The sequence below is a fragment of the Eucalyptus grandis genome, chromosome 2, assembly GCF_016545825.1.
Source record: "Eucalyptus grandis isolate ANBG69807.140 chromosome 2, ASM1654582v1, whole genome shotgun sequence".
Lineage (NCBI taxonomy): Eukaryota > Viridiplantae > Streptophyta > Magnoliopsida > Myrtales > Myrtaceae > Eucalyptus > Eucalyptus grandis.
In genome coordinates, this window is record NC_052613.1 from 43,742,607 (window position 1) to 43,886,785 (window position 144,179).

The following is a 144,179-nucleotide window of genomic DNA, read 5'->3' on the forward strand; positions in this document are numbered from 1 at the left end:
CATTACCAATTATTCTATGCTTACAATGTTTGATTGCCTATGTTATATTCGAGTTAGTAATGGTAAGCTTGATAGAAAGGTAAGAAAGTACATGTTCCTAAGATATGCACAAGGTGAGAGGGGTTATCGATTGTAGTGTCCAAAATTAAATTCACCTATTATCAACATAGAAGTTAAGTTTGACAAGTCTCCAATACTTTTGGCTAGTAGTGTTTACCGCAGTGTTTATATGGATCTGAACAGTGTTCAGCTTGAGGTAAAATTACAACTAGAAACTTCTAAGGTAGTGGACATGAGTAATAGCGAAGTAATCAACACAGATGATGCTTATAGCGAGGTGGAGGCTATAGAGCAAATGGTTGATGTAACTACTGAAATTAACAATGTGTGTATTCGATCTCTTGACAAATATAGATGCAACAATGGTTTTATTTTTTCTGTGGTTAAAGAGATTGCATCGGAAAATTTTTGTAAAGCAATGTGTTCTAATGAGATCCTCAATTATGGCGAAATTCAAGCAAGGCTTAGACTTGAAAAATATTGGTGGTAGTTGAGCCCATTAAAAGCTATGGAAGAGTATCAACAGAGTTTGAATTTTTGCAAAGCGACTGTGACTTAGTTTAAACGTTGAGCCAAGGTGGAGATTGTTGAAATATGTCTCGAGTTTAAATCCATTAGATAAAAACTCGGCACAAATAAAATATTTCTTGATCATAGATATGGATTTCTCAATTTGAAAAGCTTATATTAGATTTGGATGTTGCCGAATACTGGGGTTTGAATTTCCACGTGGTCGGCAATTAGGAAAAGGAACTTAATTCCTTCTTCTAGTCAATAAATAAAAAGCAAAATAGAAAACTAGAGATATTGACTTCTACTAAGAGTCAGTCAAGATTTTATCAAATATATGGGCTGTATTTTGTGTTTTCAAAACCATGTGGTTATACCATTATTGATGAAGAGAGCAGCAAGCCTTCGTGCAGTCAATGTCCGAAGAAAGAGCAAAAAGTCTTGAAGTGCCGTGGTAACCGAGTGCATGGCGTGGATTATTTCTCAGTGGAATTACACCAACAACTTTAGTGTTGAAGCCAGATTAAGGCTGCGTTTGGGAGTGGCATTTGCAAGCCACTTTGAACCCCCAAAGCTCTTTGGGCTAATTTGTGGGTGTTTGGTAAAAATTTCCAAACCCCATTTGGGAAATGCCAAGCATTCCCAAGGCTGAAAGCCCAAGGGGGCTGCCTTGGGCTTTCAGCCTTCTCGCATGCGAGCCGAGCTTAAATAAAAAAAATTCATTCCCAAATTGTCCCCGTTGATTTTTCGTTTTTCCATTTTTACCCTGACTGTTCATCTTCTTCTTCTTTCTTCTTCGTGAGCGGTTGCCGATGAAGGGCACGCAATTGCCGGCGACCATCGTGCCCGCCACGCCGACCCGCCGCACCACGACCTCCGCCGCAGCCGCGCGACCCTTCGGCGAGGGTCGCGTGACCCCGCTCGAGAGGTCGCCGCGAAGGTCGCGACCGCGACCCATTTGGTCGCAGATCTGGTCGCCGGCCGCGACCTTCACGCCGCGACTAGATGGGTCGCGGTCGTGACCTTCGCGGAGGTCGCGACACAAATCCGCATCGCCGGCCGTGCCCGGGTGACCTTCGCGACACCCATCCGGTCGCGACCTCGCGCCGCGACTAGATGGATCGCCGACCGCGACCTTCGCGGAGGTCGCGACACGAATCCGGTAGCGACCAGATCTACATCGCCGGCCATGCCGGGCGACCTCCGCGGAGGTCGCGACCTTCACGCGACGCATCTGGTCGCGACCACGCCGGCCGCAACCTTCACGCGCGACCAGATGGGTCGCCGCGACCTCTCGCGGCGCGGTGGGTCGCCGGCGACCTCGCGGCGCGGTGGGTCGCACAACGGCGCAGCGAGGGTCGCCGCGACCCTCGCCGAATTGCCTACCCTTGGCCGGCGGTGACCGGTGAAGCCCTTGGCCAGCGAAGCCTTGGCCGGCCAACGTTCTTTTTTTTAATAATAAAAGTATTTTACAAATTTAATTTACCCAAACATTATTTTGCACAAAAATATTTCACAATGGACTTTCACAAATAAATTTACCAAACACACTTTGCATTTTGAAAAACACCCTTAACTCAAAGGCCTTTACATTTTCTCAAGAACTTTTCCCAAAAGTCTTCCCAAACGCACCCTAAGCTCTTGCGATAAGAATTTGTTTGTAATTCCTTTGCAAGATAAAGAGATTATTTTGTGAGGAATTTTTAGGGCTAAACACTGCGTTCGTTATTAAGTGTAATTAGAATTTGGGAAAACACGAGTGTTTGAGTGACTCAAGTGTATAATCTCTATTATATCGCTTGATTTATAGTGAATATGTTGCCGCTCTCCCCATAAATGTAGGTCTCTACGATTGAATCATATAAATCTAGTGTTCGATTTATTTTTTTATTTTGTCTATTTATTGTTCAACCACTTGCTTTTCGCAATAACTTACTAACTAAAATCAAAACCATGAATGGTAAATTGACTCTATAAATAGATAAATCAACCGTAAAACCTTAAATGGTGGTAACTTTCAGCAAATTACAACCTCATCGCAGCATGATATTGAAAACTTCACATTTGTCGATTAGATGGATGCAAAAGATGACCTCATAATTGCTCTTGCAAGACTCGATGAGTAGAGTTCATTCCATGACAAGTAAACACTTGTCAATGAAAACAAGTGCGGAATGGCAGATCCACATGGTCTCGAAAGCCAGTTGTATGATCTGAAGCAACACGAAAGTGGGTCGGCTTCCATGCATGAACCAAAGAAGCAAAGCGTGCAGTCCAAGTAGACAGCTAGAAACTTGGACGATTTGCAACCTTTGTCTTTTGGCCATGACAGTTTTCAACCTTACACAGTGATTTACCAAGGCAGTCCTCTAGCTCATTTAAATTCCCTGATAAGAATAGTCGATTAGTACAGCAAGGATCTACTCTTCTTCACCCTGAAGGCTCTTCTTATATTTGCCCGCACGAAAACGACCTTTGACTTGAAAAGAAGGTGACTATCCCTTCTACGTGTCTCTCATTTCTGGATGACTTTGTCTGTAAACGCTGGTGCATGTCCCAAGCAAGAAAATTGAAAATTCTTCTGACTGTACAGAAGATATGATAGAGTCGGTACGTTCATAATGTTAAAAGAACGATTCGTGAAATTCAGTTTAGACTTCCCCCAGTGTCCCCTAACGGTGCAAAAGGAAATTTATCCCAAAAGTCAGATTTGAGCTAGCTCAAGACCGACGGATCGTTATTTGATAAAGTGACCGTGTGGTGCAGTACACGGAGAGTCTAGTTGTAAGTTGAAAATCTGTGATACATGGGGTACATTTATATAGGATGTTCACCATTGTATGTTAGTCCGGCATCGTTTTAATCAAGGGATTTTAAGTGCCGTTGGCACCTGGAACAACTCGTGGCCGACACTTGTCGTACCAAATGTCATGGATTTTTCCCTGTTTTTCTATGTACAAAGATTTTATGTTCTATGATTGATTGATTGATTAGATATTTATCTGGTGCTCTAGAATACCTCAAACCATATGCTTTTATTGTATGGGACTAATGAGTCACTACAAAATCCTCCAAAAACAAAATTGCTCCAGAAGAATGCCTACATTTCCTTGGTGAACACTGTTAAAAGGGCTTCAGCTTCTGGTGGCGCATAAAGTAAAAGTCACACTTCCACAAACAACAAAGTCAGAAGGTGCTGAAATTAGCAAGGTCTTTGGACTTCAAAGAAGAAATCCATGTATGGCATGTTTAGTGGTCGATAAAGCTAACGTAGCAATGGGAACTACATAGAAGTTAGTTCAGGAGATACCCAACAGTCGGGGCAAGAAATAACTCAATGAAGCAGAGCACCGTTTTGAATAGCATTAGAAAAGGCTTAAACGTTTATTTAAGGACAAAATCACAAATCAATTCTCGACGCAAGAAACATCTCTAGCAGGCAGACTAGCGAATTCTTGGTGAATCTCGCAGCACTGACGCATGGCCACAGAAATTACCTGTCAAAGATTACTCGAAGGCTTAAGAAACGATCATCTCCTCTTCTATTACAGTTAGGACAGCAAATAAGAGTGCTGCAAATTAAATTATAGCAACTGGTAACATTGTCATAGCACGTCAGAGCAAAAGACGGCAAGAGAGAAGGCGAGATATCAAAACTTCATACCTCGCAGCCATTTTTCATCAGATCTCACTGTACAAATACAAACATATGGCACGGCATAGCAATGGGTGTAGAAGAACTAAGAATTAACACCGCATTGGATTTGTTCCTAAAGTTTCAATGTAAGGTCGGGTGAGGGAGTCTCAATCTGTGGCAATTTCGTCACCTGCACAAAGTTCACATTTGAACCTTTGATTACGTAATCCACAGAGGGGCTGGGATCACTAGTGCAATCCCTTGTGTCCAATTGCCGGAAACTTCCCGGCCAAAACAGCGGCACCACATCATCTTCTTCAACAAACATCGGCAATCCCATACAGCCCTTCTCAAACTTCGCTCCGCCTCTCAAAACTGCAGGCCGACTTTCTGGAGCCACTGCATTCTGGTGGTGCACCCCTGAGTGAGCTTCAATGCCAAGGGACCGAAAGGTTGCGCCATGAAGCGGCAGAGACGCCAAGCTGGTATATCTGTTGGAGAACATTCCCATCCGCATGGCCCGCTTCGCCATCGTCCTCTCCCTCTTGTGAGCATTCTGGTGGCCACCAAGTGCCTGCGAGCTGTAAAACTTGCGCTTGCAGTAATTGCAAGAGAACACCCGTGGGAGTTTAACCACGGAAGCTCGGTCAACGGCTTCGGTGTTATTACTCTCTCCAACAGCATTCGCCTCGGCAGGAGCATTACTGTGGCAGAAAAGGGTCAAGTCGAGTGACACATCGTCCTGATCCAAGGAAGTGGCGGAGGTAACTTTGGATGGGTCGACAGAGATTTCCTGCACACATGCGTCGGAAGCTACCTGGGTGCTGAAGTCCGAGGACTCGTTTTCTGTTCCTGAATCAGAGTTTCGTGGCAGCATGTCTGGATGAGACAGCTGAATTGTGGTCTGTGTCTATGGTAATTATCGCGCAGCTGAAAATTGTAAGATTAGCTAGGTGTCACCTGCATAACCAGTGAACAGATTAGTTCCATGAGGTTAAGGTATGAGTCATAGAAATTTAGGAAAAAATGCCACGTTTATTTTCTCCATCACAGTTTAGGTCACTTTCTAGTGCTGTGATGCTTAGAACTTCATATCAAGTAAACTGAAGCTTGCAAGTCAACTGAAAATTATTATGTACACATTGAAAACAGAAATTAACAAGTTACGGGTAAAATTGATCATTTAGGTTTTCTTACCAGAAGTACCTTTATATGTTCTGCATATGGCCAGAGATTTTCACATATTGAATGACTCCTCAATTTTATGAATTTCAGCTACCTGAATGGCTAGAGTATCTGATACATAGTACTCTACTTGTTTGTATGATTAGAAATGATGTCAACTATCATCAGCGAACTCCATGAACTTTCAAACAATAGATTGCTAAATTTTGCATTTTAATCCATCAGTGATGCCTTTCATATCCACTATTTGTACTGTTAAATGCAGTAATTGATTTGTCAATCTAGGAAAACCCCTATTCTAGTCCACATCATGTGTGAAAATCACCATCCTGGCACACCAAAACAGAGATTTTACGGGTGGTGAGCAAAGAACAACGATATATACTTTTTCCAGCAAAGCCAGATACTGCGGTTAGACCAACAAGCAATGCAAGTGAATATAATCAACAAGTCCCAACAAATAGATAGGAAAAATAACAAACAATTAATAGAATTGTCAAACCCAAGGAAAATGTAGGAAACACAAGTGCTCAACTAGATTATGTTTGCCATGAAAATTGTACATGGAGAAATTGCGGTACATGCTACAGCTACCACAGAAATGTTTCTAACTACTCAAAGAAATCAGAGATTCACATTACTAAAGTTGATCTTTGCATCACCGCAAGATCTACACCAACACTTGACCTCAAGAGATATGAGCAAAGCTAACACAGAAGAAGTGTTACAGAGAAACAGGAAGTTCCCCTCTTTGCTTGCCAATATAGCAAGTGGTCTAGGTGGTCTAGGGAGGAAGGAATTGACATAGAAAGAAAGTAGCAAAAATTCAATTAGAAGCTCAACCAACGTCAAAGAAAAGCCCTTGCCACCATTTTCTTGATGTCCACACATGCGTGAATTCATGTGCATCACATATTATAGTTTGGTTAAAAAAGTCCGGAGATATGGCTTGGCCTTGTGGTTGGTCTCATATTCAATTCCTATATTTCCCTTTCCCGATCATACCTGTAATCAGAGAAAAAAGTCTCTGGGTTTTCCAATGCACCGTTACCAATGGATCAATAGGACTTCCGAAAACTATCGCTGCAAACAACATACAAACGAAGCAGAAACTTGATATTTGGACCATCCAAAAGGGGCTGAACGGGACTGAGAGCTCCACTCTAGTTGGGCTCGCTCTTCCATATGATGGTTGAGGGACTATACTTTTTGGTCTAAATCTTGGGTCTCCAAAGTAACAACTAAGTTAACCAAAGTGAAGCAATTCAAAAACAAATGAATCATGAATGGAGACAACTTTTAAAATTACTCACAGTAAAGATGTACTGCTGCAAAGAGAAATGCAGCGATCTCAAAGCACATGGCACCGGTAATGTACCAATGCAATAAATTGAATCCGGTATCATAATCTGGAAAAACAAGAATAGTTATCTTTTTTGTAAGTTTGCCTCTGTAATTGCAGAAACTGCAATTTCAACATAATCAAGTTACTTTATCATCACCAACACATGAAAGTCTTTGGAGTTCTTCCTAAACAACCCCAATTTAGACATCGAATAGCTCAGTGGAAAGAAGATCTGGCATAGCCAGTTCTTGGCCAGGCCATTTTATTTCAAAAAGGGGAAAAAGGTCCTCAAATACATAACTGAGAAAGAAAATTTTCTCCCGGCGTCTGTAAAGGTTAAAATGGTTTTCTGTAGTAAATTTTCCTAAATGCACCGGGTTATCTCATTGTTGCACATCAAAATCATCTCTTTGATCAGTAACGGTAAGGGGCGAAGAACTTTGGGCATTCTGTTCTGATCTGAATGAATAATCCTACCTCAAAAATTCTCTGCAATTGTTTTTAGGTTCCCACGAGTTTTACCAACGTCTAGCGACTCAAGTCATAAATCTTTAAATTGTGACAGAAAAAGAGCTCAGAAAGAGTAATTGGAGAAAAGCAAGCATCCCCGCAGCAGAAAGCAAGGGAGATCCAGATTTGATAAGCAAAAGTACATGCAAGTACCCTTTAACTGGAAAAACCAACAATTCCACCACAAAAAAAGGAAGACATAGGAGGACAAGAGAATTAGACTTGCACAAAAATACACCCACAGAAGAGAAAAGAAAAGGAACAAAGGGTTATATCGGAGCGCAAGTAAAAGACGGCAAAAGAATGAAAAGTGTACCTGCAGCGACAAATCATGACATTCCTAGTTTTCCTTTGAGTTGGAGCCGATGCTTCAGGGTGAAAGAGCAGTGGGGGAGAGAGAGAAGGCACCTTAAAAGAGGGAGAGTGTCACCAATTCAGAAAGAACAAGACATGCTTGTGGGTTTTAGTTTATTCCACAGTGGGTATGGAAGTGGATGGAGAATAAATGGAATTCCAACCATCATCAGAGTCACTCAGTGTGGGCATGAGAGAGAGAGAGAAATGTACAAGAGCAATAATTATGCAGAGATGGGGAAAGTCAGGGGAGTCAGAGAAAAAGCAGATGACACTTGCACAACCATTGGTTGAATTTTGGGCTCTTCAGTTCCTCAACAGCTAAACAATGGTGGGTAGAGAGAGAGAGAAGAGAGAGAAAAGAGGGCACTATGAGACAGAGAGTGGAGTTCTACTTCCCATAAACAACAAACAAGAGTACTTGGCATTGTTGTTTTTAGACATGACCCACTTAAAAAAGATAAGCATATAGTGTCTCTCTCTCTCCCCTCATTCTCTCCTCCCCACTTTAAAAAAGTATGTGGTCAGATTCTTTTCAACGTCGGGCTTTAGCCAAACCTCTGCTGTCAGATGGTCTCCCATGACTTCCCATCTCATGCTCATACAAATGCAGCTCCTATGTTCTGCAGGACTTGTCCCTCCATCTATTTCTTTTCTTATTTCTTTCCTTCTCTATGATCTCTCGTTTTCCTGTACTTGCTATCAATTCAGTGGATAGACCCCACTGTTTTTTTCTTCTTCTTTTCCTTCTTTTCATCTTCTTTTTCCTTCTTTTCATCTTCTCTTATTGATCTAGTACTTAGTTTTTTTCCCCTAATACTTGACTGAAGGCTTTGGCTAAGTGGCCGGCAACTTGGATAAAAAGATATCGATAGATAAGCTCGTCGGAAAGAAATTTGCACCTCCTCGCTTGAATATTATGCAACTTCGAATTTAAGAAGTGACTTTCAGTTACAGATCACAAAGCTTATACAAAACCTTTTAAGATTGTTATGACTTTCAAAGCTCATATTTTATTGGACGTTTTCCGAGTCACATTTCAAGACATGGCCTGTTCTAATTTTGCCATTGTTGTTCATTTGTGTTATATTAGTTTGTTCTTGCTTTAGCCTAAATAAGGTTTCATCGGTTTTGCATCGAGTAACTATTTATTCATGATGCTTCTATAACTATTGTCACTTTCACATGTATTAGGAAGAAAAGTGAGTTTCTCTAAAGGATGTCACAGTAGAGATCGAGATTGGCATCTCAATCCTCATTTCATAATCTTATGGATATCCTTATATTGTGATAGGTTCTGATTACGATGTAAAGTTTAGGCTAAGAAGGAGACCGAGGCGACCGGCTTTGTCATATATGGCAATGTTGAATTTAAGCAAATGAGAGACTCTTTCATGAGTTGAGAGAATTTATATGCGAGTGATGGACTAGCTATGGTGACGGTGACTTAATTGAATTCATTGCATAAACTTGAGTTATTTCGATTGATTTGGGTTTAGCATGGATATGATATTGATTTGGATCACTTATAATGTATTGATGGAGGGCAATATTTTCCTTTGTCCGATGGTTAGTCGGAGGAAATTTCTTCTGTCCATATTGTGATACAAATTATGGGCATCAATCATATATAACATTAAGTACAGATTATGTTCGGGTGATGCCATATTTGCTAAACCCACCCATCAATATACTCCAAAGAGGAACGAAGGAAAATATGATACTCAAATGCAAATAGGTAAGTATATATCTAATGAGTCAATTTGGTTCACAACCATATACACCCAACACAAGCCCAACCTAATCTGTACTTATGTACGTACACAATCTTGTTCGAGGAAAAAAAAAGGTTAAGAGACCTCTTCTTGAAGTCAGAACATTTGTCCCTCTTTGTCTCGAGATGTTAGGTTAGGTAAAGACATGATAATTTGAGTGCTTTTCTGTAGCTTTACCCGTTTTATCGTTGATTAAAAAAAAAAGTAAAGAAAGGCGAATTTCATGTCATACAAATGCAATTGTACAAGCATGCGGGAGAGGGATCTGAAGGAAAGATAGAATGACATCCGCCTATAATGTAGCTCAAACGATACGAGTTTAATATACTGCTAGCTGCAATTAAATTGACAGATTTAAATTTAATGAATGAAAGAACTCCTAAATTTACGGAAAAATCGAAAGGAAAATCCAAATGCATGCCCCCTCCACAGTCAGCTTCGTCCACCCACCTCCTAATTTTATATGAAAGGAAAATCTCAAATCTGATACTCTCTAATTAATCAAATCAAAACAGAGTGTCCCAAGCCACCAGCATGTGCCGTTTAACACGTGTCGCCTAGCAAGGCACTTAGTGGAGTGGTCCCTATCATAATCTCAACTCTTGTGCCTTTTTCTTGCTCGAGGTGAGTAGATTATACTATGTTGAAAGGCTGAAAAATAAAATTTATTATAAGTTAAAGTCCATGAAAATCCAACAAGATCTGATTCTGAAAAGAAAGGCTCTTGGGCTATCATGCCTTTTTGTTTTGTCGCTTTCTTACCTCTTTCCCGGATCCTTTTATTTTGATTATTGTTTTGATAACTTTCTTTTGATTGATTGATGCTACTTGTCTTCTTTCGCATCAAAGTAAGATCTTGGCAATCCGGGGATGCACTTATTTGCTTGCAAACTTTTATCTTATGCTGTAAAATGACGTTAGACTTATTAATGTTAATTCACCATATCTGTATATTGTTCAAAATCACATAGGCTTATTAATATTAATTCACCACATCTGTATATTCAGCAAGTTTTCATATTCTTTTGCGTGTTTGATATAACCCAATAAGCAATTTATCATATGGTCTTACTGATGATTGATAAAAAACAAAAATGGTCTACTTATGGACAATCTATTTTTTTTTAATACAATTATCATTACTCTACCATATTGTCACGCACCTATTATTTGAATTTGCCCTTTCATGGCTGTAATTACAAGACTTTGGCCACAACAATGATTAGCACTACTCCATGCTAGGGAGATAGACATGTTAATTTGGTTAATATTATATCATACTAGAATTTGAGCCGTAAAGAAAATTTGAGTCGAGTAAGTTTCTTAGTCGTATTTGGATTCTTATCTTAAGTAGATATCCTGTTTTGGATCAAAATTCTTTGCATATGAGGAGTGGGACTTTTTCTGGAAGAGCATCGTAGTGGCAGATTCTTTGTAAATCACAACTTGAGATGATCCAAGAGGTCTTTCAGCCATGACGATCAATTGTGCGGCATGCTTTTAATGATCTTGTTTATAAGATTTTGTGTAATTATTTTGTAAAATTGAGACATTATTTTATGAGATTGTGAGGGCTACACCTTGTGAGGTATTGCATGTACTTTGGGACAAGAAAACACTAAAAGCATTTAAGTGACTTGGTTGTGATTGTAATCTCTATTAATCGCTTAACCTATAATGGAACATCATGTTGCTTCCATCGACCAAAACCATATATATACAAATTGTCTGATTTATTCCTTTATGTTTATTTTATTATTCGATCGCTTATTTTTTTGCAATTACTAGTATTGGAGTCAAGCTTGGTTAACTTAAAGCAAATCAATGGTGACATAAGAATGAAAAGTAAGAATCAATTGATTTGACAAAGATAAGGAAAATGCATATTGAGGATTATCAATGCTAGGGAAATCTGCACTTACCCCAATTTGGGAAGATGCCAAAAACAGTGAATTAAATTGATTGGGATTTGCTAGATAGACAAGCACTATGTATTTTTCAATTGATGTTGGCTCCCGATGTTGCATTTAACATTGGAAAATAGAAGATCACCATGGGACTAATGAATGCTTTGTCCAACACATATGAGAAGCCCATGTGATCTACTTGATGCAATGTCTATTTGATTCAAAGATGGGCGAAGGTGTGTCAACTTTTGAGCATATCAATAAATTCAATGAGGTCATTAATCAATTGAATTTAGTTAAGATTGACTTTGATAATGTGATACGTGCTTTAATTATATATCCTCGGCCTGATAGTTGGAATACCACTATTATTGTTGTTGGTAATTCCTCTAAGTCAATGAGCTTGATGTTTGATGAGATTTGCAAATTGATCTTGAGTGAAGCCATCCATAGGAGAGAATCTAGAACTTGTACCTATTAGTTTAGTGGGTGAAGTTAGAGAAGGAACTTATACTTGTGTTGGTAAGAGTGCTATGAACTTGACTAGAAGAAGTAAATCTATGACCAGTGATGTTGTCTGTGGGAATTGTGGCAAGAGTAAGCATCTTAGATGGGATTACCTTAAGGTGGAGAACAAGATGGGTAAGGGAATTAAAGTTGAGTTTACTAATGATATTGTTGCAATTGTTGATGGTGTTTTGAATGGCGATGATTGCCTATCTGTCATTGGGATTCATTGCTTGATGGATGGCTTTTTGATTCTATTATTCATTTCCCACTACTCCAAACAAGAATTGCTATACTACTTATTTGAGTCCACATAGTAGTAAAGTGCGATTGGTGGACAACGAAGAGTGCGATTTTATGGATGTTGGCGATATTAGAATCAAAATGCATAATTGAGGGAGGACATTGAATGGAGTGAGTCATGTTCCAAAAATTGAAGAAGAACTTAATTTTCTTGAGTTCCATAGATTATAGCCGGGTGTTAATATGCTTCAGAATGTGGAGTTGCAAAATCATTTGAGGTACCGTGGTGATAATGAAATGAGTCAAACGCATGGCCTATATGAGCTTCAAGGGGAGACGGTAACAAATTTTGTTGCAGAGATGTCGAAAGCACTTATTTGACTCTCATAATTGTGGCATATGCATTTAGATCACATTACTAAGAGACTTAAGGTTATTAATAGAAGTAACCCATCGTGTGGTTACATGACTGCCGAAACCAAATGTATATAGGTGCCATGACTTAGGCAAATAGTGAAAAGTACACTTCATTACAACTATAAGAGAAATCATGAAAATTGCAATATCGATTCACTTGAATGTTAGCAAGTTGTCACGATTTTCTTCAAGGAATAGTGCTAAATTTATACTAATAATTTGTGAAGGACTACTCGAGAAAGACCTACTATTTATGCAAAGGCATAAATTTAATACTATTCCCAAGATTAGGCTTTTGAGGGCTTTGGTCGAAAATGAGACTAGTAAGATAATAAATAACTAATAGATTGATAGTGGCCTGGAGTTCTACTCAGAGTGGTTCAACAAATCCTACAATGGAGAAGATATAATGAGATGGCGCACTAATGCTAGTGAACTACAAAGGGTTGTAGAGTTGGGGAGCAGAACATTAGTGGAGACAACCTACAAAAGGCTTTCTTGTGCCGATATGGGTAGGAAATTCCTAATAGGTGGGCTTAGTACAATGAGCAACTTAGTGAATAGGTCTCCATCAACTATGATCGAATATTTGACTCATGAGGAAGCATGGCAAAGCAATGTTGTTATTTTCTCGTAATTACAATATTTGGTTATCCATAGTATAAGCTCAATGGGAGGACAAGAAAGTGCATATTCCTAAGCTATGCATAAGGTAAGTAGGGCTATCAACTACAGTACTTGGAATTATACTCACCTATTGTCAGCGAAGAAGTTACATTTGATGTTTCTTCAAGATTTCTGAGTAAGAGTGGCTGTGATGGTATTAATACGAATATGGACAGTTACAACCAAAACTCCTAAGGTAGCAGCCCTAGCAAGTGCTAGCATCATAATTGACACAGATAATGTTTGTAGTGAGATGGAGCCTTCTGAGCCAACAGTTGTTACTACTGCTAAGTTTGACAAGGTGCATGTTTAATCTCCTACCTTTTGAGCCAACAGTTGTTACTGTTGCTAAGTTTGACAAGGTGCATGTTTAATCTTCTGATAAATATAAATGAAGCGGTCGTTTTGCTTTATCTATGATTAAAGAGCTTGTGTTTGAAAATCCTTGTGGAGTAGTTATATGTGCAAGTGGAATTACTGTCCTAATGAGGCCCACAATTAAGATCAAGTTCAAATGAATGGAAGATGTCCGTGGTGTTTGAAAGCCCATGCAAGTCTATGAAAGAGTAGTAGCGAAGTTCGAACTCTAAAGAAGCAATTGTTACTTGGCTCCAATGTCGAGTTAAGGTGCAAATTATTGAGAATGTATCTCAAGTTTGAGCCTCTATAGAAGACTCGATTCAAGTGAATTTTTCAGTCGGACTTGAATTTTAATTTGAGGTTTTTCTATTCCAATTTTTTTCTATATAAAAAGTGAGATTCTTCCTAAAAAACCATCTAAGAGATTGGTTTTTTTAATGTAAATTACACCCTAAAGTGATTCAAGAGGAGTCTTAATTTGTGACAATCAAGCGTGTGATGTGCTTGTGAATTATTTCATGTGTATTTAAAGTCATGAAAATCTTGTGTTAAGATTTTATATAATTCCTTTGTGAAATTTGACAATTATTTTGTCAGAAATTGTGAGAGCTTTACCGTGTGAGAGATTAGGTATAATTGAGAGCTGGGTTACATTTAAGTAAATCGAATGTGACCATAATCTCTATTAATTGCATAATCTCTAGTAGAATCTTGCATTGTTTACCCTGTGATTTAGGTGCCATCGATCGGATCATGTAAATTCGATGTCCGTTTCATTTCCTTTTGCCATTTATTTTATTGTCTACTCGTTTGTTTTTCACAACAAAAATCATCGCAATCTTACTCTACAGACCACAAAACACCTAAGAGTGACATAAGTCCAGAATTATGGAATTACTGTCGTTGCGTAGGTTTTATCTTGGAAACGTGGGTAACGCCTAAGAGTTGATCTAATACCAATGAATTGTATTGGCTGTGATGATCCACTGTAACATCAAGAACCACGTGTATCTTGATAACAGCAGTTACTCAGCACTATATAACTCTTTTGATCTGTCGAATTCTTGGATACGTCGACAAAAGACAACTCTAGACGTCCGTCGCAATCTCGTATGGTTCTCAAGACCTATTAAATGCATCATAGCTGCCCAGCTGATGATATGAGCCATTCTCTATTATTGAGAGGATCGTCTGATCTTCCAAATCTGCATGCCCTGCACGACGACAGTCGGATCTTTTGTGGACCTCAACCGTAAGTACTGCTCTTGGGCCCATGTCTGATTTGTAAATGTTATTGGGGGTGGATATTTTGGGTCTGATGTAAGATGTGCTGCTCTTTTGCTCAGATGCTAGCCATGGTCCTCTAATGATGTTCGCTTGTCTAGACCTCCGCTTTCGACGTGTGGGGTTTCGGGCTCGGCTTGGTTCGGCTCACTATCGTAATGCAAGTGTCGGTTTCCCCTGTTCATTTACCACGAGAAAAGTTCAGTTGATAGTGCAAGAAGATCTCTCTGGCCCTATGCAATACCAAATGTTCGACATTTATTCACATATTGTTACATCGTCTTATGAAAGCGTCGTCCTAAGTAACTTATGGTGAAAGCTACCGTGTTACCATGACATTGGATTCGACAAGGCTCTGATGTTTTGCACGCCTGAACGGGATGAGGGACGCTCGCCTCAACTAGAATGGGAAACCCTAAAAATGAGAGAGCGTTTGGAGAGCACCTCAACGTCAAGAAAACACACGCCATTGAAAGTCAAAGACTCCGAAAATGACCGCAAAAATGCGACTCGGGAGAGCACGGCGTGCGAAAATGAACACGAAAACGCCAAGTCGAAAAGGGCAGGGAGAAAAATACAGGAAAGACGACAAATGAACATGCAAAAATTGCAATCTGTTAATGCGGTTCGCATCGGGTTGCCCCATCGAGAACGGCGTTCCTCCGACCATGTCTCGAGGAACGGAGGTTTGTGTCCGATTCCCATATGAGGATACAGATGAACCCAACTATGAAGGTGCGGTTTAAGGTTTAGAAACTAAATGGGGAAAATTATTACAAAAATTATAAACTTATTACACTTTTGCTAATTCAATCTTAAACATTTAATTTTGTCAATTGAATTCTAAATTTTTTTTCACTTTTTATCAATTAAGTCAATCCACCTTGTCTAGGCGAGGCCATTGCGACTGCAAGCAAGGTTAGCCTCACCAGCCAAGGGCGAAGGCAGCTAGAGAGGCTCGCCTCACCTGCTACCATGATGGCCTTCTAGGTGAGTGTCGCAGGCAAGGGCCTAGTGACTCTTGCCGACCATAATTAAAAATATATATTTGAATAAATATTAAAATATTAATAATAATAAAAAATTATGTCAAGGCTAGTCATATCACGAAAAATGACCGATGTCCATGTTAGTGAATATCGGTCAAAATTGATCGAATAGACTCAATTGGAAAAAAAATAAAAATCTTTATAATTTAATCGGCAAAATTGAAATATATATGACTAAATTAGTAAAAGTGCAACAAATTTATGATTTTTTGGATAATTTTCCCATACCAAATGCATCAATGCTCCACCACATTTGCATTTATATATGCACTAAACTATTTATACAAGTAAGCTAACTTAATTAGAAGCCCCATATGTAATAAAATTAACTTCAATAAATTTCACTTAATGTCCACTTAATTTTAAAAATTACAACAAAAGAATAAATATGGCAACTTATTTGAAACCATTTCGTTTAGCTTCATTACCTTCGTTTAAAATGCCCTCGTTTTAAATTCCACTTATTTTAAATGTAGCTTATATCATTTGAAGCAATTTTTTTTTTTATAGTAAAAAGTGAAAAGGTAAATGAAAATAATTTTTTTTGCAAAATCCGAATGTTTTGAAATTTGAGTTCATGAATAATGGTGTAGATCCAAAACTGTTGATGATAAATCTTGAATCACTCAATCAGGTTCAAGTATGAGGATCGAAGCTCCTATTTTCCTCTTTATAGATAGAAAGCTGCCCATTCATTTTGATACCCCTGAAGGACTTTAAAATTATTGTTTCTTGGAGAGTACGCTCCATTTGTTATGTAGAAAATGAATGTTTTAAAAAAAAATTAAAATGATTGATTATATCGCTTATATAAATAAATGAATGAATAATATTTTTATCGTCTATGAAAAGGTTTTGACATAAATTGTTCTCAATGTTATGAATTACATGAATGGATAGAATACATGAATGAATATTCATTATATTCATCTTATCCAATGTACTTATTATGGTACATTTGTATCAAATGTTCTAAGTACATCTCCTATACAATGAACGTTCGTCTCCTTATCATGTACATGTATCATTCGATACATTGATATTAATGATAAGTACATTCTTGTTCTCCTATAAATAGGAGTTTAGTTTTGATGTACAACACACAATCACACAGAAACACGACAGTGAGATACTAGAAATAAAGCTCTCTCATCTTGCTACTATCTCTAGTGTTCACTTGCTTTCTCTTCTTTAATCTCTTCTCTATTATATATTCGCCACGCGATATTTTACAACACGTTATCAGCACGAGGATCTACCGATTGAGTAAGTAACTTTTGCAAGCACGAAGATCTATCGATTGAGTAAGTAAATTTTGCAAGGTGAGTATTATTTTTATTAATCAACTTATACTTCATCTTCTTCTATCAATTCTTCATTTTTATTTTTCTTGGCCCGAAGCCAAAATTCAAATCTAAAAGTATCCTTCTGCTCCCGAAGTAGCGGTGGATATTTGGAAATCCTTTTAATTGATTTAAGGATTTATTTTTGCAAGGATTATGGCAAATATTGAAAAGCCCAAATTCCACATCCTGGAAGTGAGTGGAAAGAATTATCTATCCCGGCGCCTTGACATGGAAATGCACCTCCAAGGTCTCGCTAATACAATTACAGAGGATGGAACCTCAAATGAAAAGGATAAAGCAAATGCGCTGATTTTTATTCGCCGTCATTTGCATGAGAGCCTGCAGACTCAATATTTATCCGTTCGAGACCCGCATATCTTGTGGAGGAGATTGAAGGATAGGTATGATCATACCAAAACTGTTATCCTCCCTCAAGCATAATATGATTGGCAAAATCTCAGACTGCAAGATTTTAAATCGGTGTCGACTATAATTCTGCTTTATTTGATATCGTTTCTCGGCTAGAGTTATGCGGTATCAAACTCACGATGCAGAATTGCTTGAAAAAAACTTTTTCCACTTTTCATGCTTCGAATATTGTATTGCAACAGCAATACCGGCAACGTCAATTTGCCACATATTCTGAATTAATTTCTGTGCTTCCGCCGAGCAAACTAATGAATTGCTACTCAAAAATCATGATCTTAGACCTGTTGGCTCAAAAGCATTGCACGAAGCACATGCTAACTTTGAGAAAAATACTGGCCATTTTAAGGGCTATAAGCGCAAGCAAGAATATAATCCTAGAAGGGATGGCAAGAAATTTAACCGCCCTAGGAAATCAAACTTTGGCCTGAATCATGGCAAAGAAAAGAAGCAAAAGAAGGTGATTAATGAAAGTATTTGTCATCGCTGTGGCATGACTGGGCACGGTCACGCACATGCCGTACGCCAAAACATTTTGTTGACCTATACAGGCATCTTTAAAGCATACGGGCAAGCGTGGTGAATCTCATGCCATTGAAATCAATCCTACTGCCATAACCACTGTTGAGGCCAACAATATCTCCGTTGGTGGGACTCCTCTTGCTCCCGAAGTAGCAAATGCATCATTGGATGTCTCGATTTCTTTGAGGACCTCGATTACTTTGATGAATCAGATTGGTGGATGATAATTTGAACTTTGAATTTTATGTTATTTCGCTTTAAATGTATTTTTTTTATTGAAATACTTATGAACCTTATATAATATTTATCTTTGAAATTTTATTCGACTATATAACTAATATGCAACTTTTATGATACTTGACACCTGAAGTTGTCAATATAAATGCAAATGGAAAATACCGAGAAAAATGAAGATGTTTGTTTGCTTGATAGTGCAACAACACATACTATATTTTGTAGTAGACACTTTTTCTTGAGTATGACATTGCGTAAGGCACAAATCCATACAATATCAGGTCCTGTTCCGATTATTGATGGTTTTGGGAATGCTGAAATTATTTTGCCAAATGGTACAATCCTGCATATTGAGAATGCGTTTCTAAGCATTCGATCCAAAAGGAATCTGCTCAGTTTCAAAGATGTACGCCGTAATGGGTACCATATTGAGACTATTTATGAGCAAGATAAGGAATACATTGGCATTTCCTCTTATAAGATGGGCCTGAAGACCATCCATGAGAAGCTAGAAGCTTCTTCTATGGGTTTGTATTGTGTCATGATTAAAGCTGTTGAAACCTACGCTACCATATCCACGGAGATTGGTAAGCCCCGATCGGTTTGGACTATGGCATGATCGCCTTGGTCATCCCGGGCGCTTCAATGATGCGTAGGATAATTCAAAATACAAAAGGGCACCCTTTAAAGGATATAAAGGTATTGTTGTCCAAAGATTATAATTGTGAGGCTTGCTCACAAGGAAAGCTCATTATCAAACCTTCTATAACAAAGGTTAATTTTGAATCTCCTTTATTCTTGCAAAGAATTCGGGGTGATATTTGTGGACCAATACAACCACCAAGTGGACCATTTCGATATTTTATGGTATTAGTGGACGCATCCCGTAGATGGTCCCATGTTTGCCTATTATCTACGCGCAATGTCGCATTTGCACGTTTACTTGCGCAGATTATAAAGCTCGGGCACAATTCCCCGATTATCCAATTAAGAGCATAAGGATGGATAATGCCGGTGAATTTACATCAAAGAGTTTTGATACATATTGTGCTTCACTCAGAATCGAGGTTGAGCACCCGGTTGCATATGTTCATACTCAAAATGGATTGGCAGAATCCTTGATTAAACGTATCCAAATCATTGCCCGCACTCTATTATTGAGAACGATCTCAACGATACAGCATGGGGTCATGCGGTTTTGCATGCGGCAGCTCTAATAAGATTACGCCCCACCGCTAGTATTTTACAATCTCCCTTCAAATGGTTCTTGGTTATGAACCAGATATTTCACATCTACGCACATTTGGTTGTGCAGACAGTGCCTCGTAGCACCGCCAAAAAGGACGAAAATGGGTCCCCAATGCCGTTTGGGCATTTATGTTGGGTTTAGTTCACCATCTATTATTAGGTTCTTGGAACCAACTACCGGTGATCTTTTTCTTGCCGGGTTTGCGAGATTGTCATTTCGATGAGACTAGGTTTCCATCAATTGGGATACCTACAACTTCCATGACTGCAAAACAAAAACCAGTTAAGGTTTTCTCCTAGAATGAGAAAAATTTATCTCAATTAGACCCAAGGACTCCTGAATGTGAAAACGATGTGCAGCGCATAATCCATTTACAGGCTATGGCCAATAGACTTCCTGACGCATTTAATGATGCTGCTAAGGTAACGAAATCTCATATTCCAGCTGCAAATGCTCCAGCTTAGGATAGCTGTTTCGAAGAACAAAGCTAAAATGGATCAAAATCCCCGCACTTGAAGCGTGGTAGACCGATAGGATCAAAAGATACTGCTCCTCGAAAACGAAGGGGAAAGAATCAGGAATTCGCTCCAAAAGAGCCTAGCGTTGTGCTCGCTCCCAAAGAGCTTATTGCCCCTGAAGAGGCACAAACCCATGAAAGGAGCATTAGCCCCAGGAATACTGAGAATTCCATTACATACTGTAATGAAATTTGGGATCGAAATGAAATCATCATTGATGATGCTTTTGCATTCTCAGTTGCTCATCAAATTATGGATGATGATTGTGAACCACAATCTATTATTGAATGTCGTCAAAGGCAAGATTGGCATAAGTGGGAGGAAGCAATTAAAGCTGAATTAGCTTCCCTAACTAAACGAGAGGTTTTTGGACCTGTAACTCGTATTCCCGATAATGTAAAGTCCGTTGGATATAAATGGGTATTTATCCGAAAACGAAATGAGAAAAACGAGGTTGTCGATATAAAGCCTGACTCGTTGCCCATGATTCTCCCAGAGACCTGGGATTGATTATAATGAGACATATTCACCTGTGATGGATATGATTACATTTCGTTTTCTCATTAGCCTAGCAATCTTTGAACGATTGGAAATGCGTCTTATGGACGTTGTGACGGCATATCTATATGGCTCATTAGACTCGATATTTATATGAAAATTCCGAGGGATTCAAAATGCCCGAAGCATGCACTCCCGCAATTTATTCTCCATAAAATTGCAAAGATCCTTGTATGGGTTAAAGCAATCCGGTCGCATGTGGTATCAACGCCTAAGTGAGTACCTAATTAAGGAAAGGTACAAAAATGATCCTATCTCGCCCATGCGTGTTTATTAAGAAATCGAAACTGGATTTGCTATTATAGCGGTTTATGTCGACGATATAAATTTAATTGGAACCGGAAGAGTTAGCTGAAACCGCTGAATATTTGAAAAGGGAGTTTGAAGTTAAAGATTTGGGTAAAACCAAACTTTGTCTTGGTCTAGAGCTTGAGCATAAAGCAAATGGAATAATCGTCCATCAATCAGCATATGTTGAAAGATTGCTTAAACGTTTCAACATGGACAAAGCTCACCCATTGAGCACCCCTATGGTTGTAAGGTCTCTAGATCCCCAAAATGACCCATTTCGTCCTAAAGAATCGATGAAGAGATACTTGGTCTGAAGTACCATATCTCAATGCAATTGGGGCTTTGATGTACTTGGCACAATGTACGAGACCGGATATCGCTTTTGCGGTAAATTTATTGGCACGTTTTAGTTCGAGCCAACTCGGAGACATTGGAATGGAGTTAAACATATTTTTCGTTATCTCCGAGGAACCATAGATTTGGGATTATATTATTCCAAGGATTCCACTAACTCTGGTTTAGTTGGATATGCGATGCTGGATATAGATCCGATCCACATAAGGCTCGCTCTCAAACCGGGTATTTATTTTGTTATAACGGCACCGCTATTTCTTGGCGTTCTACGAAGCAATCGCTAGTAGCTACATCTTCTAACCACTCGAGATTATTGCTTTATATGAAGCTGGAAGAGAGTGTGTTTGGTTAAGATCCGTTATAACACATATTCATAATTCTTGTTGCTTAATACCGGTTACCAATTCTCCCACTATAATTTATGAAGATAATGCTGCTTGTGTTGCACAAGTCGGGGGAGGATATATCAAAGGTGATAGGACCAAGCATATCTCGCCGAAATTTTTCTATACTCATGAACTTCAAGAAAGTCAACAAATTGATGTTAAACAGATTCGATCCATAAATAATCTTGCAGATCTTTTTACCAAATCATTGCCAACATCAACTTTTGAGAAATTAGTATATGGCATTGGTATGAGGCGAGTTCATAAGATGTAAGATTGATTAGCCCGAAGTGGCTATATGGCTCAATTGAGGGGGAGATATTATGAATTATACATTGCAGCATTGATATGTGGCTAGATGCAATAATGATTAGCTCCAGGAGTGGCTATATATGCATTGCACTCTTTTTTCTTTATGTCCGGTTTTTTCCCATAGGGTTTTTCCGGCTTAAAGTTTTTAACGAGGCAATTAATGCATCCATAAAAGGGAGAGATCATAACATTTGTGCTCTGCACTCTTTTTCCCTTTTGTCCGGTTTTTATCCCACTGGGTTTTTCCGGCTTAAGGTTTTTAATGAGGCAGTATCATTCAATGCACATTTGTAATGAATATAATGAATATTCAAGAAGGAGTGTTATGAAATACATGAATGAATAGAATACATGAATGAATATTCATTATATTCATCTTATCCAATGTACTTATTATGGTACATTTGTATCAAATGTTCTAAGTACATCTCCCTATACAATGAACGTTCGTCTCCCTTATCCTGTACATGTATCATTCGATACATTGATATTAATGATAAGTACATTCTTGTTCTCCTATAAATAGGAGTTTAGTTTTGATGTACAACACACAATCACACAGAAACACGACAGTGAGATACTAGAAATAAAGCTCTCTCATCTTGCTACTATCTCTAGTGTTCACTTGCTTTCTCTTCTTTAATCTCTTCTCTATTATATATTCGCCACGCGATATTTTACAACACTCAATAATAATAATATTTTTCATTAGCTAGTTATTTTAAACGATATGAGTGATTAATTTTAGAAAAATATTTTTCAAAATATTAATTTTCCACAAAACAGATGGAGTCTAAAGCTTGATACTATTGTTTTTGGGAAATCAAAACTATTTCAAAATGCGAAACTCCGCTAGATTCAGGTCATCAAAGCCGTAGCCGTCTTGTACTTGAAATTAAACCATTAGGGCCTTTATTTATGATGTCCATGAAATTTGGCCCAATGTACAATTTGATCTCTAAAATTTTAATTTATTCCAATGATCCCTGAACTTTATTCCAATATATAATGTCATCATTGAATTTTATGAAAATATTCAATATTATTGTTGATCTTAAATTAATAAAAAGACAATATTAAACATTTTCATATAATTTATAAATTACATTGAATATATACCAAAAATCCATGAACTATATTGAACAAATGTAAAGTTCAATGACAATATTGTACATTAGGTTAAAGTTCAGAAACCAAATTGAACAAATTAAAAATTCAGAAATTACATTATACATTGAACCAAAATCCATAAACTATTTATGTCAATTTCGCTATTGAAATCAATACAATTTACTACACATTTTCTGATCTAAATTCGGATACAAAAGCTTAGTTCTTTACAAGCGCGTGTAAAAGATATGCGAACTATCTTTGTTGTTAACTAGATGCTTTGAAAAATTTCATTCTAATGAAGTGAGCTATGATGTGAAAACACACCACGCCTATGGACAGCCCAAGGCTCGATGTGATTCCAACATCTCGGTTGGAACAAGGCACGCACGCTACCCACCTCAATCTTATCAAAAGATTACATGCTTCATCGGAATCTACAGACTCATATGATTAGATGTAAAGAGCACATGTTCACGGATTTCGATCGTTCAGATGTTGTACTTTCTTTCTCAGTTCCTCTTTCTTTTCCTCCATTTTATTTAATTTCCCAGCTCGCCATGATTGTCCTCAATTTATTAAATTCTAAAATCCAGTATGTCACTTTTTATAAGTGATAAATTTTAAGAACTAATGTGTCATAGCATATATAAATCTGATACTCTTTGAAGAGAATGGTCTAAATGGCAACACCTCCTGCGAAATAGGTACATATATAGCATCATCGATATTTTAAAACATCACTTCGCCTAAAATTTGTTGATTTGTGAAGGTGAGAATCCACAATGTACATTAGTACATTTTCAGACATTTTCTATTTTCGTCAGAGAAGTGATCATTTGAAATACCATAATGAAAATAGACTCTTGATTTTCTCTACACCGCATGCACCCACTCTTTTCATCATGAATTTTCGATATCTGTGGCCCGGGGGTGAGTTTGTTAGAACTTATAAAAAGTCAGAATTAGCTATTTTACCTTCACGTTTAAATTTAAAATATTATTCAATTATAGAAAAACGTGTATAAATCTATTTACATTTAAGTCCTGTATCCGCTTTTGTTTTAGAAAAACAGTGTATACACTTCGGGTGTCCAAAAACAAGTCAAAATCCGTGCTTCGTGAAACTGAAAAAAAAAACGTAAAAAAATTAAAAGAAAAAAAAAAGGAGTAAAACTCACTCTAGCCAAAGTTTGAATTTACAGGTGCACCACCAAAAGAATTTGATTATTGGACTTCTAGGGAATCCAACACGAAAATCTGCTAAGGCACCAGCATATAACTGATCATAAGTGCAAATGCAATGCATGTCCTAAGTTCTTCTGAAATAAACAACATAATTATTGGTCACTTCCAACCTAATTTGCACCAACGAGAATTTGCTTACTAACCTCTATGAGCTGAAAGTTAGCTAATAGAAGAATCTTTCACGGTAGTAGCGTCCCAAAATCTGACCACCATGTCAACAATTTCTGGCAGGGAAAAAAGGGAAGCAATCATTACTTATCAGTTGGAGTTTTAGTGGTAGATAATGCCAGAAAACATAATAACAAGACGCAATGCAGTGACTCTTTTATTTTATTTTTATCAAAAAAGAAAAGGAAGAAAGGACATCATCATTTCTTTCTTGCTCCTACATGATAATATGGTGTTTTATGGTGCTCTTTCCCTATGGTCCACAAGCCTTCTAACAAGTTCTAGAGAGAGTCGTGAGCTTCGGCTCCTTATTCTTTCTTCCTTTTTAGGATTTGTGCAAGGGTCGCCCACATGGAGATGATGGTAACGATTCCCATCCTTCAAAGGCCAAGCCTGTTGACCAGAAAGAAGCCTATGTGAAGCTAGCGCAATTTGGGACATTATCAAGTGAGATACGTTGAGCCAACAATAGTAATCATCAGAGTCATCAAAGGTGTGCCAGGGGACCCCAGATGCATCTTTTACTATATCTGTCACAGTGCAATGAAAAGACATGGTTCTAACTTGCGATTCACACCTTCAAGATTTCATCAATGGAGGATATTATAGTTTTGTGCGAGGGATTGCTTCTGTCTTAATTTATATTATCTTTTTTTTACGCCGCTGTCAATCAGTAAAAATAGAAGATAATGACCAAAAGTTGGATTGTGTAATTTTTAGTGCAAGCATAGGATGAAATCATTTCACATCATGTAATATTCCACAAAGCCATCACTATTGACGTGGTACCATATCTTGCATAGAGAACCATCTAATCGGATTTTCCAATGGCCAGAACCAATATGAGCTCCTAGAATCTCGTGACCATATAACTAATTTTTCAAAAAGTTTGCCGAAAGAATAATATCAAGACCATTGTAGATTGTGTATAAGTTTAAGGGCTTCTAATCTATTTATTGATTTTACATTACACTAAGAAAAATCACGCTCATATAATATTTAATTGGGTCTTCATTTAAAAACTAATTAGAGCCTTCGCTGTGATTGGAGGAGTTTCCACAAAAATTTGAGTGGTATTGCAACAAGGGTCTTTATTAAAATCTCCCACACAAACCCGCACCAAGATAATGATCGATTTCTTCAATTCTATATCATCTCTAATCTCTGTCTACATATGCTTCAAGCTGTCAATGATAAATATGAAAGAGCATATTACGCTATAGTTTAAATTTCTAATACATTGGTAGGTCCAGAAAAACATAAAAACCATTTCCAGAATGTGTAGACTCGGCGGATCCTTACATGCTTTGGAGCTTCTTGCAACATCAGATTGAAATTAATTATCTTATAAATAAATACTCTCATGATCTTCGTGCCAAGATCTTATCACCAAACCAATCTAGCAAGATTATGTCACAGGACCTCGTTAGGTGATGATACCCCATTATCAAAAGAACTCAAAATCTTCTCCAACTTTCATAGTCATCTCTGCTAGACTGGAATCGCATGAGCTATCCCATCGACGAACATATTCCTTGATTTTTGCTATTCTTTCTTGTCTTGTTCAATTTAATCTCATTGACTAGAAAAATTTGGCACTGAATGGAGATCTCGATTATATCTATCTCAATTCAGTAAATCTGTCTTCGCTTTAAACATGGGTAGAAAGAAATCGCATTATCGCATTTTAGTTATTCCTCAATCCCTACTTTTATGCTTACAAAAAAGATCTTCGAGTATGATATACCTTTAATTGTTGACCTACTTGCGTATTTTGTTAAGATAGTAGTTCATCTGAGATTCCTTTTGAATATTTTAAGAAACGCCATATAAAGGTTATCATGGCTGGCGAATAAAATAATAATTTTACGTAAATTCCTGCCATTATCCTTTGCATTTAACAATAAATATTCCAACAATCATGTGGCATGGCTAGGCCAAGTCTAACATTTTGAACATCGGGCAAGTTTATGAAGATGGCTTATCATCCATGGGTAAACCTTGAGAAATCTAATGATTTTTGTGGCAACTATTGAATCGATCGTCAACTTTCGCTTCCTCACATTTTGTAACTTCTATTTCCAAACTCTGTACTATACACTATATTGTTGAGAAAAACCTAGAGTTTGCATCCTGGAGTCCACTGCCACGAGAAAAATCTCATGAAAATTGAGAAACTAAAGAACGAGAGTGTAAATTTTTTGAATATTTAGGGTGCACAAGATGTTGAAGGTTGACGGTGTAAAGTGTACATTTAAAATTAGACGACAACGATGGGTAACATATTATATCATATTGTTTATATTTTATATGAAAAGCCAACTTTCGAATTTGATGTTTACCGCATACAACCATGAGTACTACTATCATCGAAGAAGGGGAGAAAATAGAAAAACGTGGCGATGCGACACTTATAACTAGGGAAGAGGAAATGATGAATGCAAGCTTAAGTTATCCACTAACAATAAAAATAAAAATAAAAACTATTCAAATTCTTTTGTGATGAATGTGGTGTTTGCGACATGCATTTTGTTCTAATATATGTAAAGCCAAAATTAGAATTGTTGTATCATTCAATAGTATAAATGTAGCCTATCCATTGCTACACTACTTTAGACACTTGTTTTTCATGTTTTTACGTTCTTGCCAATTCTATAATCGAAGATGTTTCTGTAAATGTCTCCGTACATTTTTCTTGCCTTTTCCCCGTGGGATTAAAGAAAATATCTTCTCGAACCCGTGATACTATTGGTAGCCTCATTCGCTGGTGGATGTCATTCGTTTTCTTTATGTTCAAACCGAGGTGACAAATTTCTATTAGGGATGCTGTAGATCTCCAAGAAGTCAGAGATCCTATTTACCTCCCAGAATAATGAAGCCATTGTGGTCCACATCCCGCAGTCGTGGTCAAAGCTCGAACTAATAAACTCCATAATTGCCGTGCCAACAATTTCGAGCAGCCAACTGCAGTCCTGAGATTAATCAAAACCCACGTCAGGCATTGACCGGCAGAGCCTGCTAGCGCGTCGTGTAGTGAGAAAAACATTTCAAGCAGTAAATAGCATACGGTCTCCGTTTGGATTGCTGTAGTTTCATATCTTCGATTTCGATAACAACAAGCAAAGCCTGATCAGTTGTCCTGATCTCCCCTTTCGTAAGAAAGAGATCTTTTCTTTGGTCCACAATCTCCAACTTGTTGAAAAGTAAATCAGTCTAGGCAGGACTTTCTGCTCGATTTGCCCACAGAGTCGCGAGAAAAGTGATGCTTTTGATCCTCACCAGATCAATCGAGTGCGGCATTGTTTTATTGGTGTTGGGATGCTTTTGACCAAGGGGAAAGCCTTGAAAAGGTGGCCACGTCGCCATATCGTATGTTAACCCTCTTAAAATCGAATGATATTCTATTCTCTTTGCGCTCTGCATTAAGTCAATAGTCGAATGATTTGATCAAAAGTTAGCATGATCTAACACCAAGAGATTAGGCTCCTTGAGATGTGAGCTCATGGTCACCTGCTTTCAATGAAAGATGAAAGTTGATGTATCCTAACGGATCGGATACATTGAACATACCAAAAAGTCAGAAAAAGTTTTTGCACGCAAGTTGAAGAAAGCTTTCTTTGAAAGCCAGGGAAGATGAAAAAAAGAAGGAAGGTAGAAAGGAATGGCATCCGTTGCTTCGCCATCTCCGTTCCACAAGAGAGTGCATGTTCACGTTGGCCATCCTCAAAGGATAAGCTAACAGGGCAAACCCCATTTCCTACACTTCCTTATTGGATCTCTACAGCCACAGTTGCCCGTCTGCTGCCATCCTCCACCGTCGCCATTGCAACCACCCCTTCCCTTGTCTTTCTCCTTGCACTCTCTTGGATAGGAGGTCAACGGTTGCCGCTAGCCTATACTAGAGTTACAGTACTTGTTTGTATAAACTACACTCTCGAATCTCAAGGTCACGCTTTGCAGTCATATGAAAGCTCACCCTTTTCGTGGTCATATTTCGAAAATATGCAGATGATTTGTCTTGAAGGAAATTGTCTGGAAAAAGGAAGTGCAAAGTCACTCGAATCCATGACTGGCGGGGGCACCTTATCGTTTTCCTTTCTCTTGACAATCACTCGAAGACTTTTGCAGCATATAATTGAACTTTTCGGACGTAGAACTTTCATGCTCATGCAAACGTGGATATCACCCAGGCGTATCGGTCCCATGACACCATCACGCGCAACGACTAAAAGAAGCTGAACATATAAAACTGAATGCAAGTCCGGATCAAAACGTAAGCCCATTCTGAAGAGTTGTTCTTCTTTTTTTATTTTTTTTTATCAGGTTTCATTTGGAAACCAGCTAATTATATCTGAAATGCATAGTTCAAATATAGAAATATGAGTAACGTCTAACCTAGGTAACCTACCGTATTGAGAAGATTGTGAAATTGTTGAAATAGCATGAGATTAATGAGGTTCGGATGTTGGGAGAGCTACACCCGTCCGTTCTCAGGTTTTCCAAAGTGGATATCGAATCAATCTCGCAATCCGAACCAGAGGGGTGGGGACAAGTCAAGAACCTAATCACACCATTGCACATATCTCCATGAACGATTGACTATGCGTACTATAAATGACTATTGCAAGTCATCAACCGAGAAAGAAATGTAAATTCGAAGAACTAAGGAGGATGGTTTGCCCAACTCTAATCGGCAGATCACTATACATCTCGGATTTGATCCAATCCACCAATATGGTAAATACATACGTATGCATCCATACACACGTTTGTGGGCATGATAAGTTGCAAGGTATATTTTCAAATCTTATTTCGAGACGAGAAAAACGATAAACTAACTGTCTAATCATAGCGAGCGCATAAATTAAGTTGACGGGACAAGATGAATAAATTTAACATGGCCACAGATATAGTAATTCTTTTCGAGTAACAGTTTGATTCTATTTTTAATAAATCACACGCAATGTACGAAATTATACCCTAAATCGCAGCCATATTCTCGTTATCGAACTCCAAGATATATGCGGTACGGTGCATCTTGTTTGAACAGGGGCACAAGCTAGTGGGTTGCTGGGAAACGATTTTAAAGGAGAGAGGTTGGAGTGGGCATAAATGATTATGATTCGTTGTATATACTTAGGGGGCATATATTCAAACTATAAAATTAACAGTAATAATAAAATATGCGTTGGGGCCAGCGGGTTAGGAGTTGACCCCATGGAAAAACAAAGGATTGCGGGTGATTGAGAAAAGATTACGCCAAGATTCGATTAAGATTGTGTTGAAATTCCGAGATTGTTTTAGGACTTTTTATAAAGTGGGAGTTTCTTATTTTGTTTTCTTTTGGTGCACGACATTTGGTCACGGGATTTGGAATAGTGCCCCCCTGCCGTGTGGAAGGAGGCGTTTTGCCAAGCTGCAGCACGACGAGCGCTGGAAGACGCAATTTGACAATTGCGCTCTCGTTGAACCGTGAGCTACGGGTCGTGTGGGATTTGAAGTAGTAGAATATTGTTGAAAATCGCTCCGGATTTTCTGAAAATCTTTCTTTCGAATTTCACCAATTTTGTACTTGTTGCTCTAGATTAGGTCGTTTGTACGATTTAGGGGCTTGGACCTAATTGGTTCACAAGACTCTCGAATAATCAACAAGCTTTTTTGGGTACCTGATTTCTATGCCCGTTCCATTAAATTATTAACAAAACGAGATTTGCTAAGTTAATTGTGATCAAGTATTGGTTCTTGAGAAGTTCTTTTCTATTATTTTCAACTTCCCAATGGCTTTTTCCATATTATGACCAAAATAATGGAGGCTAGCTATTATTTTGTTTGCTCAAAGTCGTCCTATTACTAAACGGGAAAAAGAGAAAACACCCTACTCCTGACTTCGTCAACTAGAAAAACAAGTATTTCATTTTCAAGTCCCATAGCATAACTACCTTTTCTTTTTCTTTTTTATATATCACCTCCCAATATTTCAAGTCTTATAGCAAACCACCTCGTCTTATATGTTAACTCCCGAGTATTAAAAAAAAAAAAAGGGTTGTGTACTCACTTTACATTTCTTTTTCTTTTTTTTTTTAAATTAAACTCTCTGAACATCTGAATCTTTTAATTTAATTGATTTCCATAAACATACGAAACATTATGTAAAAGCCGAACAAGTACTCACACTTAATTAGAAGGCTTGGTAGTTTGCGGAGCCCATCAAGCTCGGGGCCAAACGAGCATGTCTCAAAAAAGCCCTCTATAGACAGAGCACGACAATTCCATTCGGTCCATCCATTCGAGCCGAATCTAATATGCAACGACGAATGAACGTGAATAATAATTGCCCTAACTAAAGACCGCATGATGACGAGGTGGTTGCATAGATTAGGTCTAGGATTTCCCCCTAACTCCCAATCTCAAATCAAAACCGGGCTCTCCCTTTTCTATTCATCTTGTAGCCAAATTGGCTAAACTTTTTGGCTTAGGCGGTGAAAAAAAGAAAATTTGAAGTTGGGAGAGGCAGAGGGAATCACAAAGCGTTCTTCCATGTACTTGATAAGAGAGAGAGAGAGAGAGGGAGAGGAAGAGGCAAGTGAGTCCAATGAAGGGTGTAGGGGGGGACCAGGGAAAGAGGAGAGGGCAGGAGAGCAGGGAATCGCAGCCAATCCGAGGGATATGTTGGTGGTGGGTAGGGGCCAAATAAAAAGGCCTTCGCCTGGCCATGTGAGGAGGAGGATGAAAGGAGCGATGGCAGGAGGAAGGAGGAGGAGGAGGAGGAGACGATGCCGATGATGATGATGATGATGATGATCATTTATTGAACACATACATGAAACCCCGAAAGGGTCCAAAACCCCTTTTTCGTTCTTCGGGGATAGCGATGGCTTCCTTTGACTTAGCCCACGCACCACACACGCACACATGGCCGACACACCATATCACGCTCACTTTGTGTGGCCAACGCCCGATTTGGGGCAAAGGAAGGAAATTAAATTTAAAAAAAAAAAAAAAAAAAAAGCAGCCTCTCCCCACGGCGTTGTACGCTATCATCGCTCGCTCGATTCGCATTCGCCTAAACATCGTTTGGTGATGTACGACCGTGTCTGAGGAAAAGGAAATATGCCCGATCGGTTGCGTAAGTTCGCGTTAGACCCGTCGTATGGGGGTCGTGCCGTAGTCCTCGCGTTTCGAGTCGTGCTCTCCGGACGAAAGAGTAAACATATTCTAGAGATAACCCGTCTTTACTTGCGTTCAATGTTGGCCGTGTAAAATGATCTTAGTGGGATCGACCCAATTTTCCAATGCAAAATCATCGCATAATTATGTCCACACAGGTCTATGACCACATATATTTTCCATGATTTAAGGCTTTCCTTCTTAGAGAAGAAAGTTTGAATTTAGTAATTGATATGGACATCGGAATAAAAGAAATGTCATTCTGTACATGTTATTTGATATATGATCTAAAAATTTATTTATACACGTATCGGAAGATCATCGCAACTACTTCTTCTTCTTCCTTTTTTTTTTTTTTTGGTTGCGCTTTTGTCCAGACAAGGTCTCATGTCCTGGAAGGGGTGCTTGAATGGACAAAAGGGCAAATGGTCCCCACGCAATCTTCTCCTTATTCCATCAAAAGATATCGACGCCCTTTTCAAAGGAAAGCCCCCGGCATCTTCCCCTATTTACACATCTCGCTTCGCCAAAATATCTCTTGCCCCCTCCCCCCTTGAGATCCAACCTACTCCCCAACGTACCCGGCACGTGAACAGGCTACTTCCTTCATTGCAAGCGCGTATCTTACAGTTCTCTTCTCCAACTTAATTCAGCTCCCTCTCTCTGATTGCTTCCTTTGAAACAGTATTCATGTGATCTCGTTTCATTTATTTATTTAAAAAAATTTGAATTAGATTTTCTGATATGATATCGCTTTATGACACGCTTGCATATTTCTTATTTTGGAGCAACTTAATATCATGAAAAATATAGCTTGCACAAGTAATGATATCTAGATGACATCGAGTCATGTTCTCATGACAGTTAAAATCTTTACCTTTGAAGGCTTGGCTTGCCTAATGGTGAAGGTGTCCATACAAGTTATATTAGATTGTTTGTGCAAAGAAATGATCAAATTTAAGTACTGAACTGAAAAAGTTATTATCTAACTAAGAAGAGCCGTCTCTTGAACTAAATTGGACTAAATTGCCTATTCCCATACCTATGTATATAACTTTAAAAATATACGATAATAAAAGAGTTAATTTCATCACCGATCAAAAGGAATCTAGTGGATTTCAAGGATAGATCGTTGAACTTTAATTCTAATCACTTGTCACATCAAATTTTTATATACTTTTGTAATCGATGCATTTTCATTGGAATTTGGCCTTGAGAGCCACCCGATGGATCTTGTTGGGGGTGAAGCATTGCGTGACGGGGAGAAAAACTAAGGTACGGAAGGTTGTCGTGGCCGGGCTTAATTGAATCATGGGTCAAGACTCATTGACATTTGCTGGTGTCCGGGTCTTGTCCAAAACCCCTGTTCAAGAAGAATCTTCGGGTCAAAGCGACCTTTCCCAGAAGGATTTCCAAGATTTCGGGTCTAATCTCGTCTTACATCGCTAATCATCTACGGATAGAGAATTACACAAAAACCTCGAACTCCTATTCGAGCGAAATCAGAGGAGGGGGTAAGGAAACCAGTCCACCAGCGAACGAACAGACCGACCCGCCATTCTCGGAAACGAGTCGACCTCTTGACGACGCGGTCGGTAATCCGGTTGGGGAAATCGTAGGACCCCCACCAGTAATTGAGGGAAAGAGGGGGCATTTAATGAAACCCAAAAAGCCTTTTCAATTCAATTTTGACTAAGGTTCTAGATCTAAGAATTCAACCCTATTAATTAAAGACGTGTAAAACGGATCACTCGAATAGAGAATCGCTCTGATCGGGCTAGATCGGTCGGTGTGATCCGGTTCCCGATAGTATTGATCCAATTTCCAATTCTTAAAAATAGAGTTGATGTCTCGAACAGTTCGATTCTCAATTCCAAAAAAAAATTGGATTAGATCGATAAAATATTTTTATTTTTTAAAATTAATAAAATGTAAAACTATTTCAATTTGATTTCAAGTAATTAGGAAAAGGTAATAGAAAAAGTTAAGTGATTGATTTCATTGAATTAGACTGAATCGATGATGTAGTTCAGTTTCCCGATCGTGGGACTAATTGATCCTGTGTTCCAATTTTTGAGAAATGGAAACCGATCATCCCTCCAGTTCCACGTGTGAAAGTCAAGTGAAAAATCAGAGCGCCGGCCCCCGGGAGAGGGGAGAGGCATTTCGGAAATTTGGTTGATTGAGGGTGGTGGATTGTGTCAGTTCGCGTGAGAATGAGATCCACGCATTCATCGCGATGTCCCTTTCGCAGAGATCTCCGATTGCGATATTTATTAAAGCAGCCTCTCTCTCTCTCTCTCTCTCGGGTAATTAGATTTCAATTTGACGATTTTGTTCCCAACAGTTTGACAATTACTTGCCAACATTGTCAACATGTCACACCCGCCTCCGGAAGATGATTCCTTAATAGTCGGAGCGAAGCATCATCTGTAATGGCCACATGAAAATCATGTTACCTAGTAAAGCTCGTCGCTAGATTACATATGATGATGATCCGAAGTTACTCTGCTTAGCGTATTGACCTGGGGAAATCGAATGCAAAATTTAAGAATAATAGTCAACTGGTCCACGGCCTGCAGTAAATGATCGTGTGGATGGGTCCCTGACAGATTGGTTGAACCTAGATTTTCTAATGAACTTATCGATTTATGTACTGATATTTCTTATTACTAACGTGCAAGTAGCACTTCAAAAATAGAAAATCTTTTTTATATTTAACTGGCCAATTCTCGGACAACCTATGGTGGGCTAGTTGGAGATTAGCCATCATCCACCAGTCTAGGTTGTGCCTGAATTGATTTTACTCCTTACTCTTTACTTACTTTTTAGTCTTGCAAGCTCGTGCACATTGACTTTTTCAGTTATGAAGCGTTTGAAATTATGCAACTATCATTGAAGAGACTCGCATATGATTTTTTTTTTTTAACTTCTGGGAAATTGGGACAATATTTCGAGAGGTTTGCGCGACTTTTCATTTTTTTCAGCAAATGAATAAGTTCTTAGGCTTTAGTACAATGGCGGAAAAGAAAACGAACATGAAAAAGTCAAAAGGCTATATTTCTAAATATGATGGGCTAAGTCGAAAACTAGACATCGACTAGTCACGGCGGTGTAAGGCTGTAAGCTAGCCAGGGAGAAGTGGTGGCCATGGACATGCATGATTTAGAGTGATAGGTAGAGGTCAAAAAAGAATAGTACCAAAAAAGCAAATGTTTTAGAAATTTATTATGGTGGACAATTTATATTTACATATTTTCACGAATAATAAAAATATTTTTCATTCATTCATTTTTATAAATAATACAAACAATCATTTTTGAAATAATATTTTCAGAATCATTCATAATTCACAAAACAAGTAGAGCGATATCATATTCAAATTCATACCATGTAATATCATTTAGCAATTATAATTAGAAGTAATTTTAGCTCTATTGATGGGTAAAAATAACCTATATTAGCATTTTCGTGAACAGTACTTTCTTTTTCTTCGACAACTTATTATACTTATCTTGGCTAGTAATTTTCTATTTAAACTTTTAGTTTTCTGAGTTTACAAAAGAAAAAAGAATCCTAAGAAGAATTACTACAGAAAAAAGTGAAATTGCTAGGGCATACTTCATATTGTCAAAAATAAGGGCATAAATACACAACGCTTGGCAAGTCCGTGCGGTACATGAAACGATTGATGTATGACATCGAGAGTGTTCAACACGACCAGGGGCTGCATGGAAATTCCAGGGGCCAAAAATGAAACCTTTTTCTGTTTTTCTTTTTTGACAATTCAAGGCCATGCAATACGACAAAAGCACAAATTTGGTCCGACCGAATATTTGGAAAAAAAATCTGCATCGACAAATCAGCTCGAATTCAATAATTGGGAAGAGAGAGACAAAGTGGGAGGAGGGAACAGAACACGGTGAGACAAAAAAGCAGGATTTTCAGAGAACAATTTAGCGTCCAAATTGCAATTGATATAACTGTACAATGATCATAAAAATATGTATTTATTTTTACATTTTATTTTTACATTAAAATATTATCTTATGTTACTTGACGATGCATCTTATATACTCTTTATATTGGTGTGATATTTCTCCACTTTTTTTATTTTAGTTTTTGAGTTAGAATTTATAACTTAATATCAAAGAGAACTGCCATTTAAGATTTTTTTATTGAACTTTCTATGTCGACTTGCGCCTATAGTGTAAGGTTAAAGTCGATTTCGATGTAATTTGTAACTATTTGTGTCATGTTAGTCGTTAGGAGCTTGTGACGTTGAAATAATAGTACCATGTTTATTTATTTTTGCTAGAGAGTACCGCATTAATTAAAGTAGCCTTTTATCTTTTTCAAAAAATGAACCGTTTGTGGAGATGGTTTTAGTTTTAAGCTTTTAGGTTATTTTTATTCTTTCATTTTTGGGAATAGAAAATTGTTTTATTTGTATCTTGGAACAATTTCAATTTTTTTTCTTTTATTCTTTTTTCTCCTCTTGTCGGTCGCTAGGCCTTGGCGATGGCTGACAGCTAGCTAGACAAGAGTTAGCAACTGGTTAGAGGAGGAAAAATAACATAAGGAGTAAAAAGAAGAAAAATCTCATAAAATTATTAAATTTAAAAAAAAAATATGTTACAAAAAAATTCAAGAGTTTTACAAAATATAATCCTTCTATTAATAAAAATTTTTGTGCGATTATCAAACACATTCGAATGCTTATAAACTTATCCAGAGAATAGAATTAGAAAAAACCATTTATAAGCATAAATCGTTTAAATGAACAAAATTATTACTAAACGTACTATAAGTAGCGACCTTTATGCTCGAGGCCGTGATGGGGCAGGGTGTTGATGACAGTGGCGAACGATGGTGTGAGGTTGAGAAGATGCGGGAGTTTATGGGTGATGTAGGCTAGAGTTTGTAGTAGAGCTCGACAGTTTAGGGATCTGCAGAGACAGCAATTTGGTGTTTTGGAGTAGGATGTTTTGTTTTGGAGGTTACAAACTAGTATTTTCGAAAACAAGGGTCTTGGGAAGTAGTCTTCGCGTAAAAGTTTAGGCATTTTTTTGGTCCTTTCCTCATCCTTTTTAAGTCAAAACTTGCCATGATCATCAAACACGCTTGATTTTAATAGGTGTTGAATATGGAGTTAAAAAATGGACATGTAGTGTTTGTTTATTATAACCGTGATTACATTGCGAGGTACTATAATACGTGTGATTGAGAAAACGCGTTTTTAAGCTGTAATGCCTTGAAAGATTGATAAGGCCATTGCCCGAACGCTTGTCGTCCTTGATGGCTGGTGCCAATATTAGGAAAGCATGCGGCATTCACGAATTGTTAGTGCTCCTATTTACATGATCTGTAATGGTTCCAATTATGGAAAATTAACAAATTATGTCGACAATTCGAGTTTAATTGAACTTAGGAATTACATATACAGCATATTTGATCACTTCGAGCTTAACAATATCAAGTGCAGTCGCTAGATTACTCTCCCGTTCCCAAAAAAGAAGAAGAGAGTATCATCATTCAAAAATAAAAGTGTCATAGTGATTTCTTTTTAATATTTAAGTTTTCAACATACTTATTTTATCTCTCTTAATTCGTTTCACTTATTGTTTACTTTAGCACACAAGTGGCATTTTATACACATTCGGGGTGAGCACTAATCCAAAGTAGCTTTCGTTACTATTGGACCGACATGATGGCTTTTGTTTTGATTTTAGGATTTGCATAATAATTCCAAATTCCCAAAACAGGGAATCTACTAAGACAATATAAGTTATAGGTTCCAACCTGTATCGGAACTGTTTATTTATACTCAGTGAATGTTAGCTTAAATAAGGTAGGTTCTAACTTTATGGTGGTAGCCAATCTATTTCCAACTTGATGAATGCTGACACATTAGGTAAACTTTTCAAGGACATGAATTATTTGATATCCGCTTTGAAGTATTCAATTCTTTCAAGTTGTTCATGACTCTCAACTCTCCACGATAACCCAATTGAAGATGCCGTGATTTTTCTTTTTTAGCGAACCATTGCTTTTGGGGAATGAGAATTTATGTTGGAAACTTAACTTTCATTTTGCTCGATTAAGGGATGAGTTGGACGTTTCCCAGTTGCTTCATATTTCCGTTTGTTTTTGCACCGTACTTCTCACCATTTAGTTACTCTACTATCCTGCTCTAACCGTTATTCGTCTCACTTGAAAATCGGGGGGTGTTTTACTCAAATTTGTCCTCCTAAGGGACAAACAAAAATGAAAGAGAAAAGAAAAATGAATTGGAGTTACGGAGATTTAACCAAGGCGATGGGATTTGTTTTAGATATTATATATTTCGGGGCGAGTTTTGGGTTCAATAGACGAAATGGATCGATTTCTTAATACAATTTTTTCGTTTGAAACACTGTTTAAAAATCAAGAAAAGATGTATCGAGATACGGTGAGTCACAAAGGAAATTGATTTCTCGATAGATGTTATGGTCAAGAGAAGCTCCTTTTTTTTCGTTTTTTAACAAAAGAAAGACGAAAGGGGTAAAGGGTCCATCTGGGAGAGAGAGAAAAAAAACACAAATAGTTTTTTTTTTTTTCCCTCCGCCCCTTTTTTTTTTTATTTATTTATAATGAGGCAGACCCTGAGAGGGGGCGGGGGCGGGGGGAGACAAGAGCGTATCTGCAAAAATCCACAAAATTCGATTCAGTTTGCTTTTTAAAGCAAGGCCAGCAATTAAATAAATAAAAAAATAAATAGAAATAAAAAAAAAAAAGAAAAAGAAAAAGAAAAAGAAAAACAGAGAGAGATCGTCTCTCTCATCAGTCTCTCTCTTCTCTTTCCTTCTTCCTCTCATCGTCCCTTCTTCTCCATTAAACCAATCTCCTCCCTTGGATCGAGACGAACCCGGAAGAAGCAAAAAGAAAGCTCTTTTCCACTCACCCAATTCAATGCACCATCATCTCCTCCTACTCCTTAATCCATCCCACGCTTTGAACGGACCCCGTTCTTGTTTTGCTTTCTTTATTCTTTTCCTCTTCTTCCAACAACAACAACAACACCAGCAGCAGCAGCAGCGCACGCACACGCACGCACGCGACTCTTCTCTTTCTTGAACACCGTGTCTCCTCCTCCTCACTCCCCCACTTCCCTCCTCCTGGCCTTTCGCTCCTGTTGGTTTGCTTCGCTGTGTGCTGTGTTGGGAGGTCAATCTTTTCACGGGGCCTCGGTTGGAATAAACAAGAGCCAGAAAATCAGTGAACGTGCTCTTCTTTCCTCCTGCTGTCTTGCCAAACTTCACGCCTTCGAGCTACACGAGAGAGAGAGAGAGGGACAGGACATGATTGGTGCTTTCTCTCTCTTCGTGGGTATTTTTTATTCCGTTCAAAGATTGGAACAGTGGCGAGTTCTCATTTTTAGATAAGAGGAGAGAGAGAGAGAGAGAGAGAGGGAGGGAGGGAGAGAGGGGGAGGGGGAGCTTTGTCTTGGAGTTTGAGCTCTCTCTCCATCTTTTGAGAGCCATGCTCGTCTCTATGTGACTCGAGACAAGCTCGTCTTTTTTTGAATTCTTCTTGCTTTCCTCTCTTTAGAAAGCTCTACTACCATTGGGTTTCTAGAGAGAGAGAGAATGTGCGAGTGTGCGTGTGTATGTGTGTGTTTGTAGAGTCTAGAGTGCGCGCGCGCTAGCCTTGAGAAACAGATTTTATCTACACCTTTTTTTACTTGTTTTCCCTTTTCATTCGTTGCCCCTTTTCGCTTTCTGTTCTTTCTTTGAATGCTGTCTGCAAAATAATTTCCTTTGGGTTCATCTTTACTCTTTTTGTCCGGAAAAGAGTGCTCCCCGAAAATCATCATTACTTTTGTAATTCAGCTGCGTAAACAAGTCCTGAGCTTTTCTGAGCTATAGCATGAAGTGGGTATCTGGAAAACAAGGAGGAAAAGAAGAGGAACAGCAAGAAGAAGGAAAAGCTCAACAGAGGAGAAGCAGAATCTGACACAAAGCTTTACACAGAGGCAGTGAAAGGATGGGGGTGAAAATGCAACAGAGCCACCATTTGGTGGCCGTGAAGTTGAATGAGCAAGTGGGAACCAAAAGAGGGTACACATTCATTCAGTCGAACAGGGCTTGGATTCCCAAAATCTTGGTCCTTTCGGTGGTGGGGATGGCATTCTTGAGCATGTCGATCTACAGAAAAATGGACGCTGACATCAAGGTGAGGAGGAAGGAGGTGCTGGTTAGCATGTGCGATCAGAGGGCAAGGATGTTGAAGGACCAGTTCAGTGTCAGTGTTAATCATGTTCATGCCTTGGCCATTCTCGTCTCAACTTTCCATTACTACAAGAACCCATCTGCCATCGATCAGGTTCGTCCTTGCACTCTTCTAATCGAAGGATATCTAGGAAATGTGAAACGGAAGATCTTTTGTTTCTCCTTTTTAGCCCCCGTCACCTTTTGTTTTTCTCTTTCACCTTGCGTTTCTTCATGTGAAAGGAGGATTTTTGGAATGTCTCGGCTTCTGGCTCTCCGTTATGTTGGCCAGGGAGCAATTTTTTGGTTCTTCTAATTGAGGAGCACTGGGGAAATGAGAGGAAAATTATCATGGGTCCCACATTTACTTGTTACAGTCCGTTCCTTTCTAGAGATTATCCGACATGTTCAATTTTCAGATGGAGTTGAACTGATTTAGTCAAGTGAAAAGATGGGAGCATTTCTGTTTATGTTTTATTAAAAGACACAATGGGGTTACTTCTTACTGAATATTTTGGATCGAAATTGGCATCTTGAAGGAAACATTTGCCGAGTACACAGCAAGAACCGCTTTTGAGCGCCCTCTACTGAGCGGTGTGGCGTATGCGGAAAGAGTGACTAATTCAGAGAGGGAGAAATTCGAAGAGCAACATGGATGGACAATTAAGACAATGGAGAAGCAGCCTTCTCCTGTTAGAGATGAATATGCGCCCGTCATTTTCTCTCAAGAAACCGTATCCTACATTGAATCACTTGACATGATGTCAGGAGAGGTAAAGGCAGATTGTGCGGCTTTTCTTTTCCCATCAATGCACGCGCTGAGCTTGAGATCCTGTAAGTAATTCGCCATTGATTTATGGAAGTGAAACAACATGCATTTTACTTGTAGGAGGACAGAGAAAATATTCTAAGGGCGAGGGCAACTGGAAAGGCTGTTCTGACAAGCCCATTCAGGTTGTTGGGCTCCCACCATTTGGGGGTTGTATTGACGTTTCCCGTGTACAAGTCAAAACTCCCGCCAAATCCAACTGTGGAAGAGCGCATTGAGGCAACTGTAGGGTGAGCCCCTTATGCTGCATGCCTAATTCGAGATGTCTATTCTTTTTTGACAAAGGAAAAAGGAACTGATGTTGCCTTGGGAAAAAAATGAAGTTTTTGAAGCCTCATTTTCTGAACAATTGAAGCTGAAAATTTTTCGTTGTCTTGTATTTGTAGTTTGCAAATGGAACTATACTTCATTGCAATATCTAGCTGGCACAGATTCTCACTTGAAAGCAACTAATCAATCTCGACCATTCTCTACGTGTGTATTTGGGGGAGGTTTCGTGTGGGGGGTCTAAAATTAGGTGATGACACAAGAGGAGGGACGATTGCATTGGGTAAACATGGAGTTTGGATGCTTTATACTGTTGCTATTTCATTTCTTTTGAGTTCACCCCTTACATCATGCCCTGGGGCTCTGTATGTAAAGGATATTGTAATAAAAATGGGAAAAGAAATGAAAGAATTTTTTTGCCTCTCCTTGTCTCACAAAAATTTCAATTTTTGCCTGCTGTCTACACCAGTCATCCCCCCTCGCCTCTTTTGTAAATGAACCCTTAACTTCCATGATCCCCCTGATCTTGCTTCTGAAATTTACTTGTTTCGTCACTTTGTTTCATGAAGAGAACTTTTAAAATTAAATCTTTTCTGATGACACAGTAGAAATTTCTATGAACATAAAACTTCATGGTGGCCCTTATTAGTTGCTGCTAAATTCTCGGGTGTATTTAATGTTGCAGTGCAGTAATCTTGGTCCATGCATATAAGCCACAAGCTTTCTTCTGTACCAATATTCTTTAATGATTGTGACAGGATTTCCTGGGCCTACCATGTCTCTTTACCATCAGCTTCTCTAATGTTGTTCATCAGCTTCTTTCTATAACTAATGCAAACATGAAGTCTGTTGTATGATGTACATAATGTGACTGTTTAGGAAGCTGGTAGGTTAGAGATTAAGCCAAGAATAATGAAGAAGGATAAATTAGAACTAAGTACCAACAAATCTATATATAGAGTACATAAGTTGTAAGGAGGGAATAGTAGCTAGTGATGATTTCATATGTACTTACACAGAAGCAAAGTTGCTTTCCCCCTGTACATTATGTATTTTGAACTCAATATTCTTGATATCAAGTTTGCAAGCATGGATGTGCTGAAGTCATGACTAATTTCAATTTATGCAGATATCTTGGAGGAGCATTTGATGTTGAATCTCTCGTGGAGAATCTACTTGGGCAGCTTGATGGAAATCAGGCAATCTTGGTCAATGTATATGATGTGACAAACTCTTCGAACCACTTATCATGTATGGTCACCAATATCAAGAGTGTGATACATCCCTTCTACATGAGAGCAAGCTCGACTTTGGTGATCCGTTTAGGAAGCATCAGATGATTTGTAGGTTAGTGGGTTCATCCATGGAGACTTCTTTCTGATTGGATAATTTCCAAGGATCTGATGCTGCCCTTTCCTTTTCTTTTTTGCTAAGCAGATATCATCAGAAGGCACCACCATCATGGACAGCCCTCACTACTGCATTTTTTGTCTTTGTGATAGGCTTATTAGTAGGGTATATTTTGTATGGTGCAGCAACTCACATTGTCAAAGTCGAAGATGATTTTCATGAGATGCAGGAACTGAAGGTTCGAGCAGAAGCTGCTGATGTTGCCAAATCTCAGGTATTTCCCGTTATTCTTTCTCTGCAGTTAAGTGCACATATTTGAGAGCAATTTTGTATTGATGAGTTGCTGATTGCAGTTTCTTGCCACTGTTTCTCATGAGATTAGAACTCCAATGAATGGCATCCTTGGTACGTTGTGTATCCTTTTGGGAGATTTATTTTTCTTTTATTTCCTCTTATGACTTTTTGGTCAGCATCACCATCTTGGGCGTTGTTCTATTTTCAGGAATGCTTGCTCTGCTTCTTGACACAGAATTGAGTTCTACTCAAAGAGACTATGCACAAACTGCTCAAATCTGTGGAAAAGCATTAATAGCACTGATAAATGAGGTACTTGACCGTGCTAAAATTGAAGCGGGCAAGTTAGAGCTAGAGACAGTCCCATTCGACATTCGATCCATTCTTGATGATGTTCTCTCCCTATTCTCTGAGGAGTCCAGACACAAAGGTATTGAGGTAGGTCTGAACATAGTGCAAGAATGCTCATGCCAATAATTTTTAAGTGCAAAAGAAATGGTTTCTGTATTGTCTGAACTCCGAAGATTCTTTGGATTTTTTATTTTTTACAGTATGCTCGATTTCTTAATTATGGTAGTCGAAGTTATAATTTGATGTCCACATTTTTCATTATGGAACTGATGTGCTTTCTGTTCTTCTGTCTGGAAATGCCTCCTCTGCTTCTCTTTCTGCGTGCAACTTTCAACTACTATCCTCTTCGATGATCTACGGCATGTGCATTAAAACCCATTTTGGAAGTGAAGCTTGCTGTCTTTGTTGCTGACAAAGTGCCGGAAATTGTCATGGGGGATCCGGGAAGATTCAGACAGATAATTACTAACCTTGTTGGAAACTCTGTTAAAGTAAGTGCAATTTCTGTTCTCTGTATTCAAGCAATAAAAAAACCAAATCATATTGTTCAGCTTGTGTAAAAATTACCTACTTGAAATCTGTGTATTGGAATAAGTTTCATCTATCCGAGTAATAGCGTTATTTGGGTGTCTACTAGTGTTGCGCATATATCTGAGACTTATGATGATCTAATTGCAAATGAGTCTTTTAATTACTAACCTTGTTGGAAACTCTGTTAAAGTAAGTGCAATTTCTGTTCCCTGTATTCAAGCAATAAAAAAACCAAATCATACTTCTTGTTCTTGTTCTTGTTCTTTATTTTCTTCCTCAAGTCTAGTGAACAAGAGATTGCCAAGATGTTTGCAGCTCTCATTTTGTTTCATTTCATTAAAGTACTCACTATTGAACACTTGACAGTTCACCGAGAAGGGACATATATTTGTGAAAGTCCATCTGGCTGACCAAGTAAAGGGTGCAACTAATGCACACGCTAAAACTTGCCTAAATGGACGACCAGAGGAAGATATACTGATTTCTGATGGGTCACAGTTGGAAACATTGAGTGGATGCGAAGTAGCCGATGAGAGGAACAGTTGGGATACCTTTAACCTTTTGGTAGCTGAAGACCAGTTCAATTCCGTTGATTCCAATATGACTAGTAACGAAGCTTCTGAAAATGTCACGGTAATGGTCAGTGTTGAAGATACCGGCATCGGCATTCCATTGCGGGCCCAGGATCGTGTATTTATGCCCTTCATGCAGGCAGATAGCTCAACTTCTAGAACTTATGGTGGAACTGGGATTGGCTTGAGTATTAGCAAGTGTCTGGTTGAGCTGATGGGTGGACACATAAACTTCATAAGCCGGCCTCAGATTGGGAGCACATTCTCCTTTACGGCTGTGTTTGGAAGATGCAAAAGGCTTGTGTTTGCTAATGTGAAAAGGACTTTTGAAGATCTTCCTTCTGGTTTTAAAGGATTGAAAGCAATAGTGGTTGATGGTAAGCCAGTCAGAGCTGCCGTAACTAGATACCATTTGAATAGACTTGGCATTAACGTTGAAGTTGCAAGTAGCATCAATGCTATAACAGCTACGGGCGGGAAAAATGGTTCTCTGACTGCTGGGTATGTTCCACTTCTTGCACATAATTTCTATGAACTCTGGTCATTTTTCCAACATTCTCATTTTTGTGCTTATAATGGAGAAGAAAACCCTGGCATGAGAGATATAACTGCAAACTTTGAAGGTGTATTTGCTATCAATACAAAGTTTATAAGGTCTTTATGCTCAAATGTTTCTTGAATCATGTCAATGAAGAGTTTGAATCTTGACAAACACACTACTAATGTTGCTGCACTGACTTATTGGTAGCTTCTAGATGGATCTCATTTAAACTTAACAAATTATCTGTTTCTTCTGTTGCATCAATTGTAATGTATGTTTTGAGGGAAAATCTTAAGTTGCAGATTTTTCCTTCGTTTCTGTCTTCTGGTTTTCCTTCAGTAATGTAGCTTAGGTCATACCTCATCAAAGTGCCTGAATGTTCTTTAAAAAGAACAGCTCCTTTTTACTCAATTGTTGCATGTGGTTCATAGTAGTTGTCAATAAACAGAAAGAGACAACCAGCTGGCTGATCAATGTCTGTTGATGTACTTAGTGGGCTGAAAATACATGTTTCTAGCAGAAGAAAGTAAATTAGCTGACATGTCCAGCCCAAAATGAGCTGAGTTTTGAGGCAAATGCAGCTTCTGATTGCTTTTTCCCCCTATGTGACAGATATCGGCACCCAGACATAATTCTAGTTGAGAAAGATATGTGGATGTCCAGCATTGACAGCTGGATAAGTTTAACGGTGGCAGACTGGAAACAGAATGGCAATTTAATTCAGCTTCCGAAAATCCTCCTCGCAAGCAAAATCAGTGCTTCTGAACTAGAGAAGGCGAAAGCTTCTGGTTTTGCCGATACTGTCATTATGAAACCAGTGAGAGCAAGCATGCTTGCTGCATGTCTGCAACAGGTTCTGGGCATCGGAAGGAAGAAGCAATTGCAGAAGGATATGAACATGCGAAATGGATCTAGCGCCCTGCGGAGCCTTCTCTATGGCAAGAAGATATTGGTGGTCGATGACAACAAGGTTAATCGAAGAGTTGCAGAAGGCGCACTCAAGAAATTTGGGGCCAATGTAGAGTGTGCAGAGAGTGGAAAAGCTGCATTAGAGTTGCTTCAACTGCCACATGACTTTGATGCTTGTTTCATGGATATCCAAATGCCTGAAATGGATGGGTATGCTCTACTCACTCTGTCTGTTGTCCAAATGTGATAGGATGCTCTCAATCCAGTGTTTGTCAATAATTATGCATTAATCCCCGTGCTCGCAGTTTTGTCCTTCAACTTGTGAAATGAAGGACTTGTTGAAGCATTAGAGCATTAATTGGTTTCTCCTGCTGAGAGAGAAATAGCTATGGTTCTCCTGCTTTCATTATTTCCAGATGAGGTAAAATCATGGACATTGAGAAACATGTTTTGAACTTATCAGTTAAGTAAATTGCATAGACAATGCAATGGTAGGAAGTACACGGAGGACTAAGCAATAGAACTTATTTTGGCCTCCCTTTTGTGCACAAGCACTGTTAGAGAACATAGTTGAACTCTTGAAAATGTGGGAAGTACTTTAAAAGAGAGTGACCTAAGTTTAAGTTCCTTAAATAATCATGCATTTCAGTGCTTACAAGTTTCTTAAGGGAGTTATGCAACCCTTTTGACACTATTGAAAGTGATAAAATGTTGGAACAATTCGTGTTATTTGTTCTTTTGCTATCAAATACTGTTGAAGACCTTCCATTTTTTTCAGTTGTCATGTCATGACATTTTTTGATGTGAATCTCCAGCGTTTGAGATTTTGGGCATCACAATTACACCTCATATTGGTTTTACTCATAAACGGTGGCCTTTTAATAGTTGAGGTCATGGGGTTCGCATATGACATTGTCATTCGAGAGTTCAGCTTGTCATGGTGTTGGAGCCTCATCGGACTAAATGGTTTGTGATGAGATTTTGAAGACATCGGCGTGTGTTTTCTCTATATAATGCATATAATAGTGACGTTGGTACTTATGGAGTTATATTTACTTTGATTTGTTGAAACTAGCTTTTTATATGCTAGAATGTGTTTACCTGAACAATCAAGTATTCTCATGGGCAAGCTAGGGAAACCAAGCTTGTTTGTTCACTAGTTATTTTGAGGCAGCAAATATTTTCAGCACTAGGTCATTTTATTGGGGACAATCAATTCAATTTCAACATCTGATATCCTCTAGTTAGTTCCTTGGAGATGCAAAAGCAAAAGAGCATCTGTTGGCTAGTAATGTGTCAATCCTTATGGGAGCTTAATCAGAATCATCTGAGACCTAGTCCAGTTGTCATATTTGCCAACTTATGATCTTATCGCATTAACCATGCACGGTTCTTAAGTAAGAATGATCTCTCTCTCTCTCTCTCTCTGAGAAGCAGGAGATGGAAGCTGCTCTTCGGGAGGGATTTATTACCATATCTCTGTAAACTGAGCTTTGTGCTGATCAATTGCTTTAATATCATTTTTCCCATTTGTTTTCTTTCTCTACTTCTGGATGGAGTCAGTATTCTCATTTCTTTTCCTTCTATATGCAGATTTGAGGCAACACGACAGATTAGGCTGATGGAGAGCCAGGTGAACAAGCAAATGAAAAGTGAATCTGCAGTTCAAATCGTAAAAGGGTGTGAGTGGCACATGCCAATATTGGCAATGACGGCAGACGTGATTCACGCGACTTATGACGAATGCCTTAAATGCGGGATGGACGGGTACGTCTCAAAGCCCTTTGACGAAGAGAATCTTTACCAGGCGGTTGCCAAATTCTTTAGGACCAAACCCGTCTAGGACTTGAAAACTTCCAAGTGTCTGGTGAATTCATGGATGTCACAACTCAGATGTTGCAGTGAAAAAAAGTGACCAGCGATTTTGTATTCTGCTGGTTGGTTTTTCATGTCGATAATGGCCCCACTCAAAAATGCCGGCACTGGTAAATTGTTCTTACCTGACTCAAATCATTATTTTAACTAGAGTAGAATGAATCGGAGTATTTGTATACTACCATAGAACATCCAGCCCTGCTTGTCTGTATAGATCTTAAAGGAGGGGCGAGGAGTCCAAAAGGTGTATATTTTCATCGTCGTAAAATCTTGTATGCTTTTTTCTCAGAAATCTCTGAACCACTTAATACAATCTGGAAATGCTCTTTTCTTGCTTTCCTTCATTAAAGATGTGGTGCACTTGCCATTATTGCGGACTTCTTGAATCTTGTTTACTCATTGACTCACGCATAGTTTTAATCATTGACTCACCTGGTATTGCCTACACAGTCGCTTTTTATGATTTTTGGCTTTCTCCAATGCATATGTTTGAGCATTCGAGTCGGAGTTTGAGATAAGGTTATGAAAAGACCAGCAATGTTTTTAATTATTTTGACCTACTCTAAGAAGCCGGTGAGGTGAACCAACTGTGACTTAGTATCAAAGGGGGTGTTTCAGCTATGCAAAAGAGTGGTGGGAGATAATATTTTGGGGGAGATGCAAGTTCTGTTGGGAAAAGATTTGGTATAAAATTTTCCTATGAATGAGGAATGTACGGAGAGTTGAAGTTGCCATGCTGAATAGTCGAGACATAATTGGCTGACTTCATGTGCTCGGATCTTGTCAAATCCTAATTAGAAGGCTGCAACCCGAGGCACTGGAATGTGGCTGAGTTGAAAATGAATGTGAGGGAATCTTAGCTTGAGCATTATGATATCAGAGTTGTTTAGACTTTTTCCGTACAAGAAGAGTGGTGTACCATAGGAAAAAAGGTTTTGCCTCGCTGGGGAAGTGGACTAAAAACCTGTTCAGAATATATTACGAGATCGCGATCTCTGCACATGGAGGGAGAGATTAAAGGTCTTTTCCTGGTAAGGCACATTGAAATCGACAACTAGTGTCAACTCCGTCGTTCGCTTAGAGAAGGTCGAATTGCATATGTTGGGTTAAGATAGCTTCCGGATCCCATCGTGCATGTTTTGCGCTCAAGAGATATGTTAGTTCGAAGCTTGGTTGTTGCGATTGAACCTACCGAACTAGACACTAGTTACTCTCGTTATGGATACAAATAACACTTGAACTTCAAATCGGAACTTTGCATTACATCCTTAGGTAAATTAAACGGTGCGTGACAGATAACTTTAAGAACTGCCATGCTAATTATATGTGCCGCCTCCTGCGATTCGAACTCTTAACTGAGCTTTTACATTATTAAGTCACATGCGATAGTCCTAACGGTAATTTGAGTTGGAAAACTTGCTGATTCCATTATAAGAAAGTGACCACATAATAATCTGGTTGCACAAGTGAAGTTGAACTCCGAGTACTGTGGGACGAAAGGGAAGGGTAAAGACACTCGGATAGCGTGGAGAAGGACATGGGAATCCGACACCACAAAGCGTCAACATCTTCCTACTCACCACCTCAACAGCCTGAGTTGGATGTCTGCTAATTTTGTCCTGAAGACCGAGCGCTTATGGGCCTGTTGCTTCTTCATTTTCAGATGCATCCTGCATATGTACAAAAATATCTTGGACGTGCCTTAATCTTTCACTGGAAGTACGTACGTGAAACGCAATAACTAAATTGTTGAAATGGCGCGTGATTCTTGTCTTTGCTTTTCAACAGAATGTATGTGATGCAAAATCTCACTGTCTCTCTGAATAATCAACAGGATTCTATTGGATTTCACTGTTTGTTGCAACTTTAGTCGATACTTCTCTTGTAGATCAGTGGCATATTCCTTCTAAGATTTTGCCTTGCCTGTCGACAGTTTTACATGTTTGTAGGTATGTGATCAACGAGGAGGAGGAGATCTTGACTTTGCTCTTTGTTTCTAGTGTTGCTAGGTCTATAGGTGTTTTCATTATAACAGAGAAACTATTAGCGGAACAAAAAACTGCAGCAGTTAAAGAAGTTGCATTCTTCCCAAATGGCAATCAATTCATGGATTTACCAAGAAGGTAACAATGGTTGTACGTTGTGAACCGAGCCTCTAAGGCGAAATAGGCTTAAGGAAAGAACAATGGATCGGTCATCTATATTATCAAATAAGGACGAGTCATTCTCTATATCATTAGTCATCCATATTATCGGATAAAACATTTTTGTCATTGGCAAATTTGCCGAGGGCCACATCATAGTGATCCTCCCATTCAACTACTTTAACCACTCTGTTTCATCATGCTATGCCCACCTCCATCTTCCGGTGCTCGACCCCGTGATTGCCCATCATAATCTGGTCTGTGTATGCACAAAATCATAAGTATCTTGCAAAGAGAGATCGGTGACTACATATCAACCTTGATGTTTGGTAGCAGTACATTTGCTAAAGAACACGCTTGTCATTTGAGCAAGGACGAACACTTGAGCGAGGACGAACACACTTGTCATTTGAGCAACTCCTTGGGGTTGCTAAGGGAGAGAGACGTTAAGGGGGAAAAGTGTTAAAAAAGTTATAAACTTTTTGCATTTGTGCCAATTTAGTCCTAAATCTTTTTTTGGTGCCAATTAAGTCTTAAACATTTTTACATTGTGTCAATTCAGTTATTTCCAGTTAATTTTGGCTGGATTTTGTTGACTAGACGCCGGCTGATTGACGTGGCCTGATCGGCATTAACGTGGATAACTTTTAATAATATTTTAATATTTTAGAATTTTTATTTTTATTTTTTCTTTCTCCTCTTTCCTCCTCCAGCCGGTTGTAGGATCTCGGCGACTAGCCGAGGTGACAGCCGGTGAGGTTGACCTTGACCTTTCCAGCCACCTCGCTAGTGGCCACGAGGGCGGCCTCGCCTTTGGGTGGGTGAGGCTCGCCCTCACCGAATTTGGCGAGGGTCGAGCCTTGCCCATGGCAGTGTCGGGCGAGCGAGCCTCGCCGGCCAAGGGTGAGGCGCGACCCTTGCTAGATCTCGGCAAGGGCAAGCCTTGCTACCCAACATGAGGCCACCCTTGTGGTCTTTGGTGAGGTGGTGGCAAGGTCGACCTCGACCTCGCTAGCCATCGCCTCTGGTTGGTTGCCGAGGTCTGGCAATCGGCTGGAGGAAGGAGGTGGAGAAGGAAAAAGAAAAAGAAAAAAATTTAAAAAATTTAAAAAATTTAAAAATTTAAAAATTTAAAAAATTTAAAAATTTAAAAATTTAAAAATATTAAAATATTATTAAAAGTTGTCAATGTGAGCGCCGATGAGGCCACGTCAGCTAGCGAGCATTCAGTTAGCAAAATCCGGCTAAAATTAGCCACAAAATGACTGAATTAGAACAACGTAAAAGATTTAGTACTTAATTGGCATCAAAAAAAGGTTTATGACTAAATTGACAAAAATGCAAAAATGTTTATGACTTTTTTAACACTTTTCCCGACGTTAAGGCTTTGTGGATTGTAGGGCTTCAGAACGATGGTTTTATGGTTTAAGGACTCTGCTTTTCATGAACACTAATGGGGTCTTTTCCAGCGTGCAGTTTGATATTGAGATGCAAAGTTTCTTGTTTTAGTGGATGTAATAAGAAGGAAAATTTGCTATTCTCTTGAAGACTAAACCCTCGAAATTAGACGGACGAAAGAGAAAAAAACTCGAGAAGAAGTCAGATTAAAATATGCAGTTCCTTGGGCTGAATTGAAATGGGTAGTTAAAAGAGTTGGTTTTTAGTTCTTTTGATGGTTGAAGCAGCTCGAGCAACTCTGTGCTGATGCTTGAGATGATCCAAGGACCTGCATATACCGAGTAGGCTCGTACGCTTCCACGTTACCAGCACGAGTAATTGAATATAATGAAAATCTTGGATTTATTATACACGTATAATTCACGAGGGTAATTCCAAAGATATTAGGTCTTAGTTCTTGAATTTCGTTATTAAATGAGTTGGCTAGATATAATTGGATGGTTGGTCACTTGAACTAAAGGGACCCCGCATTTTGGCAGATTGAAACATCGACAATGCAATGAAAATTACATATAGAAAGAACAACTACGTTGCTATCTCTTGAATAAAATTGGTCTGGACAACCCTCTATAAATAGCATGCTCTTTCCTTGGCTAACCAATCAACTCTCTCTCATCGAGCATTATAAGCAGTACGTGAGAGTAGCTAGAGGAGATATGGCAGCTTGTTCCTACATCTTTGTCCTGAGCTTAGCTCGTCTTTTGCTCCATTCCACAGGCAACTTTAGCTGATTCGGGGACCGCAACGTGTTACACTGAATATGTTCGTAAGTGTGCTCAAACCATTGTCCAGTCCGTGCACGGTATACACAACCATGCATTGAGGACATATATTTCAACCATTGATCTGACCAATAGATTGTATAGTGAGTCCTTTGAATGTACCTTGTGAGTGGATAATTTTTCTTTTTACAGACGGAGCTGTGATCATGTCATATGAAAATAATTAATAGTTAGACCACTCTTGAACATATTATGAAGCTCATGTCTTGTTCGGTAATATTCTTTGGAACAACTGATTCTATTCTTTTGTCCCCGGAATAAAAAAAAGAATATAAATCCGTTTGATAAGTTTTTTATATTTAGAAACAATTTTTATTTCAAGAATAAATTTGAAATAGAATTAAGAAATAAAAAAGTAACTTCTTATTTATGGGAACAATTTTAGAAGCAAGTCGAACTTTTTTTTTTCCCTTCTTTTCTCCTTCTCTCTTCTTCTTTCTCCACCAGCCACTATTGGCAACCATTGCCACCGAGGCCGGAGCCTTGCCATGCCGGTGTGAGGTTCGGCAAGTTTGCCGAGGCTCACCTATCCACTATAAGCCTCGGCCTCGCAAATCTTGGCGAGAAAAGGAAAAAGAAAAAAATAATAAAAGTATTAAAAATTCAAAGAAACGAACGTATTTAAGAATCCTAGCGCCTTCTAAAACTCAGAAATTGTTTCCGGAAACTGAAAAAAAAAAAATCATTTCTAAGTAAAAATTATTCTCGAGAACAAAAGAATTTCCAAACGTGCCTTTAGTAAGCTAGTAAATTAGGCTCCATCTATTTCGTGGAAAACGTGGCGTTTCTGTAAAATATTTTCAGGAAATCATTTTCTAGGAAAATGTAATTATTTTCCGGTGTTCGGTTGAAACTTGAACTTTGAGTGAACAATATTTTCCACCGTTCATGAACTAATTTAATTGTTTGGAAATTTTTTTCAAAAAATTGAATTTTAATATTTTTAATTGACCAAAAAATTAGTTTTATTTATTTTTATTTTTTAAAAATGAATTTGTAATTATTTTTATTTTTAAAAAATTGAAATTTTATTATTTATTATCTTTTATTTCTTTTTCTTTTTCTTTTTTTTCCTTCCTCCTTTCTCCTCCTTCCTCCGTTGCCACAGGCCTGATGTGGGTTGGCTGCTCGGCGGCCGACCAAGATGCGGTAGCTAGATTCGGCGAGCTCGTGGCTTGCTAGAGCTCGGTGAACCTTTGGCGAGCTTGGGCAAGATCGGCCAAGCCCTGCCCAGCTCGCCGAATCTGGCGAGGCCAGAGCTCCGCCCTAGGTCGGCGATGCTTTGCCTCGCCCGATCGGCAAGGCCCGAGCTCGTCGGGCTCGAGCGAGCTCGGTTTCCCTAGATCGGGCTAGGCGGAGCCTCGCTAGCCTAGGGCGAGGCTCGAGCTGGCTTGCGGCTGGTCATTGGCCGCCGCTGTGGCTGGCGATCGGCCAAGGCCAAGGAAGAAGATGAAAAGAAAAGAAAGAAAAAAAAGGAAAAAAAGAAAAAAGAAAGCATAAAAATAAAACGAAAATGTATTAGTGAAAAGAAGTAAGGTGGAAGAAGTTATGGAAAATGTTTTTCATTTTTGAAAAATGAAAAATATTTTCTTCACTTTTAAATGTTGTTTTTTTCGATGATGGAAAATATTTTTCTTAACTAATTCATTTTCCGTGAAACGAACACTGGAAAATCAGGAAAACGTTTTCCTGAAAATCATTTTCTCGTGAAACGAACCGAGCCTTAGTTTCGGAATTAATAATCTACTCAAGATGTCCGTGAAACCTACCAATTGGATCTTCGTTTGTTCTTTTCGACTAAATTTTTGGTCTTGGTCTCTATTCCTTCACTGTATAGCCTCCGCGTGTTATGGGTACGACAACCCGGGCGGCATGATAGCTGCGGCGAGCGATGAACTTTGGGAAGGTGGGGCTGCTTGCGGCAGAACCTCCTTGGTAACGTGCACCGGCGCCACCAATCTGGGCGATCCTCACCCATGCACCGGCGCGTCAGTGGTGGTGACGATTGTCGACTATTGCCCGTCGGGGTGTCGTGGCACCATTGACCTCTCGCAGGAAGCTTTCGCAGCCATAGCCCACCTAGAAGCCGGAAAAGTGTGTACGTCTACCTTGATCCTCATGCATGATCTCGACGATTATTCTCTTTGCTTTCGATCATAAATCGCGTACGTCTTCAAGTACTGATGATAGTTGGGCTTTCTTTATGCAGGCTCTCGTGAAGCTGATCTCTGAATACTTGATAACACCAACAAGGAGGCCGCTTGTTGGTAATTATGATGGATTAAGAATGGCTTGAAATAATGTTGCATGGTTCTGTAATGTTGTTTGCTTATCGTGTGTGAAATCAGCATCGCGAAGCTGATGACGCCCATGTCGATAAATATAGTTGTGAACTTTCCAAGCGAGTATTTTCCCTATGATAACATACAGAAAGGCCCCAAACCCTACTGTTCCCCTTTGGTGTTGCCATTTCCCTACTCAACTCGTGTCTCCAAGCAGCCTAGAGATAGTAAGAAATGATGAAAAGAAGACTGACATAAGAGAACAAAACAACGTGGCTAGCTTCATCAGTTTGGAATTTGTGTTGCACGACCATCCATAAATGGCGCATGCTTTCTCTATGGCTTGCCAAGAAGCATTTTGGAATTAATAATTATTTGTCCTAGGGGTTATTATATCGTCCGCCGCCGGTAGAATCCAAATTCCACCGTCAATTGAATGAATGGATCGAAATTATTAAAAAAGTCATAAATTTATTATATTTATACCAATTTCATTATAAACTTTTTATTTGTCCAATTGAGTCATAAACCTTTTGGCTACGTTTGATAATTAGAATAAAATTCAGAATACCTATCTTGCATTTGGTGCCTACTCAAAATAGGAGAAATGTGAATAAAATTGGATAAAATTATCTTATGGAGAAGATTTGATGAAGGTGGATATGATTTATATTGTCTAAAGTAGGAAAGTATTTTTCAAGTGCATTCCTACCCAAAACTCTCTCGGATATGAGAGCTCTCCCCTACCTTCTTTTGGTAGCTTTTCCCTAAACCCTAGCCTCCTGTAAACTTCCGAATCCCAAAAACCCAAAACCTTTTATAGTTTTCAGTATGATTTACCCTACCCTCTCCTGGGTTTCTTCGCTGATGCTGTAGGACAAGGTCTTCCTCTTTTGACGGCTTCAAGTAGCGCGAGATCCAAAGGTTCGGCTATTGTCTTTATATGCGGACTTTCTTCTGGGTTGCTGTCGCTTGAATGGGGCTTTCTTCTTTTATCCAAGTTGGGATGGATTTCTTCGGTTGGCAGTAGAACGTGGGTGATGAGTTCTGATTTTGATCGAATGGGGTTTTCTTCTTTAATCCAAGTTGGGATGAAATCCTTCGGTTGGCAGCAATTCATGGATGTTGAGCTTAGAATCTGATCCTTAAACCTCCTTGTGTTTTAAATAGCAGTTTCTTGGGGAGGAAAATGGATGAACCCGGGGCAATGGATTGTCGTCTGGCCTTATTGTGTAAGAGGCTAGGGAACCTGCGAACAGAGGTGGATGCCCCGCCTCGGGAAAGAGTAATTTCAGAGGCGATGCTAGATGAGTGTCAACGTACTGTGTTCGGTAAGCTATATTCAGGAGGAAATATCAATTATCAGGCATTTCTTACCACTATGAAGCGAGCTTGGAAGGTAGATTCTGTGAGTTTTGCGCAGCGCGAAGCAGATATTTTGTCCTTTACCTTTAATTCTGAAATGGATAAAAAACGAGTGTTAGCAAATAGCCCATGGTCCTTTGCGAGTAATCTATTGATCCTGAAACCATGGGAGCCTAATAAACCTGCGCAATGCTACAAATTTACAAGCTGTGATTTCTGGGTTCAAATTCATGGGTTACCTATCGAATGGTGCAGTGAGGAGGTTGTGTCACATATTGCTCAAATATTAGGTTGCGTAAAGGAAGCAAAAGTGGAGAAAAAGGTGTAGCAATTCAAAAGGTGGGAAGAGCAAGAGTAGAACTGGACTTGGATATACCTTTACGGCCGGTACCTTATATAATCTGGGAGAGGAGAAAGTTTGGTTGGATTTTAAGTATGAGAGACTACCTAGATTTTGCTATTCCTGTGGAAGAGTTGGGCACTTTGCAACAGGCTGTGAAGAAATCCCTTATGATGAAACTAAATTTGAAGATAGGAAGACAAACAGGTTTGGGCATTGGCTAAAAGCAGAGGCCAAGGAGAATAGTCCGTTTTGGCAGATCTTTTATGATGATAAGGTGGCTGAGGAGGAGGAAATACAAGACGACAGCAACCCTTCATTTCACGATACTCAAATAGTCATCTTCTCAGGAGAGCAAACATCAGTAAAATCCACAGAAACAACTCAATCTCTAAATAGGGAGAATGTGAATATACAGTTACCTGAACAACAAGCGGAACAGCAAAAGGAGAAAGGAAAAGGCATCATGGATATAGAAGAACCAGAGCAACAGCTTCTGTCGGCTGTCAAACCATCATCCTGGAACAAGAAAACAGGATTAAAGAAGGAAAGCAGAATTTTGAAAAGCTCACCAGCAAAGAAACTAAAGAGGTATACCCCTTATCATCCTACAACTGTAGAGGTGGCGAGTTTGGATGAAGATAATTTGCAGGACACTCCCATTAGTCTTTCAGAAGAAATCATGGGAAGGGCTTTGGTGGCTAGCCCGAATAAGCCACCGGGTTACAAATGAGGACTATTTGTTGGAACTGTCAGGGGTTGGGCACACCACTGACAGTCCAGAATTTAAGGGCCATTGTGGCTCAGGAAAGGCCCAATTTAATTATGTTAATGGAAACAAAAAACAAAGAAAATGTGATTACTCGAATTAGGCGGCAGCTGAAGTTTAAAAACAGTTTTGTGGAGAATCCGAGAGGAATTGCGGGGGGGATGGTGGTGATGTGGAATGAGGAAGTGGATGTAGAAGTGGAATATAGCTCTCAGGAAATGGTTAATTTGATATGTGTTGATTATGAGAGTCGGATTAAAATGCGGATAGTTTGTGTACATGCCCCAAATATATATGGGGAGAGATTACAATTATGGGAAAGATTGAGACAAATTGGTCTTTCTAATACACTTCCATGGGTTTGCTTGGGGGATTTCAATGAAATACTATATTATTGGGAGAAGGTGGGAGGAAGGATGGCAGAGAACTATCGTATGCAAGCATTCCAGAATTGTATACATGATTGCTCTTTAATGGAAATAGATTGTAAAGGGTGTGCTTTTACCTGGTCTAACAACAGAGAAGGGGCTGATTTGGTAAAAGAAAAATTGGATAGAGTGTTTTGCTCTTTGGATTGGCGGCTCATGTTCCCGGAAGCAGAAGCCTTTGCTTTACCAGCTGTTGGGTCCGATCATAGCCCGCTCCTCTTGGTGAGTAGTGCTGAAACTGTTAAAAAAAGAAGAACAGATTTTCACTTTGAGGCTTTTTGGACAGAAGATGGTGAATGCAGAGATATAGTTAAACATGCTTGGAAATCTCAAAATTGTTATGAAGAAGGATTGAGAGATAAATTACATGCCACATGCCAAGCTTTGAAAGAATGGAGTAAAAGGAAATTTCCTAATAGCAATATTCGCATCACAGCCCTAAAGAACGAGCTCCAATCCTTAACTAACAGGCCAAGCTTACACCAAAGATCAAACAGGATAAAGCTTATAAAAGAAGAGATTGAAACATTATGGAGGAGAGAGGAAATGTTTTGGGGTTTAAGATCTAGAATCAATTGGCTTCGTTGGGGAGATAAAAACACGAAATATTTCCATGCAGCAACGATCCAAAGAAGACAAAAAAATAGGATCACTATGCTGAAAAATGCATCGGAGCAGTGGATTCGGGGAAATCAGCAACTTCAGAACCTTACAATGTCTTTTTCAAGGAGCTATATACTTCGGTAGGGCTCGAAACTACCAACCAGTATTGGATCAATGTCCTACATTAGTCGGAAATGATATTAATGACTGGTTAGTGGCTGAAGTAACAATGGAAGAAGTTCATGCTGCTGTGTTTCAACTTGGAGCTCAGAAAGCTCCTGGTCCCACGGGCTAAATGGTATTTTTATCAGCATCATTGGGATATAATCAATACCGATGTGTTTGAGGAAGTTCGGGATTTTTTCTTTCGGGAGTATTGGAACCAGCCCTCAACAAAACACATATTACATTGATACCAAAGATCCCTCATCCGGAAAGACTTGATCATTATCGCCCTATTAGCCTTTGCAATTTTGCATACAAATAATATCCAAAATTTTGGCAAATAGACTGAAAAGATGGTTGCCTATGCTGATTTCAGGAGAGCAAAGCGCCTTCGTCAGTGGAAGACAGATTCAAGATAATATTTACATTGTTCAAGAGGTGTTGCATCAATTGAGAATGAGGAAACGGAAAAAACATTTCCAAGCGATGCTGAAACTTGATATGCAGAAAGTATATGATAGAATAGAATGGGATTTCTTAGAAGGCTGCTTGCTGAAAGTGGGGTTCTGTGCTAAATGGGTTCTTTGGATTATGCAATGTGTCACTACGAGTTAATTTCAGCATCAAGTTTAATGGGGAATCACTTCCTTATTTCGCTCCCACGAGAGGTATTAGACAAGGAGACCCTTTATCACCATATCTATTTATTTTGGTGGCAAATACTTTGTCATCATTGATGGGTAAAGCTCTGCAGGATGGGAATATTAAAGGCATTAAGCTGAATAGGTTCTGCCCAACCTTGACTCACTTACTATTTGCTGATGATTCTATATTTTTCTTGGATGGATCATTACAGGAATGCCAAAATGTTGCGGATGTTATTAATCAGTATTGCTACGCCTCAGGCCAAGCTGTAAACCTAAACAAGTCTGGAATCCTTTTCAGCAAAGACTGTCCATCTCTATTAAGGGATAACATGAAACGAGAAGCGAGGGTACCAGAGCTAGAGAGATCAGGGAAGTATTTGGGCATTCCATCGATTGGGGAGCATCGAAGAGACAAATGTTTGGGTGGATTTTGAATAGAGCAAATATGAAATTAGAGGGCTGGAAGGAACAACTCATATCAAAAGCAGGAAAGGAAATACTCCTGAAATCAGTGGTGCAGGCGGTGCCACAATATGCCATGTCAGTATTTAAAATACCAGTGTCAATTTGCAAGGCTATAGAGAAAAAAATAGCTAATTTCTGGTGGAAAAACAGTGAATCAAAGGCTGGTCTACATTGGAAGAGATGGGAAGTCATGAAAATGAGGAAAGACAAAGGAGGAATGGGATTCAGAGACTTGCTTACTGTTAATAAAGCCCTATTGGGTAAACAAGCTTGGAGGATGGTAAAAAACCCGGATGCGCTGTGGAGTAAACTATTAAAAGGGCTCTATTTCTGTTGTAAAGACTTTTGGCATGCAGATAAAGGGTTTAAACCTTCATGGGGCTGGAAAAGTTTGTTGTTAGGAAGGGAGGCTATTGCGGAGTCAGTGAGATGGTCGATAGGAAATGGAGAAAATGTCAATATTAGAACAGATAGATGGCTGAAGAAAGGAGTAATTGGAGGGCCTGCAAATCGAAACGATCCACAAAAAGTTTCTGAGTTGATAATCTCTGAGACACAACAATGGAATGAACCGTTGATAAATAGCCTATTTGATGAGCAGACTACCCAGGAAATCCTCGCAAGTCCAATCAATTGTCATATCACCAGTGATGAATTAATGTGGACAGCACGAAGAATGGCGCCTATACTGGAGTCAAAAATGGCTATAACTTGCTAAGAGACAGATCAACAAAGCAAGCAAAGAAATAGAGCATCCTTCCTCCTCATATCAAACACCATTAGAGCTATGGAATGCAATATGGCATATGCGGACTAGCCCAAAAGTGAAAATCTTTATCTGGAATGCTTGTCAAAACGCCATACCAACCAAGGAGAATCTATGGAAACGAAAGATATTACCTGATCCGGTATGTGATCTCGTGCCGAGATAAGGTGGAATCGGTCGAACACACCCTCCTCCTCTGTCCATGGGCTGCAAAGGTATGGAACTACCCGGAAATCAACCTACGAGTAGACTCACATGAGGTTAAACGCATAGATGAATGGTTGGTACAATTTATTCGAAGAAATTCGCACCTTCCATCCCTGGACAGGATCGCCAATCTTCTTTGGCAAATATGGAAAGAACGCAACAATTTTGTTTTCCGAGGTACAAAACCAGAGGTCTGCAAAGTGATAGATCTAGCAAAATTTCAGCAAGCTAGCTACCAAAATGGGGACTTCGCCATACTCCGGAACAAAAATTCGAAGAGCAACAGATCTCACTTACCTGGCAAGCTCCGAAAGCTGGTTCCTTCAAGATTAATGTAGATGGGTCGTTGTGCGAGGGATCGATGGAAGGAGCCGTGGCTTGCGTCGTCGGGACTCCTCCGGTAGCCTCATTGACGGATTCACAAAACTTGTTCGGGCGGAATCGGTGCTGCAGCTTGAAACCCTAGGGGTTCTCGAAGCCCGAAGTACTTGAAAGAGAAAAAAGTCGGGAGGCTTTGGTTGAGACCGACAATCAATCTGTCGTGAACTGTTTGACAAAGGAAGAAGAAATGAAGCTGGCAAGCACGTGCAGACTTGTTCGAATGTAAAAGTCTTCCCGCAGCGGCTTTGCCGTTAGTGGGCTTAACTTACTGTCCAAGATCGGCAAACGCAATAGCGGATCGGGCCGCGAGACAACAGCGTATGAAGACTCTCCCTCCACGCCGGTGGGCCTCTCCTCCTCTAAGCCTTTGGACGTTGCTTTGTTTGGATGCCCCACCTACGGGGTTTGTTGCCTCTGCCGTATAATATAAATAATATAACTCATGTTGTCCAAAAAAAAAAAAAAAAAAAAAAAGTAGGAAAGTTATTTTTCTCAAATAACAAATTTCTTAAATTAACAAAATTAAAATTATTTTTCAACATAAATAGTATTTAAGTTATAATATAATAAATTCAAAATAACAAAAATATTTAGTTATTTTAATTTTATTTTATAATTCGAATTTAATTCTATTTTATAATATAATTTAATATATTTTTAGGTATTTTAGGTATTTTTGGCATATTAGTATAGTTTACTATATAACAAATTTTATTAGAGAATGGTGGAAGGGGAAGATAGAAAGAAAGAAAAATTAATTAAAAAATAAGGAAAATTAAAAATAAGTAAATAAAAATGAAGGAGATAATAGTGTTGCGAGAGATTTTTACTATATTTGTTTGTAAAATTTCTAGTTCATTTATACTAATATACTTTTTATACCAAACAATGTACATGACATGTGAATATATTTGACTTTATTATTGCAATCACTAAATAATTGATAGGATGTAGCAAAATTTCTAAATTTCATATCCTATTTTATCCAGTCTTGTCATGATTAAAAATCTGGACAATCAAACATAACCTTTAATGATTTACCACTATAGTCTATCTAATAAATTTTTGGATAACTTTTTGGATTTCTTTTCTTTCTTTGTTCTTTTCCCTTTTCTTTTAAGGAATAGCCGGTTGCTAGCTATCGACCATAGGATTGGCCGATGAGTGTCCCTACCAAGCCTCGCCCAATCTAGCGAGGGTGGCCCTCGCCCCCATCCAAGTGAGGCTTGACGAGCTATGAAGCATGGACATGTTGCCCATGCTTCCGTGTCGTGTCCGACACGTGTCGGAGCGTGTCGGACATGTCGACATGCTCGGACATGGTCGGACACGCGGTCAACGCGTGTTGGATTTTCCGACACGCGGTCAACTTTTCTCGACATGCGTATCGACGCGTGTCCGGAAGACTCCGGGTGGAGGCAAGGGAGGGGGAGGGAGCAGAGGCCGCGAGCGATGGCAAGAGATGGCCATAGAGAGGAAGAGAAGAGGAAGGGATCGGGGCTCGAGGGGGCGCCGAGCAGTGGCGGTGGCAACGGCATCTCCTCCTCCTCGGCGTTGTGTCCGCTCCATCGTCGGAAGCTAAGAAACGATACGGGGTGTGAAAGAGGGGAGTGAGGTCTGCTGTTTGCGTGTTTGTCTTGGTCCGGTGTTTTTTGTGCGAGCAGTAGAAGGAGGAGGAAAAAGAGGGTCGCTAGGGTTTGTGATAAGGGAATAAAAAATAATAAAAAGAGGGGGACGATGGCGTGTCTTTTGAGTTTTGGGGGAGGGGAAGTGAGGCTGACAGCTTGTCTGTTAGTGGTTTTGGGAGGGAAAAAAGTACAATAAGTTTGGGGTGGAGGGAAATGGACAAAGGAAAAAAGAGTGGATTTGGGATTTTTTTTTTTATAGAAAAATTAAATAAATGAAATTGAAAAATAATTTCGAAAAGTAAAAGTATTGAATTTTGAATAATGATAAATTTTGATCATTCTAAAAAATATGAATTTATTTAAATAAATTGATTCTAATTTTTATTAATTATTAATTTTATCAATAACTTTTGTTAAAATTAAAAACATGTTTCACATTAATTATGAATATATCTTTCGAATTTCAAATGAAAGTCCTCTAGCGGCTCGAAGCTCTTAGAGTAAAATATTAACAACATATACATCTATTGACTCGTATGAAAATATGTGAAATTGTTAAGAAGGCGCAACAAGAGCCCAATATCTTCTTTTGGGGAGATCGACAAAAGGAAATTGAGCCCGTCAACATATCCAATTGAATTTACCTTTACTCAAAAACTTCATTCAAAAGCTTAAATCAATTAACTATGGACTAATTAAAATATATTAACTTCTCCACATCATGTCATTTTTACAATGTATAACTCTTTTCTAAAATAATTCACGCATGCATTTTAACCGAAAAAATCAGGACTCTATATAGACTCGAATTATTGAGCGGTCGAATGGATAAGTTATAAAATTGAAGTTAAAGCAAAATGATAAGAGTGGATAGACGGATCATGGATACGGATAGGGTGGCAAGTGGGGGTCTGTCCATCACCAAAGTGCCCCATCCATCCGAGCGAGAGTTGCCTTGTCCTGTTGTGCATCACTTGTCATCAACGCCATGCTTCCTGCGATCTGCGCAAAAGGAACCATATGCACATAATACCAATCGACACCCTTTTCATTATTTTATCAGAGAATGGCACATTGTTTTCCCTATCTCCTCTGGGAAAAGTGGCACCGGAGCAATATAAAAAAATTGCTCCCCGCCTGCTGATCCAATCGTGCATTGCTACTTTCCTCTTCTTGCCCCAAGAAAAGTCGCAGAGCCACCGACGGCCATGGCTACTCCCCTCACCTCTAGTCTCGCATCATTAGCTCCTCTCATTCTAGCAGCAATAATGATGTGTTCGGGTTTGGCTCGCGCCGAACTCGAGCAGTTCGAGCACTCACCGAAGCCCGATGGCTCGCTGAGCTTCTTGGTGGTGGGAGATTGGGGGAAGAAAAGGACTTTACAACCAAACTGAAGTTGCTGTCCAGGTCACAATCTTATTCTTCTATAAGTCCTCTTTGGTGTTTTATCTGTCACTATTCATCTCGAGAGATCTCTACGTGACTACATACGGATGAAATGCATGTGTATATACATGTAGTCATGGGTCTTTGCGTGAAATATTGCCATCAAGGCTATGTATAGTGAAAGGCATGCATGAAATTATGAAATTTATGGAATGAAACATGCATGACATGTTTTCACATGCATGTGAAAAGAACCACGCCACTTGTAAGGCTAGTACCAATCCTAGCCTAAACTCAGCCAATCAGAAGTTTTACTTCCTTGGACTATAATTTATGCTTTCTCGTGCAGTGCAACGCGAACATCTGACCAGAAAATCAATTATTTTAGCTTTTCTAGGAAGTGTTCAAACGTCCAATTACTATTCTCGATGCCACGCAGACTCGATTTCATTATTGTGGCTTTTGATGATTTGGGTCGTGGATATGTTAGCCTCGTCAATCTCTTTACTGATATATTGATTTGCGCTACTGAACGCAAAAAACCAGCATAACCTTAATATTCTCTGTTCTTTAGGGCGAAGGGAACACACTGTACAACGATATGGTTCCCATGTTTTTATTTTATTTGTCAGATCTACTCTTGATATTGCATCTTGACAGCTTAATAATGCTTGATTTTTACGACGGATGAAAGTAAAATCGCTATGTACATGTGTACAGTTTTGGAAGTTTGAATTAGCTATGTGTAGCAGATGGGCATCATCGGGGAGATGATGGACATAGATTTCGTAGCCTCCACAGGCGATAACTTCTATGACAATGGACTCACCGGCATCGACGATCCGGCATTCGATGAGTCGTTCTCCAAAATCTACACAGCGTCGAGTTTGCAAAAGCAATGGTACAATGGTAATTACCTAGCACTTTAATAATATGGTAGTTTAGGCGAGGCCGGATCAATTAATTCCTAGCCACACATCGACACTAAATCAATATGACATGGTTATTATAATGGAAAAAAAGAAAACTTATCTAACACAGTAAGCTTTCAAGAAAGGATATTTGGGCATTGTGAGTTCTCCGGAACATGATGGCAAAACAAGTTAAGGTTGCTTAACGAAAGGGTTGCACCAAATTGGCAAAAGAGATCAAGAGTTTCCCACAACGGAATACATTACCATGTCAGAATATACAATAGGTGCTTGTCTTAGGGAATCAGCATCCCCATGCTCTTTTCCAGTATGGAAAACTTTGGCTAGAATTAAGGTCAGAATTTGATTCCTAAGAACCTTGTGATGGGCCAAGTACCTCAGCCTACAATACTTGTGACCAGTCTATGGCCAACTTAATCGAACGGTTTTCAATCTACTAAACCTATTCGTGTGTGTGTCGATCACTGATTCGTGTCGATTTCTATCCTTTTTGAAGAAAAAAAAAAAAAAAGAGACAACGCGGGAAATAAATACTGGGTTATCGGCGCGAGAAATAATGTAGGTTCCTTTTATTGGAGATTAATATGAGAAAATAATTTTGGTTTTATGTCCAATTTCAATTAGTGGCAAAGCCATGAAAAAATCATAAATTTTGCCCACTGTGACACATATGCGATTAATTATTTTTTGTGACACCTAAAAACTCAAACTTATATTCATATGACGCAATATTAATCCCAAACTTTTTTCTTCTAACATCAAAAAACCCATATTTACCTTAAACTTCTTATGACACAAAAAGTCCAAACTATTTTGTGTTTGAGAATAAGTTTAGAATAAACATGTCATGCTATATAATTTTACGATAAATGTGTCAAATTTAAGATTTTTGATGTCATAAAAAATTTGATGTATATATTATACGATAAATATAGTTTATGATTTTTAGTGGCTTTTATTCTTTTGGTTAGGACGGCGAAAATAAATTTATTTTTGCTACAGCGAGGTTTGACCTGAGATGCTGTCCGAAAGCAATTTTATTCTATATGAAAGCTGTATGGGTTTCTAATAATAGAAAGTCTTTCCTGGTCCTCGCCGCTTCTTCTCTCATTCTCTCTCTCAAAGCAACAGTACCACACCCTTCTCTCTCTCTCTCTCTCTCTATATCGCTCTGCGTGCAGTTTCTCGCGGTCGAACTGCGAAACGCGGTGCCTTTCCCCTCCGTCGGACACCGCACATGAGCCCCAGCAAGGCCGCCAGCCACAGCGTGTCCGGGACCCTCCATTCGAACGTCAGCAGCCTCACTGCCTTGAAGCGGTTCGAGGTCATGAATAACCAGCTCTATGGTGCCCTCCCGAGTTTCGCCGGGTTGACACAGTTGCAGGTACCGAGTCCGTGGGTCTCTTTTCTTTTTCCTTTTTTTTTTTGCCTAGATGATTTTTGGGGGAAGGAGCGAGTGATTCTGTGCTTTCTTGGCCCCATTCTTGGAACAGGTGTTGCTTCTACACCACAACAATTTCACCTCCATTCCTGCGGACTTCTTCACTGATTTGTTAGCTCTACAAGTGATTGACCTAGGCTATAACGACTCCGTTGCTTGGGGGATTCCCGCTAGCCTGAAAGATTGCGCCTCCCTTCATAATTTCACTGCGATCCAAGCGAACGTGACTAGGCAAATCCCCAATTTCATGAATGCGCTGAATTTCCCCAGCATGTTCACGCTGAAGTTGTCCTTTAATAACTTGGAAGGCGGGGCAGCCCACGAGCTTCAACGGTCAAAGTCTACGGTCAATGGGTCGAGGTCAATGGGTTGGGCGGATGGGTCGGGTTGAACTGACGGACCCGACTTGTGCCAGCGACCCCACGCGTGCATCGCACGTGCCTAGCACCGAAACGGCACATGTGTCGCACGCGCTGACTACCCCAATTTGTTTCGGCCGCACGTGGCAGCGCGTCCATCAGCCCCTAGCAGTGGTATGATCGGTTAAGGTTGCTTAATGAAAGGGTTGCACCAAATTGGCAAAAGAGATCAAGAGTTTCCCACAACGGAATACATTACCATGTCAGAATATACAATAGGTGCCTGTCTTAGAGAATCAGCAACCCATGCTCTTTTCTAGGATTGAAAACTTTGGCCAGAATTAAGGTCGGAATTTGATTCCTAAGAACCCTTGATTGGCCAAGTAACTCAGCCTACAATCCTTGTGAACTAGTCTAAGGCCAACTTAATCAAACATTTTTCAATCTACTAAACTTATTTGTGTGTGTGTCGATCACTGATTCGTGTCGATTTCTATCCTTTTTGAGGAAAAAAAAGAGACCACGCGGGGAAATAAATACTGGGTTATCGGCGCGAGAAATAATGTAGGTTCCTTTTATTGGAGATTAATATGAGAAAATAATTTTGGTTTTATGTCCAATTTCAATTAGGGGTAAAGCCATGAAAAAATCATAAATTTTGCCCACTACGACACATATGCCATTAATTATTTTTTGTGACACCTAAAAACTCAAACTTATATTCATATGACGCAATATTAATCCCAAACTTTTTATTTCTAACATCAAAAAACCCATATTTACCTTAAACTTCTTCTTACGACACAAAAAGTCCAAACTATTTTGTGTTTGAGAATAAGTTTAGCATAAACATGTCATGCTATATAATTTTACAATAAATGTGTCAAATTTAAGATTTTTGATGTCATCAAAAATTTGATGTATATATTATACAATAAATATAGTTTATGATTTTTAGTGGCTTTTATTCTTTTGGTTAGGATGGCGAAAATAAATTTATTTTTGCTACAGTGAGGTTTGACCTGAGATGCTATCCGAAAGCGATTTTATTCGATATGAAAGCCGTACGGGTTAAAGTCTTTCTTGGTCCTCGCCGCTTCTTCTCTCCTTCTCTCTCTCTCTCAAAGTAACAGTACCACACCCTCTCTCTCTCTCTCTCTCTCTCTCTCTCTCTCTCTCTATCTCGCTCTGCGTGCAGTTTCCCGCTGTTGAACTGCGAAACGCAGTGCCTTTCCCCTTCGTTGGACAGTGCGCGTGAGCCCCAGCAAGGCCGCCTCTGTCGAGGACACCCGATGATGGGTCTTTGCCGCCGTGACCTCCCCCTCCCAGCCCTCCTCCTCCTCCCCCTGCTGTTGTTCCTGTGCCTCGCTGCCTTTGCTCAGACCCTGCAGAGTGACGTCGACGCAATGCAAGCCCTCAAGAAGAGCCTGACGCCCCCTTCCTCCTTCGACTGGTCCAACGCCGACCCTTGCAAGTGGCCCCAGGTCATGTGCGCCGGCGACCGGGTTGCCGGGATTCAAATAGCTAGTCATGGCATGTCCAGGACCCTCCCTTCGGACGTCAGCAACCTCACTGCTAAGAAGCGGTTCGAGGTCATGAATAACCAGCTCTCTGGCACCCTCCCGAGTTTCGCCGGGTTGACACAATTGCAGGTATCGAGTGTGTGAGTCTCTTTTCTTTTTCCTTTTTTTTTTTTTTTTTTTGCCTAGATGATTTTTGGGGGAAGGAGCGAGTGATTCTGTGCTTTCCTGGCCCCCTTCTTGGAACAGGTGTTGCTTCTGCACCATAACAATTTCACCTCCATTCCTGGGGACTTCTTCACTGATTTGTCGGCTCTACAAGTGATTAACCTGAGCTATAATGACTTCGCTGCTTGGGGGATTCCCGCTAGCCTGAAAGATTGCACCTCCCTTCATAATTTCACTACGACCCAAGCAAACGTGACTGGGAAAATCCCCGATTTCATGAATGCGCTGAATTTCCCCAGCATGTTCACGCCGAAGTTGTCCTTTAATAACCTGGAAGGCGGGCTGCCCGCGAGCTTCAACGGTCAAAGTCTACGGTCAATGGGTCGAGGTCAATGGGTCGGGCGGACAGGTCGGGTCAAATTGACGGACTCGACATGTGCCAGCGACCTTGCAGGTGCATCGCACGTGCTTAGCACCAAAACGACACGTGTGTCGCACGCGCCTGAGGGGGGCCGTATCGGCGCGTGTGTCGCACGCGCTGACTACCCCAATTTGTTCCGGCCGCACATGGTAGCGTGTCCGGCGGCCCCCGGTGGTGGTATGATTCGTTAAGGTTGCTTAATGAAAGGGTTGCACCAAATTGGCAAAATAGATCAAGAGTTTCCCACAACGGAATACATTACCATGTTAGAATATACAATAGGTGCCTGTCTTAGGGAATCAGCAACCCCATGCTCTTTTCCAGGATGGAAAACTTTGGCCAGAATTAAGGTCAAAATTTGATTCCTAAGAACCCTGTGATGGGCCAAGTAACTCAGCCTACAATACTTGTGAACTAGTCTATAGCAAACTTAATTAAACGGTTTTCAATCTACTAAACCTATTCGTGTGTGTGTCGATCACTGATTCGTGTCGATTTCTATCCTTTTTGAAGAAAAAAAAGAGACAACGCGGGGAAATAAATACTGGGTTATCGGCACGAGAAATAATGTAGGTTCCTTTTATTGGAGATTAATATGAGAAAATAATTTTGGTTTTATGTCCAATTTCAATTGGGGGCAAAGCCATGAAAAAATCATAAATTTTGCCCACTATTTTGTGTTTGAGAATAAGTTTAGAATAAACCTGTCATGCTATAAAATTTTACGATAAATGTGTCAAATTTAAGATTTTTGATGTCATAAAAAATTTGATGTATATATTATGCGATAAATATTGTTTATGATTTTTAGTGGCTTTTATTCTTTTGGTTAGGACGGCAAAAATAAATTTATTTTTGCTACAGCGAGGTTTGACTCGAGATGCTGTCCGAAAGCGATTTTATTTGATATGAAAGCCGTACGGGTTTCTAATAATCAAAAGTCTTTCTTTCGCTGTCTCCTCGCTCTCTCTCTCTCTCTCTCTCTCTCTCTCTCTGCGTGCAGTTTCCCGTGGTCGAACCTTGAAACGCATCGCCTTTCCCCCCGTCAGACACTGCACGTGAGCCCCAGCAAGGCCGCCTCTGTTGAGGACACCCAACTATGGGTCTTCGCCGCCGGGACCTCCCCCTCCTGGCCCTCCTCCTCCTCCCCCTGCCGCTGTTGCTGCTGTTCCTGTGCCTCATTGCCTCTGCTCAGACCTTGCAGAGTGACGTTGATGCATTGCAAGTCCTCAAGAAGAGCTTGACGCTCCCTTCCTCCCTTGACTGGTCCAACGCTGACCCGTGCAAGTGGCCCCAGGTCATGTGCGCTGGCGATCGAGTCGTCGGGATTCAGATAGGTAGCCACGGCATGTTTGGGACCCTCCCTTCGGACGTCAGCAGCCTCACTGCCCTAAAGCGGTTCGAGGTCATGAATAACCAGCTCTCTAGCACCCTCCTGAGTTTCACCGTGTTGACACAGTTGCAGGTACCGAGTCCGTGGGTCTCTTTTCTTTTTCCTTTTTTTTTTGCCTAGATGATTTTCGGGGGAAGGAGCGAGTGATTCTGTGCTTTCTTGGCCCCCTTCTTAGAACAGGTGTTGCTTCTGCACCACAACAATTTCACCTCCATTCCTGCGGACTTCTTCATTGATTTGTTGGCTCTACAAGTGATTGACTTGAGCTATAACGACTTCGATGCTTGGGGGATTCCCGCTAGCCTGAAAGATTGCGCCTCCCTTCATAATTTCACCGCGACCCAAGCGAACGTGACTAGGCAAATCCCCAATTTCATGAATGCACTGAATTTCCCCATCATGTTCACGCTGAAGTTGTCTTTTAATAACCTAGAAGGCGGGCTGCCCACGAGCTTCAACGGTCAAAGTCTACGGTCAACGGGTGGAGGTTAATGGGTCGGGCGGATGGGTTGAGTCGGACCGATGGACCCGACATGTGCCAGCGACCCCGCGCGTGCATTGCATGTGCCTAGCATTGAAACGGCACGTGTGTCGCACGCGCCCGAGGGGGGCCGTATCGCGTGTGTGTCGCATGTGCTGACTACCCCAATTTGTTCCAGCCGCACGTGGCAGTGTGTCCGGCGGCCCGGCGGTGGTATGATTGGGTAAGGTTGCTTAATGAAAGGGTTACACCAAATTGGCAAAAGAGATCAAGAGTTTCCCACAACGGAATACATTACCATGTCAGAATATACAATAGGTGCCTGTCTTAGGGAATCAGCAACCCCATGCTCTTTTCCGAGATGGAAAACTTTGGCCAGAATTAAGGTCAGAATTTGATTCCTAAGAACCCTGTGATGGGCCAAGTAACTTAGCCTACAATCCTTGTGAACTAGTCTATGGCCAACTTAATCGAATGGTTTTCAATCTACTAAACCTATTCGTGTGTGTGTCGATCATTGATTCGTGTTGATTTCTATCCTTTTTGAGGAAAAAAAGAGACAACGCGGGGAAATAAATACTGGGTTATCAACCCGAGAAATAACCACTGGGATTCGCCCCAGTGGCCACTCTTCCAACATGGAAGGGAGAGGTGAGGGGTTCAAATCCCCACCTTCTCAAGGGGGATGGGATGGGGACGCATAAGTTTCAGGAGTGGGTTTCGACTCCCACGCCCTGCAAGAAGTAGGGCAAAAGTTTGAGAGTGAGTGTAGTGTAGGAATAGAGTAGGACTGACAAAAAAAAAAAACGCGATAAATAATGTAGGTTCCTTTTATTGGAGATTAATATGAGAAAATAATTTTGGTTTTATGTCCAATTTCAATTAGGGGCAAAGCCATGAAAAAATCATAAATTTTGCCCACTGCGACACATATGCCATTAATTATTTTTTGTGACACCTAAAAACTCAAATTTATATTCATATGACCCAATATTAATCCCAATTTTTTTTCTTCTAACATCAAAAAACCCATATTTACCTTAAACTTCTTCTTACGACACAAAAAGTCCAAACTATTTTGTGTTTGAGAATAAGTTTAGGATAAACATGTCATGCTATATAATTTTACAATAAATGTGTCAAATTTAAGATTTTTGACATCATCAAAAAAATTTGATGTATATATTATATGATAAATATAGTTTATGATTTTTAGCGGCTTTTATTCTTTTGGTTAGGACGGCGAAAATAAATTTATTTTTGCTACAGCGAGGTTTGACCTGAGATGCTGTCGAAAAGCGATTTTATTCGATACGAAAGCTGTACGGGTTTCTAATAATAGAAAGTCTTTCCTGGTCCTCGCCGCTTCTTCTCTCCTTCTCTCTCTCTCAAAGCAACAGTACCACACCCTTCTCTCTCTCTCTCGCTCTGCGTGCAGTTTCCCACGGTCGAACTGCGAAATGCAGTGCCTTTCCCCTCCGTCGGACACCCCGCGTGAGCCCCAGCAAGGCCGTCTCTGTCGAGGACACCCGACGATGGGTCTTCGCCGCCTGGACCTCCCCCTCCTATCCCTCCTCCTCCTCCCCCTGCTGCTGTTGCTGCTGTTCCTGTGCCTCACTACCTCGGCTCAGACCCTGCAGAGTGACGTCGACGCAATGCAAGCCCTCAAGAAGAGCCTGACGCTCCCTTCCTCCCTCGACTGGTCCAACGTCGACCCGTGCAAGTGGCCCCAGGTCATGTGGCTGCGACCGGGTCGCTGAGATTGAGATAGGTAGCCACGGTGTGTTCGAGACCCTCCCTCCGGATGTGAGCAGGCTCACTGCCCTGAAGCGGTTTGAGGTCATGAATAACCAGCTCTCCGGCGCCCTCTCGAGTTTCGCCGGGTTGACACAGTTGTAGGTACCGAGTTCGTGGTTCTCTTTTCTTTTTCCTTTTTTTTTTTCTTGCCTAGATGCTTTTCGGGGGAAGGAGCGAGTGATTCTGTGCTTTCTTGGCCCCCTTCATGGAACAAGTGTTGCTTTTGCGCCACAACAATTTCACCTCCATTCTTGTGGACTTCTTCACTGATTTGTCGGCTCTGCAAGTGATTGACCTGAGCTATAACGACTTCGCTGCTTGGGGGATTCCCGCTAGCCTGAAAGATTGCGCCTCCCTTCATAATTTCATCGTGACCCAAGTGAACGTGACTGGGCAAATCCCCGATTTCATCAATGCGCTGAATTTCCCCAGCATGTTGACACTGAAGTTGTCCTTTAATAACCTGGAAGGCGGGCTGCCCGCGAGCTTCAACGGTCAAAGTCTACAGTCAACGGGTCGAGGTTAATGGGTTGGGTGGACCGGTCGGGTCGGACCGACTGACTTGACATGTTCCAGCGACCCCGCGTGTGCGTTGCACGCGCCTAGCACCGTAACGTTACATGTGTCACACGCGCCCGAGGGGGGACGTATCGGTGTGTGTGTTGCATGCACCGACTACCCCAATTCGTTCCGACAGCACATGGCGGCTCGTCCGGCGGCCCCCGGTGGTGGTATGATCGGTACAAATAGCTTTTGCTTGCCCTAGCCTGACATTCCTTGTGATCTCACGGTTGATATACTTCTCTCCATTGCTCGACCAATGGGTTACCCTGTTAAATTCGCTCAGGGTTGGCAAGGGAATAGTACTTGTAACTCGGCGAGTGCGTGGACAGGGATTTCATGTTCTGGGGGCAACATCCTTGTTATTAATTTTCAAAATGTTGGAAATAACGGATTCCCTAAAACCGATATGATACTCAATGAAATAGGTGTGCGCGCCTTATGGGGAGGCATTATTCCTGCAACAAATGCAGAACAAATAAAGGATTACATATTATCCACATAGACTTAATTGGAAAAATAGAAACACATTCTTTTCCTCCTTCCTTTTTTTTTGGTCAACGGTCAAAGTCAACGGTCAAAGTCTACGGTCAATGGGTTGAGGTCAATGGGTTGGGCAGATGGGTTGGATCGGATCGACGACCCGACACGTGCCACACGCGTGCATGGCTGACGTCACGATGATGTCAGCTGGCGCTTGCCACGTGCGTGCGCGGCTGACATCACGATGACGTCAGCGGGTGCATGCCATGCACGCGCCAGCAACCTCGTGTGTGCGTTGCATGCGTCTAGCATCGAAATGGCACGTGCGTCGAATGTGCCTGAGGGGGGCCGTATCGGCGCGTGCGCACCCTAATTCGTTCCGACCGCACGTGGTGGCGCGTTCGGCGGCCCCTGGCGGTGATATGATGAGTACGAATAGCTTTTGCTCACCCGAGCTGGGCATTCCTTGTGATCCCATGGTTGATATATTGCTCTCCATTGCTCGACCAATGGGTTACCCTGTTAAATTTGCTTAGGGTTGGCAAGGGAATGATACTTGTAACTCGGCGAGTGCGTGGATAGGGATTTCATGTTCTGGGGGCAACATCGTTGTTATTAATTTCCAAAATGTTCATCGTTGTTATTAATTTCCAAAATGTTGTGAATAACAGATTCCCTAAAATCGATTTGATACTCAATCGAATAGGTGTGCGCGCCTTATGGGGAGGCATTATTCCTGCAATGCAGAGCAAATAAAGGATTACATATTTTCCACATAGACTTAATTGGAAAAAAAGAAACACATTCTTTTCCTCCTTTTTTTTTTTTGGTCAATGGTCAAAGTCTACGGTCAACGGGTTAAGGTCAATGGGTTGGGCGGACGGGTCGAGTCGGATCGACTGACCCGACACATGCCATGTGCGTGCGCGGCTAACGTCACGATGATGTCAATTGACACGTGCCATGCGCATGCGCAGCTGACGTCACGATGATGTCAGCTGGCGCGTGCCGTGCACCCACTAGCAACCCCGCGCGTGCATCGCACGCACCTAGCATCGAAATGGCACGTGTGTCGCACGCGCTCGAGGGGGGCCGTATGGGCATGTGTGTTGCACGCGCCGACGACCCTAATTCGTTTCGGCCGCACGTGGCGGCGCGTCCAGCGGCCCCCGGCGGCGATATGATCGGTATGAATAGTTTTGCTCGCCCGAGCCAGGCATTCCTTGTGATCCCACGGTTGATATACTGCTCCCCATTGCTCGATCAATGGGTTAACCTGTTAAATTTGCCCAAGGTTGGCAAGGGAACAATATTTGTAACTCAGCGAGTTCGTGGACAGGGATTTCATGTTCTGGGGGCTACATCGTTGTTATTAATTTCCAAAATGTTTGGAATAACGGATTCCCTAAAACCAATCCGATACTCAATCGAACCCCTAAAACGAATGCAAAAGACAAGCCCAAGAAACACATGTATCACCGATCGAAAAGCACGTCACAAAAACGAACATACCTTATTTTTCACAGATTAAAACATCAACATTGAAGTTCGAGGAAAAATCCTGATCCCGTTCTACCGAGGAGCGTACTGTCCTTTTAGGGGGAGAAAAGTCTGATTTTGAGGGTAATGTTCTTACGTTATTTTTTGGAGGGGGAGATAACTTTTTGTTGAAAAACATATGTATGTCCAAAAGGTAGGTTCCCCTTCTTTTTTTTTCTCTCTCTTAAAACGTCTTCTCCAAAGGACGTATCTCTTCAACATAAAATGTTCCTCCAAAAGACATAACCCCTCAACGTAACACTTTTTTATATCTCAATCCTTCATTCATGAGCCCTTAACCTACGGGCCGGGTTTTTGGGCCCAACATAGGCGGACAGGCCTACTTAGGTCCATCATCACATAGAAAAAACCCATCACAAAATATGGGTCTTTCTGGAACTATTGCTCCTTAATATTCTAAACTTACGTCGCTGCAAAGGCTATTGCTGTCCCACAATAATCTTATCGGTACAATACCTAGTGAGCTCACGACGCTGCCTAATCTCACAGAGCTGGACGTTTCCTACAACAATTTGTCCAGTAAAGTGCCTACTTTCAGAGCAATGTGGATATAATTACAGTCGGTAATCCTATCATAGGTAAAGACATTACGCCTCCTGCATCACCGACAACTACTCCCCCAGCACGGGCGCGTCAGCAGTGGTGACGATTGTCGACTATTGCCCGTCGGGGTGTTGCAACACCATCGACCTCTCGCAGGAAGCTTTCGTGGCCATAGCCACCTAGAAGCCGGAAAAGTATACATATCCTACGACCAGTCCGTCTACCTCGATCCTCATGCATGATCTCGGCGATTAATCTCTTTGGTTTCGATCATAAATCGCGTACTTCTCCAAGTGCTGATGGTGCTTGGGCTTTCTTTATGCAGGCTCTCGTGAAGCTGATCTCTGAATAGCACCTGATAACACCAACGTGGAGGCCGCTTGTTGGTGATTATGATGGATTAAGGAATGGCTTGAATTAATGTTGCATGGTTCTGTAATGTTGTTTGCTTATCGTGTGTGAAATCAGCATCGCGAAGCTGATGATGCCCATGTCAATTAATAAAGTTGTGAACTTTCCTAGCGAGTATTTTCCTTATGATAACATACAGCAGAGGCCCCAAACCCTACTGTTCCCCTTGGGTGTTGCCTTTTCCCTACTCAACTCGTGTCTCCAAGCAGTCTAGAGATAGTGAGAAATGATGAAAAGAAGACTGACATAAGAGAACAAAACAACGTCGCTAGCTTCATAAATTTGGAATTTGTGTTGCACGGCCATCCATAAATGGCGCATGCTTTCTCTATGGCTTGCCACGAAGCATTTTGGAAGTAATAATTATTTGTCCTAGGGGTTATTATATCGTCCACCGCCGGTAGAATCCAAATTCCACCGTCAATTGAATGAAAGGGAAAAACTCCATATAAATAACTATAAAAGTTGCTAGATAGCATATACCTTATTATGGATCCAAATTACTAAAAAGTCATAAACTAGGAAAGTTATTTTTCTCAAATAACAAATTTCTTAAATTAGCAAAATTAAAATTATTTTTCAACATAAATAATATTTGAATTATAATATAATAAATTCAAAAAAAAAAAAAAAATAGTTATTTGAATTTAATTTTATAATTCGAATTTAATTCTATTTATAATATAATTTCAATATATTTTTAGATATTTTAGGTATTGTAGCATTTTTGGTATATTAGTATAGTTTACTATATAATAAAATTTTATTAGAGAATGGGGGAAGGGGAAGATAGAAAGAAAAAAAAAATTAATTAAAGAATAAGGAAAATTAAAATAGTGTTGTGAGAGATTTTACTATGTTCGTTTGTAAAATTTTTAGTTCATTTATACTAATATACTTTTTATACCAAACAATTTACATGGCATATGTTAATATATTTGACTTTATTATTGCAATCACCAAATAGTTGATAGGATGTAACAAAATTCATGAATTTCATTTCTTATTTTATCTAGTCCTATCATGATTAAAAATTTGGACTACCAAACATAACCTTTGATGATTCACTATAGTCCATCTAATAAATTTTAATTAGAAATCATTGATGTTGATGCTAGCCATTTTATGTCAATGGCTAGTACTAATATAGATAGTTTTTACAATTTTTTGATAATTTTTTGGATTTCTTTTATTTGTTTTTTTTTTCCCTTTTCTTTTAGGGAATGGCTGGTTGCTAGCTATTGTCCACAGGATTGGTCGACGAGGGTCCTCGCTGAGCCTCGCCCAATCTAGCGAGGGTGGCCGTTGCCCACATTCGAGTGAGGCCTGAAGAGGGTTGGCCTAGTCGGATATGGCGGGAGGGGTCCTTCGTCAACGTCGGCCATACTACATAACCTTTGATGATTTACCAATATAGTCCATCTAATAAATTTTAATTACAAATCATTGATGTTGATGCTAGCTATTTTATGTCAATGGCTAGTGCTGATATAGACAGTTTTTACAATTTTTTGATAATTTTTTGGATTTCTTTTCTTTGTTTGTTTTTTTCCCTTTTCTTTTAGGGAATGGCTGGTTGCTGGCTATAGTCCACAGGATTGGTCGACGAGGGTCCTTGCTGAGCCTCGCCCAATCCAACGAGGGTGGCCGTTGCCCACATTCGAGTGAGGCCTGATGAGGGTTGGCCTGGCCGGATATGGCGGGAGAGGTCCTTCGTCAACGTCGGCCATACTACATATAATAGCTTGTGTCAATGTCAACAATTTCTAATCAAAAGTGACCGGATGGACTATATTTGTAAATTGTCAAATTGGTTAATATTAAATTTGCCAAATTGAAAGGTTCATGATTAGATAGTATAAGTATAATAAATTTAAAAATTTATTGTTAGTATCCCTCTTATTATGGTCAATGTTCATTAACATATAAGGTATTTTTTTCCTCTTATAACCACTTCGACAGGATATTTTTTCCGTTCTTAATGTTCTATAAGGACATTCTCAGTATTGTTTTTTTTTCTTTTTTCAAGGACATATCATGACTAACCATACCCAAAAAAAAAAAAAAAAAAAAAAAAAAAAAAAACATATCATGACTACTTTGCGACGAGGTTTCGACATAGATTCCTTGAAATGGATTCATTTGAACAGTTACACAGATCCTTGAGGAGAACAAGAACTTCTGCTCCGAATAATGAGTTTATGAGAACAATCACAAGATCTATTGCCATATTCATTGATATATATGCAAATGTTCATTCCATTCTCTCACTTTTTATTCTCAATGTGACAATATGCACACAGATATAACGATTCCTGGAAATTGTGGGGAAAAACTTTGGCAGTATGAGCCTCTCCATGATGCCGAAAACAGGAGTAAGATTTACATGACATATTTGGAAGACGAATAGCATCAACAAAACGAGGAAAGGCATTCAATTTGATGCAGCGAACTAGGAATTTTGAGTAAATCCAACTATTTTTGACAACTTACTCAATTAGAACGCGGATTCGGATATTGAACTGGTGGTAGACGGTATAAAAAAACCCGTATTAGGGCTTTGCCGTATTTCGCAGACGAGAGGTTAGCGAGGAAATCAGAACAACGATGGCAGCTAATCACCATGTCTTTGTCCTAACCTTATTTGCTCTTGCGCTTTCCTCCATTCCATTGGCAACTCTAGCTGATTCAGGCACGGCAACATTCTACCAGCAATACGTTCGTAAGTTCCTCCGGTGCATCATGCGAAGATGTTTCTGTAGTAGAGTTGAGCGGGGTGATCTTTTGATTTTTCCGCTAATCGATTGTATCGTCGAATTCCTTGGTCGCGCAGCTTCGGCATGCTATGGAAGCCAGCCTCAGGGCGTGATGATAGCTGCGGCGAGCGACGCCTTCTGGGCCGGTGGGGCCGCTTGTGGAAGCACGTACAGGGTGACGTGCATTGGCGCCGCCTACTCGGGCATTCAAGACCCGTGTACGGGCAGGTCGGTTGAGGTCAGGATCGTCGACCATTGCCCAGGCGGGTGTGCCGGTACCATCGACCTCTCGAAGGAAGCTTTCGAGACCATTGCGGACCCGGTGGCCGGCATAGTAAAAGTGACCTACAATCGGTACATGCGAGACAAAATCTCTCAACAATCGAAAACGGTTTTGATTTTGCTAGGTCCGATAATACGTTGAGTAATGGTCCTTCGATTGTTCACGCAGGCTTCCATGAAGCTCTATGAAGACGATGAACACCCAGCAACAAAGACTGGCCGGTCGACATATTCTAACATGGCGAATAAATGGAGGAGCTAGAGATTTTGATTCTACCTATCTATGAAATTTGTAAGCGTTCTCGTGCAAGGAATAAAATTAAATCTTTTAAGACTTGATTTCGAAAAAATAAATAATTTGCAATCGACGTGACATATTTGAGATCCTAACTTCTATTTTAAATAATGGGGTATTTTTATTTGAAATTGGAAGGTTATTTTTTTGCTTGGATTGGTTAATGTGTATATATAAGAGACTAATCATCAGCTAAGCTTTCGCATTGATATTTTGACCTCGTCTCAAAATTTCTGTGGCACCGGAGCATTAGGGCATGTCATCTCATCATATAAAATCTCATTTCATTGTCTTCCGTTGATCCTCCATGGCTTCCGATCAATCCGATGGGCAAATAATCAATCAAATACTTGGACCTTACGTGGCCTGACCATAATATATATGAATAAGTCATTATGCATTCATCCATAAATAAACCAGGTACAGGTTTAATCTCTCAACTATTGATTAATCGAGGGAACTATTTAGGTTGAAATGGAGCTATCACTATGGCACTTAATGCCGACACTAAATTAGGATCTATGGACGGAAAATTCTAATGCCAAATGAAGATGCACCGAATAAAGTTGCGTGGATAACACAATGCGATTTGTTCATTAATATATATGTAATCAAGTTTCAAATGGACATAATCATGGGCTTGACGGCCCATGGGCCCACTGGAGCCATGTTGGCACCATGATATGAACTTTTATGATGAGGAGGCCTTGACAACACTTAAGGCCCGACCTAAGTGACCGGTCTAGGCCCACCCATCGATCACCTCTTAGTTTCAAAAGAAGTGGCTAGACACTAGACAATGCTTTATTCCTCGTCACGGTTAAAGAAGTGTGGGACAGATTGTCCATAAAAGCACCGTTTTTTTTTTTGGTAAAGGTAATTAAATAAATAGGGAAAGCCAAAAAACATAGAATCCGGCGCCAAGAACTTTCACTCATAATTCGAACATGCGGGATGAGTGGAAGGGAGCCGAAATAAAGGAAATAGAACATGGGAACAAAAAACACAGCTAAACAAACAACAATACAAGCCTAGGCAAAACGCCACAAGGCAGAAAAACAACACAGCAAACCACCTAACTAGGTAAGATGAGTGTTGATTTTGTCTAAAACAGAAGGGCCAAAACCCCAACCACGCTGAAGCCGCCTGTTCTTATGGTTGTTCGGAACATTGCTGAAGGTAAGAACTTTATCCTTAACGACTTTGATAAGGTGCTCCTTCAAAGCAAAGACCTACAGTGCTTCGCCATGAAAGATGATGCTGTTCCTTTTTTTCTAGATTAAGTGGCATAAGGCTCCAAAAGAAAACCGGGCAATGGAGTGGAAAAAATCCTTATTAGAGAGGAATCTCAGGGCCCAACGGATGGTCTCTGCCCAAGGCCTATTACACCAAGGAAGATTACACCGCACAGCCCAGAAGTAAGCAAGAGTCGCAGGGACATGGCATTCGAAAAAGAGATGATCAATCGAGTCCGGAGTGGCATTACAAAAGGCACATAATTCATAGCTGATTTTGCCATAAGAGAAGAGAAGAACTTGAGTAGGTAGGCAATTCTTGGTAATTAACCAAATGTTAAATTGAAATCTAGGTGCCATTGACATGTTCCAAATATAGTGGGCCCAGGCAACACGGTCTTTCTTGGTTCTTAGAACCTCCCTAGCTGAAGTCACCGAGAAGATCCCGGAAGACGATCCCCTCCAAGAGAACCTGTTAGGGGCTCGAGTAAGGGTCGGAAGAGAAATGTCCCAACACTCCAGAAGAGACCTGAAATGCTGACCCGCTGGTGAAAGAAATTCAGCAACCGTCACTTGTTGAGAAAGACCCGAATTAGCAATAATATACTCTAGAAGGAAAAGGCTCAGCGGGCCTTCCTGATGCCAATTGTCATGCCAAAATGAGACCGACCGACCATCTCCCACTTTCCAATAGAAGGATAGCCTAAAATCCCTTCTCAATTTTAGAATATTCTTCCACGCCTAAGAGCACACGGTAGGAGTTGTAGAGACCCAGAAATTATCCCTCTTTAAGAAGTTAGAGTGGATCCAACGGCACCAAATGGACTCTTTATCTGTAAACAAATATATTTAAGAATGACCGCTTTGTTGCATTCACAAAACCTTCGTAACCCGAGACCACCCTCATCCTTAGGAACACAAACATCCTCCCAAGCAACTTTGGCGCCTCCATGGCTAAAGGAAGAGCCCTTCCAGAGAAATTGCCTCAAAATATGCTCAATATGGTCTATCACTGAATAGGGGAGGTTAAAAACACTGGCCCAGAAGGCTTGAATAGAATGAAGCAGTGACCTGATCAACTGAAGTCTTCCCACAAAGGAGAGAAACCGGTGGGTCTAAGACTGAACCCGAGTTGTGATCCGGTCAATGATGTTAAAGCTAGTACGAGCACCTAGAGGGGGGGTGAATAGGTGTAAAAACAATTTTACAAGATAAGTGTGCAACACTAATCAATAATAGATTATGAAAAGGAAATTCTTCTCTTGTAAACAAAACGAGTTACGATCAAAGTAAAAGAGCGTAGGGAAGAGAATATGAACACAGAGTTTATAGTGGTTCGGCTTAATCCAAGCCTACGTCCACTCTTCCGCACTGACAGCCCACCGGCTGGATTTCACTATGAAACAAAAGAGTTGTTATAGTAAAGCTCTTCCTTGATTCCACAGTGTAGAGACTGTGCTACACTTCCTCAAGGTCTCTCAAAGATATAAACTCTTTTTTGCGTACAAGATTTCACTTACCAGTTTAATTGACTAAGAACAAGGAGCTTCAGACTTTGGAATTCTTCTATCGCGCACACACTCGAACAATCGGAACGTCTTCCTTATATACTCCTTCATGCCATCACACCCGTTGGCACTTACCAAAGGAATTATTTCAATCTACCCGTTGGACAGAATCAATTAGGAAGATTTCCGAGCTATTTAAGGAACATGACGATAGCCCATCAATCCTGCTCGCCCATACAATCAGGATCTAGGTTTCCATAAGTAGAACCTTCCAAGTATACTTCGCCAATCAACGGATCCAAAATCCCTGAATCAATCTTGATTTGCATAATGGATTTCGACATGCTATATCCAGCCAAGAGATCTTCTTTAGTCGACAGAATCAAATCCTTAACGAAATACTTCATTTCGGATAAGCCTTCTTCGACGGTCTAGAAACTGTCAATGAGTATAGACTTTGAGTCTTGAGTCTGGCAGTTCAAAGGTCTTCAGACTTTGATGGAAGAGTCTGCAAGTCTTCAGACTAGACTGATGGAAACGTTTTGTCAACTTCAAAACACTCAAGGGAGTTTTCTCCAACAATCTCCCCCTTTTTGATGGTGACAAAACTTTTCTGCAGATTTAGATAACTTTGACCTGCAAAACATTACTCAAGCAAACAAGGATATCTCACAAAAGATTAATGGCTTAATAAAGATAACATTTATAATCTGCATCCACAAAAAATATGTTAGTTCTGTAAATGAGCAAAGCCATGAGATATCAATAGTGCTTAAGATAAACAAACGTTTAAACAATCAAATCCAAATCCAGTCCAAATTCAAACAGCCAAATACAAAAGTCAAGTCAATCAAACATAATCGACACAAAAGTTCAAAAAGTCAAGAGTTCAAAGTTCAAAATCAAATATGCACATCTCTCCCCCTTTTTGTCATCATTAAAAAGGTAGAGATGAAAAGAGAATGGCTTTAAGATTGTTTGGGAACACGAACAAGCTAGAAATCTCCCATTGACTAGACAATCCCTTCCAGCTTTTTTAAATCCTCCTTCAGTTGTGCCACATCTTCACCCTTCGCATTTGCTTGAACTTAAAGAGCAAGGGCATTGATATGATCATGCAAAGAAACTAAAGAGGTTTGACCTGCATTTTGCAAGTTCTGTACTTCGCATCCTAGAGCATAAATTTGGCCTCGCATCTCCAAAAGAACATCAAGTATTCTGCGAAAGTCTGCCGAATTGTCCGTCTAAGTACTTGCTTCTGCACGATCAGACGGAGTATTGGCAGATGATGACAATTCAGCACGATCACGCAGATTGAGCGATGAAATCTCATGTCCCTCCTCAACAAATTGAGTGGCATAGATGTCCTCTAGATCTGCTGGAGAACGACTTACTCCTTCACTGGTGGCAGGAAATGAGGACGTACCCCTTTTCTCAGGATCTTCCCCTGTTTCCATGCCTTCAGGTGGAGAAAAGTATTCCCCATGCTCTGCTTCCTCTTCTTCTTCCTCAATTCTTTCCTCCTCTGCTTCTCTCTCCAAATCTTCTCTCTCTCCAGTCCTCTGTTCTGTCTCATCCTTGTCTTTTTCCTGTCTCTCCGTTGTCTCTGGAACATAACAACTCAAGTTCTTCAATGCCATCGCAGAAATGGTGATATCATCCTCATCCTCTTCATCCTCAATGATGAGAGCTCTTCTTTTCTTGGATGGAGCAACCATGGGGGCCTTCCCTTTTTGCTTTGCCGCCGAAGAGACTAGATGAGTTTTGACAGGGTTTTCTCTTTGAGCTGCTCCAAAGCCTTGTTGAGTTCCTTCAGACGCATTTTAGAGACTATTCTCAATCCCACCACCATTTGATTGCATGGTCGAACACAAAGAATCCGGGGAGGCTGAACGTTCAAATGTTTGAATAACTTAGTCACAAGTGCTGAGTATGGAAGTTGACCCTTCCCCTTCACCATTGTTCTGTACATGTGGAACAGAATAATGTGTGGAAGAGAGAACTTTTTGCCAGCATTGATGGCATACATCAGCTTTGCCTCCGAGTTTGAAACGTCGGTCTTTGAAGTAGATTTTGGTTTGAGGTAGTTAATCACTATCTTGTGAAGCAAAATGTTGGACGCATTCATCCTCAAATAGGAAATCTTCCCTTCCATTGTTCTATCCTTAACAAGCTCGATCGTCGCACGACCAATAGACACACTGATAGGTTGATATCTCACTCTTTCAACCCCAATCACATCAGCCAATATATTCATGTCAACCACATAGTCCTGATCTCGAACACTGAAAGAGAATCTATTTGCATCCAAGAAACTGAGATTCAAATAGAAATAAGCAGTAAGTTCAGCATGAGCTTCTGTCGTTTCAAAACAAAACTTTTCTTGAATTCACAGAGTCAAGAAAATCAAAGTCCACACTTCTAGGGTTTATCACCCCACACTTTAGCAACTTAGAGTATAGTTGCTTGTGTTCCTCTGAGCGAAACAGGTCTGTCCTTTTGCTTTGGATTTTTGCCGCAACACCCATTCTAGGTTTAAATTGACTGTACACTGTATCATCATCATTCCCATCAGGTTGACTCAGCTCTCCAACACGTGGATCGCTTGGGATATTTGCTAGTGCTTCTTCCGCCGACCCCGCAGGGGCAATTCCCAATTATTCCATTGTGTGTAAAAAGAAAGTTTCATTTCTATACCCTTTGTCTTTAAGAAATTCATCAATGTAAAGTTCAATGGAGTACCACTCCTCTTCAAAGCACGGTAAAGCTTGTAGGTAAAAGTGGGCTTATGAGTACTTACGGGTTCTGCATCTTCGATGATTTCTTCCTCTTCTTGATGTGCAACATCCCGAGGTTTAGATGGAGGAGATGGACACTGATGAGAATGTTGTGGGCTTTGCTGCTGTCTAGGAGATTCTTCTTCCTCGGTGAGATCAAAGTGCGTATGCCCCTCACGCATTTGCTGTGGTCCCCTGTTCGCGATCCTCGAAGACTTTCTTTGAGATGACATCTTTCACAGTCTTTGAGAGATTCCAAGCTTGTTTCCCAAGAAAGATGAAAACTTTTTGAGGATTAAACAAGAGAAGAAGACAGAAGTGGAAGATATGTGCTCTTTTAGGGTTTTTGTGAGTAAAACGAAGAAGAACCAACAGTATGTAAGGCAGTCGAAGCGAGGCATGTGGAACGACGTAAAAAAAAGGAAATATAAAATTGCCTTTTAAAAAAACTGCATTTTCAAAAATTAGATAACTGTCATTTCACAAATAACTTCTTTTTCGAAAAGGAAGGATTGCACTAATCACGAAAATTGGGAAATAACACTAATCAATTTCGGATAGATGATCGTACCTTTTCAAGATTTGATCCGAGAGATAAGTTTCTAAAATATAAATAACTTACAGTCGTAGATCTTGATTGTCTAAGTCTTAGTGCCTTTAGACTTTCAGTCCTAAGTTTGAACTTCTTCAGACTTTAAGATATTGAGTTTGGAACGAATAACTTCAAATTGATTTTTCTCAAAAGGCTTTGTAAATATATCCGCCAGTTGATTCTTTGAATCAATAAACTGAATCGAAACTTCTCCATTTTGAACATGATCTCTAATGAAATGATGTCGAATCTCTATATGTTTTGCTTTTGAGTGAAGAATCAGATTCTTGGTGAGATTGATTGTGCTGGTGTTGTCACATTTGATTTCAGTGCATGAATCTTCAATTCTAAAGTCTCTTAGCTGTTGTTTTATCCACATAATTTGTGAACAATAGCTTCCAAGAGCTACATACTCTGCTTCTGCCGTAGAAAGAGCTACTGTACTTTGCTTCCTTGAAAATCAAGATACTAACCTGCTTCCAAGTTGTTGACAGGTGCCCGAGGTGCTCTTTTTATCAACTCTGCATTTGGCTAGGTCTGCGTCTGAGTATCCAAGAAGAGTAAAGTCTCATTCTTTAGGATACTAGAGACCCACATTTGAAGTTGAGGCAATGTATTTGATAACACACTTTGCAGCACTTAAATGAGATTTTTTAGGGTTTGATTGAAATCTGGTACAAATATAAACACTAAACAAAATGTCAGGTCTAGAAGCAGTTAGATAAAGAAGCGAACCAATGATACTCCTGTATAGCTTCTGGTCAACTTTCTTTCCTCCTTCATCTTTGTCTATCTTCAATGAACTTGACATTGGTATATCAGTCTTTTTGCAATTTTCCAGACCAAACTTTTTGACAAGTTCTTTAGCATACTTTTCTTGATGAATAAAGATTCCCTCCTTTAGTTGTTTCACTTGAAGCCTGAGAAAGAAGGTTAGTTCACCCATCATGCTCATTTCAAACTCATCCTGCATAGTCTTAGAGAATTTCTTGCACAGACTTTCATTAGAAGATCCAAAAATAATATCATCAACATAAATTTGAACAAGTAGAAAACTTTTGCTTTCTCTTTTGATAAACAATGTAGTATCTACTTTACCTTTGACAAAACCATTTTGAATTAAAAACTTACTTAGTCTATCGTACCAAGTTCGAGGTACTTGCTTTAAACCATATAAGGCCTTTTTTAGTCTGAATACAGAGTCTGGTTTCCTTGGGTCTTCAAAACCGGGTGGTTGTTCCACATAGACTTCCTCTTGGATAAATCCATTTAGGAAAACACTTTTGACGTCCATTTGGAATAATCTGAAATTCTTATGACAAGCAAAAGCAAGTAATAATCTAATTGCTTCTAACCTTGCTACTGGTGCGTAAGTCTCATCATAGTCTATCCCTTCTTCTTGCGTATCCCTTGGCCACAAGTCTTGCTTTGTTTCTTGCAACTTTTCCTTTCTCGTTCATCTTGTTCCTGAAAACCCATTTAGCTCCAATGATGGATTTACCTTTCGGTTTAGGAGTCAATTCCCAGACATCATTGATGCTGAATTGCCTGAGTTCTTCTTGCATAGCTTCAATCCAGCTTTCATCAGTTAAAGCTTCTTCTATGCTCTTGGGTTATATTTCAGAAATAAGAGCCACAGCACTAGACTCTTCGCGCCTTTTGGATCTTGTGCGAATTCCTTCATTAATATCACCAATAATGAGATCTTTGGGATGACTGGACTTATGCTTCCAGTTGCTGGTTGATTTGTCAGATTGTTGATCTTTTTCTTCATTTGAATCTTTGTTGATCATTTGTTGCTCATCTTTTGAAGGTTGAGTTGCTTCTGGAGATTTAGACTTTGTAGAGTCTGGAGCAGGTTTAGATTCTTCAAGATGAGTGTGAATCGATTGATTTTGCATAAAGTCTTGAAATTTGACATTCATCGATTCTTCCATAGATTGAGTCTTCTTGTTGTAAACTCTATAAGCTTTGCTTGTGATAGAATATCCAAGGAAAATACCTTCATCTGATTTTTCTTCAAACTTACCAACTTGATCATTTGCATTTTTCAATATAAAACATTTACATTCAAGCACATGAAAATATGAAACAATGGGCTTATTTCCTTTGAATAACTCATAAGGAGTTTTCTCCAGAATAGGCCTTAGAAAGACTCTATTAATAATATAACATGCTGTAGAAACTCCTTCAGCCTAAAAACGAGAAGAGATGTTACTTTCAATTAAAAGAGTTCTAGCCATTTCTTGAAGCGACTTATTCTTTCTTTCCACGACTCCATTTTGCTTTGGAGTATATGGTGAAGAGAACACATGCTGAAAACCAGATTCATCACAGAATTTTGTAAAGTTTTGATTTTCAAATTCACCTCCATGGTCTGTCCGTATACTTGAAATAACATACCCTTTCTCATTTTGGACATTTTTAGCAAACTTTATAAAATAAGAAAATGTTTTAGACTTACTTGCTAGGAAATATACCCAAGTGAATTATGAATAATCATCCACAATCACTAGACAGTATTTCTTACCTCTAATGCTCTGAGTTCTGGTTGGTCCAAAGAGATCCATATGCAAGAGTTACGGTACACGATTAGTGGAAACTTGATTTATTGGTTTGAATATGTTTCTTACCTGTTTTCCCAACACGCATGGTGTGCATAGATAAGACTTTTGGTATGACAGATTGGGTAGTCCATGAACAAGCTTCTTTGCTGAGATTTTGGCTATTGTTTCATGTTGATGTGCCCAAGTTTTCTGTGCCATAAGTTTGCTTCTTCTTGAATTGAGATTAGACAATGGGTTTTATCTGGTTTGATATCCAAGAGGTAGATATTCCCATGTCTTCGACCCGTGAAAGACTGAGAGGAATCTTTACTGGTTCCTGAACATATTCCTTCTTGAAAGTTGATTTTGAAACCGGTGTCGCACGGTGTCGATACTTAGCAAATTGTAGTTGAGTCATTCCACTAAGGAAACATTACTGATCATGAAACTTCCAATCTTTACAGTTTCGTATCCCAAAATTCTTCCTTTGCTGTTTCCTCCAAAAGAAACTTTTCCACCATTAACTTGGACAAGCTTTATGAAGCAATTCGAATCTCCTGTCATATGCCTTGAGCGTCCACTATCAGGTACCATTTAACCTTTTTTCTTGATAGTGACCTGCATTTAGAAAAGAGACTCAAGCTTTCTTTGGTACCCATATTTTCTTGGGTCCATTGGCGTTAGTGTAATATACGGTCTTTGCCCATACCTTCTTAACAGGTTTCCAAACCATAGGACATTCTTTGTCAAAATGATTTGAGCTATTGCACTCAGAACATTTAAGAGCACTACGACCTACTGGTTTTACAAAAACTTTTTGGAAATGATTTTTGTAAGCATCTCTTGTAGGTCTTTGCTTAATTCTTTCCTTTACTTTAGGAAAATCAATTAGAGGAATGGTTTCAGCAGTCATTCACTTGATTTGTTGAAATAAGGTCTTTGTGTTGAAAGAATTTTTTCAAGTTTCTCAGATCCTATAGAAAATCTTTTATAAATACTTGAGATATCATTTTTCAAGAATGCATTTTCTTTTGAAAGATTGTCTGCATTTTCTTTCAAAGTAGTAATGCTTTTGTCTAAAACTTTTGACCTTTTCTTTCCAAACATTTTTCTGTTGTTTCAGTGCAGCATTTTCCCTTTTAAGTTCAGAAATCTTTTTAAGAGAAGTTTTGAGACTAAGACACAATTCATCAATGTATCTAGAGACTTTAGTAGGGATTTTCAAATTACTTACCTCGATTTCACTGTCCGAATCGAGTCTGTCTCGGAGTCTGAATCGAGTCTGATTGTGCCATGAGACAAATATTGGCATAATCATTATCACTTTCTTCACATTCTGTATCACTCCAAGTTTCTGCTTTGAGTGCATTTTGATATTTCTCAGCTTTTTCTTTCTTTTTCCTCAAAAGGGGATAGTTGGGTCTGATGTGTCCCTTTTTCTTACATTCAAAACAGACTACATCTTTATTGGATTCATCATCCTCAACAGACTTAGTCTGTTCCTTTTGAAAACTTTGTTTCTTTGGATTGAATCTTCTCCCCTTTCTGTTTAGTTTTCTAAATCTTCTTATCATGAGAGCAAGCTCTTCATCATCCATATCGTCTTCAGAATCTGTGACATCAGAATCATCATTAGATTTTAATGCAATGGATTTCTTACCTTTAAGACCTTCATCTTCGTTGGTTTGCTCCACTTCATAAAATTGAAGAGTCCCAACCAATTCGTCAACAGATAGTGGTATGATTCTTTGTGTCTCTCTTATTGAGGTCTTTATGTGATTCCAATCATTGGACAGTTCATGCAGTAGCTTGTTTGCCTTCATGGGTTCAGAAATTGGTTGACTTTGATATTCAAGACCATTCACGATTTCTGTAAAACGACTAAACATGTCAGTGATAGATTCTCCTGATTTCATTTTGAATGCTTCGTATTGACCAAGTAGAATGTTGATTCTGGTTTCTTTAACTCGATCAGTTCCTTTATAGGTGATGTGTAATTTATCCCAGACTTCTTTAGCTGTATCACAAGAAGATATTATGTTATATTCAGTAGGAGATAATGCACAATATAAAGAATAAATTGCTTTTGCATCAAGAGCTTGTCTCTTGGTTATCTCTTCTTGACTCATTTCACTAGACTCAACAGCTTCTTTTCCTCTTTCTGAGACAGGTGCAGCTTTATGAATGATGCCTTTGTCTACTACATCCCATTCTAGAGGATCCTTTGATCTTAGGAATGCCTTCATCTTGTTTTTCCATATGTTGTATTCCTTTCCATCAAAATAAGGCGGTCTAGTATTGCTTTGCCCTTCAACCAGTCCTGGAGCCAACATATTAGCAATGGATCTTTAACTCTGAAGTAAAACACTTCAACTTAAGTGAGTACACAGACTCTTATACCAATTGTTAAAGCTAGTACGAGCACCTAGAGGGGGGGTGAATAGGTGTAAAAACAATTTTACAAGATAAGTGTGCAACACTAATCAATAATAGATTATGAAAAGGAAATTCGTCTCTTGTAAACAAAATGAGTTACGATCAAAGTAAAAGAGCGTAAGGAAGAGAATATGAACACAGAGTTTATAATGGTTTGGCTTAATCCAAGCCTACGTCCATTCTTCTGCACTGACAGCCCATCGGCTAGATTTCACTATGAAACAAAAGAGTTGTTACAGTAAAGCTCTTCCTTGATTCCACAATGTAGAGACTCTGCTACACTTCCTCAAGGTCTCTCAAAGATATAAACTCTCTTTTGCGTACAAGATTTCACTTACCAGTTTAATTGACTAAGAACAAGGAGCTTCAGACTTTGGAATTCTTCTATCGCGCACACACTCGAACAACTAGAACGTCTTCCTTATATACTCCTTCATGCCATCACACCCGTTGGCACTTACCAAAGGAATTATTTCAATCTACCCGTTGGACAGAATCAATTAGGAAGATTTCCGAGCTATTTAAGAAACATGACGATAGCCCATCAATCCTGCTCGCCCATACAATCAGGATCTAGGTTTCCATAAGTAGAACCTTCCAAGTATACTTCGCCAATCAACGGATCCAAAATCCCTAAATCAATCTTGATTTGAATAATGGATTTCGACATGCTATATCCAGCCAAGAGATCTTCTTTAGTCGACATAATCAAATCCTTAACGAAATACTTCATTTCAGATAAGCCTTCTTCGACGGTCTAGAAACTGTCAATGAGGATAGACTTTGAGTCTTGAGTCTAGTAGTCCGGAGGTCTTCAGACTTTGATGGAAGAGTTTGCAAGTCTTCAGACTAGACTAATGGAAACGTTTTGTCAACTTCAAAACACTCAATGGAGTTTTCTCCAACAAACGAGAGCAATGCAATCCGTTTTCCCAAGCCTAGAGGAAATGATGGGCACTCCTAGATACTGCACTGGACGTTTCCCTTCCTGAAAACCAAAAGTCATAATAATATTTCTCCGCATGAGAGGAGGTCCCCCTTCAAGAAAAACCTCACTTTTGTTCTCATTAGGAAGTAATCCCTTCCAAAAGGAGAAGATATCAAGACCTTTATTGAGGAGAGTCACCGATTTCAAATCAGCTTGACAAAATAGAAAAACATCATCGGCAAAGAAAAGGTGAGAAAGATTAACGGCTTTACACCTCCAATAATACTTAAAACCCTCTTGAGCTGTACATGAACTCAAAATCCCAGAGAAAACTTCCATGACAAGGGTAAAGAGATAAGGGGACATAGGATCTCCTTGCTGAAGCCCCCGTCCGCTTGGAGAAAAAGCCATGTAGCTTACCATTTACGGAGATGGAATATTTCGGTGTGCGAACGCAAACCATAATAAGTTTGATCATCCAATCAGGAAAACCAAAAGCTGACAGGGTGAGCTCAATAAAATCCCAATCAACTGTATCATAAGCCTTTTGGAAGTTCACCTTAATAGCGCACTTTGGTAGGAAAGGATCACGGTGGAAATCTGCAAACAACTCCTGGGCTAAAAGAATATTGTCCCTAATTCTCCTACCCTTGACAAAGGCATTCTGGGAGGAGCTTATCAGATCATCCATCACAGCCGCTATTCGATTGGCCAAAATCTTGGTAATTATTTTATAAATAGTGTTACAACAAGCTGTGGGCCTAAAATCAGAAACAACACAAGCATTAGGAACTTTAGTCACCAAAGCTAAAATCGTGTTGTTGACCTCCCTTAACAACCAACCCATGGAGAAGAAATCTTTCACAGCATCTAAGACCAACGACCCTACTAGCTCCCAATTGCTTTTATAGAATTCCACTGTAAACCCATCCGGTCTAGGAGCTTTGCCACGGGCCAAAGAAAAAAGAGTATCACGGATCTTAAAATCCAAAACCGGCATAGAGAGAGTACGAACCTGGTCAACCGTGAGCGGCCTCTTGATGAACTCCTTTAACTCCCGCAATGAAGGCTTCATAGTAGCTTGCGGGGATAGGAGGTTAGAGAAGAAGGAGACAAATACCGAAGGTACCAAGTTTGGATCCGCGACTAAGGAGCCTGAAGGATCTTTAACCGAGAGGATCCGATTCCTAAGCTGTCTTCTATTGACTGACTAATGAAAGAATTTTGTATTAAGGTCACCTTCCTTGAGCCATCTCACTCTGGATTTCTGTCTGAAAAAGGATTCTTCATGGGTACGCAAGTCAACAAGGACACGACGCTGGGCCTTCTCTAGATCAGCAAGCTTATTCTTGGATCCTCCTGAAGACCAAGCTGGGTAATACGTAAAGCATTCCTTGCCTCTTCAGTCCTCACCGAAATGTTAGAAAAGGCCTCTTTATTGAGCCGCTTGAGATGACCTTTGAGAGCCTTTAACTTGCAAACTAATTTGAACATAGGAACCCCATCTACTGGACTCTCCCAAACCTTTTTCACAATAGAAGAAAACTCAAGATGCTTCATCCAGAATTCAAAAAACTTGAACGGCTTCCTTCTTGAAACCGGGTTGAGAACTTTGACAACCATGGGGGAGTGGTTAGAGATTCTCGGGTTCAAAAAGGAAGCTTCGGAGAAGGAGAATTGATCATTCCACTTGGGATTAATCAGAACTCGATCAATCTTTCTCATCTTTCTACTATCACCAAAAGAAGTGGACCAAGTATATCGAAGACCGATATACCTTAAATCCTCCAACTCAGCCCGAGCTAGGCAATGGCTGAATTCATCAAAGCAAGGTATCCAAGCCGTGGAACTCCCACTACCCACACGATCCGACGGAGGCATTAAAGTCACCAGCAACCATCCAAGCCGAATCCTGCACAAGACGGCTCATCCGAGCAAGGTCTTCCCACAAGGAACGATGACGAACAAACGAATGTTCACCATAAATAACCGAAAAACAACAAGTCAACCCTGTCAGAATAAACTTCAAGTGCCCATGGATAGCCTGAGCATTAATAGCTGAGACTTCAAAGTGAACCAAATCCGAATTCCATTCAACCCAGATTCTCCCGTGAAGGGCAAACTCATAATTTGCAATCTAGTTCCACCCCGTCAAAAAACATGAGGAAATAGGATCAAAAAGAGATTCAAGAACTTTAGTCTCGAGGAGACCAACAAAACACAGGTATTTGAAAAAACAAAACTTCTAACTTCAGCACGCCTTATGGGGTTTACTATGCCCATAATGTTCCAAATACCTATATACATAACACAAGGAAAGCATGATTACCTCTTTTTCGAGGCCCTACGCCGACCATAAGGCAGTGTAGGAACCGAATTGGTGGGATCAGGGAGCAATTTCTATATCCTCTCCTGTAGGGTTTCAGAGTCCTCGATAATAGAATGGCCTCTCGGAGAAGGAGGGCATGTAGACAACATATCATCATCATCCGAATAGAAATTAGGGTCCTCAATGTCCTCTATTGAACTGGAATCTGGAATAACCATCGTCCCTCTAGAGGACAAGTGGCCTTCTCCTGGCTTAGAGCCAGTCGTACACAAAGCTTGAATCTTCTGAGTAGGGTTACTGAGAACAACTTTAGGAATAAGGTCCTTAAGATTCAAGGACTGATCACCGTCAGGATGTGCCAGCCTGAAAAACGCTACATCCTTACTACCAGGCCCTTTTTCTTCTTGCCCTTAACTTGTTTCCATCCTAGGTCAGCCCTCGAGGAAGGAATATCACCAACGGCTACTGGGGCAACAACAACATCCTCTGTCCTGCTACTTTTGACACCAACAACCGATGCACTAGCTACTGGAGGGGCAGCCGTAACTAAAGGGGGAGCTGGGCATTACCAGGGCTAATAGCTCCCTCAGGAGGGTGATCCATCTTATCAGCTACCCGACTCTGGTCCACTTCACTCATTGGGGTAGGAACCTTTGAATCACCTCGAGCGTTAAGAACATACGGGATTTTCGAAGTAGAAGGTCCAGTAGAAGCAGGTGTACAATTGTGGCCAAAAATGCCACATCTGGAACAAACAGGAGGCCTCTACTCGTACTCTATGCTCACCGAACAAGTTCGACCTCTATGAACCACTTCCATAGACTCACAAGTCGGTTGATTCGCTGTAATTTCTACACAAACCCTGGCGAAAGCCAGCAGCTTCATCTGCTCGATGTGACGATCCATGTAGAGCGATTTCCCCACCGCACTAGCGACTTTCCCGATCACTTGAGAAGACCAGAACGCAAGGGGCAAGTTCCTCAATCTAATCCATATCGGTACTGTTAGGTGACTATCCTTCTTCAGTTCCAAAGTTAGTGTCCATTGTTGCAACACCAGCGGCACTCTGGCCACCGTTATAGGTCCTCTTTCCAGGATCTTTCTACAGAACTTAGCATCGGGAATATGAAAGAAGAAAAAACCCTGGCCGTTTGACATCACCTTGGCCAAATTCAAGCCCCAAGCATTTTTTAGGGCTGACTCAGTGGCTTTGAACGAAAGTCTTCTCCCAATGAAGTAACCCACCAGGCACTCCTTCAATTTGGGGTCAACCACTTCAAGATCATCATCAGACAGCTCAACAATGGGCACATCGTTCACATAAGTCGGTGGAGAATACTCCAAACTGTACCCCTTAGCAGGAACCTTTGCCACATCAACCCAAGATCGAGCATTGGGGTTCTTAGAGTTGTTTCTTTATTGAGGATTCTTCGAGGTGGACTTGGCTTGACTCCTACCGCGCAATCCTGTTGGGCCACGGGAAGGTTGAGGCCCCTGGTTCTTATGACTAGTGAAAGTCGGGCCAAAGCGTTCCACAGCTACCTTGGAGGAATCCCCTTGGGTCAAACGGCCCGGAGTGGGAGGGGAAAAGCTTCGGGCACTAGAGCCTTCCCCACCATTATGGGCCACAGCCAACGAAGAAGACATCGCAGCAAAGAAAACCGCAACAGACCAAAGCGACGAGAGTAAAACCTTAGTCGAATACAAGCAAGAGGCCCATAAGTACAACGTACTAGTTAGCACCTTATGGGCTTTGAAGAAGGGCAAGCGGAAGACCTTTCTTCCAAAAAAAGCAACCCCAACTACCAATAAAAGCCTCCCAGAAGCAGCAGTGAAGCATATTGCCAAGACCCTATACAATCTCCTCCATCGTGGCCCAAAGAAGGAACAAGGCAAAGCTAACTCTTGGGGGTTTCGACAGAGGGTAGAAGGCGCCCTTACTCTCCAAAAACCAGGCCCAACCACTAGCCAAGACAGCCGGAATCAGCCGAAGACCAGGAAGCAGAACCAAGCCCGATCGCCCCCTGAGGGTTCTGACGGCAGCAACAGGGGTTGTGCGAGGTCCTTGGGTGCGGAGTGGCGTCACTGCGAGCGAGCGTCGGAGTGCGCAAGGGAGCAAGCTGCACGGGGAGCGAATTGCACGGGCGACGGAGAAAAGTCTCCCTTGTTCGTGGTTCACCGGGCGAAGGGACGAGCGGCGGAGTGCAGTCTGTCACCGGGTGAGCCAGGTGAAGGTGCGAGTGGTGGAGTGCGCGAAGGAGCAAGCCGCGCGGGGTGCGCGAAGGAGCGAGCCGTGCTCCGTCACCGGGTGACAGAGCAAAGTCTCCCTTGCGCGAAGGAGCGAGCCTCGTGGGTTTCTTCCCCCTTGAGAGAGAGAGAGATGTTGAAAGTTTCAAATCTTTTTTAAGCACCGTTTTTTTGTTGGGACTAGAGGGAAAGAAAAGGAAGGGGGGGGTGGGGTTTGGTACAAAAAATGGACAACATACGAAATACCCAAATTGACTTAATTGTTCGGTTGGGCGTGCATCTGCTGCCCCGGTCTCGTTCCCCAAGTCTTTCATGTCCCCATCTTACTTCAATGTCTTAGTTTGTATCGTGTCGTATCAAAACAATTGAATATATTCCTTACAACAGCCATTAAATGAACAAGAGATGTGATGTTACAAACAAGACATGGGTCAACACAAAATAAGAAAATAGAAAGATCAATATCAATCACCGCACATAAAATGCTCTTTTCCCATTTAATCAACTTTTAAAACGGCATGCCGTGATCTTGAAAATCTAAAACTAAACTAAATTACACTTTTAAAGTCGAGTAATTTATTTACATTTATGAATTGAATAATCTGACATATTCTTCTTGCCATAACTCTACGTATTCAAATGCGGAATTTTATCGTGTTGCCGATGACGTACGATCAATTCAATTATGGCATTGGGTAGGCTAAACACGAGAGCAACTTATGGGCGCGCGCACACACACACACACATATATATATATATATATATATATATATATTTAGCCACATGCTCTAATAACACAAACCCCAATTCCACAAGGAGGGGCTCCTTCCTATGAAAATTCCATCTTTCTGGGGACCCGATTAAAGTAGCCAAGGCCGGCCAAATTCTGCAAGCATGATAGGCCCCAGGCTCGGCCTCCGCTCGTTCCCCAAGTCTTCCATGTCTCCATCTTATTTCAAGGGAAACTATAGTCTCCCTTGAATGTTGATCTTAATATGCTTAAGCTTGCAATATAGAGTACAACTTCATGAATCGCTGAAGTGCAATACTATAGCCACTAGTCAGAATTTGATTCCTAAGAACCCCGTGATGGACCAAGTAACTCAGCCTACAATCCTTGTGAACCAGTCTATGGCCAACTTAATCGAACAGTTTTCAATCTACTAAACCTATTCGTGCGTGTGTTGATCACTGATTCGTGTCGATTTCTATCCTTTTTGAGGAAAAAAAAGAGACAACGCGGGGAAATAAATATTGGGTTATCGGCACGAGAAATAATGTAGGTTCCTTTTATTGGAGATTAATATGAGAAAATAATTTTGGTTTTATGTCCAATTTCAATTAGGGGCAAAGCCATGAAAAAATCATAAATTTTGCCCAATGCGACACATATGCCATTAATTATTTTTTGTGACACCTAAAAACTCAAACTTATATTCATATGACGCAATATTAATCCCAAACTTTTTTCTTCTAACATCAAAAAACCCATATTTACCTTAAACTTCTTCTTACGACACAAAAAGTCCAAACTATTTTGTGTTTGAGGATAAGTTTAGGATAAACATGTCAGGCTATATAATTTTACAATAAATGTGTCAAATTTAAGATTTTTGATGTCATCAAAAATTTGATGTATATATTATACGATAAATATAGTTTATGATTTTTAGCGGCTTTTATTCTTTTGGTTAGGACGGCGAAAATAAATTTATTTTTGCTATAGCGAGGTTCGACTTGAGATGCTGTCCGAAAATGATTTTATTCGCTACGAAACCTGTACGGGTTTTTAATAATAGAAAGTCTTTCTTGGTCCTCGCTGCTTCTTCTCTCCTTCTCTCTCTATCAAAGCAACAGTACCACACCCTCTCTCTCTCTCTCTCTCTCTCTCGCTCTGCGTGCAGTTTCCTGCGGTCAAACTGCGAATTGCAGTGCCTTTCCCCTCCGTCGGACATCGCGCGTGAGCCCCAGCAAGGCCGCCTCTGTCGAGGACACCTGACGATGGGTCTTCACCGTCGGGACCTCCCCCTCCTGGCCCTCCTCCTCCTCCCCCTATTGCTGTTGCTACTGTTCCTGTGCCTTGCTGCCTCTGCTTAGACCCTGTAGAGCAATGTCGACGCAATGCAAGCCCTTAAGAAGAGCCTGACTCTCCTTTCCTCCATTGACTAGTCCAACGCCGACCCGTGCAAGTGGCCCCAGGTCATGTGCATCGGCGACCGGGTCACCGGGATTCAGATAGGTAGCCACAGCGTGTCCGGGACCCTCCCTCCGGACGTCAGCAGCCTCACTGCCCTGAAGCGGTTCAAGGTCATGAATAACTAGCTCTCCAGCACCCTCCCGAGTTTCGTTGGGTTGACATAGTTGCAGGTACCGAGTCCGTGGGTCTCTTTTCTTTTTCCTTTTCTTTTTTTGCCTAGATGATTTTCGGGGGAAGGAGTGAGTGATTCTGTGCTTTCTTGGCCCCCTTCTTGGAACAGGTGTTGCTTCTGCACCACAACAATTTCACCTCCATTCCTGCGGACTTCGTCACTGATTTGTCGGCTTTGCAAGTGATTGACCTGAGCTATAACGACTTCGCTGCTTGGGGGATTCTCGCTAGCCTGAAAGATTGTGCCTCCCTTCATAATTTCACCGCGACCCAAGCGAACGTGATTGGGCAAATCCCCGATTTCATTATTGCGCTGAATTTCCCCAGCATGTTCACGCTGAAGTTGTCCTTTAATAACCTGGAAGGTGGGTTGCCTGCAAGCTTCAACGGTCAAAGTCTACGGTCAACGGATCGAGGTCAATGGGTCGGGCGAACGGGTCGGGTCGGACCGATTGACCTGACACGTGCTAGTGACCCCACGCGTGCGTCACACGTGCCTAGCACAGAAACGGCACATGTGTCACACGCGCCCGAGGGGGGCCGTATCAGCGCGTGCTACCCCAATTCGTTTTGGCCGCACGTGGCGGCGCATCCGGCGGCCCCCGGCAGCGGTATGATCGGTACGAATAGCTTTTGCTCGCCCTAGCCAGGCATTCCTTGTGATCTCACGGTTGATATACTGCTCTCCATTGCTTGACCAATTGGTTACCCTGTTAAATTTGCTCATGGTTGGCAAGGGACTAGTACTTGTAACTCAGCGAGTGCATGGATAGGGATTTCATGTTCTGGGGGCAACATCCTTGTTATTAATTTCCAAAATGTTGGGAATAATGATTCCCTAAAACCGATCCGATACTCAATCGAATAGGTGTGCGCGCCTTACGGGGAGGCATTATTCTTGCAACAAATGCATAATAAATAAATGATTACATATTATCCACATAGACTTAATTGGGAAAAAAGAAACACATTCTTTTCCTCCTTCCTTTTTTTTTTGGTCAACGGTCAAAGTCTACGGTCAATGGGTCGAGGTCAATGGGTCGGTGGACGGGTCGGGTTGGATCGACTGACTCGACACGTGCCATGTGTGTGCACGACTGAAGTCACGATGATGTTAGCCGGTGCTTGCCACGTGCGTGCGTGGCTGACGTCACGATGATGTCAGCGGGTGCGTGCATGGCCTCGTGTGTGTGTTGCACCCGCCTAGCAACGAAACGGCACGTGTGTCGCATGCGCCCGAGGGGGGCTGTATCGGCGCGTGCGCACCCTAATTCGTTCCGACCGCACATGGTGGCGCGTCTGGCGGCCCCTGGCGGTGATATGATTGGTACGAATAGCTTTTGCTCGCCTGAGCCGGGCATTCCTTGTGATCCCACGGTCGATATACTGCTCTCCATTGCACGACCAATGGGTTACCCTGTTAAATTTGCTCAGGGTTGGCAAGGGAACAATACTTGTAACTCGGCGAGTGCGTGGACAGGGATTTCATGTTGTGGGGGCAACTTTGTTGTTATTAATTTCCAAAATGTTGGGAATAATGGATTCCCTAAAATTGATCCAATAATCAATCGAATAGGTGTGCGCACCTTACAGGGAGGCATTATTCTTACAACAAATGCAAAGCAAATAAAGGATTACATATTATCCACATAGACTTAATTGGAAAAAAAAAACACATTATTTTCTTCCTTCATTTTTTTTGGGGTCAATGGTCAAAGTCAACGGTCAATGGTCAAAGTCTACGTTCAACGGGTTGAGGTCAATGGGTTGGGTGGACGGGTCGGGTCGGATCGACTGACCCGACATGTGCCATGTGCGTGCGCGGCTAACGTCACGATAACGTCAACTGACACGTGCCATGCGCGTGTGCGGCTGACGTCACGATGACGTCAGCTAGTGCGTGCCATGCACCCGCTAGCGACCCCGCACGTGCATTGCACGTGCCTAGCACCGAAATGGCACGTGCGTCGCACGCACTCGAGGGGGGCCTCACTGCTTCTTCTCTCATTCTCTCTCTATCAAAGCAATAGTACCACACCCTTCTCTCTCTCTCTCTATCTCGCTTTGCGTGCATTTTCCCGTGGTTGAACTACGAAATGCAGCGCCTTTCCCCTCTGTTAGACACTGCGCATGAGCCCCATCAAGGCTGCCTTCGTCGAGGACACCCGACGATGGGTCTTCGCCATCAGGACCTCCCCCTCCTGGCCCTCCTCCTCCTCCCCTTGCTGCTATTCCTGTGCCTCGCTACCTTTGCTTAGACCTTGCAGAGCGTCGTCGATGCAATGCAAGCCCTCAAGAAGAACCTGACGCTCCCTTCCTCCCTCGACTAGTCTAACGTCGACTCGTGCAAGTGGCCCCAGGTCACGTGTGCCGGCGACTGGGTCGTCGGGATTCATCCGGGACCCTCCCTCCGGACGTCAGCAGCCTCACTGCCCTAAGGTGGTTCGAGGTCATGAATAACCAGCTCTCCGGCACCCTCCCGAGTTTCGCCGGGTTCACACAATTGCAGGTACCGAGTTCGTGGGTCTCTTTTCTTTTTCCTTTTTTTTTTTTTGCCTAGATGATTTTCGGGGGAAGGAGCGAGTGATTCTATGCTTTCTTGGCCCCCTTCTTGGAACAGGTGTTGCTTTTGTTGTAAGACATAAAATTCATGATGTGGAAGCCAGGATCGTTTATTAACAAACCTCCAGCCATTGTTTGTATTAACGTTCATCAAAAATATCCTAAAAAACAATAAATACTGGGCACACTCTACTAACCAAATTCCCTCATGTACTGATGGTGTATTCTAAATGTGAGGGTTTTGTGTTAGACCTTGTGATCACCCGTCAGAAATGAATGTACATTCCTTTTATACACCATCTCCTATCAAGACGGTTACCAAATGGGCGGTTGTCACGAAGAGGTACGAAATGTGGAAAAACTTCATGTCGAATAGTCGCCACTTTAAAGAGAAAATGTGGGTCCAAAATATGGGATCACAAAAATAATTAACATCTGCACCACAACAATTTCACCTCCATTCCTGCGGACTTCTTCATTGATTTGTCGGCTCTGCAAGCGGTTGACCTTAGCTATAACGACTTCGCTGCCTGGGGGATTCTCGCTAGCCTGAAAGATTGCGCCTTCCTTCATAATTTCACCGCGACCCAAGCGAACGTGATTGGGCAAATCGCCAATTTCATCAATGTGCTGAATTTCCCCAGCATGTTCACGCTGAAGTTGTCCTTTAATAACCTGGAAGGCGGGCTGCCCGCGAGCTTCGCCGGGTCGACGATTCAGATCCTCTGGCTGAATGGGAAGGGTGGGAATTCGAAGCTCAACGGGACAATCGATGTCATAGCGAACATGACCCAGTTGGCACAGGTTTGGTTGCACAGTAACCAGTTCATGGGTCCTATACTCGACGTTTCGAATTTGAAGAATCTGTGGGATTTCAGGGTGAGAGATAACGAGTTGACTGGCGTTGTCCCTGAGTCCCTCGTGAAGCTTCCTAATCTCAGAACGCTGGACATTTCCTACAACAATTTGTCCGGTAAAGTGCCTACTTTTCAGAGCAATGTGAATATAATTAGAGATGGTAATCCTAACCTAGGTAAAGACATTGCGCCTCCTGCATCACCGACAACTACTCCCCCGGGATCCCCGGGATCGGGTGGTTCTGACAACAAGAAATCCAGTGTTGCGAGGATTGTGGCTCCTCTGGTGGGTGGTGCTTCTTTGATCGCACTGCTTGGTTTGGTCTTTTGGTACAGAAAAAGTGCAAAGTCCAAACAACGTATTGGTAATACATCCTCGACATTCCGGTGACCAAAATGGCGTGAAGATCACTGTTGCGAGATCAAGTGCTAATGGTGGTTCTAGCGAAACCCACAGTCAAGGCAACGGTGGGACTAAGGACATTCATGTGGTCGAGGCTGGGAATATGGTCATTTCTATTTAGGTCTTGAGGAATGTGACGAATAACTTTAGTCAAGACAACATATTGGGAAGAGGTGGTTTCGGGACCGTATACAAGGGCAAATTACTATATAGGACAAAGATTGCTGTCAAGAGGATGGAGTCTGGTGTGATGTCGGAGAAGGGCTTCAATGAATTCAAGGCTGAGATTGCTGTTCTTACCAAGGTCAGGCACAGGCATTTGGTTGCATTGCTGGGGTAATGAGAGGCTTCTTGTTTATGAGTACATGCCTCAGGGGACTCTCAGCACACATCTTTTCAACTGGAAAGATGAAGGACTAAAGCCTCTTGAGTGGACAATGGGTTGAGCGAATGGGTCGGGTCCGACCGATTGACCCAACACGTGCCACGCGCGTGCGCGGCTGACGTCACGATGACGTCAGCACGCGCCAGCGACCTCGCACGTGCATCGCACGAGCCTAGCACCGAAACGGCACATGTGTCGCACGCGCCCAAGGGGGGCCATACCGGCGCTTGCAACACACGCGCCAACTACCCCAATTCGTTTCGGCCGCATGTTGCAGCACGTCGGGCGGCCCTCAGCGGCAGAATGATCGATATGAATAGCTTTTGCTCACCCAAGCCAGGCATTCCTTGTGATCCCATGGTTGACATACTGCTCTCCATTGCTCGACCAATGGGTTACCCTGTTAAATTTGCTCAGGGTTGGCAAGGGAACAATACTTGTAACTCAGCGAGTGCGTGGATAGGGATTTCATGTTCCGAGGGCAACATCCTTGTTATTAATTTCCAAAATGTTGGGAATAACGGATTCCCTAAAACCGATCCGATACTCAATCAAATAGGTGTGCGTGTCTTACGGGGAGGTATTATTCCTGCAACAAATGCAGAACAAATAAATGATTGCATATTATCCACATAGATTTAATTGGGAAAAAATAAACACATTCTTTTCCATATTCCTTTTTTTTTGGTCAATGGTTAAAGTCAACGGTCAAAGTTTATAGTCAACGGGTCGAGGTCAATGGGTTGGGCGGACCGACTGACTCGACATGTGCCACGCGCGTGCGCGGCTGACGTCACGATGACGTCAGTTGGCGCCTGTTGTGCACGCGCCAGCGACCTTGCACGTGCGTCGCACGCACCTAGCACATAATAGACACATGTGTTGCACGCGCCTGAGGGGGGCCGACGCACGCGCCGACGACCCCAATTCGTTCTGGCCGCACGTGGTGGCATGTCAGGCGGCCCTCGGCAATGATATGATCGGTATGAATAGCTTTTGCTTGCCCGAGCTGGGCATTCCCTGTGATCCCACGGTTGATATATTGCTCTCCATTGCTCGACCAATGGGTTACCTTGTTAAATTTGCTCAGGGTTGGCAAGGGAACAATATTTGTAACTCAACGAGTGCGTGGACAGGGATTTCATTATCTGGGGGCAACATCCTTGTTATTTATTTCCAAAATGTTGGGAATAACGGATTCCCTAAAACCAATCCGATACTCAATCGAATAGGTGTGCGCTACTTACGGGGAGGTATTATTTCTACAACAAATGCAGAACAAATAAATGATTACATATTATCCACATAGACTTAATTGGGAAAAAAAGAAACACATTCTTTTCCTTTTTCTTTTTTTTGGGTCAATGGTCAAAGCAACGGTCAACGATCAAAGTCTACAGTCAACGGGTCAAGGTCAATGGGTTGGGTGGATGGGTTAGGTTGGACTAACTGACCCGACACGTGCCATGTGCGTGCACGGCTGACGTCACGATGACGTCAGCTGGCACGTGCCACGCGCGTGCGCGTTTGACTTCATGATAACGTCAGTTGGCGCATGCTGTGCACCCGCTAGCAACCTCGCGTGTGTGTCGCATGCGCCTAGCACTAAAACGGCACGCGTGTTGCACACACCCGAGAGGGGCTGTATGGGTGTGTGCGTTGCACGCGCCGACGACCCCAATTTGTTCCGGCCGCATGTGGCGGCACATCCAGCGGCCCCTTGGCGGCGATATGATCAGTACGAATAGTTTTTGCTCACCCGAGCTGGGCATTCTTTGTGATCCTACAGTTGATATACTGCTCCCCACTGCTCAACCAATGGGTTACCCTGTTAAATTTGCTCAAGGTTGGCAAAGGAATAGTTTTGTAACTCAGCGAGTACGTGGACAGGGATTTCATGTTCTGGGGGCAACATCGTTGTTATTAATTTCCAAAATGTTTGGAATAACGGATTCCCTAAAACCGATCCGATACTCAATCAAACCCCTAAAACAAATGCGGAAGACAAGCCCAAAAAACACATGTATCATCGATCGAAAAGCACGTGATGAAAACGAACATACCTTATTTTCCACAGATTAAAACACCAACATTAAAGTTCGAGGAAGAATCCTGGTCCCGTTCTACCGAGGAGCGTACTGTCCTTTTAGGGGGAGAAAAGTTTGATTTTGAGGGTACTGCTCTTACGTTATTTTTTGGAGGGAGAGAGAACTTTTTGCTAAAAAACATATGTACGTCCAAAAGGTACGTTTCCTTTTTTTTTTCTTTTCTCTTAAAACGTCTTCTCCAAAGGACGTATCTCTTCAATGTAAAATGTTCCTCCAAAAGACATAATCCCTCAACGTAACACTTTTTTATATCTCAACCCTTCATTCATGGGCCCTTAACTTACGGGCCGGGTTTTTAGGCCCAACATGGGCGGACAGGCCTACTTAGACCCATCATCACATAGAAAAAACCCATCACAAAATATGGGTCTTTCTGGAACTATTGCTCCTTAATATTCTAAACTTACGTCGTTCAAAGGCTATTGCTGTCCCACAATAATCTTATCGGTACAATACCTAGTGAGCTCACGACGCTGCCTAATCTCACAGAGCTGGACGTTTTCTACAACAATTTGTCCGGTAAAGTGCCTACTTTTCAGAGCAATGTGGATATAATTACAGTCGGTAATCCTATCATAGGTAAAGACATTAGGCCTCCTGCATCACCGACAACTACTCCCCCAGCACGGGCGTGTCAGTGGTGGTGACGATTGTCGACTATTACCCGTCGGGGTGTTGCAACACCATCGACCGCTCGCAGGAAGCTTTCGTGGCCATAGCCACCTAGAAGCCGGAAAAGTGGATTGTAGATCCAGAATCAATCCACCAAGTGTTGTGACTTACATAAGCATTATTAGATTCATAACAAACACAAGAGATTGGATTACCTTTCTTTTCGAGCCAGGCCTTAAATCTGACACAATCTTTCTTTATATGCCTCTTCTATTTACAGAATAAACATTTTGATTCTTTCTTAATGTCAGCGTGGGGAGGTATTTTACCTTTTCCCTTATGCTTGCTATGGCCCTTATTCTTTTTTTGTGTTGCCAAATGAGCAATTTCTCCCAATTCCATAATCAGTGCATACTGTTGTAGGAGAGTGTTCAGAATATAATACACAAGAAAAGATTCAACTATCTCAATCTCAAGATTTTTAAGCTGAGCTACAATGTCCCTCATTTGCATAATGTGCTCATGCACACCTCTAACACTAGTGAGTTTCAATGATGAAAACTTCATAATTAGGGTCATGGCATGCGCTTTCTCAGAACTCTCAAATTATGCATCTATGGCCTGCAATAAAGCCTTAGCATTGCTATGCTCAACAACCGAACCACGAATACTAGGATATATTTTAGCTCTTATAAACATCGCACAAACACGGTTGGACCGCTTCCATTGGTTATAAAGAGCTATCTCAGCTAAAGTGCTCGAATCAGTAGGAGCAGGTAGTTCGTCTTTCCTTATAGCATAGTCAATGTCCATCCACCCCAATTGAAGAAGAATTGACTCCTTCCAAACTTTATAGTTCTCACCATTCAGTATGAGAACATCAAACTTAAATTTAGAGAAATTCACAGGTTGCAAAACTACATTTCAAATAATCATGCTTATGTCACGAAATTTGAGGTGAATATACATAAATCATGTTTTACTAGTGTAAACATGTCACAATATGAATCACATAACAAAAAAACAAAAAAAACTGCTTGTGGGCTAAGTTTTTAATTTAAATAGATTCATAATTACATTATGAAAAAACTACCATATTATATACCTTTTCTTAATCCTTGTGGATAAATTAAGAAAAATAATATTATATTTCATCCTAATTAATCATATTAATTCAATGACAATTCTTGTGAGATAAAATTCATCATATTAATATAATTAATTACAATCAATGTCCATTTCTAAATGTGATCTAGAAGCTCTTAATATATAATTTGATTAATTAAAGATGTTGTGACCACTCTTTAATTAATTAATTATATGGATCATTGGACATTTAATTTCATGCACAAAATATATTCATAAAATGCATGAAATGACAAAATAGTAAATAAATGCATCAAAGGGCAGAACAGTAAATAAATAAATTGGCCAAGGGCAAGATTGTAAAAACGTGAAAAGTTTGGGGCAAAAAAGTAAAGGCAGCCGCGGGTGGGAGACAACAGGCGCGTGCCTGGCACGCGCGTGGCAATTGCCACGCGTATGGGATCCACGTGCCAGTGGTTGCTACGGGCGAAGCGGTTGAGCATGCGTGGCGTGTGGGTTCCACGCGCCTGCAATCACAGCTCGCGCGTGGGCTCTACGTGCCTTCTTCCTCGCCCGATAGAACGTGTTTCTTCGCCGTTTTTTTTTTTTACCATTCCGCCACGATTTCGCCGGCCGTTTCTTCTCCGGCAACCCATTCCAGACCGAAATAAATAATGGGTTTTAAAGAGCATGCCGGCACGACCACATGGGTTCAAGTTTCGGCGAAAATGATGAAGAAATAAGCCCCAAATCATAAGAAAATTCCCAAAAATACAAATCCTCAACCACTGTGACTTTTGCCGCCTGATTAGCCTTCGGCGAGCATCGATATACTAGAAAAACTCATGGCTAATGTTCCTCATGGCGGTGAGACCGTATGGGTCCGAAATCAAGGGGTGGATCGCAGGATTTTGCCCAGAATCGGCAAATCTCTCTTGGCCTCAAAACTTCGAGTTACTGTTCATCCTAAAAAATGTCCGAAAATACACTAAAAATTCAACAAAAACAAGGCAGAGGCACTAAACATGCTCTGATACCAAATGTAAGACATTAAATTCATTATGCAAAAGCCAAGATCGTTTATTGACAAACCTCCAGCCATTGTTTGTATTAACGTTCGTCGAAAATATCTTGAAAAACAAGAAATATTGGGCACACTCTACTAACTAAATTCCTTCATGTATTGATGGTGTATTCTAAATGTGAGGGTTTTGTGTTAGACCTTGTGATCACCCGTTAGAAATGAAGGTACGTTCCTTTTATACACCGTCTCCTATCAAGACAGTTACCAAATGGGCGGTTGTCACGAAGAGGTACGAAATGTAGAAAAACTTCATGTCGAATAGACACTACTTTAAAGAAAAAATGTGGGTCCAAAATGTGGGATTACAAAAATAAATAACATCTGCACCACAACAATTTCACCTCCATTCCTGCGAACTTCTTCACTGATTTGTCGGCTCTACAAGCGGTTGACCTTAGCTATAACGACTTTGGTGCTTGGGGGATTCCCGCTAGCCTGAAAGATTGCACCTCCCTTCGTAATTTCACCACGACCCAAGCGAACGTGACTGGGCAAATCCCCGGTTTCATCAGTGCACTGAATTTCCCCAGCATGTTCACGCTGAAGTTGTCCTTTAATAACCTGGAAGGCGGGCTGCCTGCGAGCTTTGCCGGGTCAATGATTCAGATCCTCTGGCTGAATGGGAAGGGTGGGAATTTGAAGCTCAACGGGACGATCGACGTCATAGCGAACATGACCCAGTTGGCACAGGTTTGGTTGCACAGTAACCAGTTCACGGGTCCTATACCCGACATTTCGAATTTGAAGAATCTGTGGGATTTCAGCGTGAGGGATAACGAGTTGACTGGCGTTGTCCCTGAGTCTCTCGTGAAGCTTCCTAATCTCAGAACGCTGGAAATTTCCTACAACAATTTGTCCGGTAAAGTGCCTACTTTTCAAAAATGTGAATATAATTAGAGATGGTAATCCTAACCTAGGTAAGGACATTGCGCCTCCTGCATCACTGACAACTACTCCCCCGGGATCCTCGGGATCCCCGGGATCAGGTGGTTCTGACAATAAAAAATCCAGTGTTGCGAGGATTGTGGCTCCTCTGGTGGGTGGTGCTTCTTTGATCGTGCTGCTCGGTTTGGTCTTTTGATACAGAAAAAGGCCCAAGAGTTCTGGTAAAGTGCAAAGTCCAAACAACGTATTGGTAATACATCCTCGACATTCCGGTGACCAAAATGGCGTGAAGATCACTGTTGCGAGATCAAGTGCTAATGGTGGTTCGAGCGAAACCCACAGTCAAGGCAACGGTGGGACTGGGGACATTCATGTGGTCGAGGCTGGGAATATGGTCATTTCTATTCAGGTGTTGAGGAATGTGACGAACAACTTTAGTCAAGACAACATATTGGGAAGAGGTGGTTTCGGCACTGTATACAAGGGCGAATTACATGATGGGACAGAGATTGCTGTCAAGAGGATGGAGTCCGATGTGATGTCGGAGAAGGGCTTCAATGAATTCAAGGCTGAGATTGCTGTTCTTACCAAGGTCAGGCACAGACATTTGGTTGATTTGTTGGGTATTGCTTAGAAGGAAATGAGAGGCTTCTCATTTATGAGTACATGCCTCAAGGGACTCTCAGCACACATCTTTTCAACTGGAAAGATGAAGGACAAAAGCCTCTTGAGTGGACAATGGGTCGCGTCCGACCGATCGACCCTAACATGTGCCACGCGCGTGCGCGGCTGACATCACGATGACGTCATCACACGACAGCGACCCCGCACATGCATCGCACGAGCCTAGCACCGAAATGACACATGCATCGCACGCGCCCAAGGGGGGCCGTATCGGCGCGTGCAACACACGTGCCAACTATCCCAATTCGTTTCGGCCGCACGTGGCGGCGCGTCCGGCGGCCCCCAGCGGTGGTATGATCAATACGAATAGCTTTTGCTCGCCCAAGCCAAGCATTCCTTGTGATCCCACAGTTGATATATTGCTCTCCACTGCTCGACCAATGGGTTACCCTATTAAATTTGCTCAGGGTTGACAAGGGAACAGTACTTGTAACTCAGCGAGTGCATGGACAGGGATTTCATGTTCTGGGGGCAACATCCTTGTTATTAATTTCCAAAATGTTGGGAATAACGGATTCCCTAAAATCGATCCGATACTCAATCGAATAGGTGTGCATGCCTTACGAGGAGGTATTATTCCTGCAACAAATGCAGAACAAATAAAGAATTACATATTATCCACATAGACTTAATTGGGAAAAAAGAAACAAATTCTTTTCCTCTTTCCTTTTTTTTTTGGGTCAACGGTCAATGGGTTGAGGTCAATGGGTTGGGCAGACGGGTCGGGTCGGACCGACTGACCCGACACATGCCACGTTCGTGCATGGCTGACGTCAGCTGGCACCTGCCGTGCATGCGCCAGTGACCCCGCATGTGCGTCGCATGCGCCTAGCACCGAAACAACATGTGCGTTGCACGCACCCGAGGGGGGCCGACACACGTGCCGAAGACCCCAATTCGTTCTGGCCGCACGTGGCAGTGCGTCGAGTGGCCCCCAGCGGCGATATGATCGGTATGAATAGCTTTTGCTTGCCCGAGCCGGGCATTACTTGTGATCCCATGGTTGATATACTGCTCTCCATTGCTCAACCAATGGGTTACCCTATTAAATTTGCTCAGGGTTGGGAAGGGAACAATATTTGTAACTCAGCGAGTGTGTGGACAGGGATTTCATGTTTTGGGGGCAACATCCTTGATATTAATTTCCAAAATGTTGGCAATAATGGATTCCTTAAAACGGATTCGATACTCAATCGAATAGGTGTGCGCGCCTTACAGGGAGGCATTATTCCTACAACAAATACAGAACAAATAAAGGATTACATATTATCCACATAGACTTAATTGGGAAAAAAGAAACACATTCTTTTCCTCCTTTTTTTTTTTGGATCAATGGTCAAATTCTACAATCAATGGGTCAAGGTCAATGGGTCAATCGGACGGGTCGGGTCGGACTAACTGACCCGACACGTGCCATGCGCGTGCACGGCTGACGTCACGATGACGTCAACTGGCACGTGCCACGCGCGTGCACGGCTGACTTCACGATAATGTCAGCTAGTGCGTGCTATGCACCCACTAGCGACCCTGCGAGTGTGTCGCACGCGCCTAGCACTGAAACGGCACGTGTGTCGCACGCGCCCAAGGGGGGCTGTATGGGCGCGTGCGTTGCACACGGCGACAACCTCAATTCGTTCCGGCCGCACGTGGTGGCGCGTCCAGCGGCCCCTTGGCAGCGATATGATCGGTACGAATAGTTTTTGCTCACCCGAGCTGGGCATTCCTTGTGATCCCACGGTTGATATACTGCTCGCAATTACTCGACTAATGGGTTACCCTGTTAAATTTGCTCAAGGTTGGCAAGGGAACAGTATTTGTAACTCAACGAGTGCGTGGACAGGGATTTCATGTTCTGGGGGCAACATCGTTGTTATTAATTTCCAAAATGTTTGGAATAACAGATTCTCTAAAACCGATCCGATACTCAATCGAACCCCTAAAACGAATACAGAAGACAAGCCCAAAAAACACATTTATCACCGATCGAAAAGCACGTCACGAAAATGAACGTACCTTATTTTCCACAGATTAAAACACTAACATTGAAGTTCGAGGAAAAATCTTGATCCCATTCTACCGAGGAGCATATTGTCCTTTTAGGGGGAGAAAAGTCTGATTTTGAGGGTACTGTTCTTACATTATTTTTTGGAGGAGAGAACTTTTTGCTAAAAAACATATGTACGTCCCAAAGGTACGTTCTCCTTTTTTTCTTTTCTCTCTTAAAACGTCTTCTCCAAAAGACGTATCTCTTCAACGTAAAACGATCCTCCAAAAGACATAATCCCTCAACGTAACACATCTTCATATCTCAACCCTTCATTCATGGGCCCTTAACCCTTAACCTATAGGCCAGGTTTTTAGGCCCAACATAGGTGAACGGCCTACTTAGGCCCATCATCACATAGAAAAACCCATCACAAAATATGGGTCTTTCTAGAACTAGTGCTCCTTAATATTCTAAACTTACGTCGCTACAAAGGCTATTGCTATCCCACAATAATCTTATCGGTACAATACCTAGTGAGCTCACGACGCTGCCTAATCTCACAGAGCTGGAGGTTTCCTACATCAATTTGTCCGGTAAAGTGCCTACTTTTCAGAGCAATGTTGATATAATTACAGTCGATAATCCTATCATAGGTAAAGACATTAGGCCTCCTGCATCACCGACAACTACTCCCCCGGCACGGGCGCATCAGTGGTGGTGACGATTGTCGACTATTGCCCGTCGGGGTGTTGCAACGCCATCGACCTCTCGCAGGAAGCTTTCGCGGCCATAGCCACCTAGAAGCCAGAAAAGTATACATATCCTACGACCAGTCCATCTACCTCGATCCTCATGCATGATCTCGACGATTAATCTCTTTGGTTTCGATCATAAATCGCGTACGTCTCCAAGTGCTGATGATGCTTGGGCTTTCTTTATGCAGGCTCTCGTGAAGCTGATCTCTGAATAGCACCTGATAACACCAACGTGGAGGCCGCTTGTTGGTGATTATGATGGATTAAGGAATGGCTTGAATTAATGTTGCATGGTTCTGTAATGTTGTTTGCTTATCGTGTGTGAAATCAGCATTGCGAAGCTGATGATGCCCTTGTCAATTAATAAAGTTGTGAACTTTCTTAGCGAGTATTTTCCCTATGATAACATACAGGAGAGGCCCCAAACCCTACTGTTCCCCTTGGGTGTTGCCTTTTCCCTACTCAACTCGTGTCTCCAAGCAGTCTAGAGATAGTGAGAAATGATGAAAAGAAGACTGACATAAGAGAACAAAACAACGTCGCTAGCTTCATAAGTTTGGAATTTGTTTTGCACGGCCATCCATAAATGGCGCATGCTTTCTCTATGGCTTGCCACGAAGCATTTTGGAATTAATAATTATTTGTCCTAGGGGTTATTATATCGTCCACCGCCCGTAGAATCCAAATTCCACCGTCAATTGAAGGAAAGGGGAAACTCCATATAAATAACTATATAAGTTGGTTGATAGCATATATCTTATTTTGGATTGAAATTACTAAAAAAGTCATAAACTTATTACATTTTTACCAATTCAGTTATGAATTTTTCATTTACCCAACTGAGTCTTAAACATTTTTGGCTGCATTTGAGAGTCATAATAAAATTTAGAATACCTATCTTGCATTTGGTACCTACTCAAAATAGAAGAAAGTTGGATCTAATGGGGATATAAACTAGATAAAATTATTCCATGGAGGAGATGTGATAAATGGGAACAAGATTTCTATTATCTAAATTGGAAAGTTATTTTTCTCAAATAACAAATTTATTAAATTAACAAAAATTGAAATTATATTTCAATATAAATAATATTTGAATTATCATATAATAAATTCAAAATAACAAAAAATTAGTTAATTTAATTTAATTTTACAATTCAAATTTAATTCTATTTTATAATATAAATTCAATATATTTATTAGATATTTTAGGTATTTTAGCATTTTTGGTATATTAGTATAGTTTGCTATATAATAAAATTTTATTAGTAAATGTGGAAGGGGAAGATAGAAAGAAAAAAGAAATTAATTAAAAAAAAGGAAAATAAATAAATAAATAAATAAAAATAAAGGAGACAATAGTGTTGCGATAGATTTTTACTATCTCCATTTGTATAATTTTTGGTTCATTTATACTAATATACTTTTATACCAAACAACATACATGATATATGTGAATATATCCGACTATATTATTGCAATCACTAAATAATTGATAGGATGTAGCAAAATTCCTGGATTTCTCCTTACCAAAAAAAAAAAAAATTCCTGGATTTCATATCCTATTTTATCTAATCCTATCATGATTAAAAATCCGGACGACCAAACATAACCTTTGATGATTTACCGCTATAGTCCATTTAATAAATTTTAATTAGAAATCACTAATGTGAATGCTAGCCATTTTACATCAATGGCTAGTGTTGATATTGACAGTTTTTACAATTTTTTGATAATTTTTTAGATTTCTTTTCTTTCTTTGTTTTTTTCCCTTTTCTTTTAGGGAATGGCCGGTTGCTAGCTATCGGCAATAGGATTGGCCGACAAGGGTCCTCGCCGAGCCTTGCCCAATCCAGCGAGGGTGGCCCTTGCCTACATCCAAGTGAGGCCTGACGAGGGTTGGCCTAGCCGTATCTGGAGAGAGGGATCCTTGCTAGCCATCCATCAACGTCGCCCATACCTAAGGTTTATGATTAGATAGTATAAGTGTAATAAATTTAGAAATTTCTTGGTAGTATCCCTCTTATTATGTCGGTGTTCATTAACATATAAGGTACTTTTTTCCTCGTATAACCACTCAGACAAGATATTTGTTTCCGTTCTCAATGTTCTATAAGGACATTCTCAGTATGGTTTATTTATTTATTTTAAGGACATATCATGACTACCCATACCCAATATATATATATATCATGACTACTTTGCGATGAGGTTTCGACATAGATTCCTTGAAATGGATTCATTTGAACAGTTACACAGATCCTTGAGGAGAACAAGAACTTCTGCTCTGAATAATGAGTTTATGTGAACAATCACAAGATCTATTGCCATATTTATTGATATATATATATATATATATATATGCTAATGTTCATTCCATTCTATCACTTTTTATTCTCAATGTGACAATATGCACACAGATATAACGATTCCTGGAAATTGTGGGGAAAAACTTTGGCAATATGAGCCTCTCCATGATGCAGAAAACAGGAGTAAGATTTACATGACATATTTGGAAGACGAATAGCATCAACATAACGAGGAAAGGCATTCAATTTGATGCAGCGAAATAGGAAATTTGAGTAAATCCAACTATTTTTGACAACTTAATCAATTACAACGCGGATTCGGATACTGAACTAGCGGAAGACGGTATAAAAAAACCCGTATTAGGGCTTTGCCGTATTTCGCAGACGAGAGATTAGCGAGGAAATCAGAACAACGGTGGCAACTAATCACCATGTCTTTGTCCTAAGTTCTAACCTTACTTTCTCTTGCGCTTTCCTCCATTCTATTGGCAACTCTAGCTGATTCAGGCACGGCAACATTCTACCAGCAATACGTTCGCAAGTTTCTCCGGTGCATCATGCGAAGACGTTTCTGTAGTAGAGTTGAGCGGGGCGATCCTTTGATTTTTCCACTAATCGATTGTATTGTCGAATTCCTCGGTCGCGCAGCTTCGGCATGCTATGGAAGCCAGCCTCAGGGCGTGATGATAGCTGCGGTGAGCGACACCTTCTGGGCCGGCGGGGCCACCTGTGGAAGCACGTACAGGGTGACGTGCATTGGCGCCGCCTACTCGGGCATTCAAGACCCGTGTACGGGCAGGTCGGTTGATGTCAGGATCGTCGACCAATGCCCAGGCAGGTGCGCCGACACCATCGACCTCTCAAAGGAAGCTTTCGAGACCGTTGCGGACCCGGTGGCTGGCATAGTAAAAGTGACCTACAATCGGTACATGCGAGACGACGTCTCTCAACAGTCGAGAACTATTTTGATTTTGCTAGGTCCGTTATCACACGCTAAGTAATGGTCCTTCGATTCTTCATGCAGGCTTTCATGAAGCTCTATGAAGACGATGAACACCCAGCGACAAAGACTTGCCGGTCGTCATATTCTAACCTGGCGAATCAATGGAGGAGCTAGAGATGTTGATTCTACCTATCTATAAAATTTGTAAGCGTTCTCGTGCAAGGAATAAAATTAAATCTCTTGAGAATTGATTTCGAAAAAACAAAAGATTTGCAATTGACATGACATATTTGAGATCCTGACTTCTATTTTAAATAATGGGGTATTTTTATTTGAAATCGGAAGGTTATTTTTGGCTTTTATCGGTTAATGTGTATATATAAGAGACTAATCATTAGCTAAGAGCGCGTTTGGTAACGATTTTGTTTCAGGGAACAATTTCTAAGCATTTCATCGGTAACTGTCCAAAATTTCTGATTCTAGAATAAAATTGCGTTTGATACCATGCTCAAAATTTCTACTCCAAATCATTTTATTTTAATTTTTAAATAATTGTTTTACTTGTTTCTTTTTTTTTCCCTTTCTCTCTCCTATTCTTCTTCTTCAAGTGTCCTGCTAGTCGTCGGCCAAATGAGGACCAGTGACCTCACCAGAGCGTCAGCGGCCCTCGTCGGCCAAGCCTTGCTGGCAGTTAGGCAAGGCTCGCTGGTGGCCAGGGGGCCTCATCAGGGCTGGGCGAGGCTCGCCTGGCAGACCGGTGGGGCTGGGCTTGCCTTCGGCGAGCTCGCCAGACCTCGCCCGGCTCGGCGAGCTCATCGGACCGGTTGCCCACAACCCGTGGTGGGCAGCGGACGATGGTTGGCGGTGGATGACAATGCAGCAGTGGCGGTAGATGAAAAAGAAGAAGAGAAAATAGAAGAAGAAGAAAATGGCTTGATTCTTAGATTTTTTTCGAGAACAAGAATCATTTTTTTTTTTAATTCTTGATTCTGTTCCAAATCTACTTCTAAGAACAAAAAAATAGAAATTTGTTCCCGGGAACAAAAAAAATAGAAATTTTTTCTTAGGAACAAAATTTTTACCAAATACGATTTTGTTTCAAAACTACTTTCGAGAACAAAAAATAAGAATTTTACACTATTAAGATAGTTACCAAACAGGCCCTAAGCTTTCGCATTGATATTCTGACATTGTCTCAAAATTTTTGTGGCACCGGAGCATTAGGGCATGTCATCTCATCATATAAAATCTCCTTTCATTGCCTTCCGTTGATCCTCCATGGCTTACGATCAATCCGATGGGCAAATAATCAATCAGGTACTTAGGACCTTACGTGGCCTTACCATAATAGATACGAATAAGCCATTCTGCATTCATCCATGAATAAACCAGGTACAGGTTTAATCTCTCAACTATTGATTAATCGAGGGAACTATTTAGGTTGAAACGGAGCTATCACTATGGCACTTAATGCTGACACTAAATTAGGATCTACGGATGGGAAATTCTCATGCCAAATGAAGATGCACCGAATAGAGTTGCGTGGATCACACAATGCGATTTGTTCATTAATATAAATGTAATCAAGTTTCAAATGGACATAATTATGGGCTTGACAGCCCATGGGCCCGCTAGAGCCATATTGGTCCAAAATGGCACCATGATATAAACTTTTATGAGGAGGAGGCCTGGACAACACTTGAGGCCCGACCTAAGTGACTGGTCTAGGCCCACCCATCGATCACCTCTTAGTTTCAAAAGAAGTGGCTAGACAGTGCTTTATTCCTCGTCGCGGTTAAAGAAGTGTGGGACATATTGTCCGTAAAAGCACCGTTTTTTTGTTGGGACCGGAAGGGGGGAAGGGGGGGTGTTGGTACAACAAATGGACAACATACGAAATACCCAAATTGAGTTAATTGTTCAGTTGGGCGTGTGTCTGCTGCCCCGATCTCGTTCCCCAAGTCTTTCATGTCCCCGTCTTACTTCAATGTCTCGGTTTGTAGCGTGTCGCATCAAAATAATTGAATATATTCCTTATGATAACAATTAAATGAACAAGTGACGTGCTGTTACAAACAAGACATGGGTTAACACAAAATAAGAAAATAGAAAGATCAGCATCACGCACTACACACGAAATGCATCTTTTCCCATTTAATTGATTTTTAAAATAGCATGTCATGACCTCAAAAGTTTAAAACTGAATTAAGTTACACTTTTAGCATTGAGTCATTTTTTGACACTTATGAATTAAATAATTTGACATACTCTTCTTGTCATAGCTCCACGTATTCAAATGCGGAATTTTATCGCATCGCCGATGACGTAAGATCAATTCAATTATGGCATTGTGTAGGTTAAACACGAGAGTAACTTATGCACGCCCGCACGCCCATGCACGCACGCACACACACACACATATATATTGTCACATGCTCTAATAACACAAACCCCTATTCCACAAGGAGGGGCTCCCGTTGGAGAAATCTTCTTGAAGTGTTTTGAAGTTGACAAAACGTTTCTATCAGTCTAGTCTGAAGGCTTGCAGACTCTGTTATTTAAAGTCTGAAGACCTTCGGACAGCCAGACTCAAGACTCAAAGTCTATCCTCATTGACAGTCTCTAATCCGTTGAAGAAAGGTTATCCAGAACTGGATGTTTCGTTAAGGATTTAACCTTATCAACTGGAGAAGATCTCGTGGCTGGAAAAGACATAATGGAGTCCTTTGATTGACTCGATAATTGAAGATCCGGTGATTGTCTAAATATTATTGGAAGGTTCTACTTATGGAAACCGAGATCCTGATTGTATGGGCGAACAAGATTGATGGGCTATCAACACGTTCCTTTAATAGCTTGAACAATCTTCCTAATTGATTCCATCCAACGGGTAGATTGGAGGAATTCCTTTGGTAAGTGCCAACGGGTATGATGGCATAAAGGAGTATATAAGGAAGACGGTCTTAGTTGTTCAAGGTGTGCGCGATAGAAGAATTCCAAAGTCACGAAGCTCCTTATTGTTTAGACAATTCCTTTGAGCGAATACTTGTATACAAAAGAGAGTCTATATTTGTGAGAAATCTTGAGGAGGTGTGGTAGAACATCTACACTGTGGAATCAAGGCAAAGCTGTGCTGTAACTTCTCTTTTGTTCATAGTGGAATCCAGCCAATAGGCTGTCAGTGAAGAAGAGTGGACGTAGGCTTGATATAAGCGAACCACTATAAAGCTGCGTGTTCAATTGTCTCTTCTCTCAGTCTTACTTTGATTATCGTTTGTCTAAAATCCATCAACTGTTTAGTATTGTGCGATTGTTGAAGAAAAATCTTTTATATATCTATTCACCCCCCTCTAGGTACTCATACTAGCAATATCAATTGGTATCAGAGCCTGTGTACTCACTTTGTTTGAAGTGTTTTACTTTAGAGTTAAAGATCCATGGCTAGTATGCTAGCACCAGGGCTGATGGAAGGGCAAAGCAATACCAGACCACCCTACTTTGATGGAAAGGATTACAACATCTGGAAGAACAAGATGAAAGCTTTCCTACGATCAAAGGATCCTCCGGAATGGGACGTTGTAGAAAAAGAATTACTCCTACCACCGCATCGGTCTCGAAAGAGGGAAAGAAAGCGATGAGACCGGCGGAATGACTCGGGAAGAGATAATCAAGAGACAAGCACTCGATGCAAAATCAATTTACTCCTTATATTGTGCTTTGTCACCAATTGAATATAATAGAATATCTTCTTGTGTTACAGCAAAAGAAGTTTGGGACAGATTGCATATCACCTATGAAGGAACAGATCGAGTGAAGGAAACAAGAATTAACATTCTTCTCGGTCAATACGAAGCCTTCAGAATGAAACCGGGAGAATCTATAACTGACATGTTTAGTCGTTTTACAGATATTGTGAATGGTCTTGGAAATCAAGGTCAACCAATTTCTGATCCCATGAAGGTAAACAAGCTACTGCGTGGACTCTCCAAGGATTGGAATCACATAAAGACTTCGATAAGAGAGACGCAAAGAATTATGCCACTATTTGTTGACGAGCTGATTGGAACTCTTCAGTCTTATGAAGTGGAACGGATCAATGAAGATGAAGATCCAAAAGGTAAGAAATCCATTGCATTAAAATCAAATGATGATTACGATGATACAGATTCGAAGATGATATGGACGATGAGGAGCTTGCTCTCATGATAAGAAGATTCAGAAAACTGAATAGAAAAGGAAGAATGTTCAACTCAAATAAACAAAGCTTTCAAAGACAGCAGACCAAGTCGGTTGATGATGAGGAACCAAACAAAGATGTAGTCCGCTTTGAATGTAAGAAAAGGGACACATCGACCCAACTGTCCTCTTTGAAGAAGAAGAAAGGAAAAGCTGAAAAATTTCGAAAAGCTCTCAAACCGAAACACGGAGTGATACAGAGTGTGAAGAAAGTGACAATGAATATGCCAATCTATGTCTGATGGCACAATCAGACTCGGACTGGATCAGACTCAGACAGTGAATTTGAGGTCACCGTCAAGAAAAAGGTAAAGTGGTATCTTGACGGCGGATGCTCAAGACACATGACGGGAGACTCAAATTGTTTTATAAAGCTTGCTCAAGTAAATGGTGGAAAAGTTTCATTTGGAGGAAACAACAAAGGAAGTATTGTGGGATTTGAAGCGTGAAAATTGGAAATCTCACAATAAGTAATGTTTCCTTAGTGGAAGGACTCAATTACAATCTTCTCAGCATTAGTCAATTGTGTGATCTTGGTTTCAAGATCTTCTTTCAAGAAGGAATATGTTCTGGAATCGGTAAAGACTCTACTCGTCTTTCATGGGTCGAAGACATGGAAACATCTATCTTCTGGATGTGAAACCAAATGAATCGCAATGTTTTATCTCAATTCAAGATGAATCAAGCTTATGGCACAAAAAGCTTGGTCATGTCAACATGAAGCAATTAGCCAAAATCTCATCAAAGCAGCTTGTTCGAGGTCTACCTAAATTACCTTATCAAAAGACTGATCCATGCACTCCATGTATTCTGGGAAAGCAGGTAACAAATTCATTTAAGCCAATAAATTATGTCTCTACTAATCATGTACTACAGTTGCTGCATATGGATCTCTTCGGACCAACCAGAACATAGAGTATTGGGGGTAAGAAATATTGCCTAGTAATTGTGGATGATTACTCCCGTTTTACTTGGGTATATTTCCTTGCAAGTAAGTCCGAAACCTTCTCGTATTTTGAAAAATTTGCTAAAAAGGTTCAAAATGAAAAATGATGTGTTATCTCTAGTATAAGAATAGATCATGGAGGTGAATTTGAAAATCAAGATTTTACAAAATTTTGTGATGAATCTGGCTTTAAGCATGTGTTCTCCTCTCCATATACTCCTCAAAGCAAAATGGAGTTGTGGAAAGAAAGAACAGATCTCTTCAAGAAATGGCTAGAACTCTTTTAATTGAAAGTAAGATTTCTTCACGATTTTGGGCTGAAGCTGTTTCAACAGCATGCTATATCATCAATAGAGTCTTCTTAAGACCTATTCTAGAGAAAACCCCTTATGAGTTATTCAAAGATAAGAAGCCTATTATTTCATACTTTCATGTATTCGGTTGCAAATGTTTTATATTAAAAAATGCACAAGATCGAGTTAGTAAATTTAAAGAAAGATCAGATGAAGGTATCTTCCTTGGATATTCTACATCAAGCAAAGCCTTCAGAGTCTATAACAAGAAGAGTCAGTCTGTGGAGGAGTCAATGAATGTCAGATTTCAAGACTCAACGCAAGATGAATCAAGTCAGACTCATCAAGAAGAGTCTGAACCTGTTCCAGACCTTCCAAAGCTTACAACTCAAGAAGCATCTCAGACTCTGGAAAACCAGCATCAGGTTGTTCATGAAGATCTAAACAAAGAGAGAGATCATCAACCAGACAAATCAACAAGTAACTGGAAGCATAAGTCCAGTCATCCCAAAGATCTTATAATTGGTGAAATTAATGAAGGAATTCGCACCAGATCCAAAAGGCGAGAAGAGTCTAGTGATGTGGCTCCGTCTCTGAAATTGAACCAAAGAGCATAGAAGAATCTTTATCTGATGAAATTGGATTGAAGCTATGCAAGAAGAGCTCAGACAATTCAACATTAATGATGTCTGGGAATTGACATCCAAACCAAAAGGTAAAACTGTTATTGGAGCTAAATGGGTGTTCATAAACAAGATGAATGAGAAAGGAAAAGTCGTACGAAACAAAGCAAGACTCGTGGCCAAGGGATATACGCAAGAAGAAGGAATAGACTATGATGAGACTTACGCTCCAAAGTGGCAAGGTTAGAAGCTATTCGACTATTACTTGCGTTTGCTTGTTATAAGAATTTCAGGTTATTCCAAATGGACGTCAAAAGCGCCTTCCTAAATGGATTTATCCATGAGGAAGTTTATGTGGAACAACCACCAGGGTTTGAAGACCCAAAGAAGCCGGACTCGGTGTTCGGACCGAAAAGGCTTTGTATGGTTTAAAGCAAGCACCTCGGGCTTGGTACGACAGATTAAGTAAGTTCTTAATACAAAATGGTTTTGTCAAAGGTAAAGTAGATACGACTTTATTTATCAAAAAGGAAAACAAAAGTTTCTTACTTGTTCAAATATATGTGGATGACATTATTTTTGGATCCTCTAATGAAAACCCGTGCAAGAAATTTTCTAAGTCTATGCAGGATGAGTTTGAAATGAGTATGATGGGAGAGTTAACATTCTTTCTTGGTCTTCAAGTAAAACAATTGAAGGAAGGAACTTTTATTTATCAAGAAAAATATGTTAATGATCTTGTCAAAAGGTTTGGACTGGAAAAGTGCAAAAAGACCGACATACCAATGTCAAGTTCTTTAAAGATAGACAAAGATGAAGAAGGGAAGAAAGTTGATCAAAAGCATACAGGAGCATCATTGGTTCACTTCTTTATCTTACCGCTTCTAGACGACATTTTGTTGAGTGTTTGCATCTGTGCTAGGTTTCAATCGGATCCTAGAGAATCCCATCTCGGTGCTGCGAAACGCATCATTAAATACGTTGCTTCATCATCAAGCATCGGTCTTTGGTATCCTAAGAAGGAGACTTTAATCTTCTAGGATATTCAGGACGCAGATCTGGCCGGTTGCGAGTTGATAGAAAGAGCACTTCGGGAACTTGCCAGTTGCTTGGAAGCAGGACAATGTCTTGGTTTTCAAGGAAACAAAGCACTGTGTCTCTTTCAACAATAGAAGCCGAGTATGTAGCCCTTGGAAGTTGCTGTTCGCAAATTCTATGGATAAAACAACAACTAAGAGACTTTGAAATTGAAGACTCATGCACGGAGATTAATTGCGACAACACCAGCCCTATCAACCTCACCAAAAATCCAATTCTCCATTCAAGAGCAAAGCATATAGAGATTCGACATCACTTTATTAGAGACCATGTTCAAAATGGAGATGTTTCAATTCAATTTGTTGACTCAAAGAATCAAGCGGCGGATATATTCACAAAGCCTTTGGAGAAAAACCAATTTGAATCTATACGTTCCAGACTCAACATTTTGAGGTATGAGGATATCAAAGTCTAAAGACTTTCAGACTCAGACTTACAAGACTTTATCTGAAAGATAGTCTTGGAACGACCGTCAGACTGTAAGTCTTTCTCTCCTTAATCTCATCTTGAAAAGGTACGATCGTCAGACTGTGTTTAAATTGTTGCTATATTTAATTGACGTAAATATTGCATCGTTTCATTTTAAAAAAGGAAGTTATTTTTGAAATAGCTATTTTTGCAGAAAAAGACAGTTATTTTGAAAAGGCATTTTTTTTATTTCCTTTGTGACGGTTCGTTTATCCCTCTTTTTAACCGATCGTGCCTTTGTCGATTCCTCTTCACTTTACTCTCGAAAACCCTAGAAAGCATCGATCCTCCATTCCCGTTTGTCTTCTTTGTTTAATCTTCAAAAAGTTGTCATCTTTCCTTGGAAAGTCAAGCAAGGAATCTTCCAAAAGCGAGAAAGATGTCATCTTCAAGAAAGTCTTCGAGAATCGCAAGCGGGGGACCACGGCAAATGAGTGAGGGCCTACGCACTTCGATCTTGCGAAGAAGAAGTAACTCTGAAATGCAAGCGAGCCCACAACATTCTCAGCGGTGTCATTCTCCTCCATCTAGTCCTCAAGGCGTTGATCATCAACAACAGGAAGAAATCATCGAAGATGCAGACCCTGTAAGAGTTCAAAAGCCCGCTTATATTTACCAGCTATATCGTGCTTTAAAAGGAATTCGTACTCCTTTGAACTATATTGATGATTTTCTTAAAGACAAAGGACATGGGAACGAATATATTTTTCTGCGAAAAATGGAAAGTTTGGGAATTGCTCGTAAAAGGGGTGGTTGAGGAAACCCTTGCAAATATCCCAAGTGATCCTCGTGACTGGGGGCCGAATCCTGTAGATGGGAATGATGATGACAAATTGTACAGTCAATTTCAACCGAAAATGGGTGTTGCGGTTAAAAATCAAGGAAAAATGGGAGATTTGTTCAGATCAAAGGAGCAAAAGGATTTGTACTCGAAATTGCTGAAGCGTGGGGTAATAAACCCTAGGAGTGTGGATTTTGACTTTCGGATCTTTGTGAACGTGAACTTGAGGGAAAAGTTCAGTTATCTTCAACTTGAAAAGTTCGCTCGACACTACGAGAGGCCTATCGAATTAACTTGCATATTTCTATTCAAATCTTAGCTTTTTGGATGCGAATAGATTCTCTTTCAGCGTTAAAGACCAAGACTATGTTGTGGATATGAATATCTTTGGCGAGATGTGTTAGAAGTTGAAAGAGGAAGATATCAACCAATCAAAGTTTCCATTGCTCGGGCCACACTTGAACCGGTGAAGGACGGGAGAACAGATGAAAAATCACCTACTTAAGGATGGGTGCATTCAACATCTTGCTTCACAAGATTGTGATTAATTGCCTTCAACCGAAATCAACTTCCAAGACTGATGTTTCAAGTTCAGAGGCCAAGCTGATGTATGCCATTCTCTTTGGAAAAATGTTTTCTCTCCCTCACACTGTTATGTTTCACATGTATAGAGTAATGATGAAGGACAGAGGTCAACTCCCTTACCTAAGCCTTGTTACGAAGTTATTCAGACATCTGAATATTCAGCCTCCACAAATCTTTTGTGTTCGACCATGCGACCATATGGTGGTAGGACTGAAAATGGTGACCAAAATGCGTCCGAAGGGCGAGCAAGGAGTTGGAGAAATTCAAGGAGAAGACTCTGCCAAATCTCATCAAATCTCTTCGCAGCTAAAAGAAAAGGGAAGGAGCCCATGGTTGCTCCATCCAAGAGAAGAAGAGCTCTTCTCGTTGAGGATGAAGATGATGAGGAAGACATCACCATCTCTACATTGGCTTTGAAGAATTTAAGTCGTCCTGTTCCACAGAAAGAATCGGAGCAAATGACGAAAGAAGCAGAGGAGAAGGAAGAAGAAGAAAGAGAAGCCAAAAAAGAAGCAGAGGAGGAAAGACATGAAAAAGAAAGAAGAGAAGAAGGAGACCTTGAGGAACACTCTTCTCCACCTGTAGGCATGGAAACATGGGGAGATCAGGAGAAATGAGTGAAGTCTTTATATTCTGATGCAAGTGAAGGAGTCAGTCGCTCACCTGCAGACCCAGAGGATGTTTATGCATCTCAATTTCCAGAGGAAGGTCATGAAGTTTCATTGCCAAACCTGCGAGATTATGCTGATCTACCATCGTCGCATTTACTCCATCGATCGAGCCGAAGCAAGTACTCGGGACCGATAATGGAGCAGATTTTCGCAGAATCATGGATATTCTCTTGGAGATGCGAGGTCAAATTTATGCCTTGGGATGCGAAGTTCAAAGCTTGAAGAATGAAGGTCAAGCTTCTTCCTGTTCATTGAATGATAAGATGCAAGCCCTCTCTGTTCAGAATCAGGCCAATGCCAAGAGTGAGGAGATTGCACAACTGAAGGAAGACTTTAAAAGGCTGGAAGGCATCGTTCGATCTATGGAAGATTTCCAACTTGTCCGCATTCCCAAGCAATCTTGACTTCATCTCATCCTTTTTAATGATGACAAAAAGGGGGAGAGATGCAAGATTTGAACAAAAACTTTCAATCATTAAACTTTTAACTGTTTGTTGTTTAAACTCTGGTTGACTTTGTTTTGTGTCTGGATGAGAACTGAACTAGACTTGGATTTGACTGCTTCTATTAACTAGTATTGATATCTTATGGATGGTTTTATCATATACTAGACTAACCTATTTTCGTGGTTGCAGATTCTAGTGTTATTCTTTTAGCCATTTATCTCTATAAGATATGCATATGTGTTTGAGAAATGTTTTGCAGGTTAAAGTTATCCAAATCTGCAGGAAAGTTTTGTCACCATCAAAAAGGGGGAGATTGTTGGAGAAATCTTCTTGAAGTGTTTTGAAGTTGATAAAACATTTCTATCAGTCTAGTCGAAGGCTTGCGGACTCGTTATTTAAAGTCGAAGACCTTCGGACAGCCGAGACTCAAGACTCAAAGTCTATCATCATTGACAGTCTCTAATCCGTTGAAGAAAGGTTATCCAGAACTGGATGTTTCGTTAAGGATTTAACCTTATCAACTGGAGAAGATCTCGTGGCTGGAAAAGACATAACGGAGTCCTTTGATTGACTCGATAATTGAAGATCCGGTGATTGTCTAAATATTATTGGAAGGTTCTACTTATGGAAACCGAGATCCTGATTGCATGGGCGAACAAGATTGATGGGCTATCAACACGTTCCTTTAATAGCTTGAACAATCTTCCTAATTGATTCCGTCCAACGGGTAGATTGGAGGAATTCCTTTGGTAAGTGCCAACGGGTATGATGGCATAAAGGAGTATATAAGGAAGACGGTCTTAGTTGTTCAAGGTGTGCGCGATAAAAGAATTCCAAAGTCTGAAGCTCCTTATTGTTTAGACAATTCCTTTGAGCGAATACTTGTATACAAAAGAGAGTCTATATTTGTGAGAAATCTTGAGGAGGTGTGGTAGAACATCTACACTGTGGAATCAAGGCAAAGATGTGCTGTAACTTCTCTTTTGTTCATAGTGGAATCCAGCCAATAGGCTGTCAGTGAAGAAGAGTGGACGTAGGCTTGATATAAGCCGAACCACTATAAACTGCGTGTTCAATTATCTCTTCTCTCAGTCTTACTTTGATTATCGTTTGTCTAAAATCCATCAACTGTTTAGTATTGTGCGATTGTTGAAGAAAAATCTTTTATATACCTATTCACCCCCCTCTAGGTACTCATACTAGCAATATCAGCTCCTTCCCATGAAAGTTCCATCTTTCTGTGGACCCGATTAAAGTAGCCAAGGCTGGCCAAATTCCGCAAGCATGATAGGCCCTAGGCTTGACCTCCGCTCGCCCAACTAACTAATCATATTTATGTCTAGGAATCGAAGTCATGTGTGGGGCCCAACAACCCTCTTAATTTTGATTACAGCAAAGTAATGACATGCGGTGCAGTTTGATAATGCTAGTATGAACACCTAGAGGGGGTGAATAGGTGTTAAAGAAGATTTTGCAAGATTTAACAACTTAATTTGACTTTTACGAAAATAGTAGATTGAAGATTTAAAAGATTGTAAATAGTTATATAAAACTGTGAATTAAAGTTAAGAGTTTAGGGAAAGAGAATTGAAACACAAGGTTTATAGTGGTTTGGCTTAGAGCAAGCCTACGTCCACTATCCCGCACTGACAACCCACTGGTTGGATTTCACTAAGAATCAAAAGAGATTTTACAGTCACACGTCCTTGATTTACAGTGTAGAGACTTTATTACACTTCCTCAAGGTCTCACAAGTATTTAATCTCTCTTTTGAGTACAACTTAAGCTCAACAATTTAATCGGCAAAGAACTAGGAACTTTAGACCTTGAAATTTTTCTTTCACGTGCACACACTCGAATAACTCGAGCGTCATCCTTATATACTCCTCCATGCTATTATAATCGTTGGCACCTTCCAAATGAGTTCTTCCAATCTACCCGTTGGACATAATCAATTAGGAAGATCTCGAGTTATTTAAGGAATGTGATGATAGCCTACCAATTATGCTCGCCCATACAATTGGAATCTAGGTTTCCATAAGTAGAACCTTCCGGGTATACTTCACCAATCAATAGATCTAATTATTCAAATTGATTTCAATAAGAATAATTGATCACGAGATACTATTGTGAAAGCTAGTATGAGCACCTAGAGGGGGTGAATAGGTGTGAAAACAAATTTTGCAATGTAAAGTATAAAATCTTTTCTTTTTAGATCAACTCTGATTATCAATAGACTATGAAAAGAAAATTAGATTATAATAAACAGATAGAATTACGATCAACGTAAGAGAGCTTAGGGAAGAGAAAAAGAACATAAGGTTTATAGTGGTTCGGCTTAATCCAAGCCTACGTCCACTCTTCCGCACTGATAGCCTACTGGCTAGATTTCACTAAGAATCAAAAGAGTTGTTACAATAAGGCTCTTCCTTGATTCCATAGTGTAGAGACTTTGCTACACTTCCTGAAGGTTTCACAGAAGTATAGACTCTCTTTTAAGTACAAGTTCACGGTCAACAATTGAATCGACAAAGAACAAGGAGCTTCAGACTTTGGAATTTTTCTATCGTGCACACACTCGAATAACTGGAACATCTTCCCTATATACTCCTCCATGCCTTCATACCATTGGCACTTACCAAAGGAGCTCTTCCAATCTACCCGTTGGACAGAATCAATTAGGGAGATTTCGAGTTATTTAAGGAATATGACGATAGCCCACCAATCTTGCTCGCCCATACAATTAGGATCTAGGTTTCCATAAGTAGAACCTTCCAAGTATGCTTCTTCAATCAATGGATCTAAATTACCCAAATTGAAATCGAAACGAATAATAGATTCCAAGATGCTATATCCAGCTGAGAGATCTTCTTCAGTCGATAGAATCAAATCCTTAACGAAATACTCAGTTTTGGATAAGTCTTCTTCAACAGTCTAGAAACTGTCAATGAGGATGGACTTTAAACCTTGAGTTTGGTGGTCCGGCGGTCTTCAGACTTTAATGAAAGAGTCTGCAAGTCTTCAGACTAGACTAATGGAAACGGTTTGTCAGCTTCAAAACGCGCAAGGAAGTTTTCTCCAACAATCTCCCCCTTTTTGATGGTGACAAAACTTTCCTGTAGATTTGGATATCTTTGACCTGCAAAACAGTTCTCAAGCAAACATGGATATCTCACAAAAGATAATTGGCTTAGTAAAGACAGCATTAAATTTGCATCCATAGGAAATAAGTTAGTCCTGTAAATAAATAACTATCTTTGTCATGAAATGCCAATAGTGCTCAAAAACTGCAGCAAACGATCAAACAAACCAAATCCAAATTCATCCAAATCCAGTCACAACCAAACAACCAAACAAAAGTAAAGTCAATAAAAAAGTCAAGAGTTAAAACTCAAATCTACAACATTTCTCCCCCTTTTTGTCAGCATTAAAAAAGGTAGAGATGAAAAGAGAATGAGATTAGGATTGCTTTGGAATGCGAACAAGCCGGAAATCTCCCATTGACTGGACAATCCCTTCCAGCTTTTTCAAATCCTCCTTCATTGAGCTACTTCTTCACCCTTGGCATTTGCTTGAACTTGAAGAGTAAGGGCATGAATTTGATCATGCAAGGAAACTGAAGAGGCTTGACCCGCATTCTGCAAGTTCTGAACTTCATATCCCAGAGCATAAATTTGGCCGCGCATCTCCATAAGAACATCAACCACTTTGCGAAAGTCTGCTGAATTATCAGTCTAAGTACTGGCCTCTGCATGATCAATCTGAGGTGTATTAGCAGATGATGGCATTTCTGTATGAGCCCCCATATTTGGCGACGAAACCTCATGACCTTCCTCAGGGAATTGAGAGGCATAGTGTTTTCTAGATCTGTATGTGAACGACTAACATCTTCACTAGTAAAAGTAATCGGAGATGTACTTCTTTTTTCAATAACTCCCCCTGTTTCATTGCCTTCAGGCGGTGAGAAGTACTCTTCATGCTCTGTTTCCTCTTGTTCACCTCTGCCCTCTTCTTCTTCTGCAGTCCTTTCTTTCTCTGCTTCTTCTCTCAATGATTCTCTTTCTCCACTTCTTTGCTCTGACTCTTCTCTGTCTTGATCCTGTCTCTCCTCTATCTCTAGAACGGAACGACATAAGATTTTAAGTGCGGAAATTGTAATATCTTCCTCATCTTCTTCATCCTCCAAGATGAGTGCTCTTCTTTTCCTGGATGGAGCAACCATGGGCTCCTTCCCTTTCCGTTTTGCAGTCGAAGAGACTGGGTCAGTCTTGACAGGGGTTTTCTCCTTGAATTTCTCCAAAGCCTTGTTAAGTTCCTTCAGACACATTTTGGAAACCATTTTCAGTCCCACCACCATTTGATCGCAGGTTCAAATACTTAGAATCCTGGGGGGTTGAATATTCAAGTGTCTGAATAACTTAGTGACAAGTGCTGAGTAAGGAAGTTGGCCCTTGTCTTTCACCACCATTCTGTACATATGAAACATGATAGTGTCTGGAGCGTTGATGGCATACATCAGCTTTGCCTCCGAGTTTGAAACATTAGTCTTCGAAGTCGATTTGGGTATGAGGTAGTTGATCACTATCTTGTGAAGCAAAATATTTGAGGCATTCATCCTCACATATGAAATTCGTCCTTCCGCCATTCCATCCCGAACAAGTTCTACCGTCGCACGTCCAATAAACAGACTGATTGGTTGAAATTTCCCTCTTTCTACCCCAATCACATCAGCCAATGTGTCCATGTCAACTACATAGTCCTGATCTCGAACACTAAATGAGAATCTATTCGCATACAAGAAACTCAGATTAAAATGAAGTAAGCAGTGAGTTCAGCATAAGCCTCTGTCATCTCAGAACAAAATTTTCCAATTGAAGAAGATTGAATTTCTCTCGCAGCTTAACATTAAGAGAATCAAGAAAATCAAAATCCACATTTCTAGGGTTGATCACCCCCCGCTTTAGCAACTTAGAGTAGAGATGCGTGTGTTCCTCCGAGTGAAATAATTCCATCCTATTGCTTCGAACATTCGCCGCAACACCCATTCTAGGCTTAAAATGAGTGTACATCTTAACATCATTATTTCCATTAGGTTGACTCAGCCCTCCAACATGTGGATCGCTTGAGATATTTGCAAATGCTTCTTCTGCTAACCCCGCAAGAGCAATTCTCAATCGTTCCATTGTGCGTAAAAAGTGGGTTTCATTTTGATACCCTTTCTCTTTAAAAAATTCATCAATATAGTTCAAGGGAGTACCGCCCTTCTTCAAGGCAGAGTAAAGCTGAAAAATAAAAGCGGATTTTTGAGTTCTTACGGGTTCTGCATCTTTGATGATTTCTTCCTCTATTTGTTGATCAATATCTTGAGGTCTAGATGGAGGAGATGGACGTTGTTGAGAATGTTGTGGGCTCTGCTGTTGTCTAGGAGATTCTTCTTCCTCAGTGAGGTCAAAATGTGTAGGACCCTCATGCATTTGTTGTGGTCCCCTGTTCACGATCCTTGAAGACATTTTTTGGAATGACATTCTTCACAGTTTTTGAGAGATTCCAAGCTTGTTTCGCAAGAAAAGTGAGAACTTTTCGAGGATTAAACAAGGGAAGTAAAGAGAAGTTGAAGATCTGTGCTTTCTTAGGGTTTTGAGAGTTAAAACGAAGAATAATCAACAGTATATAAAGCAGTTAAAACGAGGCATACGAAATGACGTAAAAGGAAAAATAAAAATGCATTTTCAAAAAATAACTGCCTTTTTGAAAAAATAGATAACTGTTATTTTAAAATTAACTTCTTTTTCGAAAAGGAATGATTGTAATAATTATGAAAACTGGGGAAGATAACATCAATCAATTACAGATTAATAGATTATCATACATTTTCAAGATTTTATCCAACAAATAAAATACTAAAATAGAAATAACTTACAGTTGTGAATCTTGATCGTCTGAGTCTAAGTATCTTTAGACTTTTTGCCCTGAGTCTGAACTTCTTCAGACTTTAAGATGTTGAGTTTGGAACGAATAAACTCGAATTGACTTTTCTCCAAAGGCTCTGTAAAAATGTTCGCCAGTTGATTCTTCGAGTCAATGAACTGTATCAAGACTTCTCCATTATGAATCTCTAATGAAATGATGTCGAATCTCTATGTGCTTTGCTCTTGAATGAAGAATTGGATTCTTGGTGAGATTGATTGCGCTGGTGTTGTCACATTTGATCTCAGTGCATGACTCTTCAATCCCAAAGTCTCTCAGCTGTTGTTTTAACCAAAGAATTTGTGAACAGCAACTTCTAAGAGCCACATACTATGCTTCTACTGTAGAAAGACCTATGGTACTTTGCTTCCTTGAAAACTAAGATACTGTTCTGTTACCAAGCAATTGACAGGTGCCCGAGGTGCTCTTTCTATCAACTCTACAACCAGCTAGGTCCGTGTCTGAATATCTAAGAAGAGTAAAGTCTCATTCTTTAGGATACCAGAAACCTAAATTAGAGGTTGAAACAACGTATTTGATGATACGTTTAGTAGCACTCAAATGAGATTCTTTAGGGTCTGATTGAAATTTGGCACAAATACAAACACTAAATAGAATGTTAGGTCTAGAAATAGTAAGATAAAGAAGTGAACCAATGATACTCATGTATAGCTTCTGGTCTACTTTCTTTCCTTCTTCATCTTTGCCCAGCTTCAAGGAACTTGACATTGGTATATCAGTCTTTTTGCAATTCTCTAGTCCAAACTTTTTGACAAGTTCTTTAGCATATTTTTCTTGGTGAATGAAAGTTCCCTCCTTCAATTGTTTCACTTGAAGCCCGAGAAAGAAGGTTAATTCACCCATCATGCTCCTTACAAATTCATTCTGCATAGACTTAGAGAATTTCTTGCACATATTTTCATTAAGAGATCCAAAAATAATATCAACATAAATTTGAACAAGCAAGAAGTTTTTCCTTTCTCTTTTGATAAATGGGGAAGTGTCTACTTTACCTTTAACAAAACCATTTTGAATTAAAAACTTACTTAACATGTCGTACCAAGCTTGAGGTGCTTGCTTTAAACCATATAGCGCCTTTTTTAGTCTGAATACAGAGTCTAGTTTCCTTGAGTCTTCAAAATCGGGAGGTTGTTCCACATAGACTTCCTCTTGGATAAATCCATTTAGGAAAGCACTTTTGACGACCATTTGGAATAGCTTGAAATTCTTATAACAAGTAAAAGCAAGTAATAATCTAATTGCTTCTAACCTTGCTACTGGTGCGTAAGTCTCATCATAGTCTATTCCTTCTTCTTGCGTATATCCTTTTGCCACAAGTCTTGCTTTGTTCTTTATGACTTTTCCTTTTTCGTTCATCTTGTTCCTGAAAACCCATTTAGCTCCAATGATAGATTTACCTTTTGGTTTAGGAGTCAATTCTCAGACATCATTGATACTGAATTGCCTGAGTTCTTCTTGCATAGCTTCAATCCAGCTTTCATCAGTTAAGGCTTCTTCTATGCTCTTGGGTTCTATTTCAGAAATAAGAGGCACAGCACTAGATTCTTCACGCCTTTTTGATCTTGTACGAATTTCCTCATTAATGTCACCAATAATGAGTTCTTTGGGATGACTAAACTTGTGCTTCCAGTTGCTAGTTGATTTGTCAAACTGTTGATCTTTTTCTTCATTTGATTCTTCAATAATCATTCTTTGTTGGTCTTCCGAAGTCTAAGCTGCTTCTGGAGATTTAGACTTCGTAGAGTCTGGAGCAGGTTCAGATTCTTCAGGTTGAGTCTGAATCGATTGATTTTGCATAAAGTCTTGGAATTTGACATTCATCGATTCCTCCACAAATTAAGTCTTTTTGTTGTATACTCTGTAAGCTTTGCTGGTGGTTGAATATCCAAGGAAGATGCCTTTGACTGATTTTTCTTCAAACTTACCAACTCGATCATTTGCATTTTTTGATATAAAACATTTGCATCCAAACACATGAAAATAGGAAACAATTGGCTTCTTTCCTTTGAACAACTCATAGGGAGTTTTCTCCAGAATAGGCCTTAAGAAAACTCTATTAATAATATAACATGCTGTATAAATTGTTTCAGCCCAAAAACGAGAAAAAATGTTACTTTCAATAAAAGAGTTCTAGCCATTTCTTGTAGCGACCTATTCTTCCTTTCGACAACTCCATTTTGCTTTGGAGTGTATGGTGAGGAGAATACATGCTGAAAACCAGATTCATCACAGAATTTAGCAAAATCTTGATTTTCAAATTCACCTCCATGGTCTGTCCGTATACTTGAAATAACATACGTTTTCTCATTTTGGACTTTCTTAGCAAATTTTATGAAATAAGAAAATGTTTCAGACTTACTTATTAGGAAATATACCCAAGTGAATCATGAATAATCATCCACAATTACTAGACAATATTTCTTACCTTCAATGCTTTGAGTTTTGGTTGGTCCAAAGAGATCCATATGTAAGAGCTGCAGTACACGATTAGTAGACACTTGATTTATTGGTTTAAATGAATTTCTTACCTGTTTTCCTAACACGCATGGTGTACATAGATCAGACTTTTGGTATGATAATTCGGGTTGTCCTCGAACAAGCTTCTTTGCTAAGATTTTAGCTATTTGCTTCATGTTGATGTGCCCAAGCTTTCTGTGCCATAGATTCGCTTCTTTTTGGATTGAGATTAGACATTGGGATTTTTCTAGTTTGATATCAAAGAGATAGATATTCCCATGTCTTTGCCACGTGAAAGTCTGAGAGGAGTCTTTAATGGTTCCTGAACATATTCCTTCTTGAAAATTGATTTTGAAACTCGTGTCGCACAGCTGGCTGATACTTAGCAAATTGTAGTTGAGTCCTTCCACTAGGGAAACATTACTGATTGTGAGACTTCCAATCTTTACAGTTCTGCATCCCACGATTTTGCCTTTGCTATTTCCTCAAAAAGAAACTTTTCCACCATTAACTTGCATAAGCTTTATGAAACAACTTGAGTCTCCTGTCATGTGTCTTGAGCAACCACTATCCAAGTACCATTTAACCTTTTTTCTTGATAGTTATCTGTGTTTCAAAAAGAAACTCAAGCTTTCTTTGGTACCCATATTTTCTTGGGTCCAATGGAGTTAGTGTAATATATAGTCTTTGCCCAAATCTTCTTAACAGGTTTCCAAACCATATGACATTATTTCTCAAAATGTTCTGAGCTGTTACACTTAGAACATTTAAGAGCACTGCAGCCTACTGGTTTTACAAAGACCTACAAAAACTTTAAGAGTCTTTCGTAGGTCTTTGTTTAATTTTTTCCTTTACCTTAGGAAAATCAATTAAATGAATGATTTCAGCAATCATTCCCAAACCTGATTTATTAAAATAAGGTATTTGTACCGAAAGAATCTTTTTTAATTTCTTAGATCCCATAGAAAACCTTTTGGAAATACTTGAGATATCATTTTTCAAAAATGCATTTTCTTTTGAAAGATTGTCTGCACTTTCTTTCAAAGTGATAACACTTTTATTTAAATTTTCAACATTTTCTTTCCAAACAATTTCTTGTTGCTTCAGTGCAGAATTTTCCCTTTTAAGTTCGGAAATTCTCTTGAGAGAGGTTTTGAGACTAAGACATAACTCATCAATATATTTAGAGACTTTAGTAGGAATTTTTAAATTACTTACCTCAATTTCACTGTCTAAATCTGAGTCTATCTAAGAGTCTGAATCTAAATCTGATTGTGCCATTAGATAAATATTGGCATAATCATCATCACTTTCTTCACATTTGATATCATTCCAAGTTTCTACTTTAAGATATTTTTGGTATCTCTCAGCTTTTCATTTCTTTCTCTTCAGCAGGGGACAGTTGGGTCTGATGTGTCCCTTTTTCTCGCATTCAAAGCAAACTACATCTTTGTTAGATTCATCATCCTCAGCTAATTTATTCTGTAACTTTTGAGAACATTGTTTCTTTGGATTGAATCTTCTTCCATTTTTATTCAATTTTATGAATATTCTTATCATGAGAGCAAGCTCTTCATCGTCCATATCTTCTTTAGAATTTGTAACATCAGAATCATTATTAGATTTTAATGCAATGAATTTTTTACCTTTGGGATCTTCATCTTCGTTGATTTGCTCCACTTCATAAGACTAAAGTGTGCCAACCAATTCGTCAACAGAGAGTGGCATGTGATATAGCTAGTAATAGCACCTAGAGGGGGGTGAATAGGTGTTTAAATAATTTCTCGAGATATGAAAGCAATACTAGGTAAACAATAGAAAGGAAGCTCTCCTTTAGTTAACAAAACGAACTAAGAACAAAGTAAAGTAGAGAGTAGGGAAGAGAAAATTGAACACAAGATTTATAGTGGTTCGGCTTATTTCAAGCCTACGTCCACTCTTCGCACCGACGACCTCTTTGGCTGGATTTCACTATGAACAAAAGAGATGTTATAGCACTGCTTTCCCTTGATTCCACAGTGTAGATATTCTATCACACTTCTCAAGATATCTCAAAGTATAGACTCTCTTTTGCGTACAAGATTTCGCTCAGCCAATGAATTGACTAAGAATCAAAGAGTTTCAGACTTTGGAATTCTTCTATCGTACACACCTCGAATACCTGGAACGTCTTCCTTTTATACTCCTTTGTGCCATCATACCCGTTGGCACTTATCAAAGGAATTCTTCCAATTCTCCCGTTGGACAGAATCAATTAGGAAGATTGTTCGAGCTATTAAAGGAACATGTCGATAGCCCATCAATCCTACTCGCCCATACAATCAGGATATTGGTTTCCATAAGTAGAACCTTCCAAGAATACTTCGTCAATCATCGGATCTTTAATCATTCTTGATTTGAATAAAGAAATCTGTTATGTCATATCTAGCCAAGAGATCTTCTCCAGTCGATAAGGCCAAATCTTTAATGAAGTAGATCTGGATAGCTTTTCTTCAACGGATTAGAAACTGTCAATGAGAATAGACTTTGAGTCTTGAGTTTGGTAGTCCGGAGGTCTTCAAACTTTAATAGTAGAGTCTGCAAAGCTTCAGACTAGACTGATAGAAATGTTTTGTCAGCTTCAAAATATTCCAGAAAGATTTCTCCAACAATCTCCCCCTTTTTGATGGTGACAAAACTTTCCTGCAGATTTGAATAACTTTGACTTGCAAAATATTACTCAAGCAAATATGGATATCTCATAAAGATTAATAGCTTAATGATAACACTAGAATCTACAACCACAGAAGATAGGTTAGTCTTTCATGAGAGCTTAGCCATTCATAAGATATCAATAGTACTTAATATAAACAGCAGTCAAATCCAAATCCAAATCCACGTTCAGTCAATCCTCATCCAGACACAGACACACAAGTCACACACACATCAAAACAACTAAAAATTCAACAAGTTTAAGTTCAAAGATTTCAAATCTCGCATCTCTCCCCCTTTTTGTCATCATAAAAAAGGTTGAGATGGGAATAGAATGGAGTCAAGTTTGCTTGGGAATGTGAACAAGCTGGAAATCTCCCATGGACTGGATGATGCCTTCCAGTTTTTTCAATTCTTCCTTTAGATGATCCACATCTTCACATTTAGCATTGGCTTGAATCTGAAGAGCAAGGGCTTGGATCTGATCAGACAATGAAACGGAAGAAGCTTGTCCTGCATTCTTCAAGTTCTGAACTTCGCTTTCCAAAGCATATATCTGACCCCACATTTCCAAAAGAACATCAATGATTCTGCGAAAATCTGCTGAGTTATCAGTCTGCGTACTGGCTTCGGCATGATCTGATGGGGTAAAAGCAGACGATGGTATATCAGCATAATCACGCAGATTTGGCGATGAAGCACCATGTCCCTCCTCAGGAAATTGAGAGGCATGAATGTCCTCTGGATCTGTTGGAGAGCGACTGACTCCTTCACTGGTAACAGGATATGAGGACATTCCTCTGTTTTCACCATCTCCCCCTGTTTCCATGGCTTCAGGTGGAGAAGAGAGTTCCTCATGCTCTCCTTCCTATTGATTTTCTCTATCTTCTTCTTCAAACATTTTCTTCTCTTCTTCTCTTTCTTTAGCTTCTCTCTCCTCTTCTTCCTTCTCCTCTGCTTCTTGCTTCTCTGTTTCTGTTTCTTCTTCTTCTATCTCATGTTCTTCTCTCTCCTCTCCTTCTTTCTCTTGTCATTCCATTGATTCTGGAACAAAACGACTCAGCTTCTTTAATGCTATGGCAGAAATTGTGAGGTCATCCTCATCATCTTCATCAGTAATGAGAATTTTCTCTTTTTGGATGGAGCAACCATGGGCTCCTTCCCTTTTCTTTTCACTGCAGAAGAGACTTGATGAGATTTGACAAGGGTTTTCTCCTTAAATTTCTCCAACTCCTTGTCGAGTTCTTTCAAACGCATTTTAGACACCATTTTCAGTCCTACCACCATTTTGTCACATGGTCGAACGCAGAGAATTTGTGGAGGCTGAATATTCAAATGTCTGAATATCTTTGATACAAGACTTAGATAAGGAAGTTGGCCATTGTCCTTCACCACTACTCTATACATATGAAACAAAATAGTGCGAGGAAGAGAAAACTTTTTCCCAGCATTGATGGCGTACATCAGCTTTGCCTCTGAATTAGAAACATCAGTCTTGGAGGTTGATTTCGGTCTGAGGCAATTAATCACAATTTTGTGAAGTAGAATATTGAACGCATGCATCCTTGAGTAGGAAATCTTTCCCTCTATCATTCTGTCTTTAACAAGTTCCAATGTGACACGAGCTATAGAGACATTGATGGGTTGATATCTCCCTCTCTCAACCCCAATCACATCTGCCAACATATCCACATCCACTACAAAGTCCGATCTCGGACATCTTTGAAAGAGATTCTATTCGCATCCAAGAAACTAAGATTTGAATAGAAATATGCAGTTAATTGAGCATAGGCTTCTGTGGTGTCAGAATAGAACTATTCAAGCTGAAGAAAACTGAACTTTTCCCTCAAATTTACATTCACAGCATCAAAGAAATCAAAATTCACACTCATAGGGTTTATCACCCCACGCTTCAACAATTTGGAGTATAGATCATTATGTTCCTTCGATCTAAACAACTCTGTTCTTTTTCCTCGAATTTTCGACGCAACACCCATTCTTGGTTGAAATTCTCTGTACAATATGTCATCATCATTTCCATCTATCGGATTAAATCCCCCAACACGCGGATCACTTGGGATATTTGCAAGGGTTTTTTCTGCCAACCCCTTAGGAGCAATTTCCAAACTCTCCATTTTTCGCAAAAAGATGTACTCATTCCCACTTGTCCCTAAGAAACTCATCGATGTAGTTCAATGGAGTACCAATGCTCTTTAAAGCACGGTAAAGCTTATAAATAAAAGAGGGGTTTTTGAACTCTTACAGGATCTGCGTCTTCAATGATTTCTTCCTCTTGTTGATGACCAGCATCCTGTGGACTAGATGGTGGAGAATGACGCTGTTGAGAATGTTGTGGGCTCTGCTGCTGACTTTGTGACTCCTCTTCCTCAGTGAGATCAAAGTGAGTAGGCCCCTTACTCATTCGCCGCGGTCCCCTGCTTGCGATTCTCGAAGACTTTCTTGAAGATGACATCTTTCTCAGTCTTTGAATGATTCCTTGCTTGACTTTGCCAAGAAAGATGACAACTTTTTCAAAGATTAAACAAGGGAGGAAGACAGGAATGGAGGATCGATGCTTTTTAGGGTTTTGGAGTGAAGTGAAGAGGAACCGACTGTATATAGTTTAGTCGAAACAGGGAAATGCTAAACGTCGTAAAGGAATGTTAAAAGATGCCTTTTTAAAAAATAATGCCTTTTTAAAAAAATAGATAACTGCCATTAACTCTTTTGAAAAGGAAAAATTGCATTTTTCACGAAAATTGAAGATAGCATAAATCAATTATGAATAGATAAAAGATCGTACCTTTACGAGATTTCATAAAAGAGAAAATGAAATGACTTACAGTCAAGAACCATGATTGTCTGAGACTGAGAGTCTCTAGACTTTAACTTCTTCAAGCTTCAAAATGTTGAGTCTGGAACGGATGATTTCAAATTGACTTTTTTCCAAAGGCTTTGTAAATATATCCGTCAGTTGGTTCTTTGAGTCAACAAACTGAATTGAAACTTCTCCATTTTGAACATGATCTCTAATGAAGTGATGTCGAATTTCTATATGCTTTGCTCTTGAGTGAAGAATCGGATTTTTGGTAAGATTGATTGCACCGGCGTTGTCACGGTTAATCTCCGTGCATGAATCTTCAATTCCAAAGTCTCTTAAGCTGTTGTTTTATCCACAGAATTTGTGAACAACAACTTCCAAGAGCTACATACTCGCCTTTGTAGAAAGAGCTCTTGTATTTTGCTTCCTTGAAAACCAAGACACCATCCTGCTTCCAAGTAACTGTCAGGTATCCGAGGTGCTCTTTCTATCAACTCTGCAACCGGCTAGATCTGCGTCTGAATATCCAAGAAAAGTAAAGTCTCCCTTTTTAGGATACCAAAGGCCAATGCTTGAAGTTGAAGCAATGTATTTGATAATACGCTTTGCAGCGCTTAGATGAGATTCTTTAGGGTCCGCTTGAAATCTGGCACAAATGCAAACACTAAACAAAATGTCAGGTCTAGAAGCAGTAAGATAGAGAAGTGAACCGATGATACTCCTGTATAGCTTCTAGTCAACTTTCTTTCATCTTTCATCTTTGTCTATCTTCAAAGAACTTGACATTGGTATTTCAGTCTTTTTGCAATTTTCCAGTCCAAACTTTTTGACAAGATCTTTAGCATATTTTTCTTGATGAATAAAAGTCCCTTCCTTCAATTGTTTCACTTGAAGTCCAAGAAAGAAGGTTAGTTCACCCATCATGCTCATTTCAAATTCATCCTGCATAGACTTAGAAAATTTCTTGCACAAACTTTCATTAGATGATCCAAAAATGATATCATCAACATATATTTGAACAAGCAGAAAACTTTTGCTTTCTCTTTTGATAAACAGAGTAGTGTCTACTTTACCTTTTTCAAAGCCATTTTGAATTAAAAACTTACTTAGCCTTTCGTACCAAGCTCGAGGTGTTTGCTTCAATCCATACAAGGCTTTTTTCAGTCTGAATACTGAGTCTGGCTTCTTTGGGTCTTCAAACCCAGGTGGTTGTTCCACATAGACTTCCTCATGGATAAATCCATTCAGGAAAGCACTTTTGACGTCCATTTGGAATAACCTTTTGGTTTAGGAGTTAACTCCCAGACATCATTAATACTGAATTGTCTGAGTTCTTCTTGCATAACTTCAATCCAGCTTTCATCAGATAGAGCTTCTTCTATGCTTTTTGGTTCTATTTCAGAAATAGGGGCCACAGCGCTAGACTCTTCGCGCCTTTTGGATCTTGTGCAAATTCCTTCATTAATGTCGCCAATAATGAGATCTTTGGGATGACCGGACTAATGCTTCCGATTCTTGGTTGATTTGTCAGGTTGATGATCACTTCCTTCATTTGAATCTTCAATAACCATTTGTTGCTGGTCTTTTAGAGTCTGAGTTGCTTCTTGAGACTTAGACTTTGTAAAGTCTAGAGCAGATTCAGATTCTTCAAGATGAGTCTGAGCAGATTCATTTTGCATAGAATCCTGGAATTTGACATTCATTGATTCCTCCACAGATTGACTCTTCTTGTTGTAGACTCTGTAGGCTTTGCTTGAGGTAGAATATCCAAGGAATATGCCTTCGTTTGATTTTTCTTCAAATTGTTTTCCCAGTACGCATGGTGTACATAGATCAGACTTTTGGTATGATAATTTGGGTAGACCACGAACAAGCTTCTTTGCTGAAATTTTGGCTATATGCTTTATATTGATATGCCCAAGCTTTCTGTGCCATAAGTTTGCTTCATCTTGAATTGAGATTAGACATTGCGATTCATCTAGTTTCACATCCAAGAGGTAGATATTTCCATGTCTTCGGCCCATGAATGACTGAGTAGAGTCTTTACTGGTTCCTGAACATATTCCCTCTCAAAAATTGATTTTGAAACCAATATCACACAGATGACTAATACTGAGCAGATTGTAGTTGAGTCCTTCAACTAGGGAAACATTGCTTATTGTGAGCTTTCCAATCTTTACACGGTTCCAAATCCAACAATTCTTCCTTTGTTGTTTCCTCCAAATGAGACTTTTCCACCATTTACTTGAACGAGCTTAATGAAGCAATTTGAGTCTCCTGTCATATGTCTTGAGCATCCACTATCCAGATACCATTTTACATTTTTCTTAATAATGACCTCAAATTCACTATCTGAATCTGAGTCTGTCTCGGAGTTTGAATCTGAATCCAATTGTGCCATTAGACATATGTTGGCATAATCATCATCACTTTCTTCACACTCGTATCACTCCAGTTTCTCGCTTTAAGAGCCTTTTGATACTTTTCAGCTTTTCCTTTCTTCTTTTTCGAAGAGGACAGGTTGGGTGCGGTGTGTCCCTTTTTCTTACATTCAAAGCAGACTACATCTTTGTTTAATTCATCATCATCAACAGACTTGGTCTATTGCTTTTGAAAATTCTGTTTCTTTGGATTGAATCTTCTTCCTTTTTTGTTCAGCTTTTTGAATCTTCTTACCATGAGAGCAAGCTCCTCATCGTTCATATCGTCTTTAGAATCTGTGACATTAGAATTATCATTGGATTTTAATGCAATGGATTTCTTACCTTTAGGATCTTCGTCTTCATTGATTCATTCCACTTCATAAGACTGAAGAGTTCCAACCAACTCATCGACAGATAGTGGCATGATTATTTGTGTCTCTCTTATTGAAGTCTTTATGTGATTCCAATCCTTGGAGAGTCCACGCAGTAACTTGTTTACCTTCATGGGATCAGAAATTGGTTGACCTTGATTTTGAAGACCATTCACGATTTATGTAAAACGACTAAACATATCAGTTATAGATTCTCCCGATTTCATTTTGAATGCTTCATATTGACCGAGGAGAATATTGATTCTGGTCTCTTTCACTCGATCAGTTCCTTCATAGGTGATATGTAATCTATCCCAGACTTCTTTTGCTGTATCACAAGAAGATATTCTATTATATTCAGTAGGTGATAAAGCACAATATAAAGAATAAATTGCTTTTGCATCAAGAGCTTGTCTCTTGATTATCTCTTCCTGAGTCATTTCACTTGACTCAACAGTTTCTTTTCCTCTTTCTGTGATAGATGCAGCTTTAGGAGTGATTCTTTTTTCTACAACGTCCCATTCCAAAGGATCCTTTGATCGTAGAAACGCTTTCATCTTGTTTTTCCAGATGTTGTAATCATTTCCATCAAAGTAAGGTGGTCTGGTATTGCTCTACCTTTCCACCAGCCCTGGAGCTAGCATACTAGCCATGGATCTTTAACTCTGAAGTAAAACACTTCAAACAGAGTGAGTACACAAGCTCTGCTACCAATTGATATAGCTAGTAATAGCACATAGAGGGGGGGTGAATAGGTGTTTAAATAATTTCTCGAGATATGAAAGCAATACTAGGCAAACAATAGAAAGGAAGCTCTCCTTTAGTTAACAAAACGAACTAAGAACAAAGTAAAGTAGAGAGTAGGGAAGAGAAAATTGAACACAAGGTTTATAGTGGTTCGGCTTATTTCAAGCCTACGTCCACTCTTTCGCACCGACGACCTCTTGTTTGGATTTCACTATGAACAAAAGAGATGTTACAAAGACCTTGCTTTCCCTTGATTCCATAGTATAGATATTCTATCACACTTCCTCAAGATATCTCAAAGTATAGACTCTCTTTTGCGTACAAGATTTCACTCAGCAAATGAATTGACTAAAAATCAAAGAGTTTCAGACTTTGGAATTCTTCTATCGTACACACCTCGAACACCTGGAACGTCTTCCTTTTATACTCCTTTGTGCCATCATACCCGTTGGCACTTACCAAAAGAATTCTTCCAATCCTCCCGGTTGGACAGAATCAATTAGGAAGATTGTTCGAGCTATTAAAGGAACATGTCGATAGCCCATCAATCCTGCTCGCCCATACAATCGGGATCTTGGTTTTCATAAGTAGAACCTTCCAAGAATACTTCGCCAATCATCGGATCTTTAATCATTCTTGATTTGAATAAAGAAATCCGTTATGTCATATCCAGCCAAGAGATCTTCTCCAATCGATAAGGCCAAATCTTTAATGAAGTAGATCTGGATAGCCTTTCTTCAACGGATTAGAAACTGTCAATAAGAATAGACTTTGAGTCTTGAGTCTGGTAGTCCGGAGGTCTTCAGACTTTAATAATAGAGTCTGCAAAGCTTCAGACTAGACTGATAGAAACGTTTTGTCAGCTTCAAAATATTCCAGAAAGATTTCTCCAACAGCATGATTCTTTGTGTCTCCCTTATTGAGGTTTTTGTGTGATAACAATCTTTGGAAAGTCCACGCAGTAACTTGTTAACCTTCATGGGTTCAGAGATTGGTTGTCCTTGATACTCAAGACTATTCACGATTTTTGTAAAACGACTAAACATGTCAGTGATAGATTCTCCTGATTTAATCTTGAATGCTTCATATTGACCGAGCATAATATTGATTATGGTTTCTTTCACTCGATCGGTTCCTTCATAGGTGATGTGCAATATATCCCAGACTTCTTTAGCTGTTTCACAAGAAGATATTCTGTTATATTTAGTAGGAGATAAAGCACAATATAAAGAATAAATTGCTTTTGCATCAAGAGCTTGTCTCTTGGATATCTTTTCTTGAGTCATTTCACTAGACTCAACAACTTATTTTCCTTCCTTTGAAACTGTTGCAACTTTAGGAATTATTCCTCTGTCTACCACGTCCCATTCCAAAGGATCCTTTGATCTTAGGAATGCCTTCGTCTTGTTTTTCCATATGCTATATTCATTTCCATCAAAATAAGGCAGTCTGGTTTTGCTTTGCCTTACAACCAAATCTAAAGCCAACATACTAGCCATGGATCGTTAACTCTGAAGTAAAAACACTTCAACTTGAATGAGTACATAGGCTCTATACTAATTATGAAAGCTAGTATGAGCACCTAGAGGGGGTGAATAGGTGCAAAAACAAATTTTGCAATGTAAAGTATAAAATCTTTTCTTTTTAGATCAACTCTGATTAGCAATAGACTATGAAAAGGAAATTAGATTATAATAAATAGATAGAATTATGATCAATGTAAGAGAGCTTAGGGAAGAGAAAAAGAACACAAGGTTTATAGTAGTTCGGCTTAATCCAAGTCTACGTCCACTCTTTCACACTGACAGTTTATCAACTGAATTTCACTAAGAATCAAAAGAGTTGTTACAATAAGGCTCTTCCTTGATTCCACAGTGTAGAGACTCTGCTACACTTCCTCAAGGTCTCATAGAAGCATAGACTCTCTTTTGAGTACAAGTTCACGCTCAACAGTTGAATTGATAAAGAATAAGGAGCTTTAGACTTTGGAATTTCTCTATGGCGCACACACTCGAATAACTAGAACATCTTCCTTATATACTCCTTTATGCGTTCATACCCGTTGGCACTTACCAAATGAGCTCTTCCAATCTATCAGTTGGACATAATCAATTAGGGAGATTTCGGGTTAGTTAAGGAATATGACGATAGCCCACCAATCATGCTTGCCCATACAATCAGGATCTAGGTTTCCATAAGTAGAACCTTTCAAGTATACTTTGT

At 40.3% G+C, this 144,179-nt stretch overlaps 5 protein-coding genes, 1 long non-coding RNA gene and 1 pseudogene across 11 annotated transcripts; 5 read left to right on the forward strand and 2 right to left on the reverse strand.

The window, feature by feature from the left end:
- Nucleotides 1–4,089: 4,089 nt before the first annotated feature.
- Nucleotides 4,090–8,020, reverse strand: LOC104433018 (zinc finger protein 4). Of its 2 annotated transcripts, XM_010045632.3 has the most exons (3): nt 7,564–8,001; nt 6,706–6,801; nt 4,090–5,167 (listed from the first exon to the last, which is right to left on the reverse strand). In XM_010045632.3, the coding sequence occupies exon 3, from the start codon at nt 5,082–5,084 to the stop codon at nt 4,341–4,343; it is 744 nt and encodes a 247-aa protein (XP_010043934.1). In that variant the 5' UTR covers nt 5,085–5,167; nt 6,706–6,801; nt 7,564–8,001; the 3' UTR covers nt 4,090–4,340. The 2 variants fall into 2 exon arrangements, with proteins under 2 accessions (XP_010043934.1, XP_010043932.1); XM_010045630.3 differs by lacking the exon at nt 6,706–6,801 and having other exon boundaries at nt 7,564–8,020.
- Nucleotides 8,021–38,536: 30,516 nt separating this feature from the next.
- LOC104433019 (histidine kinase 4) lies at nt 38,537–47,833 on the forward strand. The gene is given in 12 exon segments (XM_010045635.3): nt 38,537–40,062; nt 40,487–40,720; nt 40,837–41,006; nt 42,173–42,279; nt 42,282–42,390; nt 42,481–42,667; nt 42,747–42,798; nt 42,896–43,125; nt 43,431–43,529; nt 43,936–44,642; nt 45,295–45,801; nt 47,185–47,833. Coding segments are annotated over 12 exon segments (2,991 nt in total). The 5' UTR covers nt 38,537–39,723; the 3' UTR covers nt 47,435–47,833.
- A 634-nt stretch (nt 47,834–48,467) lies between these two features.
- LOC104435406 (EG45-like domain containing protein) lies at nt 48,468–54,146 on the forward strand. The gene is made up of 4 exons (XM_039307121.1): nt 48,468–48,497; nt 51,762–51,834; nt 53,688–53,944; nt 54,060–54,146. Exons 1-4 carry the CDS (start codon nt 48,468–48,470, stop codon nt 54,144–54,146), a joined length of 447 nt encoding a protein of 148 aa, XP_039163055.1.
- Nucleotides 54,147–54,856: 710 nt separating this feature from the next.
- On the reverse strand, nt 54,857–60,277 carry LOC104433058. Of its 5 annotated transcripts, none has more exons than XR_005548327.1 (7): nt 60,185–60,277; nt 59,992–60,080; nt 59,815–59,919; nt 57,112–57,272; nt 56,260–56,356; nt 55,510–55,589; nt 54,857–55,381 (listed from the first exon to the last, which is right to left on the reverse strand). It is a non-coding gene; the product is annotated as an uncharacterized LOC104433058 (long non-coding RNA). The 5 variants fall into 5 exon arrangements; XR_005548325.1 differs by having other exon boundaries at nt 54,857–55,435; XR_001984746.2 differs by having other exon boundaries at nt 54,857–55,589.
- A 5,138-nt stretch (nt 60,278–65,415) lies between these two features.
- On the forward strand, nt 65,416–66,378 carry LOC104435441 (receptor protein kinase TMK1-like). Its single transcript, XM_010048193.3, has 2 exons — nt 65,416–65,598; nt 65,708–66,378. Exons 1-2 carry the CDS (start codon nt 65,452–65,454, stop codon nt 66,044–66,046), a joined length of 486 nt encoding a protein of 161 aa, XP_010046495.2. The 5' UTR covers nt 65,416–65,451; the 3' UTR covers nt 66,047–66,378.
- A 998-nt stretch (nt 66,379–67,376) lies between these two features.
- On the forward strand, nt 67,377–108,267 carry LOC104435439 (annotated as a pseudogene).
- Nucleotides 108,268–114,051: 5,784 nt separating this feature from the next.
- Nucleotides 114,052–114,485, forward strand: LOC104435438 (putative EG45-like domain containing protein 1). The gene is made up of 2 exons (XM_010048192.1): nt 114,052–114,273; nt 114,393–114,485. The coding sequence occupies exons 1-2, from the start codon at nt 114,052–114,054 to the stop codon at nt 114,483–114,485; spliced, it is 315 nt and encodes a 104-aa protein (XP_010046494.1).
- The last annotated feature ends 29,694 nt before the right edge of the window (nt 114,486–144,179 follow it).

Bases quoted from the DNA above. Each gene is read 5' to 3' on its own strand.
- LOC104433018 (XM_010045630.3), bottom strand. From the start codon at position 5,084: ATGCTGCCACGAAACTCTGATTCAGGAACAGAAAACGAGTCCTCGGAC.
- LOC104435441 (XM_010048193.3), top strand. From the start codon at position 65,452: ATGAGCCCCAGCAAGGCCGCCAGCCACAGCGTGTCCGGGACCCTCCAT. The intron at 65,599-65,707 runs GTACCGAGTCCG...TTCTTGGAACAG, and splicing joins CCGGGTTGACACAGTTGCAG to GTGTTGCTTCTACACCACAA.
- LOC104435406 (XM_039307121.1), top strand. From the start codon at position 48,468: ATGGAGGGAGAGATTAAAGGTCTTTTCCTG. The intron at 48,498-51,761 runs GTAAGGCACATT...TCCTGAGCTTAG, and splicing joins AGATTAAAGGTCTTTTCCTG to CTCGTCTTTTGCTCCATTCC. The intron at 53,945-54,059 runs GTGTGTACGTCT...TTCTTTATGCAG, and splicing joins CCCACCTAGAAGCCGGAAAA to GCTCTCGTGAAGCTGATCTC.
- LOC104435438 (XM_010048192.1), top strand. From the start codon at position 114,052: ATGATAGCTGCGGTGAGCGACACCTTCTGGGCCGGCGGGGCCACCTGT. The intron at 114,274-114,392 runs GTAAAAGTGACC...TTCTTCATGCAG, and splicing joins CGGACCCGGTGGCTGGCATA to GCTTTCATGAAGCTCTATGA.